At 55.9% G+C, this 134,304-nt stretch overlaps 8 protein-coding genes and 4 long non-coding RNA genes across 80 annotated transcripts in view; 7 read left to right on the top strand and 5 right to left on the bottom strand.

Moving 5' to 3' along the window:
• Positions 1 to 13,828, top strand: part of IL4I1 (interleukin 4 induced 1) — a 40,506-nt gene extending 26,678 nt beyond the window's left edge. For 2 of the 14 annotated variants that reach the window (XM_005589980.4, XM_065535730.1), the window contains 8 exons: positions 1,774 to 2,007; positions 7,471 to 7,505; positions 7,598 to 7,836; positions 8,466 to 8,578; positions 9,113 to 9,314; positions 12,009 to 12,077; positions 12,373 to 12,509; positions 12,882 to 13,828. In XM_005589980.4, the coding sequence (XP_005590037.3) occupies positions 2,003 to 2,007; positions 7,471 to 7,505; positions 7,598 to 7,836; positions 8,466 to 8,578; positions 9,113 to 9,314; positions 12,009 to 12,077; positions 12,373 to 12,509; positions 12,882 to 13,812 (1,731 nt within the window). In that variant the 5' untranslated portion in view covers positions 1,774 to 2,002 and the 3' untranslated portion in view covers positions 13,813 to 13,828. Of the gene's footprint in view, positions 1 to 1,773; positions 2,008 to 6,757; positions 6,813 to 7,470; positions 7,506 to 7,597; positions 7,837 to 8,465; positions 8,579 to 9,112; positions 9,315 to 12,008; positions 12,078 to 12,372; positions 12,510 to 12,881 lie in introns of those variants that run through there. The other 12 variants (XM_065535733.1, XM_045378700.2, XM_074024294.1 and 9 more) reach the window with 9 other exon arrangements.
• Positions 13,829 to 14,729: 901 nt separating this feature from the next.
• Positions 14,730 to 25,643, bottom strand: TBC1D17 (TBC1 domain family member 17). Of its 2 annotated transcripts, none has more exons than XR_012427883.1 (17): positions 25,587 to 25,643; positions 25,092 to 25,190; positions 24,761 to 24,835; positions 23,279 to 23,402; positions 21,892 to 22,099; positions 21,216 to 21,327; positions 20,969 to 21,127; positions 20,478 to 20,606; positions 20,294 to 20,397; positions 19,623 to 19,717; positions 19,001 to 19,117; positions 18,811 to 18,911; positions 18,613 to 18,712; positions 15,910 to 16,007; positions 15,647 to 15,763; positions 15,155 to 15,315; positions 14,730 to 15,057 (listed from the first exon to the last, which is right to left on the bottom strand). XR_012427883.1 is itself a non-coding variant. In XM_005589954.4 (17 exons), exons 1-17 carry the CDS (start codon positions 25,605 to 25,607, stop codon positions 14,857 to 14,859), a joined length of 1,947 nt encoding a protein of 648 aa, XP_005590011.3. In that variant the 5' UTR covers positions 25,608 to 25,643; the 3' UTR covers positions 14,730 to 14,856. The 2 variants fall into 2 exon arrangements, 1 of the variants encoding a protein (XP_005590011.3); XM_005589954.4 differs by having other exon boundaries at positions 15,155 to 15,241.
• On the top strand, positions 15,939 to 19,619 carry LOC123570197 (uncharacterized). Its single transcript, XR_010583423.2, has 3 exons — positions 15,939 to 16,136; positions 17,269 to 17,392; positions 18,484 to 19,619. It is a non-coding gene; the product is annotated as an uncharacterized lncRNA (long non-coding RNA).
• Positions 25,644 to 25,976: 333 nt separating the features above from the next.
• AKT1S1 (AKT1 substrate 1) lies at positions 25,977 to 34,200 on the top strand. Of its 5 annotated transcripts, none has more exons than XM_015441180.3 (5): positions 25,977 to 26,095; positions 30,020 to 30,405; positions 31,421 to 31,498; positions 31,590 to 31,759; positions 33,235 to 34,200. In XM_015441180.3, exons 2-5 carry the CDS (start codon positions 30,027 to 30,029, stop codon positions 33,376 to 33,378), a joined length of 771 nt encoding a protein of 256 aa, XP_015296666.1. In that variant the 5' UTR covers positions 25,977 to 26,095; positions 30,020 to 30,026; the 3' UTR covers positions 33,379 to 34,200. The 5 variants fall into 5 exon arrangements, with proteins under 5 accessions (XP_015296666.1, XP_005590014.1, XP_015296667.1 ...); XM_005589957.4 differs by having other exon boundaries at positions 25,977 to 26,748; XM_015441181.4 differs by having other exon boundaries at positions 25,977 to 26,842.
• Positions 34,201 to 35,412: 1,212 nt separating this feature from the next.
• PNKP (polynucleotide kinase 3'-phosphatase) lies at positions 35,413 to 41,802 on the top strand. Of its 4 annotated transcripts, none has more exons than XM_005589960.4 (17): positions 35,413 to 35,499; positions 35,748 to 35,911; positions 36,530 to 36,576; positions 37,556 to 37,855; positions 38,554 to 38,633; positions 38,721 to 38,778; positions 38,886 to 38,993; positions 39,219 to 39,290; positions 40,245 to 40,293; positions 40,375 to 40,445; positions 40,520 to 40,612; positions 40,708 to 40,804; positions 40,878 to 40,939; positions 41,099 to 41,208; positions 41,290 to 41,377; positions 41,496 to 41,557; positions 41,641 to 41,802. In XM_005589960.4, the coding sequence occupies exons 2-17, from the start codon at positions 35,761 to 35,763 to the stop codon at positions 41,756 to 41,758; spliced, it is 1,566 nt and encodes a 521-aa protein (XP_005590017.3). In that variant the 5' UTR covers positions 35,413 to 35,499; positions 35,748 to 35,760; the 3' UTR covers positions 41,759 to 41,802. The 4 variants fall into 4 exon arrangements, with proteins under 4 accessions (XP_005590017.3, XP_073880399.1, XP_073880401.1 ...); XM_074024298.1 differs by having other exon boundaries at positions 37,556 to 37,910; XM_074024300.1 differs by lacking the exon at positions 38,554 to 38,633.
• LOC123570195 (uncharacterized) lies at positions 38,239 to 39,756 on the bottom strand. The gene is made up of 2 exons (XR_006694208.3): positions 38,712 to 39,756; positions 38,239 to 38,627 (listed from the first exon to the last, which is right to left on the bottom strand). It is a non-coding gene; the product is annotated as an uncharacterized lncRNA (long non-coding RNA).
• Positions 41,524 to 52,040, bottom strand: PTOV1 (PTOV1 extended AT-hook containing adaptor protein). Of its 14 annotated transcripts, none has more exons than XM_045378694.3 (13): positions 51,773 to 52,040; positions 48,213 to 48,350; positions 48,023 to 48,105; positions 47,869 to 47,926; positions 47,678 to 47,785; positions 45,870 to 46,025; positions 45,222 to 45,311; positions 45,027 to 45,100; positions 44,891 to 44,948; positions 44,352 to 44,456; positions 42,768 to 42,965; positions 42,615 to 42,682; positions 41,524 to 41,932 (listed from the first exon to the last, which is right to left on the bottom strand). In XM_045378694.3, exons 1-12 carry the CDS (start codon positions 51,845 to 51,847, stop codon positions 42,671 to 42,673), a joined length of 1,155 nt encoding a protein of 384 aa, XP_045234629.1. In that variant the 5' UTR covers positions 51,848 to 52,040; the 3' UTR covers positions 41,524 to 41,932; positions 42,615 to 42,670. The 14 variants fall into 14 exon arrangements, with proteins under 14 accessions (XP_045234629.1, XP_073880426.1, XP_073880428.1 ...); XM_074024325.1 differs by having other exon boundaries at positions 45,891 to 46,025; XM_074024327.1 differs by lacking the exon at positions 51,773 to 52,040 and adding an exon at positions 51,234 to 51,568.
• Positions 42,795 to 46,503, top strand: LOC141409121 (uncharacterized). Its single transcript, XR_012427892.1, has 2 exons — positions 42,795 to 43,332; positions 44,228 to 46,503. It is a non-coding gene; the product is annotated as an uncharacterized lncRNA (long non-coding RNA).
• LOC123570196 (uncharacterized) lies at positions 51,054 to 58,256 on the top strand. The gene is made up of 2 exons (XR_006694209.3): positions 51,054 to 51,165; positions 57,659 to 58,256. It is a non-coding gene; the product is annotated as an uncharacterized lncRNA (long non-coding RNA).
• Positions 58,257 to 62,150: 3,894 nt separating this feature from the next.
• Positions 62,151 to 82,674, bottom strand: MED25 (mediator complex subunit 25). Of its 14 annotated transcripts, none has more exons than XM_074024287.1 (18): positions 82,488 to 82,674; positions 82,348 to 82,393; positions 80,987 to 81,133; positions 74,480 to 74,578; positions 73,934 to 74,054; positions 72,925 to 73,087; positions 72,655 to 72,785; positions 72,264 to 72,351; positions 71,974 to 72,167; positions 71,400 to 71,528; positions 70,840 to 70,925; positions 70,704 to 70,761; positions 70,446 to 70,553; positions 67,361 to 67,552; positions 66,930 to 67,001; positions 66,594 to 66,812; positions 66,133 to 66,313; positions 62,151 to 63,961 (listed from the first exon to the last, which is right to left on the bottom strand). In XM_074024287.1, the coding sequence occupies exons 2-18, from the start codon at positions 82,383 to 82,385 to the stop codon at positions 63,717 to 63,719; spliced, it is 2,271 nt and encodes a 756-aa protein (XP_073880388.1). In that variant the 5' UTR covers positions 82,386 to 82,393; positions 82,488 to 82,674; the 3' UTR covers positions 62,151 to 63,716. The 14 variants fall into 14 exon arrangements, with proteins under 14 accessions (XP_073880388.1, XP_015296656.2, XP_015296657.2 ...); XM_015441170.3 differs by having other exon boundaries at positions 81,009 to 81,133; XM_015441171.3 differs by having other exon boundaries at positions 62,151 to 63,832; positions 81,009 to 81,133.
• A 2,375-nt stretch (positions 82,675 to 85,049) lies between these two features.
• FUZ (fuzzy planar cell polarity protein) lies at positions 85,050 to 91,614 on the top strand. 21 transcript variants are annotated; one of them, XM_074024355.1, is made up of 12 exons: positions 85,050 to 85,163; positions 85,271 to 85,380; positions 86,023 to 86,144; positions 86,424 to 86,508; positions 87,093 to 87,161; positions 87,326 to 87,430; positions 88,865 to 89,062; positions 89,183 to 89,278; positions 89,594 to 89,700; positions 89,779 to 89,843; positions 89,921 to 89,995; positions 91,106 to 91,614. In XM_074024355.1, the coding sequence occupies exons 3-12, from the start codon at positions 86,062 to 86,064 to the stop codon at positions 91,327 to 91,329; spliced, it is 1,107 nt and encodes a 368-aa protein (XP_073880456.1). In that variant the 5' UTR covers positions 85,050 to 85,163; positions 85,271 to 85,380; positions 86,023 to 86,061; the 3' UTR covers positions 91,330 to 91,614. The 21 variants fall into 21 exon arrangements, 19 of the variants coding, with proteins under 19 accessions (XP_073880456.1, XP_015296652.2, XP_073880462.1 ...); XM_015441166.3 differs by having other exon boundaries at positions 89,918 to 89,995; XM_074024361.1 differs by lacking the exon at positions 86,023 to 86,144.
• Positions 91,366 to 133,886, bottom strand: AP2A1 (adaptor related protein complex 2 subunit alpha 1). Of its 2 annotated transcripts, XM_065535718.2 has the most exons (24): positions 133,694 to 133,886; positions 118,960 to 119,028; positions 118,707 to 118,849; positions 117,890 to 118,083; positions 106,978 to 107,107; positions 106,098 to 106,199; positions 102,832 to 102,940; positions 99,638 to 99,788; positions 98,787 to 98,955; positions 98,517 to 98,654; positions 98,059 to 98,241; positions 97,129 to 97,226; positions 96,565 to 96,796; positions 96,304 to 96,471; positions 96,051 to 96,211; positions 95,604 to 95,669; positions 95,196 to 95,252; positions 95,006 to 95,088; positions 94,809 to 94,897; positions 92,899 to 93,023; positions 92,698 to 92,814; positions 92,534 to 92,603; positions 92,222 to 92,356; positions 91,366 to 91,800 (listed from the first exon to the last, which is right to left on the bottom strand). In XM_065535718.2, the coding sequence occupies exons 1-24, from the start codon at positions 133,758 to 133,760 to the stop codon at positions 91,723 to 91,725; spliced, it is 2,934 nt and encodes a 977-aa protein (XP_065391790.1). In that variant the 5' UTR covers positions 133,761 to 133,886; the 3' UTR covers positions 91,366 to 91,722. The 2 variants fall into 2 exon arrangements, with proteins under 2 accessions (XP_065391790.1, XP_065391791.1); XM_065535719.2 differs by lacking the exon at positions 95,604 to 95,669.
• Positions 133,887 to 134,304: the final 418 nt, after the last annotated feature.

The following is a 134,304-nucleotide window of genomic DNA, read 5'->3' as shown; positions in this document are numbered from 1 at the left end:
GGTTGAACCCTCTCAAATGCCAAAGATTTCTCCAGGCAAGAAGCAGACCAGGTGCGCTGCCTTGTTGGGGACTGGCCTGGTGCCCTGGGGTCTCATCAGACACCCTAGGTCCTTAGAATTCACAGAACTGAAAGTGACACTATTGACCAAGACAATGTCACTCAAATGCAATACGGACTCTGATTTGCATACAAACCAAGCAGTTTTTTTGTTTGTTTGTTTGTTTGAGACAGAGTCTCGATCTGTTGCCCAGGCTGGAGTGCAGTGGCATGATCTAGGCTCACTGCAAGCTCCGCCTCCCGGGTTCACGCCATTCTCTGCCTCAGCCTCCCGAGTAGCTGGGATCACAGGCGCCCGCCACCACACCTGGCTAATTTTTGTATTTTTAGTAGAGACAGGGTTTCACCATGTTGGCCAGGATGGTCTCGATCTCCTGACCTCGTGATCCACCCATCTTGGCCTCCCAAAGTGCTGGGATTACATGCGTGAGCCACCACGCCCGGCCTTCCTTTTTTTTTTTTTTTTTTTTTGAGACAGAGTCCCACTCTGTCACCTAGGCTGGAGTGCAGTGGCATGATCTCAGCTCACAGCCACCTCTGCCTCCTGGGTTCAAGTGATTCTCCTGCCTCAGCCTCCTGAGTAGCTGGGATTACAGAGGTGCCCGCCACCACGCCCGGCTAATTTTTGTATTTTTAGTAGAGACGGGGTTTCACCATGTTGCCAAGGCTGGTCTTGAACTCCTGACCTCAGGTGATCTGCCCACCTCAGTCTTCCAGAGTGCTGGGATTACAGGCGTGAGCCACCATGCCCGGCCTAAACCAATTGTTTTTTCAAAAATGATGAGATGGCCAGGCGCAGTGGCTCACGCCTATAATCCCAGCACTTTGGGAGGCCGAGGTGGGTGGATCATGAGGTCCGGAGACTCTGTCTCAAAAAAAAAAAAAAAAAAGAAAAAGAAAAGAAATGGCTGCCATCTTAAAATATGATAGTGATATTATAGTTTGTTTGTTTGTTTTTGAGGTGGAGTCTCGCTCTGTCGCCCAGGCTGGAGTGCAGTGGTGCGATCTCGGCTCACTGTAAGCTCCGCCTCCGGGGTTCACGCCATTCTCCTGCCTCAGCCTCCTGAGTAGCTGGGACTACAGGCGCCCACCACCGCGCCCGGCTAATTTTTTTGTATTTTTGTAGAGACGGGGTTTCACCGTGTTAGCCAGAATGGTCTCGATCTCCTGACCTCGTGATCCGCCTGCCTCGACCTCCCAAAGTGCTGGGATTATAGGCATGAGCCACTGCACCCAGCCAATATTGTAGTTTTTAAAAAGCAAAACATGGTCAGGCGCAGTGGCTCGGCCCTGTAATCCCTGCACTTTGGGAGGCCGAGACGGGAGGGATCACCCAAGGACAGGAGTTCGAGACCAGCCCAGCCAACATGGTGAAACCCCATTGCCACTAAAAATACAAAAATTAGCCGGGCGTAGTGACCTGTGCCTGTAATCCCAGCTCCTCGGGAGGCTGAGGCAGGAGAATGGCTTGAACCTGGGAGGTGGAGGTTGAACCAGCGGTGAGCTTGAACCAGCAGTGAGCTAAGATTGCGCCACTGCACTCCGGCCTGGGTGACAGAACGAGACTCAGTCTCAAAAAATAAAAAGACAATATGGTGTCTGGGATTTGCTCTAAAATAAACCCAGTGAAGGGAGGGAGAGGATGTGAATGAAACGAAGGCTGTGTGAAGCCATGAATTCACCTGGGTTCATCCTCTGCTCACTCTGGTTTTAGATGTTTGAAAGTTTCCATAATAAAACACTTCTGAGAAAAGGGGACCTGCCTTTCACAGCCTCCCAACTGCTCTGACCCCAACACCAGGAACCTGGCATCTCTGACCTAACAAGGGCATCAGGACAAAGCCACCATCGTTCACCTTGGTTCCACACACGCCCAACGATGACTTCTGTCCTGGGCTAACCAGAAAGGCCATGGGTGCTGAGAGAGCCCCCCAGAGCCAGCCATGCAGTGAGTGCCCCCACCTGGGGCCCTGGGATGTTCTGGAAACAGGAAGGAGGGTTCTATGGAAAGGGGGCCCCTGTCCTGGGGTCAGGCCAAAGATCGGGGGACTCACTAATTCTGTTCTCCGATCCCTGAGTCCCTTCCCCTATCTGGGCCTGGACCCCCTGACTCCCACCCAGGTCCCAGGTCATCCCCTGGCCAGGCCCTGCCCACCCAAGCCTTGGTGAAAGTTTTGTGGGGTTTTTTTGTTTTTGTTTTTGTTTTTGAGACAGAGTCTCGCTCTGTCACCCAGGCTGAAGGGCAATGGCGTGGTCTCGGCTCACTGCAAGCTCCGCCTCCCAGGTTCACTCCATTCTCCTGCCTCAGCCTCCTGAGTAGCTGGGATTACAGACGCCCACCACCACGCCCGACTAATTTTTTTGTATGTTTAGTAGAGATGGGGTTTCACCATGTTGGCCAGGCTGGTCTCGAACTCCTGATCTTGTCATCTGCCAGCCCACCTCAGCCTCCCAAAGTGCTGGGATTACAGGTGTAAGCCACCGCACCCGGCCAGTGAGTTTTAATACTGACCACTTAGGGTCTTTGGACAGACTCAGAGAAGGGAATGCGTATATACGTAAGGCAGGAGCCTGGTCCCCAGCACATCTGTGCAGTCCTCATCAAAACTACCTGCCCTGATGGGCCGCGAGGCCACCCCCCCGCCCCGTAGGGCCAGGGCCAGGTGTCTGGCTGCTGTATAGATATGACCTAAACCCCATTGAAACCATCATTGTGGTTCTAGAAGTCAACCAAATAAGGTAGGATTTGCCCCACCGAAGACCATTGTCTGGGAGGATTAACCTTGTTTTCTAGAAACTCCATTTAAAAAAACAGAATATCCCCAAACCAGCTGAAGTCAACAGATACTTGACCGGGCCTTTCCTCCCATCCCCGTCTGCTTCCTCCACCTGCCCCTCCCCTCCCTTCTGTCTCCCACTCACCTATCCAAACCGCTTTTCCCTAATTCCACCCTTATCCCTAAACCTAATTTAACCTGAACATCAATTTCCTTAGTAGTATCAGAAATGATTCTGGAGGCTGGGCATGGTGGCTCACACTTGTAATCCCAGCACTTTGGGAGGCCCAGGTGGGCAGATCACCTGAGGTCAGGACTTTGAGACCAGCCTGTCCAACATGGAGAAACCCCTGTCTCTACTAAAAATACAAAAATTAGCTGGGGCGTGGTGGTGTGCACGCCTGTAATCCCAGCTACACGGGAGGTTGAGGCAGGAGAATCATTTGAACCCGGGAGGTGGAGGTTGCAGTGAGCTGAGATCGTGCCATGGCACTCCAACCTGGGCCACAGAGCATTCTGGAAAGGCATCAGTCCTGAGCCAGCTGACTTGCACCCTCTGCTCTTCACTTGGGGCGCCTGGCCTGTCTGATGTATTGCTTCAAACTAACATTAATTGGGATTTTTTTTTTCTTTAATTACAAAAGCAATACATGCTGAATGAAGATGATGTAAAATGCACAAAAAAGCTCAAGGGGGCCAGGCATAGTGGCTCATGCTTGTAATCTCAGCACTCTGGGAGGCCAAGGCAGGTGGATCACCTGAGCCCAGGAGTTTGAGACCAGCCTGGGCAACATAGTGAGGCCCCGTCTCTATGAAAAAGTAAAAAAAATTAGCGGTGCATGGTGGTATGCACCTGTGGTCCCAGCTACTCCAGAGACTGAGGCTGGAGGATCGCTTAAGCCCAGCCGTTCAAGACCAGCCTGGGCAGCATAATGAAACCCCATCTCTACAAACAGTACAGAAATTTAGCCAGGTGTGGTGGTGCAGTTCTGTAGTCCCAGCTACTAGGGAGGCTGAGGTGGGAGGATTGCTTGAGCCCGGGAGGTTGAGGCTGCAGTGAGCCGTGATTGTGCCACTGTGCTCTAGCCTGAGTGACAGTGAGACCTTGTCTCTTAAAAAAAAAAAAAAACAAAACCAGAAGTCCACCTAGGTGAGCTGCACATACGCCCAGAACCAGAGGAGCTTTGTGCAACAACCCTGTGTGATAAGGACAAGGGGCTTGGTGCTGGAGCCCACCCACTCTGGAGACCCAAAAACTCCTGGGACATGTCCTAGGAGGCAGTGGGCTGTGGGCCTCCACCCCTTTCCATGGTCCTTTCCACTGTTATGTGGCTCTAGGACTGAACAAGCTGCTGGGCAGGGACCGGGGACCTGGGGTCCGCCCGACTTGGTGAGGAATGTCAGCACTGCCATTCCCCGCTGTGGGACCCAGGCCGAGGCACAGGTGAATAAGGCCCCAATCCCGCTGCGTTCATACTCGACATGTTACTGTGAATGAAGCTCTGAGACCTAGGCCAAGCCTTTTCCCTCTCTGTACCCCAGGGTCCTCCTGCCCCACCCTCTCGCCATCTCCAAGCCTCGGTTTCCTCAACTATCAAATGCAGGCATTGGGCTGGGTGTGGTGGCTCACGCCTGTAATCCCAGCACTTTGGGAGGCTGAGGGAGAGGATCACGAGGTCAGGAGATCGAGACCATCCTGGCTAACACAGTGAAACCCCATCTCCACTAAAAATACCAAAAAAATTAGCCAGGAGTGGTGGCGGGTGCCTGTAGTCCCAGCTACTCGGGAGGCTGAGGCAGGAGAATCGCTTAAACCAAGGAGGTGGAGGTTGCAGTGAGTCAAGATTGCACCGCTGCACTCCAGCCTGGGGGACAGAGCAAGACTCCATCTCAAAAAAAAAAAAAAAAAAAAAAAAAATGCAGGCATTGTTTTTTGTTTGTTTGTTTTTGTTTTTGTTTTTGAGACGGAGTCTCGCTCTGTCCCCCAGGCTGGAGTGCAGCGGTGCAATCTTGACTCACTGCAACCTCCACCTCCTGGGTTCAAGCGATTCTCCTGCCTCAGCGTCCCGAGTAGCTGGGATTACAGGCGTGCACCACCACGCCAGGCTAATTTTTTATATTTTTGGCAGAGACAGGGTTTCATCATGTTGGCCAGGCTGGTATTGAACTCCTGACCTCAAGTGATCCGCCCACCTCAGCCTCCCAAAGTGCTGGGATTACAAGCGTGAGCCACTGTGCCTGGCCTCAAATGTAGGCATTGTGAGGGTTACAATGGGTGCAAAGCCCTGAGCACCAGGCGGCCTCCAATCAGGTGATAGCCATGGGAACATTTTTGTTACTATTTTTTTTCTTTTTTAGAGAAAGGGTTTCGCCATCTTGGCCAGGTTGGTCTCAAGCCCCTGGGCTCAAGCAATCCTCCCACCTCAGCCTCCCAAAGTGCTAGGATTACAGGAGTGAGCCACCGCGCCCAGCCCTCGTCACTATTGTTTTTTTGTTTGCTTGTTTGTTTTGAGACGGAGTCTCATTCTGTCACCCAGGGTGGAGTGCAATGGCGCGATCTCAACTCACTGCAACCTCTGCCTCCTAGGTTCAAGCAATTCTCCTGCCTCAACCTCCAGAGTAGTTGGGACTATAGGCATATGCCACCACACCCAGCTAATTTTTATATTTTTAGTAGCGACCAGGTTTCACCACGTTGGCCAGGCTGGTCTTGAACTCCTGACATCAGGTGATCCGCCTGCCTCGACCTTCCACAGTGCTGGGATTACAGGCGTGAGCCACCGCCGGCCCTTGTCACTATTTTTGCTGACCCAAGCTCTTTCGGTCCCTGAACCGTCCAGCTCTTTGATCATTTCCCTTTGCCACAGCCTCCCGCCCCTGCATCATATGCCTTCTTACTCACATTCACCCCCCAGCCCCTCCCGGCCATAAACCGCATCCCTCTTTGATTTACCACTGGAGTTTCCCATCTTCCTTCTTGGTAATGCCCCCCCCCCCCACCCACCTGACCCCTTGCTGCAGAGAATCTGCCTCCCTCTGGTTTTTCTCCTCACTGAGCCCCTGGCTCCCTCTCCCCCACCCCAAGGAAAGTCCCTGCTATTGTTTCTCCACCCCACCCACTTCAATGTGCCGTCCCACTCCTTGCCCTGAGCACCGAGGTGGTTCTCAAGGCAGGGATGGGTGAAGCCTGGGCACTTCCCTGTGGCGGGTGGCCACTCACAGAACCCCCCAGTGCCCCTGCGGCCATAGCAGCTGGCATTTCCAAAGGAGCAGCTTCCAGTACTGCCCCAGGTTCCGGCCACAGAGCTTAACCTGGATTCACTCACTTGATCCTAAAACACTGGGACGTCCCCATTTAACAGCTGTGGATGGGAGCCACAGAGGGGAGGGCGGGCTCAGAGCTCACGGCTGCCAGCCCCACTGCTATGCCCATTTGACAGAAGGGGAGACTGAGGCTCTGGGTGGCAAGTGGAGAGGGAAGCAGAACCATGGGGAACCCTGCAGGACTTGGCGACATCTGATGGAGAGGGACTTGGAGGGGAAAATGGGCCTGGCCCAGGGACCCATACCCACTCTGTCCCCATGCCATGGGAATCAAGGAGGCAGAGAGAGCACAGGGGAGGATAGAAACAAGGGGCCCGGTGATGAGGGACAGGGGCAGACCGAGGGGGATTCCCGTTGTTGACACGGTTACCTGAGCATCTATTTCTGGCCTCCAAACCACCCCAGAACTATCTGGGGCAAAAGGAAGAAAATAGACTGATTAACTTCCTCTGACCACCTTTCTCCAACCTCAACTAAACTCTGAGCATTTGACCAGAGCAGCTCCAGGAAACCAGTTTCATTTCCCTCGGCGTTTCCCAAAAGGAGGGGTGGGCGGGGCTCTTCCAGTTTAAGGGGAGAGAAAGGGCCTCAGCAGACACAGTGAAGGGCGGTGGAGAGGACCGCGCCGTCCTGCTGTCACCGAGAGCTGAAGGTAGCGACACGGCCAGTGGTGGGGGGACAGAGAGACAGGACCCACAGAAACAGGGACTGAGAAACGAGTGGGGGAGATGAGGAAGAGGGAAAATGGGCGCAATGGCTCACGCCCGGAACCCCAGCACTTTGGGAGGCCGAGGTGGGTGGATCACCTGAGATCAGGAGTTCGAGACCAGCCTGGCCAACGTGGCAAAACCCCATCTCTACTAAAAATACAAAAATTAGCCAGGTGTGGTTATGGGTGTCTGTAATCCCAGCTACTTGGGAGGCTGAAGTGGGAGGATTGCTTGAACCTGGGAGGCGGAGGTTGCAGTGAGCCAAGATCGCACTCCAGCCTGGATGACAGAGAAAGACTGTTAAAAAAAAAAAAAAAAAGAAAGAAAGAAAAGAAAAGAAAAGAAAAAAGAAAGAGGGAAAAGAAGAGAAAGAGACAGGAACCCGAGAGAGCTGTGGCAGAGGTAGAGACCGGTGAGGAGGGAGGCATGGACGGTCCAGGGGACTCTGAAAGAATGGGGTTGGGGGATACAGGTCCAGAGAAGAGGGCAGTGATTGGGGGAGGGCTGGCTCCAGCAGCTAGGCAGCCCATGGGAGACAGAGTCAGGCTCCAGCAGTCACAGGCCTCAGCCACAATAGCCCTCCCTTCTCCTCCACCCCAGACGCCATCTCCCACCGAGAGTCATGGCCCCGTTGGGTGAGTAAGCAGGGGAGGGGGCTCTGGGACAAGTGAGTAGAACTCCTCTCCCCCAACCTGCCACGTACCCGTTGACCCTGTCCTCCTCCCAGCCCTGCGCCTCCTCGTCCTCGTCCCCATCCTCCTCAGCCTGGCGGCCTCCCGGGACTGGAAGGCTGAACGCAGCCAGGACCCCTTCGAGAAATGCATGCAGGATCCTGACTATGAGCAGCTGCTCGAGGTGGTGACCTGGGGGCTCAATCGGACCCTGAAGCCCCAGAGGGTGATTGTGGTCGGCACTGGTGTGGCCGGGCTGGTGGCTGCCAAGATGCTCAGTGATGCCGGACATAAGGTGGGAAGCACTGCTTGCAGTCTACCTGGAGTCCCTCCTGCTGTAGGCTGGAGTCCCTGGGCAGAGGGACCTGGCCCCGTTCCTGCTTGAGAGGGTGGGGGTGGGGATGTGGAGGGAGAGGCTACCTTTCCCCGTGGTCTGAGGGTGAGGCCCAAGCCCCCTGCTGTCACGTGTCTGCACTGAGAGGCCCTAGACTTTCCTGTCCCACGTTTTTCATCCCAGAGGGAAGTCTCACTGGCTCAAAGCTCCTGTCCTGGGCTAGGGCGCCTGTTGGTGGAGAGGAAACTCCACTAAGGGGATGTGTGCCCTGAGGTCTAACCACGGACCTACCCACTGAAATCCAAGAATGAGAATGGGCCATCCCAGGGGCTTCTGTGCATATGGGTTATCTCCCAACTCCCCGAGCTGGGAAGTCCCTTTGCAGTCTAGCCGGCGGCCTTCCTGCTGCACTCTAGAACTGCCCACTTGGTTCTGTTCCCCCACCTCCCATACAGAAGGGGACCCTCTCCTAGTCTCCTGTGCCACTGTGGGGACGGAAGAAGGCAGGGGGCTGGCACGGGGTGGGAGGGGGCAGGGAATGGTCAGTGGGTGGAGCTGAAGGGCCCTCCTCGCCCCACCGCCTCCCTCAGGTCACCATCCTGGAGGCAGATAACAGGATCGGGGGCCGCATCTTCACCTACCGGGACCAGAACACGGGCTGGATTGGGGAGCTGGGAGCCATGCGCATGCCCAGCTCTCACAGGTGACCTGGCAACCCACCCACCTGTGTGCCTAGATTCAGCCAGCCCCCCAGCTCCATGCCCGCGCCACAGCAGGCATCCTTCGCCTAATCCCCATCTCAGTCTTGCCTCCAGCGCCAGCACTGGGCCTCTGGCAATGCTCGGGCCACCTAGTCCAACCAGACCCCCAGCTAGCCCTGCCTTGTGCAAAAGCCAGCTCCTCTGTTGGCCCCTCCAGGCCTGCAGCTCCACCGGCCCCACACCCTCAGGCATTCCAGCCCCAGGCTCCTTCTTCATCTCAAACCCCCATCCAACCCAAACTCTGTCCCCCTTCCCGATTCTAAGCTGGGCTCTATTCCCATTCCTAACTCAATCCTAATCCTGGTCCCCATTTCATTCCCATCCCTCAGCATTGATCACCCTAAATCTAGCCCAACCCCTCAGCCTCATGCTGGTCCCCAGCTACTCTCCCCTCCCACCTCCCTTCTCCAAGTCCCACTAGGGACTGGGCTACCTCCACCGGAGCCCAGCCCTCACTCACCCACTCCCTCAATCAGGATCCTCCATAAGCTCTGCCAGGGCCTGGGGCTCAACCTGACCAAGTTCACCCAGTACGACAAGAACACATGGACGGAGGTGCACGAAGTGAAGCTGCGCAACTACGTGGTGGAGAAGGTACCCGAGAAGCTGGGCTACGCCCTACGCCCCGAGGAAAAGGGCCAGTCGCCCGAAGACATTTACCAGATGGCTCTCAACCAGGTGGGCACCACCTGTACCCTCCTCCCGCCCTGACTTCTCTGTCCTCCTCCTAAGCTCGCCCCAGCGCGCTCCCTGGCCTGGCTTCTCTCTGTCATCCCTTGGGTCCCCCGCCACGGGGTGGGGCACCTGTTGATGGAGATGGAAATTCTACCAGGGGATGTGTGCCCTGAGGTCTAACCACTGACCTACTCACTGCAATCTGAGAGTGAGAATGGGCCATCCCAGGGGCTTCTACACATATGGGCCACCTCCCAACTCCCCCCCCCTTTTTTTTTGAGACGGAGTCTTACTGTGTTGCCCAGGCTGGAGTGCAGTGGTGCCATTTCAGCTCACTGCAACCTCTGTCTCCCAGGTTCAAGCAATTCTTTGCTTCAGCCTCCCGAGTAGCTGGGATTACAGGCGTCCGCCACCACGCCCAGCTAATTTTTGTATTTTTAATAGAGACGGGGTTTCACCATCTTGGCCAGGCTGATCTTGAACTCCTGACCTCGTGATCCACCTGCCTCGGCCTCCCAAAGTGCTGGGATTACAGGCGTGAACCACTGCCCCTGGTCCCAACTCTGTTCTTTAGCTTCCCCATAAACATTGCTGACCCCAAAGCTGCATCAGCTTTTGGCCTCTTCCCCTTTCACCCACACACTGTCCTGGACAACCTCTCCAGTCTCCACCTCTGGCTTAAACATAGATCCACGGGCTGATGGAGACATCTGCCTCTCGAGACCCTGGCCTGTGTCCCTCCCCAGGACCCTCTAGCTCCACTGGGCTCAGAACCTTCCCCTAAACCTGTTCCTCCTCCCTGTGCCCCCATCTCACCATGGCCCCACCATCCCGCAGTCACGGGCAGACCCCCAGGAGCCATCCTCCTCCTGACCTCCTCCTCGCCCACCTCCCCCACCATCAGTGCCCACCCCTGCCCCCTGATGCTTGTGCCCTGCTCCCCTCAGCCCACCCCAGCTCAGGCCTCCTCCTCTGCCCTGGACCCTCCCCCAGCCTCTTCTCCAGCTGCCCAGGCCCCAGTCTCCCCAACCTGGTACCAGAAGTGTCTTCCCACACACCCAGAGTGATGCCGCTCACAGCCCCTGGTGGCTCCCCGCTGCCTCCAGGACAAAGTCTGATCTTTTCGGGCTCAGCTTTGAGCCCTGACTAGCCTTCCCTTCTGCACCCCTCTAGCCTCATGCTCTTTTCTCCTCTAAGGAATTTTTGTCCTCATGGTGGTCCACATGCCCCCAGCTCTGTGTTCCTCACACTCACTATACCTGTGCATCGCCCTCCCTTGCCCAGAATGCCTTTCCCTTCCCCACACAGGAACTCCTGCTCAGCCCTCAAGAACCAGCTCCATTGTCCCCTCCTCCAGGAAGCCTTCCCTGATACCTTTAGGGAGGGGCTTCCCACACCCAATATCCCCTCCCCACCCAGGTCAGAGCCCACTTGCCCATCTGCCCTTCTAGACCAGGTCATTTCTATGCCTTGACACTGACTGGTTTGCGAGCCTGGGAGATGCGAGATGCGTGATGCGTGAGTGAGTGAAGGGGCACTGCTTTCTCTCTGAGGTCCTGGCCAGAAGGGGGAAGCCAGGTAGACCAAGAATAGGCCTGAAATTAGACAGGGGCAGGGAGGCTTCTCGGAGGGGGTGAGACTTGAACAAAGAGCTGAAGGACAGGCACTCGTGTGCCACACAAAGACAGGCAGGGAAAAAATAGGTGCCAGACGTGCAGGTGGGAGAGCCCTGAGAGCGGGTGGTCTGGGCACTGGACACTGCTCACAGAACTGGAGCTGCCATGAAAGACATGGACTGAGGCCAGACGCGGTGGCTCACACCTGGAATCCCAGCACTTTGGGAGGCCGAGGTGGGCAGATCACTTGAGGTCAGGAGTTCGAGACCAACCTGGCCAATATGGTGAAACCCCGTCTCTGCTAAAAATGCAAAAATTAACCAGGTGTGGTGGTGGGCACCTGTAATCCCAGCTACTTGGGAGGCTGAGGTGGGAGAATCTCTTGAACCTGGGAGGCAGAGCTTGCAGTGAGCCGAGATGGCGCCCCTGCACTCCAACCTAGGCAACAGAGTGACACTCCGTCTCAAAAAAAGAAAAAAAAAGACATTGAGGGGCTAGCAGAGGCCTTGAACATGAGGCTGAGGGGCAAGGACCCTGTGGCCCCAGGCACTGGGGAGCCACAGGAGGGCTGTGGGCAGGGGACAGACGGTAGGTAAACTTCTCAGCCATCATGCCCTGTCAGCGCTGACCAGTGACCCAGGGGACCAGCTTCTGTCCGTGGCCACAGTGATTCAGGCAACAAATAATCACTGAGCCCCGGGAGGACACAGCACGCCTGGGATCCTCTCCCAGCCTCCTCTCCAGCTGCCCACATCCCTGCCTCCATGGAGCTCACAGGCTGGCTGGCTCAGAAACAGGCAAAATAACACCCAACCGGGAGGAGCCGTGACCAGCCTGGCCTGCTGAATGTGGGGGGTGAGGCGGCGTGAACAGTTCAGGAAGATCGGAGGAGTGGTGGCATCTGAGTTGCCATGGAGGGCAAGGCGGAGGGCACGGTGTGGGCAGAAGCCCAGGGGCTTGAGAGTGGTGAATGGCCAGCTGTGGGCAGAACCACCAGGAGAAACCGGGTGTGGGCTCCAGGCCCAGCCTCCACCCTGGCTGCCCAGGCAGCTCAGCACCATGTCCGCTTCTTCCACAACAGGCCCTCAAAGATCTCAAGGCACTGGGCTGCAGAAAGGCGATGAAAAAATTTGAAAGGCACACGCTCTTGGTAAATGGGGCCCTTGGTTCTGCTGAGAGGCAGGGCAGAGTGTGACCATGAGGCCTTCCCCAGAGAGTCAGAATGCGGGTACCTGGGACCCTAGTCCTGCCACCACCTTCCTGCCTGGCCCGGGGGCTGGACACGCCCCCTCTCTGGACCTCAGTTTCCCTCATCTGTCAGAGAGCGGGGACCGGATCCTACGGTCCAAGGACATGTCATGGGACCAACAGGCCGGGCTGCAGAGGGGCTCTCTCGGGGGTGCAGCCTGCCTGGGCCCTGACCTCGGCCTGCGCCCACCCTGCAGGAATACCTCCTCGGGGAAGGGAACCTGAGCCGGCCGGCTGTGCAGCTTCTGGGAGACGTGATGTCCGAGGATGGCTTCTTCTATCTCAGCTTCGCCGAGGCCCTCAGGGCCCACAGCTGCCTCAGCGACAGACTCCAGTGAGGGGCGGGGCTGGCGGGCAGGGGCGGGGCGGGCGGGGGCCAATCAAGACAAGTAGCAGGGAGTGGGAGGAGCCTCTGGGTCTGGGGGCGGAGCTGTTGTGAAGGGCGTGGCCTACTTGAGAGCAGTGGGGCTAATGGTTCCCGGATAAAGGACACGGTCTAGCGGAGAAGAAGTGGTGGGATCCCTGGTCACACAATCCACTACTCCTGCGACCTCCGGGATGTCAGGGACGGGCAGGGTCGGGAGAGGTGGATGACTGGGGAGCGGGCCGGTGCCCACAGGGGCCAGCTGCCGGGGTGGGTGGGGCCAGGCGGAGGGGCAGGGCAGCAGAGCCCAGGTCACCCCCCCCAACCCCGCCCTGCCTGCAGGTACAGCCGCATCGTGGGTGGCTGGGACCTGCTGCCGCGTGCACTGCTGAGCTCGCTGTCCGGGCTCGTGCTGTTGAACGCGCCTGTCGTGGCGATGACCCAGGGGCCGCACGATGTGCACGTGCAGATCGATACCTCACCCCCGGCGCGGAATCTGAAGGTGCTGAAGGCCGACGTGGTGCTGCTGACGGCGAGCGGACCGGCGGTGAAGCGCATCACCTTCTCGCCGCCGCTGCCCCGCCACATGCAGGAGGCGCTGCGGAGGCTGCACTACGTGCCGGCCACCAAAGTGTTTCTAAGCTTCCGCAGGCCCTTCTGGCGCGAGGAGCACATTGAAGGCGGCCACTCGAACACCGACCGCCCGTCGCGCATGATTTTCTACCCGCCGCCGCGCGAGGGCGCGCTGCTGCTGGCTTCGTACACGTGGTCGGACGCGGCGGCCGCGTTCGCCGGCTTGAGCCGGGAAGAAGCGCTGCGCTTGGCGCTCGACGACGTGGCGGCATTGCACGGGCCTCTCGTGCGCCAGCTCTGGGACGGCACCGGCGTCGTCAAGCGTTGGGCGGAGGACCCGCACAGCCAGGGTGGCTTCGTGGTACAGCCGCCGGCGCTCTGGCAAACCGAAAAGGATTACTGGAGGGTCCCTTATGGCCGCATCTACTTTGCCGGGGAGCACACCGCCTACCCGCACGGCTGGGTGGAGACGGCGGTAAAGTCGGCGCTGCGCGCCGCCATCAAGATCAACAGCCGGAAGGGGCCTGCATCCGACACGGCCAGCCCCACGGGGCACGCGTCCGACACGGAGGGGCAGGGGCATGTGCATGGGGTGGCTGGCAGCCCCTCGCATGACCTGGCAAAGGAAGAGGGCAGCCACCCTGCAGCCCAAGGCCAGTTATCTCTCCAGCACATGACCCACACGAGGACCTTGTATTAAAGTATTTTCGGAAAAAGCCGTGTGGTCCAGCCTCCCCCGTGGCTCAGTTACTTCCCCAGTTTGCCTGCATCGGAACCACTAGCCCTGCAGTTAGCAGGCGCTATGCCTATCCTGGAGTCCCCCAAGAATCTGCCCCTCACTTCTTCCTGGACAGTGGGGCTCCATAGGACGGTGGGAGGGGGCGCATAGAAGGGAACCGGACGGATGCCCTGCACCACCGGGAAATGGCAATCACAACGACCACCTCCGACTGCCAGGAGGCTGAAGCACAGATGGGCCCTAATGCAAGTAACAGAAAGCCCGGCTGACAGTGGCTTAACAGGAGGTGATTTTTCTCATAAGCAGCAGCTGGGAGGGAAGGCTCCCCAGAGTGCAACTCTGCAGGCCCTTCCACCTTGGTTATGTCCGGGAAGTGTTCCCACACAGCTACCAGGTCGCAGCCGCAGCCCAGAGCACCCTATCCTCTTCCAAAAACCCCAAATCAGGCCGGGTGCGGTGGTTCACGCCTGTAATACCAGCACTTTGGGAGCCCAAGGCAGGTAGATCACCTGAGGTCGGGAGTTCAAGACCAGCCTGGCCAACATGGTGGAACCCCATCTCTACCAAAAATACAAAAATTAGCCGGGTGTGGTGGCGCACGCCTGTAGTCCCAGCTACTCAGGAGGCTGAGGCAGGATAGTTGCTTGAACCCGGAGGGTAGAGGCTGCAGTGAGCCGAGATCCACCACTGCGCTCCAGCCTGGGCGACAGAGCAAGACTCCATCTCATAAAACAAAACAAAAAAACAAGTCAGGCAACTCAGGGAGCCCTGCCTCCACAAACCCCAATCATTCACCCTAGGCTCTGCCCAGCCACCATCCCCTCCCCACCCAGGTCAGAGCCCACTTGGCAGCCTTCCTCCCACCAAGAAGCAGCCAATTGCACATGAGAAGTGTCAGTTTAATGAAGCCAGCTTATCAGTAGGGCGGCGGAGTGCACCCGGCCCCTCGCAGGTGTCCCTGGCTCGGTCTAAAGTGCCTGTGCAGAACAAGGCTGCCGGGCGGGGTTAGGAGTCTGCGCCGTCGTCCTCCTCTTCTGGCAGGATCTCCAGGCTGCTGTCGGGCTGCTGAGCTGTGTCCGTGGGGGGCGGCGGGGTGGGCGGGGCCCGGGTGGGCGACAGCGGCAGCGGGGAGGCGGTGGGCGAGGGGCTGTGGGGCTCTGTGGGCGGCGCCAGCCCCAGGATCTCCTGCACGTTGTGGGGCAGCTCCTGGAGGCGCGGGGTGAGGGAAGCCAAAAGCGGAAGGTGAAGGTGAGATGGGGGCGGGGTTCGGGCGGGGGCGCTGCGGGGCGGGCCGGGGACTCACGGGGCAGGCGGTTAGCTGGCGGTGCAGGGCCTCTGCGCGCGTCAGCACGTCCTCCACGCTCAGCTTCATAGTCAGCTCGTTGATGTGCTGCGGGAGGGGGTGGGTCAGGCGCCAGTCAGCACTCAGCCACCTCCGCCCGAGCGCCCACTCTATGGCTCGTGCTGGGAAACAATGAAGACACACCGGGCTGGCCCTCTGGGGCTCAGAGGCGCGCTGGGCGAGTCATGCTTCTCAGGCCTCTGGGAGCGTTCTGCGCCAGTACTAGGGGAGGGCAGGTCCCCACCCACCTGCCCTGAGGACCTTGCTGGGAGCAGGCCCGGCATGGGGCAGGAGGGAAAGCTACGCGGCCCCACCCCCACTGCGCTCCTAGCTAACCAGGCTTTCAATAATCCCACATTGAACACCTGCTCCCCGGAGGTACTGCGGCCCTGGGCAGCGCCCAGCTCAGGGTGGACAGGGCGGGGACGGGCCGGGAGGGAGCCAGAGCCTCACCTTGAGGATCTCATTGGAGCCGAAGCCGGACAGCATGAGGGTGTCCCGTTCCATGTCCAGGATGGCGCAGGCCACCAACAGGTGCAGATTGGGGCCAGGGAGCCCTGTCCACAGCACCTGGGGGTGCGGAAGGGAGGGAGGGGTGATGACCCAGCCTGGGCCTGAGGTCTCACCAGGGCCTGCCCCTCTCCACCCAACCTCCCAGTCTCTCCTGGGGCAGGCAAGCCCAGCCCTTCAGTTCTAGCCCAAACTGGCTGGCCCACCTCCCACAGCCGAAGGACATCCGGGAAGGGGAATTCCCTCTTGAACCAGATGAGCAGCCACCGGAAACAGAAGCAGAGAGAGCCAGAGTCCTGGGAATCTGGGGGATGACATGGAGCCCACTCAGCCTTGCCCAGCGCTGGGACTGAGAGTTTGAGATGTCATCCTGACTGGAACACCTTCCCCAAGTCTAGACAAGTGACTTATGCCTGGCTTGGGAACCTCTGAGGTGAGACAGAAGCAGCTCTGAAGCGGGCCCTGCCCCTTCTTCCTCCCACTCTCCAGAGGAAGTGTGCTATTTTTTTTTTTTTTTTTTTTTTGAGACGGAGTCTCGCTCTGCCGCCCAGGCTGGAGTGCAGTGACTGGATCTCAGCTCACTGCAAGCTCCGCCTCCCGGGTTCACGTCATTCTCCTGCCTCAGCCTCCCGAGTAGCTGGGACTACAGGCGCCCGCCACCTCGCCCGGCTAGTTTTTCGTATTTTTCAGTAGAGACGGGGTTTCACCGTGTTAGCCAGGATGGTCTCGATCTCCTGACCTCGCGATCCGCCTGTCTCGGCCTCCTAAAGTGCTGGGATTACAGGCTTGAGCCACCGCGCCCGGCCACTGGAAGTGTGCTATTATACTTCCACATCTGCCATGGACATGGAAGGGAGGCAGGACGCCCAGCACGCCCGAGGAAACAGACCTCAGTGCCCGCTGCTGGTGAGGCCTAAGGAAACTGGCAGTCCTAGATATGATGTTAGCAAAAATTTAAGCTGAGGGCCAGGTACGATGGCGCACTCCTATAACCCCAGAACTTTGGGAGGGCAAGGCGGGTGGATTACCTGAGGTCAGGAGTTCGAGACCAGCCAGGCCAACATGGTGAAATCCCGTCTCTACTAAAAATACAGCCTGGCCAACATGGTGAAACCCTGTCTCTACTAAAAATACAAAAATTAGCTGGGCATGGTGCCACACCCCTGTAATTCCAGCTCCTTGGGAGGCTGAGGCAGGGGAATTGCTTGAACTCGGGCAGCAGAGGTTGCCGTGAGCCAAGATCACGCCACTGCACTCCAGCTTGGGCAACAGAGCGAGACTCCATCTCAAAAAGAAAAAAAAAAAAAATTAAGCTGGTGTTGAACCTTTTTTTCCCCCAAGTTAACTCAAATGAGAATGAGAGCCTGAGCATTCTAACTTTTTAGGAAAGTAACAATGGAGGACAAACTTTCCAGAGCTGTGGAAACAAGCACTGTCCTGAACAAAATTCCACTTCTTGGAAGTGAACCTAAAGATACGACCCAGACCATGCACTGTGATGAAAACCTGCAAAGGACCCGAATCTCCGGCAGGTCAAGTTAAATCAATTCTACCACATCTTGCAGGACACAATGCCGTGCGGTCAAGAAAAGTGATGTTTCCGAAGACTTTCAATGACACAGAGGCATCCTCTGTCCTTGTGCCCTAGGAGGTGACGCTTTGCTATGGCTTAGTTTCCTCATCAGTAAGGTGAGGACAGAGTATCTCAGCTCCCTCCCCCAGGGGTCCCAAAGCGTCGAGGAAACGTCCATGAATAAGTTTAACTTATTATCATCACCATCTGCACTCAAGAAAAATAATGATATCAAACAGCAATTTTAACTTGCTTTTTTCTTTTTTTTTTTTTTGAGACAGAGTCTCGCTTTGTCGTCCAGGCTGGAGTGCAGTGGTGGGACCTCAGCTCAAGTGACTCTCCTGCCTCAGCCTCCCGAGTAGCTGGGATTACAGGTGCCCACCACCACGCCCGGCTAATTTTTGTATTTTTAGTAGAAACAGGGTTTCACCATGTTGGCCAGGCTGGTCTCGAACTCCTGACCTCAGGTGATCTGCCCACCTCGGCCTCCCAAAGCACTGGGATTACAAGCATGAACAACCATGCCCAGTCTTACTTATTTTTCTTCATCTTAACTTCCTGCAGTTTTTACATTGACTAATAAATAATATATACTATAATAATAATAATATATATATACATATATTTTCTTTTTCTTTTTTTTTTTTGAGTTGGGGTTTTGCTCTTGTTGCCTAGGCTGAAGTGCAGTGGTGTGATCTTGGCTCACTGCAACCTCCACCTCCCAGGTTCAAGCGATTCTCCTGCCTCAGCCTCCTGAGTAGCTGGAATCAGAGGCGTGTGCCACCAGGCCTGGCTAATTTTGTATTTTTAGTAGAGACAGGGTTTCTCCATGTTGGTCAGGCTGGTATCGAACTCCTGACCTCAAGTGATCCACCTGCCTCTGCCTCCCAAAGTGCTGGGATTACAGGCGTGAGCCACTGTGCCTGGCCGAAAAATAAAAATGTTAAAGCCGGGATGCAGCACCCCCAGCCCCATGGCCCAGAGAACCAGTTTCTGATTCCTGGTTGAAGGTGAGCCACAGCTAGGTGGAGAGAAGAAGTGGCAGGAACGCCTAGGTCCTTATTTCTGAAAAATACCCTGCAAGTTAAGCCTAAGGCAAAGCCCAAACAGGATCTAGGTGAGCACGAGGATGGGGTGAGTCAGTGTCCCTGTGTGTCGCATTTGGTGACGTTTTGCTTCAAACCGCAATTCTGCCTCTACGTTCTAGGTTGCGTGGGGATGTTTCTCTTGTTTGGATCAGGACCCAAAGTCCAGGACGCCACCTGTGGCTGCTACCAGAGAATCTGGTAAGGTCTACGGCCCCACTGTCTCCTGCCCACCCGCCCGAGAGACATACCCAGGAAGTCGCAGAGCTGGGGGTCCAGCACTCTCAGGAGCAGCAGCAGTCGCCCGAGTTGCCGCTTCATAGTCTCCTGGCTCTCTTCAAAGTTCCCTTGCTGTGGGACGGAAGGAGGGGGGAAGAGCAGGCCCTGTGAGGTGCCAGGACCTCTGATTGCTCGACAGGCCTGTGTCCCACCCCTGACCCGAGCCTCACCACGAGTTCCATGAAGCCACAGAAACACCAGAAAGCATCCACCTCATTCTGAATGACGTAGAGGATCGGGGAGAGAAGGTCACTCATGCCCTGGACGTAGCCTGGGGGGACACAAAGTCAGGCTGCAGCCAAGCCCACAGCGCTCCCCTGGACAGCCCAGGCCCCGCCCGGCCCCAGGCCTGGCACCCACCGAGGTCGAAGTGGTACATGCAGTAGGTGAGAAGGATGTCGTTCAGCAGCCCCAGCCCCGGGTTCTCGGGACCCTCGTAGAACTTGTTGGTCCTGTCAGTGCGGCTCACGTCTCTCTCTGTGGGGAGCGGGTGCAGGGAGCAAAGTTGAGAAGGGTAGGGGGGCCCATCCCTGCAGGCCACCAGTGCCAGCCCCCACTGCTTCTCCTGCCAGCAGCCCCCAGCCTCAGGGTTCGCTCTCGGGCAGAAGCGGAGCTGGTTCTAGAAACCATCGCTGATGCTCCTGCTGCGAGGTGCGGGCCTCCTGCTCACCAGCTCGCTGTATCCTCCCACAGCAGGGGAAACTGAGGCACAGGGAGGCAAAATCACTTGCCAAGATCTCGAGGCACCGACAGAACTGAGACTGGGCCCCAAGGCAGCCAGGCTCCCCTTCTTTCCCGTCCTGTCCCTGGCCTTGCTCCCACAAGGCCATTCCCCAATGGCCCATGCCGCTTCCCCCTAGATGCCCTCTTCTTGGTCTTGGGGAGGCAGGGGGCTCCCTCTATCTGCCCCTCGCACCCGTGCCTGAGGCCCTCCTGTGGTTCCCTGCTCCCATCCACCCTGAGCGCCACCCCTGACACCGACCGATGAGGCTGCGGTATCCGTGCAGGAGTGAGTTTCTCCGCTCCTGCTCAGGGCTCACAGATTTCCACTGCAGCTTCATGCGGAAATACTCATCCCTGAGTGGCAGAGGGAAACAAGATGTGAGGCCACCACTCTCTGCGGCACCCAAAGACCTCCCAGCCTGGCGCCACCTCCCAAGTCAGCCCTGCAGAGCCCCTCCCTGACCACACAGACCCAAGCAAGTCACTTTGTCATTTTTGCCACCATCCCTTATGCTTCACCTTCCTGCTATCTCTCACTACATAGCCTTGTGGGTTTTTGGTGAAAATTTGTCACCCCCCACTGGACAGAACACCAGGGACAGGGAACCGTCCAGCACTGCTGCATCCTCAGTGCCTGGCAGGTACATAACCTACACCAGGAATGAGGAGAGATGGGCCCTCCTAGATTATGAAACATGCTGCAAAACTGTGATCATTAAAACAGTATGGCACAGGAATGAAAACTGCAATGGAGACAGGAGACAGACCACACAGGGGCGAGGATGGGTCTGGCTTGATCACTGACGTATTCCACAGGCGCAGGATGGTGCCCAGATACAGCAGGCTCACAACCAGTGTCCACAGAACTTGCCCACTGGTGCCCTAAGAGGCACCAGGTGTCACACCTGGCAGGGCCTCCTGAGGACTCACGTTTTCTTGCGAACGTGGGCCTTGTGCTCCTCAGCTGTGCCTTCCCAGCTGAGATACCCCAGGAGGAACTTCCACGCCTCACGCCGCAGGCCGGGGCTCAGACCCTGGGGGTGCAGGAGGGCAGGCAGCTCAGTGGGGCCTTGTTCTTGCCCTGCCCCATCCTCCTACCTGCCCTGGCACTTACCCCTGAGAAGATCCGATTCTTCAGCTCGGGTACCTGCTGCAGGCGGCCCTCAGGGCCCACGTGGCGCGCCCACTCCTCCTCTGTAACTGGAGGGCCCCGCTCCACGGTTGGCCGAGGTCCCAGCTCCACCTGCAGGTGAAGGGCAAGTGAGCCCGGGGCTCGGCAGGGCAGTGGGGGGACCCAACCCAGCCTCAGTCCATAAGCTCAGGGCGCTTCTTAGCTTGACGAATAACTAACATTCAGGGCGGGCAGCAGCCTCTTCTGGGGCTCAGCAGCCAAGTCACCCCGCAGTTAGGAGGGGTCCCCCAATAGGAGCGAGCGGGTGCTCACAGTGCCTGGCAGAGCCATGAGCGCTTTCCTCATGCACCCCCTGAGAGGGTCCCATTACCGTCCCCATTTTACCAAGGAGAAAATTGAGGCCCAGGGAAATGAAATCATGCGCCCAAGGAGACATGGCCAGAAATAACAGGGAGGGTCCACTCACTACTCACACAGGAAATGACCTCGAACCCAGGCTCGGGCTCATCGTCAGGTGGCGGGGGAAGGTCGGAGGCGGCTCCCTCGGGCTGTGGCTGCAGGGCACCCCGGAAGAAGTTGGTCACTCGGGAGAAGCTGCTGAAGGTGGTGGAGTAGGGATCCTGGAGGAAACGCTGGGGACGAGGCCAAAGAAGTTCACGGCCCGCCCCTTCTCGTCCCTCCCTGCCCACACCCGCCAGGCCTGGTGCCCGGGACACTCACAGATACCACATTGGAGCTGTCCTGGTCAAAGAGCTGCAGGTGGTGGAAGGAGTTGGAGAGGGCAGAGGAGTCGTGGGGGAAGACAAGGTAGAGGCGGGAGTCCTGCGGGGAGCTGGGAGGCGGGAGGTGACGCACATGTGATGCACAGGTAGGGGCCCAGTGTCCCAGGCTGTCTGGGCTCGGCCGACATCCGTTCCAGCTGCAGTGCCCCAACCACCCCTGGGGAATCCCTGATTTCGGGGGATGCTGTTACAGGAGGACCAGAGCTGGAGCCCAGGGGTGGGCATGTGACTTGGGGCTGGCCAATGAGGGCCTTTCACCTTCTGGTCCACTGTAACTGACTCAGGGACGAGCCAATGAGAGGCAGCTCTGGGATCTTGTTGGAATGGGGGGAAGAGGTGCTTTCCATCCAGCGGGGTTGTTAAGCCAGGGATACTGGGGGCTCAGAGAACGACAAACTCAGGGGGAAAAAGGATTACTGTTTCCAACATTTTGGGACCTGGGTCCTGCCTGAAATCAATACTCCCTTTTCATTTTTTGGTTATATGTGCTGGTCAACTCTCTGCCTTCCTTTAAATCAGTGTGAGTTGTGTTTCTTTCACAGCCCCAAGGGGTCACGCTGCAGCCATGGAGGAACTGGGCCCGGTTTAAGGCCCAGCACTGGGAGAGAGCTCACCTGGCCAACAGCAGGTAGCGGCTGAGGACGCGGAGCAGGGCGCGGGTGCCCCCGCGGTGGAAGTGCAGTGCGGGCAGGGAGCCTCCAGCCTGGGTCACCAGAACCAGGTAGGCCCAGCTGAGGCCGGGCTTGGAGCGGCGGATGGACTTGAGCTCCCCCAGACTCACTGAGAAGGCCCAGGAGCCCTGGGGGCAGCTGGGCTCTGCACCTGGGGAGATGGCGCTGTGTTGGGGGAGGTATGAGAGGCCAGAGCCGGCCTCATCAACCTCAACCCAGGATGTTCCTTTGGCACAGGCATCTCCTGACGGCCCTGCCACAAGCCATTCCCCTGCGCCTGGCCTCACATTACTTGGAAGCACAAATGAGTAAGATGGGAGGGCAGCCCAGTGGACATGTGCCTTTCCAGAACCTTCCTAGGCACCCCTCAACCTGCAGGGTAAGGGCCCTATTCCTCAACCTGGCACTTGAGGCCCCTCAGGTCTGTCGCCCCTGCCTATCTTACCTCCAACCCTTCTTCACCCCAAAATCCCACACTTGAGCTACAATGAAAGGCCAGAGGCTCCCTAAACACACCAGGGCCGCCTGCCTCTGGCTTACACGGGCTGCTCTCTCTGCCAGAAGAGACAACTCCCAAGAGTCCCTCAGTGCCAAGTTCCAGCATCACCTCTTCCTGGAAGGGCTCTCCATTCCCCAGAGGGTCAGGTGCCTTCTCTGGATGTCCCCTGCACCCTGTGTGACCCCAGGATGGTGCAAATCACCCTGACTGGCTGCATCTACCACCCCACCAGCCTCGAACCTCAGGGGCAGGCCTGGTGTGGGGGCACCCGCAGCCTATCCAGGAGCCCAGCAGGATGAGCAAGGCTGCGACCTCAGAGACACTGGCCATGCTGACCTGGGCTGGGACAGTCCTGTACTCCCCTTCACTTCCTTGCTCCTGGGACTGGAAGGTGGTGACTGGTGGCCTTCTTTTTTTTTTTTTTTTTTTTTTTTTTTGAGGCGGAGTCTTGCTCTGTCTCCCAGGCCGGAGTGCAGTGGCCGGATCTCAGCTCACTGCAAGCTCCACCTCCCGGATTTACGCCATTCTCCTGCCTCAGCCTCCCGAGTAGCTGGGACTACAGGCGCCCGCCACCTTGCCCAGCTAGTTTTTTGTATTTTTTTAGTAGAGACGGGGTTTCACTGTGTTAGCCAGGATGGTCTCGATCTCCTGACCTCGTGATCCGCCCATCTCGGCCTCCCAAAGTGCTGGGATTACAGGCTTGAGCCACCGCGCCCGGCCTGGTGGCCTTCTTGATTGTGAGCAGCAAAGCCTCTGGAGCCATGACCACTGAGGGCAAGATGTGTCCTACCTGGCCCACACGTGCTTCCCAAGGGCCGCACCTCAGCCTACCTCTCGTGGGCTCTGAGTGGCGGGGCTGTGGCCGCACAGTGCTGATGACGGCCCAGTCAGGTTCATAGCCGGGGTCAAAGGTTGGCTCCTCCTCAGAAGCGCAGGAGTCACCCCCACTGGAGTCCTTAGGGGAGGAAAAGAGCAGACAGTAAAGGGCTAGGGATGCAGATCTGAGCCTTGAGGCTACCCTGGAAGATAGTCCCATCGAATAAACAGGGAAACTGAGGCACAAAGAAGCTACAGCAGGCCGGGTGCAGTGGCATAATCCCAGCACTTTGGGAGGCTGAGGCGGGCAGATCACCTGAGGTGGGAGTTCGATACCAGCCTGGCTGACATGGTGAAACCCCGTTTCTACTAAAAAAAAAAAAAATACAAAAAAATTAGCTGGGCGTGGTGGCGCATGCCTGTAATCCCAGCTACTCAGGAGGCTGAGGAAGGAAAATTGCTAGAATCCGAGAGGCGGAGGTTGTAGTGAGCTGAGATTGCGCTGTTGCACTCCAGCCTGGGCAACAAGGGAGGAACTCCGTCTCATTAAAAAAAAATTAACAAAAAAAAAAAAAAAAGAAAAGAAAAAGAAGGTACAGCACTTGCTTAGGGTCACCCAACGCAACCAGAGAGAGAGCCAGGACTTGGCCCCATGTCTCCCAGTGCGTGGGAAGGTCCATGCTACACAGCAGGTGGCTCTGTAGTCAGACTGCGGAATGCTTAAAGACAATGTTGGTACTTGCTAGGTAAATACAAAACAAAACCACAATAAGATACCACTTTGCACTCTTTGAGACAGTGAGATTGTCTTAAAAACAAACAAACAAACAAACAAACAAAAACACTACATTTCCCAGGTTTCTTTGCAGCTGGAATCCAGGACACATGACAAGTTGTTCTACCAACCAGATGCAGGGCAACCTGAAAAGCGGAAATGACGTAATACAACTTCCTTGTGCCTTGGCTGTGTTTCGCAAAAAGTGAGAAATCTATCAGTTTCTCAAAAAATGAGTAAGGGTGAGGGCTTAGGTGGGTCTGGATCTGACTTATCTCTGGGTCTCAGAGTTGCCCAGGATGGGGTCCAGCCACGGGAAGTCTCAGGAGATGTAACGAAGGGAAAGGCAGGAGCAGTGACGAAGTGGGTGAGTAGGCTGTCAGGCCCTGTCCTATGGCACCAGAGGAAATGCCACCTCCCTTCAAGCAAATTGAATCCACATCTTGCACCCTGGCAGGGATCTCCCACGAAGCAAAGGGAGAGAGGAGTCAGCCGTCCCCACGACTGTGTGTCTCATGGTCCCTGCTCTTTTTCCTTGAATGGGCATCCTCTGCCCATTTCACAGAGAGGAGCAAACCAAGGGGCAGAGTACCCAAGCCCAGACAGGGTCACACATGTCCCATGGGTAGCTCTGGGATTGTACACAAGTCCCTCAAATGACTTACAACAGCACGGACCTAGAAGAAAAGTGAGTGGAGAAGGGCAAAGCGGGTGGAGCCTACCTTCTTGGAGAAGAGGATTTGGGTGGAATCTCCAGCCTCCTCTACAGGAGCCCAGTGCAGGAGGACGTCATTGTCCTAGGGGAAGGAGGGAGGCGGGGTTAGAGGCGCTCCCCAAACCACATTCCCAAAACTTTCTGTTGCAAATTTCCAAACTTTCCCAGTTTCTACCCTCGGCCTTTCAAAGTCCCGCCCCTCATTCCAGTTCCCACCCCCAGCCTTCTTCAGGTCCCACTGCTGACCGCCAGACCAAACTCCTACAGTTGCCGCTTGCATCCCAGAGCGCCTGCATCCCGCTCGGAGCGGGTTCGAGCCCTGCTCCCTCCCAACGCACCTTTTCCACGACACGGATAACACCAGCGATGAGGGAGTCTCGGTCCTGATACTTCTTAGCGCTGGTGTGCAGGTACACTCCGCCCTTCTCAAACACCACCTGAGTTGGGGGGAACCAGCAAGGGCTGAGGCCCAAGAGAAGGCGACCAGCGAGGGTACCGGCCTGGGGAGCCAATAGGGACGGGCCCAGGGAGGAGCCATCCCCAGGGGGCGGGGCCGGGAGGGCCATTGCCCAGGGACGAAGGCGGGGAGAATGGTCCAGCCCACGTTCGGATGCTGGCGTGCGTTCCACAGAGGGCAGGGCCCAAGGAGTCGCCTGAGCCGGGGGGCGGGGCCATGAGAGGTTCTTCCCTGGGGCGGTAGACGGGAGGGTGACGGCGCGTTTATAAGAGATCGGAGTTTCTCAAGTGCACTCGCAAGGCCTGAGGGAAGAGCTCATCACCAGACGGGGCGTTTCGCATACACTGAAGCGAGGGAATGCGTCCTCAGTGCTTACCCTGTAGCCGGCTCCTTCCATAGTCGCCGCCGAAGGCCCCACTGCCCCGCCTCCTCCTTTTCCGAGTCAGCGTGTGGTCACTTCCGGAGAAAACAGTTCCCCTCCGGACCGGACAGTGGTAGCGCCCCGACCAGTTCCAGAGAAAGAGTGGGTGAAACCATTTTTCCAGAAGGGGGATATTCCACTGGAACTTCGAGGGTGGATCGGAGCCACGTGGCGCAGACGCTGAAGGTGGAGCCGGCTACGGAGAGTGCGCAGGCGCAGTGTTCTCCCTCTCGCCACGAAGTAAACAAGTGGGAGGGTCTGAGAGCTGCACCACCTGGGGCAAGCACGCCTCGAAACGCCCACTTCCTTCTCCATGTTGTATACTGGAATTGAAGCCAAGGAGGTACCATTTTGCTCGAGGGCATGGCCTAAGCCGGTCGGCTAAGGCCATGTTAATACGGGGGTGTCCCATCTCTCTGCGGGGCGCGACAGCTGGAAGAGCCGAACGGATAAGAGAAGAGGAGGTGAGAGGAGCTGTACACCACAAGAGGCACTGAGGGACTCGGGATAACGGGATGAAGCCGTCAGTGCCCCCAGAAACGAAGCGGCCCCAAACGAATTTCTGAGTCACCGTCGCGAGAAAGCGGGCTGAGCCGCCATTTTGAAGCCTGGCAAACCGAAGCAAGAAATGCTGCCGTGTTGGATCTTTGCCAGCTTTGGTGCTGAATGGGAGCAGGTTGGAGGGAGGGAGAGCCAATGTACACTATGGGCTGATTAGACCGGTTGGCTGCCATGTTGTTAACGAGCACCGATTTCCTCCACTTTTGTCGAAGAAGTTTATCGTGGGTCAGGGACGTCAGATCGCTTGCCTTCGTTTGCTGTGGTCATGAGCGAGCTTATGAGGACGGCCATTATTGTTGGGGGCAAATGGAAATGCTCTAGGCGAGAAAGCTGAAGCGTTTTTTTCGCCATTTTTTTTATGGGCACGCTGCCGTCGCCATTGCCCACTGGTTCGGATGAAGCCCCTGTGGCCGCCATCTTGATCTCGGGCGGCCCCGATAAGGGAGGCGGAGTGTACAGAGAGGAGGCGGGGCAACTACGCGGACGTGACGCAAGGCGCCGCCATGTCTTTTGAGGGCGGCGACGGCGCCGGGCCGGCCATGCTGGCTACGGGCACGTGAGTGGAGGCGGCGTTGTGAACCGCGGTGTGGGGAGGATTTGGCCGTCCTGAGGCAGCGGGGCGCTGGGAGGGCGAGCGGCTCACGGGAGGGGTATGGCCTGCACAGATCAGAGGGCAGAGGTCCGCCAGCGACCCTTTGCTGAGCGCTGGAAGGGGGTCGCTTGTGGGAATCGTCCTGTCAGACCTGAGGCAAATCCTAGACAGCCTCACCTTGCGGTGTCCAGAGCGCCTGGGATCTCTACTTGGGCCGTGGACCACGTCCACGGGGTCGGGGAATGGGTTGGGGGGCCTCGGGGCGCCCCTCACCCTTCCAAAGGCGGGACTTCCGGTCCTGGCCTCCGGCTGGGCGGGATTTCCTGTTTTCTTCCTAGACCAGTGGGTCCTCCCTGGACCACGGGCGAGGTTGGGAGGTCTCGGGGCAGCTGAGCCTGGCCCCAGGCACTCACCCCACCCGTGGCTACCGCGTTCATGCTCGGGTTCCTCACATCTTGGGGTGTGGGGCACTAAAATTTCGACAGGAGGGATGGTTCCACCCTTCTTCTCCTTAGCTCTTTCCCTCCTCCCCGCATCCAAAGAGGACAGCCACATCGTGCTCCCCCTCCTGTGGGGAACACGTCTCACTTTCGTCTCATCTCTCCCTGATCTTAAACGAAACTTCTCCATCGGGGCGGGTTCTTCCTCCATCTCTCAGCTCCTTGGAGGAAACAGGACCTCCTCTAGAAGCTCAAGGGTAAGGAGGACCGCCAGGTCTTGGCTACTCTCCTGTTGGGTAACATTACAGGTGCCCCTGGACCTTGGCAGAGAGGCCTGTGGAAGTCGCCTGTCGTTTTTGCTCATGTCTCCTGAGTTGGGGGAACCCTCACAACCCACTCACCCTATTTCACTCTCTTCAATCCCGTGGCTCCTCCAAGATTGAGTACAGGCAGGGAGTTTTATCCTGACGTCCTCCTCCGGGACCCCCGCTCCCCTTCTTCTCCGAATGTCATTAGGGGCTGCGGGCCCATGGAAGTGAGAGCCCCAGGCCTAGCACAGCCAGGCAGTTGACTTTGGACCGGCCACTTCTTGCTTCGAGCCTCAGTTTCTTCCTCCATCAGCTAGGAAGGACATGAGGGGTGTGTTTGAGACACTGGGTACCCCCCAGTTCATTGGGTTTTGGAGGCTGGGCAGTCAGCGGTTTCAGCCCCACTTGTGCCCTGTGTAGCTGTGTGCTTTCTTGCCAGTGTCCTAAGCTCTCTGAGCCTCGCTTTTCCATCTAGATAATAATATCTGCCCTCCTAAAGGCAGGCAGGATGGCGGTCAGGATTTAGAGCAGGCCCTGGATCTAGACTGTCAGAGTCCAGGTCCCAGCCCTGCCTCTTCCAGTTGTGGGGCCGGACTCTTCAAGATGCTGACTGTCCCTGGGCCTGAGTTTGCAACTGTAAAATGGAGTGAACTGTAACTAAAACTCCTGCCTCATAGCGTAGGTGAAAGGGTGGGATGAGAAGGTTGATCCCATCTTGGGTCGTTGCGTGGCTTCTGGGAAGTGGTGGATAAACCTCTTACTTCCCTCGGGGCTTTGAACTCCCTGAGTGAGTCAGATGGGAGGTGAGATGCCAGGTGTGGAATCCCAGCACTGAATAGGTGCTCAGCAAACACCGATATCTATGATCGTGAGTCATAAAGGGCCTGCAAATTTCATTCAAACTCCAGACTCCCTGCTCCCTTCACCCTGGTGGGCTGGACCACAGCTGTGCCTGAATCCCTGCAGTGGCAGTGTGCTCACTGCCTCCCCAAGGAGCCTCTTCCACAGCCCAGCAGCTCTGGCTCAACCACTCTGGTTAATGGGGAAGAAAATGAGGCACAGAGAGGGCCAGTGAGCTGTCCAAGGTCACACAGCAGGTTTGAGACAGAGTCAGGGCAAGGACCCGGCCCCCCTACCCTCGCTCTTCTCACCCGGTAAGGAGATGCACCCTGCATTGTCTGCTTAGGGCCAACCTGTCCTGTGAATACAAATCCCTGACCTTGGGAGAATTCACAGTCTGATGCAGGAGGCAGCCAGGGTACAGCTGTCACAAGCTCTGGTGACCTGAATGCTCATGGAGGAAGCCCACAGCATCAGATGGGCTCTGGAAGGCATCTGATGCACGCTGGGGGATGAGGGACGACAGAGGACCTGCCCGAACAGTCTTGTAGGAAAAAGCCACGTGGATTTCCCAGCACAGAGAGCGGCACCAGCACCATTTCTTACCTTTGTTCAGCTCCGACTCTCGCTGAGGCCTCAGTCATGGAACCAGCCAGTTCTCTCTGGAAGGAAGTGTGCTGGGAAGGTGGCCACTCAGATGTTGTGGGACCCCCGAGGGAGGGGACTGGCTGGATCTAGGGGTGAGGGAAAGTTTCTTCCGCCCTAGGATGAGTGAAAGGTTGGTGGGGAACAGAGCATCCAGGTCAGGGACCACGTTTTCTGAAGGCCTTGGGCCTGAGAGGCTCTGGAAGGCCATGGAGGCAGGATAGCCGGGGAGCTGGCGTTGGCCAGAACACGCAGAGCCTCCAGGGCCAGGCTGAAGGCTGAGACCCTGTCCTGAGGACTATGGCGAGGGGTAGCATCAGCTCTGGGTGCAGAAGGAGCCCCCTGGGCCTCGTGCAGGACACTCTGGATGGGACGGCCGGGTGATGGGGCAGGGTGGCATCACCCAGCAGATTCAACGCAAGCCCCATTTGGAGTTCTAAATTTTCTAGACACCATGTTAAAAGAGTAAAAAAAGCAGATGAGATTCTTCTTCTTCGTTTTTTTTTTTTTGAAATAGAGACGGGGTCTCAACATGTTGCCCAGGCTGGCCTCGAACTCCTGGGCTCAGTGATCTGCCTGCCTCGGCCTCCCAAAGTGTTGGGGTTGCAGACCTGAGCCACCGTGCCCGGCTCATTCTGCTTTTTTGTACTCAGTCTTCAGAACCCGGTGCAGGTTTTACTGTGAGAGGCATCTCTGCTGGGACTACCTGGCTTTCCAGTACTCCCTGCTCACGTGGCTGGTGGCTCACACAGAGGCCAGGGCAGGGCCAAAGGGGAAGGAGGAATGGGCTGGGGCAGAGGACGTCGCCAGGGTCTGGGCCTGCGAGGGCTGGATGGTGAGAATCTTGGGGAGTAGGGGATTTGGGGAGGACACGCAGCACCGCTGGGACAAGGTGGGTGGAGGGGGGTGAGTGCCATCCACAGGACGGGCAGACACCCTGAGTGGGTGGCAATGGTGTAGGCAGCCAAGTCTCAGCCCCCTCTGTCGTGCTCTGGCCCGCAGGGCGCGGATGGCGTCGGGGCGCCCCGAGGAGCTGTGGGAGGCCGTGGTGGGGGCCGCTGAGCGCTTCCGGGCCCGGACTGGCACGGAGCTGGTGCTGCTGACCGCAGCCCCGCCGCCACCACCCCGCCCGGGCCCCTGTGCCTACGCTGCCCATGGCCGAGGAGCCCTGGCGGAGGCAGCGCGCCGCTGCCTCCACGACATCGCGCTGGCCCACAGGGCTGCCGCTGCTGCTCGGCCTCCTGCGCCCCCACCAGCACCACAGCCACCCAGCCCCACGCCCAGCCCACCCCGGCCTACCCTGGCCAGGGAGGACAACGAGGAGGAAGAGGATGAGCCTACAGAGACAGAGACCTCCGGGGAGCAGCTGGGCGTCAGCGATAATGGAGGTGAGAGGGCAGGGGTAGGGGCTGATGCGGCCCAGTGCTTGATGAGGTGCCTGCAGGAGGCTTTGTGGGGGTGACCTGCTTAGTCCTGAGTACTTCCACGCAAGTGCAGTCTCAGGACCCCAGAGCCAGACAGGCTTGCCTCGGGCTTGCTGTGTGATCTAAAGCCAGTGCCTTCCCTGCTCTGAGCCAGCTCTGTGCTGGGAGTGGTGGGCACAGGGACACACAGCAGGCTCGGGCTTTTTTCTCAAGGGCCTCCCGGTCTAGCCAAGGAATTGGAGTCCCAGTGCGGGGTTGGGAGGCTCTGGAGCAGGACATGGGTAGAACCAGAGTTGTTTCCACAAGGCCTGGGAGGCCACCATAGGAATTAAAGAGTTGTCCAGGATGCAGCCAACATCTGAGGAAGCCAGGGAGGGAGCAAGCAACTGTTTTGGGGGGGGAATTTGGGGGTTGGGCACTTCCCGGAGGCTGGGCTGTAACACTAGGGCTTTGAGGAGTTAGTAGGAGTTTGATCAGTAACTAGGAGGTCCTCGTTTGTTGTTATTACAAATGGCCAGCCTGCTCACCTTGCTAGAGAAAACCCGCATAGGGTGAAGGGCAGGCATCCTGAGTTCAAATCCTGGTGGTATCCCTTAGTAGCCATGGGACCTCGGGCAAGTGACTTAACCTCTCTGGGCCTCCAGGTCTCCATTTGTGAAACAGAGGTCATAGTCATCCCATATTTCTCTCAGGCTATATTTTGAGTCACATTGTCCCAAACAGATCATAGAGGTTTCACGTTAGCAGCCCGTTGTGTGCAGCTGAGAAGGTGACAGATCCATAGAAACCGAGTGTGTTTCTGCCGATGACCAGGCAGGCTGCTAGAGGAGGCTGTTTTTGAGGTGCAGGAAGAGGGTCTCAGAAGCCTCAGGGAGGTGGAGGTGGTGGCTGTGGCGGTGGCTGTGGCTGAGGAGGAGGGCACACGGAGCATGGCTAGGGCCTCTAACTGGCCCGGGCCTCTAACTCACGCCATCCACAGGGCTCTTCGTGATGGATGAGGACGCCACCCTCCAGGACCTTCCTCCCTTCTGTGAGTCGGACCCCGAGAGTACAGACGGTGAGTGTCCCAGGCTGTTCCCCTCCCTACCTGGGGGCAGGCGGCTGGCACAAAGGCAGTGACAGAAGCTGAAATCCACCCTCTCTTTCAGATGGCAGCCTGAGCGAGGAGACCCCCGCTGGCCCCCCAACCTGCTCAGTGCCCCCGGCCTCAGCCCTACCCACACAGCAGTACGCCAAGTCACTGCCTGTGTCTGTGCCCGTCTGGGGCTTCAAGGAGAAGAGGACAGAGGCGCGGTCATCAGATGAGGAGAATGGGCCGGTGAGGGGCAAATGTGGGGAGGTAGGGAGGGCAGCTGGAAGGGCTCTGAGCCGCCTCCTCCAGGAAGCCCTCCGGCGTGGATGCCACTTTCCACTCATAAGCTAACTGAATCCTCCCCTCAACCTCAAGAGGCGAGTTCTTGGACCTGAGCCTTGCAGTTTTAACAATTGCAGCCTTACCATGTGTCCTAGTGCCTTATAGAGAAGGCCTCTCCTTTCCAGGAGCACCTCTATAGAACACCTGCTCTGGGCAAGGCACAGGTATTCTGGCATGCCCTCCAGTGGGGAAACTGAGGCTTGGAGGGTTTAGGTCACCTCCCATCACCACCCCGCACATTCCTGGCCCTTTGCAGAATTTGTCCCACCCCCTGGTCTCCTGTTCATCCCTTGTAGTGACCCCTGTTTGAAGCTCCTGGGCTGGGCTGGCCTTCACTGAGCCTTCCTGAAGCAGAGGGGAAACTGAGGCACTGAGGGGACATGTGACTTCCCTGAGAGGCAGAGCTGGGACTGGAACCCAGCTGCGTTTCAGGAAGGAGCTGTGGGCTTTGAGGGAGGAGGCCTGGGTCCCCACAGTTCCCCCTCAGGCCTCAGTGTCCTCATGTGCAAACCAGCAGTCACAGTGGTGACCTCTTCTGTGCATCTTCCCTCAATGAGGCAGTGAGCGCCGAAGACCAGAAACAGGGCCTGGTGCAGCCAGGGTCCTCCTGCTGCTGATGTCTGTGCTGGCGACTCATGGCAACACAGTTAATTGAACGCTCTGGCCTCCAGAGTGCTGTGCCCAGGAGCTGGTCTCCCACTGGGCTCAGATCCAGTTCCTGATCTGGGTCTCCGGGTCCCATCCTGCGAGGGGACAGGCCCAGCTCAGGGTGACGGGGGCTGTAATAGAGGCAGTACTAGGTGCCGGAGCTGCAGGCAGAATGACAGGACCGCTCCTTGGTGGGGGCTGACACAGGGAGGGATCTTTTCTGTAGCGCAGTGGCCACATGATAAAGCAGTAACAGCTGATTATCTCAGTCCTCACAGAGACCCTGTTATCCGCTCCCATTTTTCAGAAGGGGATACTGAGGCCTAGGGAAGCAAAACCTCTTGCTCACAGCTAGTCAGCAGTAGAGGTCTGATTGGAACATGACTGAAATCCCAGCCCAGATCCTCAGACTTGAGAGGGTGCACGCAGCCTTAATAGATAGCAGACAACAGCATTTCCATGTGTAGGAAGTAATGTCCCAGGCCAAGAAGGGGAGGGAGAGGGGCAGGAAGGCTTCGTGGAGGTGGTGTTTGAACCGGGTAGAACGGTTCCTACGCGGAGCAAGACGGGAAGAGCATTGCTGGCAGTGGGCATCGCAGGGCACAACTGGCAGGGCGGGGACGTGCTAGGAGTGGGCTTGGAGCCAGGGTGCACCCCTGGGCTGCGTGTGGGTGCAGGGGGCGTGCCCTGCCGGCGCTGACCTCGCCCCGTCGTCGTCCGCCCCCCCGCAGCCCTCTTCGCCCGACCTGGACCGTATCGCGGCAAGCATGCGCGCGCTGGTGCTGAGAGAGGCCGAGGACACCCAGGTCTTCGGGGACCTGCCACGGCCGCGGCTTAACACCAGCGACTTCCAGAAGCTGAAGCGGAAATACTGAGGCCCAGGGAGGGAGCGTCCCGGGCCTCATCCGCCCCGTCCCACACTACGCCCCCGCCCCACTCCCGGGGCCCGCCAATCTGAGGCCGATCCGGGACCCGCCTCCTTGCGTCTCCGGTTCCCAGGATTGAGCCGCCTCTGCCAATCCACGTCGCCCTTCCAGCCCATGACCTCCCGCGCCGAGGAGCGGGATCTGTCCCGTTTCCCGATTGGGTCTGTCGCGCCTCTCCGCCTAGCGACAGATTCCTTCTATTAAGGGATTGGCTCGCTCAGTTCTAAGCTCTAAATGGGTCAATTCCGTTGTTTTTCGCCTAGCGACAAGGGCTTTGCTCGCACGTCATTGGCTCCATCCCCTAGTCGGTGGGCAGCTCTTATTTTTGATTGGCTCGAATCCTTTAAAGGGCTTGACCAGTCTCCGCATAGTCATCGTCCGCTTTTCCTGAGTTCTCCCTCCTGATTGGCTCCAGCTTCCTGTGGGGGCGTGGCCAAGCCCTCCTGTTCCCAGAATTGGCCTGGGGCCTTCAATTTACATTCTTTACACTACGGGGGCTGGGGTCGTTGCCTCTGGCACCCCCTTTCATTGGTTCCATCCATCCCCACAACAGCCTGCCAATCGAAGCCCGTCCCTGCATCCAGGATGGTACCAGCTCCCGTCCCTCGCCCCCCACCTCCACAGGTGCCTTAAAGGGCCCTCGTCCACCCAAGGTGGGGGGCAGGGGCCCTCACTCTCCGGCCCTGGTGTAGGGGAGAGAGTGAGGGGTTGGGGGATTGGCAGTTGGGAAGGGCGCTCTGAGATTAAAGAGTTTTACCTCTGACAGATAAATGTGTGGTGTGTCGTGAGTGTTCATTCAACATTTTCTGAAACCGAATGGCAACGTCTGATTATCAGTGAACAGCTGGGGGTTGGAATGACTGTGTCCATTTTATTTATTTATTTATTTTTGAGACAGGGTCCCACTCTCGCTCAGGTTCAAGTGATTCTCCTGCCTCAACCTCCCGAGTAGCTGGGATTATGCGCCACTGCCGCCCGGATAATTTTTGTATTTTCAGTAGAAACAGGGTTTCACCATGTTGGCCAGGCTGGTCTCGAACTCCTGACCTCAAATGATCTACCCACCTCGGCCTCCCAAAGTGCTGGGATTACAGGAGTCAGCCACCGCGCCTGGCTCTGTGCCCATATTATACATATGAAGACAAGAGGTTCATGGGGTGGAGGAGAGCATTCCAGTCTTGTGTGACCATGGACCCCAATCTTGGGGTGATGGTTGGAGCCAGAGGCCACATATTCACCAGCAAAGCCAGGAACTCCAGCCGGGAGTCTTCTATTATAAAAGGACTGGAGCAGCTGGGCTTGGTGCCTCACGCCTATAAGGCCAACACGCTGGGAGGCCGAGGCCGGACGATCACAGGACGCCAGGAGGTCGAGATCAGCCTGGGCAGCACAGTGAGACCCCTTCTCCAAAAAAAAAAAAAAAAAAAAAAAAGGCTGGAGGTTAGAAAGCAGGTGGAAACCACCTTCGAAATTAGGACCAGGTAAACGTAATCTCCCACCAGACCACTACCGGAAGAATGCTAACACTAAGTAAGATTTAAACAGGGCTTACTACCACCCAAACATTTTTTAAAGCTTTTGTGACGTGTTAGTGCCTTTAATCGTCATGGTAACCCCCACGAAGTGGAAAGGATCATCCCCTTTATAGATGAGGAAACTAGAACATGGAGGGTAATACCAAAGAAGGATTTAGGGGCGCTGTCGTGGGCGGAGGTTTCCTTGACTGACAATGACCATCAGATGGGAAAAAAAGCTTCCTCCCTGGGATGAAAATTAGAAGTCAAGTTAGAAAGAGGCAAATCTGCTAACGAAGGATCCAGTCCCCGCTACCGGTCTGAGCCTCGCGTTGCAGCAAGACGTGAAGGTCAGGGCTGTGGAGGGACCCTAGGGAAAGTGGGTCGGGCAAGGGGCGTGGCTGCCGTGGGAGGAACCCAGGCCCCGCCCCCCTCGAGGGCACGAGTCATTTCCGTCCGCCGAGGAACTGAGCGCCGCCGGCCGTGTTGCAAGCGGGGCGCCTCGGGCAGGACCTCCCTGGTCGGAAGTGGCCGTGAGCCAGAGCAGCGGTCCCGGGTGAGTACAGGGCGGGGCGGGGGCATGTGCGAGGCTATCTGCCTGTGCCTTGGGAAGTGGGGATTCCAACTCGCGGGGATGGAGCACGCGTCGTCGCCTGGGAAACGGCGCGACCCGCGGCAGGCGAGGGGGTGGGACTTCCGGAGCAGTTAATGATGGGGAAAGTTCTAGTGGAGGTGGGAGGAAGTGGGACTTCCTGTAGCAAACTGGAGCTGTGCGCCACTCAAGCCCGTTTACCTGCTCCCCAGGCTGGCACCCAGGATGGGCGAGGTGAAGGCCCCGGGCCGCTTGTGGCTCGAGAGCCCCCCTGGGGGAGCGCCTCCCATCTTCCTGCCCTCGGACGGGCAAGCCCTGGTCCTGGGCAGGGGACCCCTGACCCAGGTCACGGACCGGAAGTGTTCCAGGACTCAAGGTGGGCGGGGCCTGAGCTGGAGGGGGTGTGGCCTGTTGCAAAAGTGAGAACAATCCAGAGGGACGCTTGGCTGCTACGCGGGATTGCGTGGTGCCGGCAGCCCCGAAGTCAGAAGGTGCTCTGTAGGGCGCACAGGAAGAGAAAGTTTGTGCTTGATTTAGAATTAGCTAGATCCTTTGGGGGAGAGGGGATCGAGCCAATTTCGGGAGGATGTTCACTGCGCGGATGATACTTAGGCCATCTGGAAATCCAGAAACAGGCGACGACCCTTGTCAAGAGAAAAATTATCCTATGGAGAAAAATAAATGTCACTAGGTTGGGATGGATGGTAACAGGCCAAGTCCCGGACCTGTATCTAGCCACATTTTTTGTAAAGGAGGAAACCAATTCTATAGAGAAAAGTACTTCCCTGTCCCTTACAAGGAAGGACCAGTGTCAGGCAATCCTAGTGCCACCATCTGGCTACTACATGTCAAGGAGCCAATCCCGTGTAGAAATAAACTGCCTCTGACTCCCTCCGGAATGGATGCTATAGCCTGAAGCAGGCCACACTCCCCAGAAATGAGGGAACCAATCACACAAGGATGCAAATCCTGACTCCATCCCTCCTATCCTCAGTGGAACTGGTCGCAGATCCTGAGACCCGGACAGTGGCAGTGAAACAGGTATCAGTGCCTCTGCAAGGGGCAGCAAGGCCTGGGGATGGGATTTGGGGAGGAATTGCAAGCCATCAGTGAAGTGGTACATTAGGAAAATCTGATTGGGGCCGGGCGTTGTGGCTCAAGCCTGTAATCCCAGCACTTTGGGAGGCCGAGGCGGGCAGATCGCTTGAACCCAGGAGTTCGAGACCAGCCTGAGCGACATGGTGAAACCTGTCTCTATAAAAAATTAGCGGGGATGGTGGCGCGTCCTTGTAGTTCCAGCTAATCGAGAGGATCCCTTGAGCCCAGTAGGTCTAGGGTGCAGTGAGCAGTGATCACCACACTGTACTTCAGCCTGGGTGACAGCGAGAACCTGCCTCAAAAAAGAAAAGGAAAAAATATGGCTAGGAGAGAAGGGGGTGTGTCCAGTAAAGAAAGAAGTGTTGCCTGTTTCAGTGGGGTGGATACCTGTCCAAGCCCTTAGAAATTGGACAAGGGAGGCCAGGCGCGGTGGCTCACGCCTGTAATCCCAGCACTTTGGAAGGCTTAGGCGGGCGAATCACCTGAGATCAGGAGTTTGTGACCAGCCTGGCCAACATGGCGAAAACCCATCTCTACTAAAAATACAAAAATTAGCCGGGCATGGTGGCGGGTGCCTGTAATCCCAGCTACTCGGGTGGCTGAGGCAGGAGAATCGTTTGAACCCGGGAGGCAGAGGTTGCAGTGAGCCGAGATTGCACCACTGCACTCCAGCCTGGGCGACAAAACAAGATTCTGTCTAAAGGGAGGGAGGCAGGGAGGAAGGAAAGGGAAAGGAAGAAAAGGAAGGACGGAAGGAAGGAAGGAAGGAAGAAATTGGATAAGGCTGAAAACCCTTAACCGTTAAGCGGTGAGGCCTAAGGATCTGATTAGTGGTGAAAGGCAGATCTTTCCGCTCGGTAGTTGATTGGAGGAGGCTCCCGGTCGGGGCGGAGCCAGTCTCAGCTCCTCCCTCTTTCTGCAGCTGGGAGTTAACCCCTCAACTGCCGGGACCCAGGAGTTGAAGCCGGGGTTGGAGGGCTCTCTGGGGGTGGGGGACACACTGTATTTGGTCAATGGCCTCCACCCACTGACCCTGCGCTGGGAAGAGATCCGCACACCAGAATCCCAGCCAGATACTCCACCTGGCACCCCTCCGGTGTCCCAAGACGAGAAGAGAGATGCTGAGCCTCCCAAGAAGCGTATGCGGAAGTCAAACCCCGGCTGGGAGAACTTGGAGAAGCTGCTAGTGTTCACCGCAGCTGGGGTGAAACCCCAGGGCAAGGTGAGGACTACGCCGAGGGCTGAGGGAGCCGCCACAGACTGGGACCCAATCCCAGGTTTGTTGTGTGCTCTCTCAACTTCTTTTTAGCCTCTATTTACTTTTCTGAGAAATGGGCCTAATGATAAACGCAGGGTTCGTTGTAAGCAGTGGGGAAAATGATGTATGTCAGCTCCTGCATGTCCCACGGTGACCACCCAGTCATCAGCAATGACCATGACTGTCTCAGTAGGAGCTATTATGATGAGTATTTTTTAGGTCCAGAGAGACTTGAGTTCAAATGCTGTTAACCACCACATTCTGAGTCCCATGTCTCTCGTCTCTACGATGCTGAATCCATAAAAAGCACGTGGCATAGTCCCTGACATGCAGTTAGCACCCAAAGCTTTGCTCCTGTTTTTATTTTCACGATTAGCAGCCCACCAAGGTGGAGAAGGCCAGGGGAGGAAGGAGGCTGGGTAAGACATTAACCCCCATTTTAAAGACTGTAATCCTGGGGCCGGGGTCATGAGGAGGAACAGGAGACAGGAAGGTTAAGATGTCAGGCCGCACTCAGAGGCTTCACGGATGCTTGACATGGAGCTGTTCTGTGACTTGGTTTCCCCATCTGTGAGATGGCAGGGTTGGTGTGAGTCAGCCTATGAGTGGAGAGGGTCAGAGGTATCACAGTGCTGCTGTTCCTCTTTCCTTGGTGACACCAGGTGGCTGGCTTTGATCTGGACGGGACCCTCATCACCACACGCTCTGGGAAGGTCTTTCCCACTGGCCCCAGTGACTGGAGGTGATAAGAGGCAAAACAAGGGAGTGAGTGAGGCCTGGAGTCCACCTCTGGCCCCGGGTCACCCCTCCCGCTTCCTACCTGCCCTAGGATCTTGTACCCAGAGATTCCGCGTAAGCTCCGGGAGCTGGAAGCCGAGGGCTACAAGGTATGTGCAGCCGCCTGTCTGCATGGGCGCGTGCAGGTGGCGGTCCGACCTCAGGTCAGACCAAGGTCCTGGTGAGCAGGCGCCTCGTGACACTCTCTGCTCCCCAGCTGGTGATCTTCACCAACCAGATGAGCATCGGGCGCGGGAAGCTGCCAGCCGAAGAGTTCAAGGCCAAGGTGGAGGCTGTGGTGGAGAAGCTGGGGGTCCCCTTCCAGGTATGGCTGGAAGGGAGGCTGGGAGCTATGTGGGGTCACACAGATCTGGAGAGAGGGCTTCAGACTCCAGGATAAGTGGGGCAGAGGCCTCAGGCGGTGTGATGCTGATAAGAACCCATCATCAGCTACAAATTCTGTAGCTCTGCTTGGCTGGGTGAGGGCTGGGGTAGCATCCAGTAGGTGCTTGAGGAGGAGCTGAGGCTGGTGGCCCCCTCCCATCCACAGGTGCTGGTGGCCACGCACGCAGGCTTGTACCGGAAGCCAGTGACAGGCATGTGGGACCATCTGCAGGAGCAGGTGAGTCTCGCAGTCTGCCCGGCTTCCCTCCTTTTCCTCGCTCCAGCCCCTTACTCCTGGGCTCCCCGCTCTCCGGCCAGGTCCGGGCTTCCTTACTCCTCCTGTCCTCCCTCGGACCTGCCTTCTGTTTTTTTGCTGTCACATCTTAGATGTTGGTTTACGAGACCAATGTTCTTAAACTTTCTAAATCAGAGTAGTAGAGAGGGAAGCTGTTCATTCCTTCCTTCATTCGTTTGTGTGTGCATTTGTTCTGAAGTTTAGCACGTTCTTGAGCTGAAGATAGCGGTGAGCGGGACAGCCTGCTCCAGCGGGGCCCGCACGGCGAGGGCCGTGACTCTGGGCGGATGGGCAGACTGGCGTGTAAAACAGTGGGAGGGAGGGAGGTGGAGAAAGCAGGCATCGTTTCAGCTGTGGTGGGCACGGATGGCCTCTGAGGAGGTGACATCCGAGGAAAAGGCCTAAGACAGAGGAAGGAGGGAGCCACGTGGACACCTGGGGAAAGTGGTTCCCCCCCACAGGAGTGACAGCAAGTGCAAAGGCCCTGAGGCAGCCCCTAGCCTGGGCTAGTTAGGGACAGGGAGGCCCATGCGGCTGGCCCTAAGCGAGGGAGGGGAGAGGGCAGGGCCACAGGGAGGGCCCCGCTTTTGCCCTGAGGGAGGGGGAGCCTGGGAGGCGCTGGCCCCCAGGAGGCTGGAGCTGAGGCAGAGCGGGCGCCCTCTGGTGGCCGCGTGGGGAACCGGCGGAGGCGGAAGCCGGGAAGCCTGGAGGGAGGGGGCTGCGTGGAGAGACCACAGGGCCAGGAGCACGGTGCAAAGTGGCTGGATGGTGGGGACATGAAAAGTTGGAGGATGAGGCCTGATGCGCGGCATAGACCAGGCGAAGCAGCCCCAGGGACCCGCTACTGCTGCGGCGGGACAGTTATGGGAAGGGCCTCCTCACTGCCATCTCCTGCAGGCCAACGAGGGCGCGCCCATCTCCATCCGGGACAGCATCTTTGTGGGAGGTAAGGGCCTGGAGGCTGCTGAGGGTGGGCTGGGACCCCTCCCTCCGAGCTGGTGGGGACAGTGTGTCCCGTGTGTTCCAGACGCAGCCGGACGCCCGGCCAACTGGGCCCCAGGGCGGAAGAAGAAAGACTTCTCCTGCGCAGATCGCTTGGTGAGGCCCCTGCCCGCTGCCCCGCGCCCGAGCCCGACCCGGGCCTGTGTCTGATGTCCGTTCTCAACCCCTAGTTTGCCCTCAACCTTGGCCTGCCCTTCGCCACGCCTGAGGAGTTCTTCCTGAAGTGGCCAGCAGCCGGCTTTGAGCTCCCAGCCTTTGACCCGGTGAGGCCCTGGGGTGGGGGTGGGGGTGGGGGTGGGAGCGGGAGGGCTCCCGGAGACGGGGACAGCGTCTCACGCGTGTGCCCCTCCCCTCGCAGAGGACTCTCTCCCGCTCAGGACCTCTCTGCCTCCCCGAGTCCAGGGCCCTCCTGAGCTCCAGCCCGGAGGTGGTTGTCGCTGTGGGATTCCCTGGGGGTGAGTGCCCTGCCCCTGTGCCCTGAGCCCCTCCGGGGTCCTAGGCCACCCACCGACACTGCCCCCCACACAGCCGGGAAGTCCACCTTTCTCAAGAAGCACCTCGTGTCGGCCGGATACGTCCATGTGAACAGGGTATGACTAGGCTTTGGCCGCCCCGAATCTATTCAGTTCCCATCTCCACCGCTCAACTAGTTTGGGGCGGCTTCCCTCCATCACTGCCTCCCCGACCCCGCTCTGGGTCTTCTCTCCCCTCGGGTCTCCGGATCCGTTTGTGACCTCTCGTGTCCCCAGGACACGCTAGGCTCCTGGCAGCGCTGTGTGACCGCGTGTGAGACAGCCCTGAAGCAAGGGAAACGGGTCGCCATCGACAACACAAACCCGGACTCCGCGAGCCGCGCCAGGTAGCGGGGAGCCTGCGATAGGGTGGGCGGGGCCTGCGGCGGGGTGGGCGGGGCCTGCACATCCAGCTCCTTCCCCCACAGGTACGTCCAGTGCGCCCGAGCCGCGGGCTTTCCCTGCCGCTGCTTCCTCTTCACCGCCACTCTGGAGCAGGCGCGCCACAACAACCGGGTGAGCCCGCTAGGCCCGGTCACCCCCCGGGGATGCACCCCGACCCCCCTCCTCACCCCCAGGTGCCCCCTCCCTCCCCTGACCCCTGGGCCTTTCGCCCCTTCTGATATCCCCACAGTTTCGAGAGATGACGGACTCCTCTCATGTCCCCGTATCAGACATGGTCATGTATGGCTACAGGTACTGTTGGGGACGGCAGGGGGGAGGGGCAATGGCGGGGCCACATGAGCCAGGCTGTCCCTCACTGTTCCCACCACTGCCAGGAAGCAGTTCGAGGCCCCGACGCTGGCCGAAGGCTTCTCTGCCATCCTGGAGATCCCGTTCCGGCTGTGCCTGGAGCCGAGGCTGGAGCGGCTGTACTGCCAGTTCTCCGAGGGCTGAGCCCCGCCCAGCTCCCCTACACAATAAATGTCGTTTCTCCTTGAGCTTGGCCGGCATTTTGCTGGGAGGAGGGGCTCCAGGCCTGGCAGTTTTTTACATGGATGGAGGCTTTAGGGACATTTTCCGGTAACAGAAGGTGGGGTCTTACAGAAGGGATTCCAGCTTTGCTGGGACCTGGCATGGGCATGTTAGACATTAGCCAGGGAACGCACAGGGCAGGGCGCTGCCTGGCTGCCTGAGAGCCAGCTGGTGAGCCCACAAGCCCCAACCCAGGGGCTCGCTCAAGGCCAGGTGTGACCCCTGAACTTGAACCCAGGGCCTGTGGATCTGGAGATTGCTGGGGAAGAGGGTGTGGGCAGCCGAGAGCCAGTGAGTTTGCAGGCTGTCCAGGCCTGCTGGGCCACCTTATGGCTAGGGGGCTGCCAGGCATGGGGCAGTGAGTAGAGGGGGCAGGCAGGTTTTTAAAAGGCTTTATTAGGGAAACGTAGAGGGGTGGGGACCATCCTTGGAGGCCTCAGGACACCATCCTCCATGTTGCTGGGCAGTTGAAGTCCCCAGGGGCCCCTGTTCAGAAGCATGTCACCTGGGGGCAGGGGTGCAGTGGGGGCTGCTGGCCACAAGCTCCCAAGCACTGACCCACATCCCTGTGGGCAGAGGCCCGGCCCCACCCAGGCCTGGACACTGCGCCTCCCATGGCCCTGCAGCCGGGATAGTTTCCCAGATAGCCTAGGACTGCCGTCTCTCCCTCTGCTCTGGTCGCCCCAAGGCCAAGGTCGCCCTGCTTCTTTCCCAACCGCACCCACGCCCCCCCCCATGCCCCAGGGTCCCTCCTGTACATGACAGGGTCACCACTCACCAGTCTCTGCCGGGGCCTCATCTGTGACTCTGGAGGGGCCCAGCCCGGGGTGGCCACTACCCCCCCATCTGTGGGAGGAATCAAAGGCCAGTGGTGAGCAGGCAGGAGGGGTGGGGGGGGAGGCTGAGCAGCCCTGGGGCCCGGCTGCCTCACCCCTCGTTGCTGCTGCTCCTGCTCCAGGTTCCGCTGCAGGACCTGCTGCTGGTTGGCAATGACACGCCGGATGCCGTTGACAAAGTTGCCCTGGTCGTGGGGGATGAGGCCGATGAAGATTTTCTTCTCCGAAGAATACAGGAGCATAAGCACACGGATTTCACATGATGCTTTGTAGGAAAAGTGCACGCAGCCAGCCTGGTGGGCACAGGGCGTGGTGTCAGTAGACAGCACAACAGGGACTCAGGCCGCAAGGACGAGCATCCCTCCAACCACGGCACCACGCCGTGGGCTCCATGAGCCAGACACAGCCTAACTGCTCTGTCCTCACACCTCCCCACCCGTCCCGGAGGTGGGCCCCCTTATTAGGATGACACAGTGGCCAAGAGCAATGGGTGGGTCAAAGGCCAACAGGCTCTTTTGGGAAGGGCCCAAGAACTTGCATTTCAGAGCTCCTGGGCAGGCCAGGCTGTGTCTGGGGCCAGTTCACCACAGCCGCCTGAGCCAACTGGTCATGGCTTCAACTCCGGAACCCAAGGGATCGGCAGCAGCTGGCCCAGCACAGGTGAGGGCTGAGGTACATGGAGTCTTTATGCACTTCCCTGAGGAAACTATTTGTGTGTGTGTGTGAGACTGTTTCACTCCTGTTGCCCAGGCTGGAGTGCAATGGCGTGATCTCAGCTCACTGCAACCTCCACCTCCTGGATTCAAGCCATTCTTGTGACTCAGCCTCCAGAGTAGCCATCATGGCCAGCTAATTTTTGTATTTTTAATAAAGACAGGGTTTCACCACGTTGGCCAGGCTGGTCTCGAACTCCCGACCTCAGGTGATCCACCCTCCTCGGCCTCCCAAAGTGCTGGGATTACAGACATGAGTCACCGCGCCTGGCCTGAGGGAACTCTTGCAATTGCTTTAACGTAAAAGCATCTACACCCAGGCCCCGTCACCCACCAACAGCTTTGTGGACAGTTTACTCAGACTAAGGCGAAGGTAATTTTAAGGTAGTTTCGGGACAGATGTTACCTAAGTATGGCCCAGCTGGAAGGTGGACACCAGGGGAGAGGGCGCAGAAGCACCAAAGTCCAACCCTCCCCACCTCACAGATGGAGAAACTGAGCCCCAGAGAGAGAAGACTCAGCCGAGACTCCCCCAGATAAGATGATCACCAGATACTCTGGGACCTTGCTGGGGACAGACAGCCCTCCCTGCCCAGCAATGGGCCTTTGGGATGTGGCACAAGCTCCCGGGAAACCTGGAGTGACAAGGGCACCTGTCCCGGGGGAGCGGAGAGCACGGAGTTGGTGCTTTGGGACATCAGCACCTGGTGCTGAGTCAGTCCTGATGTGGCAGAGGAGCGGCAGGCCCCTGCATAACCGGGGTCAGTGCCCCCGTCCAGTGCCGTGGGGACAGCACAGAGCCCTCAGGAGCCACGCCCACACTAGCCACCGTCTCTCCCCAGCTGTCCAGGACATGGTGCTCTGTTCCTCTCCCATGTGCACCCCCCGTGAGCGGTCCTGCCTCGCTCTACCCTGGCTCCCTCTGCCCTGGCCGGCCCCTCCCCAGCATTTGCCGGCGCCACTCACGAAGCCGTTGTCCATGATCCGGCACAGGCTCTTCAGTGTCTCCAGGTCCTTGGTGAAGTGGAACTGGACCAGGCGCGAGTTCCGAAACAGCGGCACCAAGGTGGTCTGCGGGGAAGCGAGGGGACCCCCGATTCTGGCTTCTCAAACCACGGCCTCCTGCTCCCAGCCTGCTGAGTCCCCCAGGCCCAGGACCAAACTGAGGCTCCCCTGTCCTCCTTACCTCAGGAAACTGTCATCTCCACCCGTCAACCAGCCTAATCCTGGAGTGCTGTGGAAGCCGCTCTCAGACCCCTTGGCAGCTCCCCAGGTCCAGATCGAGGCTGCCCCTGCCCCGCTCAGTCCCTGCACAGCCACCGGCTGGGTGCCTGGGACCCCTTGGAACCAGGCCTGAGGACCTACCCACTGCCCCTGCTTCAGCACCCTCAGCTCCACTCCCTCACAGCCAGCTCAGGCCACCCAGGGAGGCGCTCTTGCCCCCAGTCCCGCCCTCTGGAATGGCTACTGCTTGCAGGCTTGACAGCCCGGCCCCAGTCCCTCACCAGCAGCTGCTGCGGGATGAGCTGCATGTACAGCTTCCTTGGCCACTGCTCGGTCCTCCTGTGGGGCACGAGGGGACGAGGGTCAGGAGGCCCCAGCTCCCCTGGACGCTGCCACCGCCCCCAGCCCGGCACTCACAGGATCTCCCCCTGGTTCACGTAGACGTGGGACGGCAGCCACCTCTTGGACCGACTGTTGGGCTCAGGCCTGGGCTTTTGGGGGAGAGATAAAGAGGAGCCCTCAGGGCTGGAGACCCCCAACCCCAATGTCCCCTCCCAGCCACAGTCCGTGAGGATCTGGGGGTCCCAGGTCCCCGGGCTGCCGAGGGCTCACCTCCTGCCACTCCATGACGCCGCTCCATGCCAGAAACTTGTTGTTGACGATCTGGACTGGGCCTGAGTTGACACCACCAGGTCCCACTGCCTGTTGGAAGGAAGGGGGTGGGAAGAAGGGGCCCTGGGTCCTGGGAAACCTGTCTGTCCTAGGGTCCGCCGTCCCTCCCTCCGAGTCTTGGCCTGTCGACCCCAGCTGGGTCCATTCTCTAGCCCCAGGGGAACAGGCCCTGCCCCCTCACCTGCTCACAGCCCCCCACGGCTCCCCAATGGCCTGAGACAGGTCCTGGCCCTCACCTGGTGCACAGGACCTGCAGAGTCTGCCTCAACTGGCAAGGCATGACCAGGACACGTGGTCACCGGGCAGGGCCTTCCAGCCTCACGATGATTCCAACCCCTGCCCAGCTCCCCACTCCACTGGCTTCCCCACCGCTGCGCCAAGACCCACCCTCCGGCCCTTCAGAGCCACCTGGTGGCCGCTTTTCCGTGGAGCCCTGATGGGAACCCGCCCGGCCTCCTCTGGGCTCCCCTGCGGCTCCTTGCTCCAGTCATCGCATCACACTCCGCCCACACCAAGTCTGGCTGCCCATCCAGGGCGGTGGGGCCTAACTCCACTCTGTCCTCAGAGGGGCTGTGCTCAGCGGCACACCTGCTTGCGGGTGGTGATGACCTGCCGGATGGCGCTGACGAAGCCGCTCTGGTCGTAGGGGATGAGGCCCATGAAGATCTTCTTCTTGGATGAGTACAGGAGCATGAGCACGCGCACCTCACAGGGCGAGATGTGGGGGAACAGCATGCAACCCGCCTGTGGGGGCCGCGGGTCAGGACCCCGTGGGCACTGCCCGGGGCCGCCATGCCCCCACCACCCTCGACTGCCCCACCTGTAGGGGACGAAGGGAGGTTATTGGTGGACAGAGGCCCCCACAGTCAAGGCCACGGTCATAGGTGAGGGGCCTCTGAGAGCCCGTGCAGCACCCATTGGCATCCTCCGACCCTGCCATGGCTGAGGTTGGAGTGTGGCGCCCGGCACCCAGGCTGTGGTGAGAACGCCGAGAAGGCATCACCTCCCGCCCACATCGTCCCCTGCCGCCAGCCTTCCTGCCTGCCTGATGGGGTGACCTGGCCTGGGGGTTAAGGGCACAGGCAGCGCCCCACCACTCTGCTGCCTCCTAGCTGTGTGACCTAACACCAGCCACCTCCTGTTTCTGGGCCTCCATTTCATCATCTGTAAAACGGGGTAATAGTGCACACACTTGGTGCCACATAAAGGCTCAACAGATAAAGTACTGGTACCTCTTGGATGGGGCATGGGAGAACTAAGCCTGACAGATGTGCCTGGCTGTGGTGTCTGAAGTGGTGGGCCCGTTCCAGAACCCCATGTCCCCTCCCCACACTGGGCCACCCTCCACAGTGCTGTACCCTACACACTGCCAGCCTAACCTTTCGACCTCGGTGTCAGCCCAGGGATCACCTGGCTCAGGGCCCTGTCCCTGGCCTCCCTGGAGCCACGCAGAGTCACCCTCCCAGGGCCATGCCGGGGGGGGCGAATGCGGATGCCCACCTTCCCTACAGACTGGGTACTCGGGCCCGGACATGGCAGGCCCTCAACAAACAGTGCTGGGTGAAGGGGGATGCGTCAGCTAAGAGACCTCATGCCAGGCACAAGCCCTGGTCTGCCCCTGGTGCTCTGAGGGAGAAGGGAGGCCAAGGCGGAACCCAGTGCGCCTCAGAGCGGCAGCTGGAACCGGGTAGAGGCAGACCGTCCCAAAGGGGAACAGGGACTAAGAATGTCCCAGAGCCAGGTCCTCTGGGCAGAGGACTCGCTCCCACCCCATCCCTGCCTCCTCTCCAGCACCTGCCGTCTTTCACAGTCCCATCCCCCTTGCTGACCTGCCCTGCCCCAGAATCCCAGTCACCTGAACAGCCTCCCCAGCTAGGTTCACTGAGCACTCACTAGGTACTAAAGTCACCATCTCAAGCGCTCTACACAAACTCCCTCCCTCCAGCCTCCCAGTGGCCCTAGGAAGCACGGCTCCTGTTAGCCCATTTTACAGACCAGAATACCAAGCCACGATGCGCCACTCCCTCCTGGCTCTTATGTCTAGCACACCCATTTACCAGGTTCCTGCCATACGCTGTGTGTCCCCGACAGGCTCCTGGCCCCGGTCCCTCTGTGCACTCACACCCCAAGGGCCACCTCAGAGCTGGGCACAGATGCAGGAACTGGAGACCTCTCAGGCTGAGTTCCTTCACCCTGTGCTCTATGGAGGGTGCCTGGGGTCAGTCATTTCCAGACAGGGTCTGAGAGGCCACGAGGGCTACCGTCGACCCCAGGGAAGACTCGCAGCCCCCGCCTGGGCTGTGAGCAGGGCGCTGCCTCCAGCCGTACTTGTCAGCACAGTGCTACAAGGGAGCCGCCCCCTGCCCCCCTCGCGCACCCGAGCCCACCCCACTCACAAAGCCGTTGCCCATGATGCGGCAGAGTCCCTTGAGCGAGTCGCAGTCTCTGTTGGTGAAGTGGAACTGTGCCAACTGGGAGTTCCGGAACAGGGGCCCCAGAGTGGTCTGGGGGGGACAGGGGACAGACAGCTGCGTCAGCCAGGCATGGGGGTGCTCAGAGTGGGCGGGGCAGGCGGGGCGGGTCTCACCAGCAGCTGCTGCGGAATCAGCTGCATGATCAGCTTCTGCGGCCACTGGTCGGTCTCCCTATGGGAAAGAGCCGGTCAGAAAGGGCTGCCCTGATCCCCATGGCCACAGCCACTGCCCCTGCCACCGCCCCGGCTGCTGCGCCCCAGCACTCACAGGTTCTCGCCTTGGTTCACATAGGCTTGGCAGGGCAGGGTCCGCTTCAGCTTTGCAGTGGAGTCAGAGTAGGGTCTGCGCTTCTGTGGGGGCAGGAGGGCGTCACTGTGCACAGCCTAGATGCCCCAGCCTGGCCCCGCGGGGACAAGACAAGACCCTGGAGACCAGCTGCAGCCCCACAGGGACTCACCTCCTGCCACTCAAGGACGCCGCTCCAGGCCAACAGCTTGTTGCTGAGTCGGTGCTCGCTCACGGCCAGACCCCCGAGGGTGAGCCCAGGTGAGGAGGGACTGATGGGACCCAGCGCCCCGAAGACCCGAGCACCTTCCTGCAGTGGAGTGGGGGGTAGGTGGGAAACTGAGGCTGGGGCCTGTGCAAGGACAGGCAGTCCCCACATACCCCAGAGGGGATGTCCCAATATTCGGACCCAAATCCCCTGTTGGAAGCCCACCAGGCCATGTCCAAACTTCTCTGCTCACCCCTCAGGACCCCAACACGCTGGTCCTCATGTCCTTTCCCGCTGCCCCCCCTCAGGACCCTTCCTTCCCAGAGCCTGCTGTCACCTTGACACTGGCCCAGCAGAGTCCTGAAGCCTTCAGCCAGCCCCACCTCCAGCCTTTGCCCCAGCTGTGTGCCTGATCGATTCCTTGAGACCCAAGTTAGAAGCCAGCTGTGGGGGACTTTCCATGTGCCCCAGGCTGGGCCCAGGGCTTCCTTGCAGCCTCCGCAGACACAAGCCGGCCTGTGCTGTGTCTGTCCCGCAACTAGCCTGCCCTGTCTGAAACTCTCCTAAGGCTCCCAGTCACTCCAAAGTTCAACTCCTCCCTCTAGCTGCCAGTGCCCCCCTCTCTGGCCTTATCAGTCTGACCCCAGGGAGACAGGAAGGAGGTGACAAGAAACACAGAGGGGACTGAACCATCTAGGAGAAAGACAGCGAGGAGAAGGGGGAAACATGTGGAAGAGAGCTGGGACACCACCCCCTGGAGGAGCCTCACAGACCAAAACACGTAGAACACCAGGAGAAGCGTCTAGCAATAAAGCCAAGCAAAGCCGCAGATACTACGCACAGGGCACTCTCCCATTATTTTATTTTTTATTACTATTACTTTTTTGAGACAGAGTCTCACTCTTGTTTCCCAGGCTGGAGTGCAGTGGCGCGATCTCGGCTCACTGCAACCTCGCTCACTGCAAGCCGCGCCATCATGCCCAGCTAATTTTTTTTTTTTTTTTTTTTTTTTTAGTAGAGACGGGGTTTCACCATGTTGGCCAGGCTGGTCTTGAACTCCTGACCTCAAGTGATCCGCCCACCTCGGCCTCCCAAAGTGCTGGGATTACAGGCGTGGGTCACCGCACCTGGCCTCACTTATTATTTTTTAAAACCAGAAACATCTCAAAGCAAACAAGGGAAAGCTTCGAAAACAGCCTGGCAGCAGGAAACCCTCGAGAGTCTCCCCATAGTAGGCTCCTCCAGGCAGGGGAAACAAATTGTAAGGGTGATTTCTTTTTGTCTTATTACAAACAGGTATTTTCCAGATTTTCTATGAAACACAACGAGATCTTTCCTTCCAGAATACTAACAAACAAAAAATCTTACTTTGTGAGCGCTTAAAGAGAAACACCTGAACAAACTTGCTCTCCACCCTTGCAGGTGATTCTGACTTTTGGGCAATCATCAAAAGATCAGAAAAAACACCTGAGTATCTTGGCGTTAGAATGAGCTGGACAGAGAGTGGATGTTGCCCCGGGGGCTTCAGGCACCATACGGGACATCCAGCATCTGAGAAGATGTATTAAAACGCACAGCTGGAGGTGGCTTTAGAGATGAGGGTACACTTGCAACATACAAGTTGTTTATGGCGCTGGGACCTGGGATATCTAGACTGCATACACAAGTCCGCATATACAGTGACACTTATGCATTTACTGCCACAAAGATGGGTAAAAATCAGGCAAACGCACTTAAGGGCCCAAGCGACATACTTAATGTCTGCTTGTTTAGGAGGGCAGGTTGACTCAGGACTTCAAAAGATGCTGGGATCTGGAGCCATAGTAAAGAGCAGGCATGCATGCCTAAAACCCAGGGATACCTTCCACAGCAGGAGCAGCATATCAAGATGGGACGATCACATTTTAAAACGACGGGTAAGGTGCAACCTAAAGGAAATCTCACATCTTGGCAAGTGTGTGCAAAACTGTGCGCGCCTGACATCCCTACTGCACAGGGAAGCCCATCTAGTACCTACACTGAGGTTTAAAGCCTTGGGCTGCATGTCTGAGGGCCCGGAAAGCACTTTTGAACGACTAGATGCGAATGCTGCAGGAAGGGGCAAAGACAGTGGAGTGAAGGGATACGTTTAAGTTCTGGGAGGTGATCTGAGTCTGGGTATCCATGTTTATGACCCCAGGAAGCCTGTTTTAAGGTTTCAGTAGGGCTGCCACAGCTCTGTGCCATCCACACCGCTGGGGAATGTATTTAAAAAGCGGACTGGAGCGCGAACCCAAGGGATATCTCACATTGGGGCAAGCGTGTGCACGGTGCAAAGTCGCGATGTGCAGTTTTACAGCCCCAGGTAAACCTTACTAAGGGTTTCTGAAAAGCATGTGCGTCTTTTGGGTCCGGGAAAGCCTGTGCAGCCCAAAGTACCTGCGAAGCTGAATGTTTACGTTTAAGGTCTGGGCTCACGGCAGTCCATCAAAGCATCCCACATCTGGGCGCGGGCGCACATTCTAGGTGCGCACTCCACCGGCACAGCGCGGGCCCCAGGGAGAACGCCCACGGGTGCGACATCTGGGGGCGCTGGTACAAAGCGCGGGCCCCTCCCTCGCCGCTGTCCCCCAACCCCCGCCCCCATTTCCAGGTTTCCTGCCCGGAGAGAGCAACTTTCCAATCGGGAAAAACAAACGCGCGTGCTGGCCGCCTGTCCGCCGCCCCCCACCCGCGTTTAAATCCGGCCGCAGAGTCAGCAGTAATTTGAGCCCGCCCCGCCCCCGTCCCCCACCCCCCCACCCCGGCCCGAACGCGCAACAAAGGGGAGAGCGCGGCGCGAACCACCGGGGGCTCCACGGGGGAACCCGGCCCCGGGCGGCACCACCCTTCGGGCCACAGGGGACATCCCGGAGCGGCGGGGGCCGCGGACAAAGGCGTGAGCCCGGGGTAGGGGCTGGGGGGGCGGGGCCGTGGAAGGCTCTGGAAAAAGGGCGGGGGGCTCACCATGGGAGGGGCCGAGCGGGCCCGGATCCGCGGAGGCTGCGGGCCTCGGGGGCTGGCCGGCCAGGAGCGCGAGCGGACAGCGCGCGCTACGAGGGGCCGCGGGGGGCGGCCGCGACCCCCGAGGGGGCCCCCGGCGCCGGAGCGGTACGGGGCACGGCGCGGACGGACCATGGCGGGCGCGGGCCGAGCGGGCGGGGAGCTGCCGCGGGCCACAAGGGGGGCTGCAGGCTCCACCGACTGAGGAGCGCGGGCGCGCGGCTTCGGGGGAGACGGGCTGAGCCGCACCAAGCTCGGTGGACGCGCCGCCGGAGTGGGGTCGCGGCGGCCGAACCACTGAGGCGAGTGGGGGAGCCCGGCGCGTATCAAGCGCGTCCGAGGGGGCGTGGCCGGAGCGTACCAAGGCGGCGCGGGGGAGCGGGGCCCTGGCGGGAGCGGAGTGTGGGCTCGGCGGTCGGGCGGGCAGCTCCGGCGCGGGGGAGGGCCTGGGAAGACGCGCGAGCAACAACTTCAGGGGGCGTGGCGGGAGCGGGATTCCCTACCAAACGGGGTGGCAGAAGAACGAAGGCGACACCAAGCTGGCCCCTTGCCGGGGTCGGGACGGCGGGAGACCTCATCCGGAGCCCTGGACCCGCAGAGCCGGGAGACCGCGCCAAAAGACATAAGGGAAGAGAGGAGGACAGAATAATGGGCCTGGGGACAAGGGAACCCACTAAAAGGGAACCCACTGAGAGTACGGATTGCACCCGAGCCTGAGGGGAGAGCTGAAGGTTTGCAGGCGGTGACGTGGCGAGGTGGGCAGGGGACTCCAACTCCCAGCGGCCCCCGCGCGGCTTGGCGGGGGGGCAGCGGTCCACGGAGGCTCCGCCCATTAGTCCCAGCACCCAGGCTCCGCCCGCCGTCCCTGGCTACTCCAAGCCACTCGCCTCGCTCCCCGGCCTTCCGTGGATTCGCTCATTCGCTCTGCTAAAATGAAATGACTGCGTAGCCGCTTACTAGTTGTTGTATAAGATTTTTCCCTCGATTTTTGTTCCTTCAACGTGGGTAACATCTAACCCTAGAGTGGTTATGTGGATCAAATGCTTGACGCAGCCACTACTCAAAGGTTAGATTTTCTTAACAACAAAAATCTGTTACGAGTACCCTGTCCGGTTCTGTGCACGGCAACGACCGAATCAGACCAGGTCCCTCACAGACCCCACGGTCCACTGGGGAGAGGCATAATCACAGGCTGTGCTAAGTGTTAACTAGCACATATCCACAGGGCGATGGGATATGACCATAGGGAGGTAAAGTTAGCAAGCAAGGGAAGTCAAGAAAGTGACCTGTGAGCAACCTGCCATTCCAGATGGCTGGAAAAGTGTGCCAAGAGGACAGAACAGCAAAGACAAATCCTGAAAGTAGAAGGAATAAAAGGGAGCCAGTGTGGGTGGAGCCGAGTGAAGGTAGAAAGGAGAAATAGACACAGCTGTAGGAGGTTAGGGAGGGAATCCCTACTTCTGTTTGGGATATTGACTAAACAATGTAGGTAGATTTTGATGTCATATCCTGCAGAGAGAAATTCGGGAGTCATCAGTATTTGAATGGAGACTGGATAAGATCCCAAAGAGATTGGGACACTCATCCCTTTAACAGTCACGACAATGAGAAGCAACCAGCAAAGGACACCGAGGAGTGGCCAGTGAAATGGCAGAAGAACCTGTAGGCCTGTCCATGTTTCCCTGCCCCCACTAAGCCTCCTGCCCAGGGGATTCCCAGGGCTGACTGGAGCCCAGCCTTAAGCCCCAAATCCAACCTGGATTGTGGCCAAACAGAATCAGTGCTCCCTGGACACAAACTGCAAGTTAGTTATCAACAGGTACCTCCAATGCCCTGTCAATCACCCATGTGAGGACAACCTGGCAGCAGGAAGGAGAAAACCCAGACAGGAGCTTCTTTAATCTCCCTGAATCTTTACTTCTCCGCATTCTTGTTGGTCCAAACCATCGAGATCTCTTGCCTGGGTGACGCCTCCTAACTCTTGCTGCCTTCTCTGTCACTGCAATAATCAAAACCATCCAATGGCTTCCCATCCCAATCCCCTTAGAATTAAATCCAAACTTGGTACTGTGGACCCTGCTGCTGCCCCCCCAAAAAACTCTTTCCCATCCTTCCTGTTCTCTACCTAGTTAATGCCTTCCCATCCCTCAGAACCCACCAGGACATGCATGAGTTTGAATGCCCTGAATTGTATAAGCATGGAGAAAGGTATATGAGGGTGTACTCCAGAGTGAGCAAATTGGGAACTCATGTCAGAAAGTGAAATGAAAATGTAGGCTGAAATTCTATCAGTAATACTGCAACAAAACTCTCTGAAACCATCTCACTCAGTCCACCAACTTGAAAGACGCTTTCCTTTTCATCTGAAGCCTGCTGCCGGGGCTAGCAGGCTACTATTATGACTAAGCAATTCCACTTCCATCTCTCAAGCTGCTTACTTCCTGAAAGGTAGCTGTTTGATCCAAACCTGTTTATGCCAGAAGTTCTTTAATTTACAATCCAAATAATGAAATTAATGTAAGAGAGTTGTTTATATACAAACCAGATTGCTTGCTTTGGAAGGACTAAAAGGGAGTTGTTAAAAGAAAAACATCAAGCCTGGTGGCTCACACCTGTAATTCTGCACTTTGGGAAGCCGAGGTGGGTGGATCACTTCAGGTCAGGAGTTCAAGACCAGTCTGGCCAACATGGTGAAACACAGTCTCCACTAAAAATACAAAAATTAACCTGGCATGGTGGTGTGTGCCTGTAGTCCCAGCTACTCTGGAGGCTAAGGCAGGAGAATCGCTTGAACCCAGGGGACGGACGTTGCAGTGAGTCGAGATCTCACCACTGCAACTCCAGCCTGGGTAACAAAGCAAGACTCCATCTCTAAAAATAAAAAAAAAAGGCCGGGCGCGGTGGCTCAAGCCTGTAATCCCAGCACTTTGGGAGGCTGAGACGGGCGGATCACGAGGTCAGGAGATCGAGACCATCCTGGCTAACATGGTGAAACCCCGTCTCTACTAAAAAAATACAAAAAAAACTAGCCGGGTGAGGTGGCGGGCGCCTGTAGTCCCAGCTACTCGGGAGACTGAGGCAGGAGAATGGCGTAAACCTGGGAGGCGGAGCTTGCAGTGAGCTGAGATCCGGCCACTGTACTCCAACCTGGGCGGCAGAGCGAGACTCCGTCTCAAAAAAAAAAATAAAATAAATGCTGCCAGTTTAGGTACAAGTAAAGCAACTGTAAATTATTTAATGAAAAAGCTCATAAAAACCTAGGAAGACTCAGCCCCCAGTTTGTTTCATAAACGTCTTTAGGTTCTCAAGCCACTTAAAAAAAAAAAAAAAAAACTTGGCCGGGCGCGGTGGCTCACACCTGTAATCCCAGCGCTTTGGGAGGCTGAGGCGGGTGGATCACGAGGCTCAGGAGATCGAGACCATCCTGGCTAACATGGTGAAACCCCGTCTCTACTAAACATAAAAAAGAAATTAGCTGGGCATGGTGGCAGGCGCCTATAGTCCCAGCTACTCGGGAGGCTGAGGCAGGAGAATGGCGTGAACCCGGGAGGCAGAGGTTGCAGTGAGCCGAGATCGTGCCACTGCACTCCAGCCTGGGCGACAGAGCGAGACTCCGTCTCATAAAAAAAAAAAACAAAAACAAAAAAACACTTGAGATGATTCATTGTGGTTTGTGGGTGGAGCTTATACAAGAATGTGATGTTCCACTGGGCGCGGTGGCTCATGCCTGTAATCCCAACACATTGGGTGGGAGGCCAAGGTGGGAGGATTGCTTGAGCCCAGGAGCTCGAGACCAGTCTGGGCAACATAGCGAGACTCCCACCGCTACAAAAACTACAATAATTTGCTAGGCATGGTGGCCAACATGGTGAAACCACATCTGTACTAAAAATACAAAAAATTAGCTGGGCATGGTAGTGGGCGCCTGTAATCCCAGCTACTAGGGAAGCTGAGGCAGGAGAATCACTTGAACCCAGGAGGCGGAGGTTGCAGTGAACCGAGATTGTGCCGCTGTACTCCAGCCCGGGCGACAGTATGAGACTCCGTCTCAAAACAAACAAAAAAGATAATAAAATGCTTTATACTAAGAAATGGGAGTAAGATCATCTCTGGCTTGGACTTTTCTTTTTTCTTTTTTTGCCATTACAAAATAGTGTATGGCTGAATATTTTTTTTTTTTTTAAGGTCTGCCTGATACATGCTCTGCAAACTCTAGGTAAATTTCAACTTTCTCGTCATTATTTGTGTCCAGGTGCAGTGGCTCACACCTGTAGTTGTCAACACTTTGGGAGACTGAGGTTGGAGCATTGCTTGAGCCCAGGAGTTTGAGACCAGCCTGGGTAACGTAGCAAGACTCTCTCTCTACAACTATATAACTAGCCAGGCATGGTGTCACATGTCTGTAGTCCCAGCTACTCTGGAGGCTGAGGCAGGAGAATTATACTTGAGGCCAGGAGTTCCAGACCAGCCTGAGCAACATACTGAGACTGTTTCTCTACAAAAACTACAAAAATTAGCTGGGGACGGCGGTGCGTGTCTGTAGTCCCAGCTACTCGACAAGCTGAGGTGGGAAGACTGCTTGACCCCTGTAGGCAGAGGCTGCAGTGAACTAAGATCATGCCACTGCACTCCAGGGTTGACAGTGGGACCCCTGGCAATAATAGTAGTTAAATGTTTCTCAAGAACTTCATGTCTGAACCCACTGAATTCTCACACAGCAGGCCATGAGTTCAACAATCTTCTTATCCCCACTCCACAGATGGGGAAACCAGGAATCCACAAGCAAAAGCCTGAGATCACAGGCTGCAGAGACACAGGGCAGGGACAGGGCCCAGGTTCTTAATCTCAGTAGGTGTTGGCCTCCACTTTGTGGAATAAACAAGGGGCACAGCCCCTCGGGCTTGGGACCATCTTACCCTCGTCACTGCCACACTTCTTAGCTTCTCTGCCACCATCTGCCCTCCAGCACAGACCATGCTGAGTGTTCCCAGATTGTACAAGGCAGACCTGCCCTATCCCCAAACCCAGGGTCCTGGGTTTGAGATTACAGGCAGGAGCCACTGAGCCCAGCCTCCTAAAAAAATAATAGGCCGGGCGCGGTGGCTCAAGCCTGTAATCCCAGCACTTTGGGAGGCCGAGGCGGGTGGATCACGAGGTCAGGAGATCGAGACTATCCTGGCTAACATGGTGAAACCCCGTCTCTACTAAAAATACAAAAAAAAAAACTAGCCGGGCGTGGTGGCAGGCGCCTGTAGTCTCAGCTACTTGGGAGGCTGAGGCGGGAGAATGGCGTGAACCTGGGAGGCGGAGCTTGCAGTGAGCCGAGATCACGCCACTGCACTCCAGCCTGGGAGACACAGCGAGACTCCGTCTCAAAAAAAAAAAAAAAAAAAATAATAATAATAATAAAATGAATGGAAGGCTTTTTGTCCTGGCACAAACTTCAAGATATGTTGTTAGATTGGAAAGAAACAAAACAAAAAAAATCATAGAATGAAGTAGGCTGCCACTGGATAGAAAAGCAGAAAATGAATCAGTTTCTCTATTTGCTTGTACCTGCTTGTACATATTTCTGAAAAGACACTTAAGCAATTGGTAACTGATCTCTAGAGGGAGCTGAGAGGGACTGCATTGGTTGGTTTCTGGAGCCTCTCCAAGTGTGAACCATAGGAAGGTTTCTCCTATATGCAAAAAATGAATACACCATTTTTTAGGTCATGTAAATAAAGTTGGCATACTCAGTTCTGAAATTTTGCTGCTAGGAATGCATCCCATAGGAATGCCTGCACAAGTGGGTTTAAAAAATACACATTCATCCTCTGCAGCGTGTCTGATAATAGTGAAAAACTGGCCAGGCACAGTGGCTCACGTCTGTAATCCCAGCACTTTGGGAACTCAAGGTGGGTGGATCACTTGAGGTCAGGCGTTTGAGACCAACCTGGGCAACATGGCAAAATTCCATCTCTACTAAAAATACAAAAATTAGCTGGGTGTGGTGGTGTGTGCCTGTAATCCCAGCTACTTGGGAGGCTGAGGCAGGAGAATCGCTTGAACCTGGGAAGCGGAGGCTGCAGTGAGCTGAGCTCGCACCAGTGCTCTCCAGCCTGGGCGAGAGTGAGACTCCATCACAAAAAAAAAAAAATTAAAAGAAAAACTGGACAGGCCCCCAACTGGCAGGGCGCGGCATGGCAGGCATCCTGAAAGACGGCCCCCATGACCCTCACCTCTTGTCTGCACTGTCCTCTCAGCTTGAGAGTGGGCTGAACCTAGCAACTTGTACAGAATATAGCAAGAGTGACAAGATATCAATTCCAAGACGGGTACAAAAGACTGCAGCTTCCACCTTGGGCGTCGTCTCTCATTTCTTTTTCTTTTTGTTCTTGAGACAGAGTTTCACTCTTGCAGCCCAGACTGGTATGCAATGTTGTGTTCTCGGCTCACTGCAACCTCCACCTCCTGAGTTCAAGCGATTCTCCTGCCTTAGCCTTCCAAGTACCTGAGATTACCTGCCACCGTGCTCAGCTAATATTCTGTATTTTTAGTTGAGACGGGGTTTCACCATGTTGGCCAGGCTGGTCTCAAACTCCTGACCTCAGGTGATCCACCCGCCTTGACCTCCCAAAGTGCTGGGATTACAGGCTTTAGCCACCACGCCCAGTCCCTCTCATATTTCTAGAGAAGCTGGATGCTACATTGCAACTGCAAGGTGCCCTGTGAAGAGGCCTGTAATGGCGAGAAAGCGAGGGAAACCTCCAGCCAACAGCAAGAAACTGAGGCTCTCGGCCCCATTACCTGTGAGGAACTGAATACTGCCAACAGGCATGCGAGTGGACTGGAAGTGGGCCCTCCTCACAGAGCCTTCTGATGACTGCACAGGCCCCGCCACCAGCTCGACTGCAACCCTGAGAGCCCAGGAGCCAGCAGCTCAGCCAAGCCTGGATTCCTGACCCCCAGCAACTGTGAGGCAATAAATGCTTCTTGTTTTAAGCCACTCAGTGGTGGGGTTTGTTACACAACAGATATCTAACTTATAGACAGGATCGCTTGTGGAACTGAAATGTGTCCGTTTAGTGCACTACTTGAGGCCACCATGAGAAGTGGGGACACAGAGGAACAGGAAATTAACAGTGCAGGCAGGCCAGGCGCGGTGGCTCACACCTATAATCCCAGCACTTTGGGAGGCCGAGGTGGGTAGATCACCTGAGGTCAGGAGTTTGAAACCAGCCTAGCCAACATGGTGAAACCCCGTCTCAACTAAAAATACAAAAATCAGCTGGGTGTGGTGGTGGGCGCCTGTAATCCCAGCTACTCAGAAGGGTGAAGCAGGAGAAGCACTTGAACCTGGGAGGTGGAGGTTGCATTAAGTCGAGATTGCACCACTGCACTCCAGCCTGGGCAACAGAGTAAGACTTAACAACAACAACAACAACTTAGCCAGGCGTGGTGGCTCGTGCCTGTAATCCCAGCTACTTGGGAGACTGAGGCAGGAGAAATACCTGAACCTGGGAGGCAGAGGTTGCAGCGAGCTGAGATCACACCATTACACTCCAGCCTGGACAACAGAGTGAGACTCTGTCTCTAAATAAATAAATAAAAACAGTGCAGGCAGATGGACATTACTTTGGTGGGAAGAAAAAAAAAAAAAAGCAAGCTAAAGAACAAAGAAATTGACTCACATATATAATAATTAAACTACAAATGTGTCCAAAACCACATGCATGTAAATCCAAATGCAGAACTGGTACATCAGCCTCTGGGGAGGTAAGTGGTTTGCTCAGGGTGTGTGTTTGGGCAGGAGAGGCGAGAGTGAGGTGTGAAGGGGTAATTCCACTTTTGTTGTTGTTGAGACAGAGTCTTGCTCTGTCTCCCAGGCTGGAGTGCAGTGGCACGATCTCGGTTCACTGCAGCCTCTGCCTCTTGGGTTCTAGTGATTCACCTGCCTCAGCCTTCTGGGTAGCTGGGATCACAGGCGCCTGCCACCACGCTGGCTGATTTTTGTATTTTCAGTAGAGGTGGGGTTTCACCATGTTGGCCAGGCTGGTCTCCAACTCCTGACCTCATGATCCGCCCACCTCGGCCTCCCAAAGTGCTGTGATTACAGGCGTGAACCACCATGCCCGATGGTACTTCCACTTTTTATTCCACACATTTCAGTGCCTTTTCATTTTAAGAAACTGTTCTAGTATGTGTAACTCAATACATTTTAAAAGTTAATTTTTTTTAAACGCCAAGATGGTGAGAAAATACTTGTTAGTGTTTTGTGTACCTTGAAACAAATATATTCTTAACACCCCTTTTGAGAAGGTGTCCTTTTTCTCCTAATCCTTTGGTGGTGGGTGGGCATTTTCTTTCACCCCAAACAGGTTTGCAACTATTAATATGTTGGCGTTTTAGCATTTTTACCTCAACAGTCACTTTTTTTCCAATTACCTCCTACCACCTGCTCCTTTGCAAGAATTTTCATGAATCCCCAGTCTTGCCTCCAGCCATGATGTGTGATTCAAAAGCAAATTGGTCAAAAATAAAATATTTACAAGTCACTCACTCAATTATAACCTTTCTGGACACAAATGATTTTTATACGTTAGGATGCTTTATTTTTTTTTTTTTGAGACAGTCTTGCTGTCTGAGTGCGGTGTGTCTGAGTGCGGTGGTACGATCTTGGCTCACTGCAACTTCCACTTCCGGGGTTCAAGCGATTCTTGTGCCTCAGTCTCCCAAGTAGCTGGGATTACAGGTGCGTGTAACCACAACTAAGTTTTGTATTTTTACTAGAGACAGACTTTTACCATGTTGGCCAGGCTAATCTCAAACTCCTGGCCTCAAGTGATCTGCCTGCCTCAGCCTCCCAAAGTGCTGGGATTACAGGCGTGAGCCACCACGCCCAGCCAGGATGCATTTTTTAAATAGAAATGGGGTCTCACCATGTTGGCCAGGCTGGTACCAAAACCGTGGCCTCAACTGATTCTCCTACCTCGGCTTCCCAAAGTGCTGGGATCACAGGCGTGAGGCCCAGCTTGGCATGCATTTCTAGAAACAGTTTTGCCCACGTTTTACCTTCTTGAGTGAATTTCAGCCAAAAGATGACAACAGTGGCTACTAGCAGCTCTCCTGTGTCCAGGACTGAGCTGGGCCAGATCGTGTATTCCTTATGAGAATCCTCTGGGGTAGTCACTATTTGACATATGGGGAAAGTGAGGCTCAGAGATGCGCAGGGACCTGCCTGAGGTCACAGAGCTAATCAGCACAAATCTCGGGATTAAACCCTGCTGTTCTAGGGTTTTCACTATTTCTTGCCTTAGGAGAACCTTGCATTCAGAGAAAAACTTTCCCAAAAGATTTGCTCCGTTGGTGTTGGCTGGTTCTAAGGTGCACATGAAGTTCTTAGGCCTTATTGTTACCTGGCCTATGAAATGGGGAGGTGAGTCCCATGTGTCTAGATCTGGCCTCACTCCTTGGGCCTCCTCTCTTTTTTCTGAGAAGGAGTTTTGCTCTTGTTGCCCAGGCTGGAGTGCAATGGTGCAATCTCGGCTCACTACAACCTCCGCCTCCCGAGTTCAAGCGATTCTCCTGCCTCAGCCTCCCAAGTAGCTGGGACTACAGGTATGTGCCACCATGGCCAGCTAATTTTGTATTTTTAGTAAAGACAGGGTTTCACCATGTTGGTCAGGCTGGTCTTGAACTCCCAATCTCAGGTGATCCACCCGCCTCGGCCTCCCAAAGTGCTGGGATTACAGGCGTGAACCACTGTGCCCGGCCTGGGCCTCCTTTTTATTCCACACATTTCAGTGCCTTTTCATTTTAGGAAACTGTTCTAGTATGTGTAACTCAATACATTTTAAAAGTTAATTTTTTTTTAAATGCCAAGATGGTGAGAAAATATGTGTGTTTTGTGTACCTTGAAACAAATACATTCTTAATACCCCTTTTGAGAAGGTGTCCTTTTTCTCCTAATTCTTCTTTGGAGCTGGTGGGTGGGCATTTTCTTTCACCCCTAACAGGTCTGCTACTATTAATAAGCAAGCCCCGGTTCACTCCAATAAACAAGTGTGATTAGGCCACGACAATCCCTCTGGTTCCTCTAATTGAGTGTTAAGGTCAAGAGGGCGCCACTGGCATGAGATGGCCAAACTGGCGACTGGAAACCTTTCCTTTTAACCAATTTGTTTCTGATCCAAACCTGCGTTTCCCTTGCCGGGGGACGTGGCCACCCTGGTGGAAACACCGAAGGCTGCTTCCTGCTCCTCTCAGCGGCTTCTGACAGAGTCGATCGCTCCCTCCTCAAAAACACTCAGCTTCCAGAATACCACACTTGCCTGGTTCTCCTCCTGGCTTCTGGCTCCCAGCCCAAACCTTACACGTGGCTCTTTCTCGGGGTTCTGTCCTTGTTCTCGAGTCTTCTCCTTCTTCCAGAGGTCGCAAAATGGCGGCCTGGCGGCCTCATTAGACCCACAGGCAGATTTTGTTTGGTCCTCACAGTGTTTTTGGTTTCAATTTGAATGCCATTAGGCGGGGCAAGCACTCTCCAAGTTCGCCACAGTCCCCATCATTCCCTGTTGTCTTACACCCGTCCGCTTCACACATTTTCATCACCTGCCTGGTCCCTGAAGCCATCTGAGTTTTCAAAAACCCCTGCTACACAGGCTGCCTGGGAAATCCCCCACTTTCACTTCTTCGCTGTCACCAGTGCCTCCTGCTCCACACGCACATTCCTGAGGATCGCCTAGAGAGCTTGCTCACACGACTCCCACACCCCCGCCCTCCCCCCGCTGGATCCAGCAGTTCCAGGGCAGGGATGGGAAACTCACATGCCTACAGGGGCCAGGCGGGTCACATAAATGAGTGAACTAGCCAGGTATAAGAAAAGTCGACGGCCAGAAATATCATCAAATCGGATCTTTACTGAACTATGGTGAATGCATGGAACATAATACAAACATGGATGATACTGGAGTTTATATTTTTAAATTCAAAATTGAAAAAATACAAATTGAAAAATAGAAATATTTAATTATTAAAATTCTCTTTCATAATTCTTTTTGCGCCTTTGAGTTGAAGCCAAAAGGCTGGCGTCTTCCCTTCCACACCGAGATGTGTCAGGCCTTGGGGTGGCACGGTGGGGATGGGCAGTTTAGAATTCAGCCTTGAATCCTTAAACTGGGAACAATGTTTAATTTGATTCAGGTTCGTAACGGAAAACAGCTGTTCACAAGCGTGGGTACTCCCAAACATGGATATTCAGGACAACTACTGGAGATAGTTGTAGAATCTCACCATCTTCACACAGACTTGTATTTAGGAACCAGCGCCGTATTGCACCATAGTTCAATTACTATTTATGGTCTGTATTCACACAAGAAACATTTACCAACAAAGGCAAACTGGACAGTGTCTCTTCCTTCTCATGAGTCTGGATTCCGAGGGCCTTTGGGGGAATTTGGTCTTCCACCCCAGGACGTAGGTGAATATAGTCCAGGCCACGTCTTTCACTTCTGAAAGCCAACTGTGGCGTAGGAAAGAGTAAATGTTTTTTTTCCTTGCTGGTGGATTCCCCGTTTTTGCCAGGACCAAGCATATACCATCTTACATTCAAGTAGCTGTTTGTGGACATCCTTGCAGAGAAATATTCAGTGTTCAGAACGGTCATAACCTTGACCAGAAGTCTTTGACTAACCTTCTCAGGGGAACCCACTGTGGCTTTTGCTTGATTTAAAATGAACCAAGCTGATTAACTTGTACAGTTTCAATTTCTTCCACAACCAAGTCACAGAGCTTCTGTGAAATCTCTCAGGTCAAGTCATCATCAACTCACTCGTGACTAAAGCCCAGGAGCGGAAGTGTCGAGAGCGTCACGGTGTGTTCTGTTCAGCTGCTCAGAACAAGTCAACTCCTGATGATGGATGCAACGACCCGACTTCCGTGTCCTTGCCAAATTGTCACCTTGGCTCAAGGTGTCCTGTCAAGTCCCCCTGTCATGACAGCTGTCTGTAGTTGTGCTTCAGAACTCTGGCCAGTCTATGTGAAACTTTTCTCTCAATATACAAAAAAAAAAATGAGTCCTTTCCCAGTGTTGGGCCCGCCTTGGCACCATGCCACAGACTTCTTCAGTCACATCAAGTTTCTTAACACCACAAATAAATAAAGCTAACTGGGTGGTAATAGTTTATGAGCAGCGAAAGAAAAGGCCACAATCAATTTGACTCTTTCAAGCAACTGGACTTCTAAATCCCCCGAGTTATCTCCAACTCACTGTGCAACGCAAATGCCCGTTAGACTTAAATAATGGTCTCAACAGTCATGTGTTTCTGTAAAGGACACGTCACTCTGCTCCTTTATCAACTCGCCATCTGCTGTAGCTCTGAATGCCCAGGTCATTCTTCTCACGTGATTCCGGAACGGCGTACCACTGCCGCACCACTTCTGTTAATTCGCTTTTCAAGACAAACCCTACTGACATTTGAGTCCCTTTTTCAGTTCGCTGAGGATGGCGTCTCGAGTCTGCTCTGTGTACTGGTCGTAGCTCTTGCTATGCTTTGATTCGTAGTGGCGTTTCAGGTTGTATTCTTTCAACACAGACACGATTTGTTTGCATATTAAACACATAGGCATGCTCTTCACTTCCACAAAGAAATAGGCTCGCTCCCACTTTTCTCGAAACACGCGGCCCTCTCCTTCTCTCTTTCGTTTTGCCGCTTGTGATACAGACATGAGTACAAGAAAGATTTCACTTTCCTCTGAATGCTACCACAGAACAACCACAGTGCAAGCCCCGTGACAAAGGCAGTGACTCTCTGCCTCACAGGGGAGCCAAGAGGGAGTGGTGGGGACTGTGGCGAACCGGAGAGCACACGCCCCATGGAGAGGGGCAGCTCCAGCCCGTTGTTGCCAGGCAGAAGGGCGGGCCCAGGGGTGCCAATTCTTCTGACTTGTCAAAAGATGCCAAGACTGCAGATTTTGCGTGTGTGTGTGTGTGTGTGTGTGTATTAACCTGATTTTTATAACTAACTCAAGAAAAAAATGCCACATATGCTAACACAGGGAAGGCCAAACAAAACTCATCTGCACCATGGCCCATAGGCCACCAGATTGCAATCTCTCTCCTGGGGTGGGGCCTGTGAATCTGTACGTTAACCAGCATCCAAAATGATGTGGATGCTGGTGGTCCAGGCATGGACCGCGCTCTCAGCAACACTGGTCCAGAGTCCGACAACAGACAACTCACTCTCCACCTCCAGGAGAGACCGCCCTGCGCTCCAAGCCTGTCTGGATCCCCTGCCCTCAGGATGTCTCTGAGGCCATCCTTTAGGTCCCTCACCTTGCCACATCCCAAACCTGTTCCCTGCTGGGTATTCCATCCTGGGGACAGACCCACCGTCTTCCCGTCCACAGCCCTGGAAGGTCAGTCTCTGATGTGGACCCAGGGACCACCCTCTCTCCATGTGCGATCTTGTCTGCTTCTGTGGCTTGAACCCCAAACATACACTGTCCTCTAAGGACACGTCCTGAGCTCCCAAAATGGCACCTGTCACCTGGACGTCCCTTGGACCACGTACACTTACTACCAGCTCCTTCTCCCAGGAGCCCCACCACCTACCATCACGTAGGCCTGACCCCAGAAGCCAACCTCTACCCCAGTCCCCAGCATCCCCACCACCCAGCCTCACCCTTCCTGGCCTCCTGTCTGGTCTCATCACGCTCCACAGCTGAGAGGGCTCTTTCTGACATCCAGAGCCGGCCTAAGCCCGCCCCACCGCTCAAAGTCTCCTGGTTCTCCTGTGTCCCCAGGACAAACCACGGGCTGCTCAGTTTGGCATCTGAGCTCCTCAAACTCTGCACCTGCCCATCTCTCTACACATGAGCTCCCTACACGCTCATGCTCCAAAAGCATCCATCAATTTGCTCCTCTCAACATCCCAGGCTTCCTCCTGTCTTTGAGTATTCAAAGTTTCTGTTGTTCTCTGCACCCAGATCACCCCTCACCTCCTTCCCTCCCGGCCTGACAGCTGATTCTCTTTCAAGACTGAGGAGCTGGGGCTGGGTCAGACACCTCTTCCAGGCTCCCATGGTGCCCCGCCACCTCCATGAGAGCTTGAGTCCTGAGCGCTGCCTGCCTGTCCCTGCATCTCCCACGAACCAGGTTGCACCAGACTGCCTCTGACTCACCACGGAGGCCCCGGCGTCACCCACCCAGGGCCCCAGGGATATCTGCTGAAGTGAGAACAAGGACAGAGATGCCCCCTGGGGTTTCCTCCTGCCCAGTCCTGGGGGATGTCAGTGACGGGAGCCGGGGCGTGTGTTAAAAAGGAACTTTATTGGGTGTTGGGGATTCAGATGAGATCCATGAGGATGTCGTCCTCCATGACGCTGGGCTGCAGGCCCGGCTGGGGGACCGGGCCTCGGGGACCCCCGCTCAGCAGCATCTGACCTGAGGGGCAGTGGGGAAGGGACTGCATCTCCCAGTAGGCCCTTGGGCCCAGGAGGGCCCAGAGGCACTAAGTTTTCTAGGCAGCCCTTGGGGGACCCAACAGAAGCACCTTCTAACCCCATCTAGTTACAAATATGCTGTTTCCCATGAGCCTTTGGGAGCCCTTCTCTAAAACTACTTCTCTGGCCCTAAGACCACATTTCCCAGCAATCCCAGGAGCACACACAGGAGGATCATGGGAAACACTCTTAACCCACTAGGTCCTTGGACCCATGGGCTGTACTTTCCCAGAGTCCTCAGAGCTCTGCAGCCCGTGGGGGAACCCTCATTCTTGGATCCTATGTCTTTACTTCCCAGAAGCACTTGGTCTCGGTGCTCTAGCCCAGGAGCTGCTGGGACACTCAGTCCAGACCTCTGCCCTCCCCCGGGTCCCCTTACCTGGCAGTGGAGCCCGCGGGGGAAGTTGTGCGGGCCAGGACTGGGCAGGTGGTGGATGCAGGAGTGGGGGCCCCAACTGGGGCTGCCCCAGGCCCTGGTGTGGCGGGGGCAGCAGCGCAGGAGCCCCTGGTGGCTGGAGGTGGTGGAGGGAGGCCTGGGGTGGGGGCACCCCGGTCTGCGGCTGGGAGAACACAGAGAGTGGCTCAGAGGCTCCTGATAGAGACTCTCCACCTCTCAACACAGACACTGCTCAGAGATCGCATCAGCTAGTGGTGAGGGGAAGTTTTTCTTCAAAGGTAGGGGATGGACAGAGAGAAGGCGGTCTGTCTTCTGCCTAAAGCCCTGGGCGGGTCTCCATTCACACCCACTGACCACAGTCAACCTCCCTCCTCCCAGACAACAGGACCAGAACCGCCAGGGCCAGGATCTGGAACTCCCACTACCCCACCCCCACATCTCACCGGTGGCGGGTTGAGGAGGAGGCTTCGCAGCTGGGGGTTGGCCCCAGGGTTCTGAGGCCGAAGGATGGGACCAGGAGGGGGTGGGCCAGAAGCTGTTCCAGGAGGGCCTTGGGGGGCACCTGGGGGGGGCTGGGCAGTACCTTGGGGCTGGGGCTGCCCCGTGGCCCCAGAGGCCCCTACAGTACCCTGAGGCTGGGACTGCGGTGGGCGGAGCTGGAGCTGGTGGGAAGAGACACAGGGGTGAGGGAGACGGGCCTCAGGTCCCTCCTGCAGGCACAGAGAGCAGCCTCTGGGGCCTCCCCCACCCACCCCCCACTCCGCCAGCCCTGTCCTCACCAAATTCTGTGAGGGCCTCGCTTGGTCCTCCAGAATGGGCCCCAGCCCTGGGGGTGCCTGCTGTCCCCCCATCTGCATGAGGAGAGAGGGGCAGGTCAGTAACTGAGGGTGGTGGCGTCCTGAATCTGAGGCAGGAGGACCTGTGCCCTGAGGGGAATTCGTAAGGAGATAGGGACATTCTCTTTGGGGGTGAGTGGTCTGAGAGGGACACTGTATGCTTCAAGGTCCCCAGTAGGAAGCTCTGTGTCAAGGCTTTGATGTGGGTGCTGAAAAAGGAGAGAGACTGCAAGAAAATCTGAGTGGGACTTAGCTTAGGGGTGCCATGTATTGGGAGAAGGGTGGGCGTCTGTGGTCCTGGAGATCCCGGGGGGCCATGTGGGGCCCGGGCAGGAGGGGGTCGCAGTGCTGGTTTGGGGACTGTGACCACTCACTCCTCGCTGCTGCTGCTCCAGCTTCTGCTGCTGGACCTGCTTGTGGTTGGTGATGACCTGCCGGATGCCGTTGACGAAGCCGCTCTGGTCATAAGGGATGAGGCCCATGAAAATCTTCTTCTTGGACGAGTACAGGAGCATGAGCACACGCACCTCACAGGGCGCCGTGTGGGGGAAGTGCACGCAGCCCGCCTGGGTGGACAACAGCTCTTCAGAACCATTTATGCCCTGAAAGAGGGAGCCCTGACCCCCTCCCCACTCGAGAAGATTCTAGAGGCCCCCTGGGCAAGGGGAGGTGAGGTTTCTGCTATAGAAGGTTGAGGAGAACAGGTGTGCTGTGGGCTGCTCCAGAGACAGAAACTGAGGCACTCAGGGCAAGCTGGGGTTCTGGCTGCGCACTGAGAGGGAAAGTGGAGAGAAAGCGCTGGAGCCTAGCTCTTCAACCTTTGGCCATCACCTGCTCCTCATGGGATGCCCCAGTTTCCTTGGGCATTAAATGCCACGGCTGCCTCCTTAAAGGGCTGCTGAGAGTCACAGCCGTGACAGAGAGGCTTAGATGCAGAGCGCGGTACCCACAGGCCTGTGATCAACGGTGGTGTCGGACCCCGGGCCTCAAGAGATCCTCCAGGCCTCAGCATCGGCCAGTGTACCCCACGGGGAGTGCTCCCACATCACAGGGTCGCTGTGACTATGGGATGTCCGATCCACAGCAAGAGCCCTGCCCGAGGCTCAGCCCACAGGAAGCACCCAGGAAACATCACTGGTCATCAGGTGGGTAACACATGGAGCATTCAGGGCAGGGGCTCCTGAGGGAGGCGAGGCTGACCTTGGCCAAGTGAGCTGACTTCTCTGAGCCTCAGTTTCCTGCCTGAGACAGACACTGCTAGCTGCCTAATCCAAATCCAAGTGTCCTCCTCCCCTGCATTCCCAATGCCACCTGGGGCTGCAACATGTCCCAGCCCCAGTCAGTCATGGATATCTGCTCCCAGCAGCCTCCCATCAACTAGGTGCTGCCCAGTGGCCTAGGTCTGGGCCAGGAGGTGAAAGGGAGGCCTGCTCGGGAATCTGAGAAAGTCTCTGCTGTCTTGAAGACAGGGAAATACACAGCCCCCTTCCCCTCCTTCATGAAGGCATACGGAATGCCTGGAGCCATGGGAGCTACCCTGTGACTATACAGGAGAGGTCAAGAGAACCACAGGGCCCTGCCCCTGATGTCACAGACCTATGAAACCAACCCCAATAGCTGGCCCCCTCTGGATGTCCTGTTCTGTGCAAAAAAATAAATGCCTGCTCCTACAACGCCTGTCCTCTCAGAACTCAGCTGCCACAGTGTGGCCATGTGGACAGGCCATGTGCAGACACTGGGATGGCCGGTCCTAGCCAAGCCCCAGCCAACAGCCAGTGCTGTGTGAGGAGCTGTTTTTGTTTGTTTTGTTTTGTTTTTTGAGACGGAGTCTCGCTCTGTCCCAGGCTGGAGTGCAGTGGTGCGATCTTGGCTCACTGCAAGCTCCGCCTCCCGGGTTCACGCCAATCTCCTGCCTCAGCCTCCGGAGCAGCTGGGACTACAGGCGTCCGCCACCTCGCCCGGCTAATTTTTTGTATTTTTAGTAGAGACGGGGTTTCACCGTGTTAGTCAGGATGGTCTCAATCTTCCTGACCTCGTGATCCGCCCACCTCGGCCTCCCAAAGTTCTAGGATTACAGGCGTGAGCCACCACGCCCGGCCTATGAGGAGCGCCTATTTTGAACATCCAGCCCAGTCAAGCTTTCAGACGACCAGAGTCTCAGCTGCCATCTGATGGCAATTCCATGAGAGTCCCCAAGCGAGATGGCCACTGAGCCCAGGTGACTCACAGAATCATAAGAGAAAATTTTTTCTGAGTGCCCCCAATTATCTATTTGTTTGGAAAACTATGTTATTTGCAGCCAGAAGCACTCCTAACTCTCAGGAATGCCTTCTTCACACGGTTCTGTGAGGATCCCATGAGGTGATCCCTAAGGTCCTCTTTCGTGCAGGAATGCCTGGTGCACAGAAGTAACTGATCTGCTCCTTCCCCGAGTTACAAGGTGAACTGTGTCTCCCAGAAAGCTATGCTGAGGCTGGGTGCGGTGGCTCACACTGGTAATCCTAGCACTTTGGGAGGCCAAGGCGGCAGATCACTTGAGGTCAGAAGTTCGAGACCAGCCTGGCCAACGTGGTGAAACCCTGTCTCTACTAAAAAATACAGAAATTAGCCAGGCATAGTGGCACATGCCTGTAATCCCAGCTACTCGGGAGGCTGAGGCAGGAGAATCGCTTGAACCCGGGAGACGGAAGTTGCTGTGAGCCAAGATTGCACTACTACATTCCAGCCTGGGTGACAAGAGTGAAACTCTGTCTCAAAAAACAAAACCAGAAAGCTAAACTGAGGTTCCAGTCTCCAGCACCTTTTCCAGACTCTATCTGGAAAGAAGGTCTTTGCAGTTGTAGTAAGATGAGATCAGGAAAATGGGGCCTAATCCAAAATGATTGATGTCCTTATAAGCACAGGGACACAGAGATACAGAAAATGCCACATAGAGACACACACAGAGGGCAGACAGCCACAGGATCAAGGAAGACCCTGGAGCGATGCCACCTGCAGCCTGGGGTTACTGGCTAGAAGAGGCAATGAGGAGGCCTTCCCTCGAGCCTCTAGAGAGAGCGCGGTCCTGCCAACACCCTGACCTTGGGCTTCTGGCCTCTAGAACTGGGATCGAACACATTTCTGTTGTTTTGAGCCCCTCTGCTTGTGGTAATGTGTTACCGCAGCCACAGGAAACGAACACATCCCATAAACCCATGCCAGAATCAACAGCTTCCTCCTAACTGCTCCAGTCACATCCAGCTCACATTTTTAATGTGGAATATCCCTCAATCTGGTGCATACGATGATTATAATAAAAGTCAAGGCTCTAGAAGAAAGGCGAGGAACCTAAGGGCATGAAGTCCACCCAACCATCAAAAACGGCTTCCATGGGCCCAGGCACTCTGGGATTCCCTTCAAAGGTCAGCAGAAAGCAGTACAAGAGTTAATGCCCCTCGGCCCCCAATGCCCTGGACTCACGAAGCCATTGCCCATGATGCGGTAGAGGCCTTTGAGAGACTCCAGGTCCTTGTTGGTGAAATGGAACTGGACCATCCTTGAGTTCCGGAACAAAGGGCCCAGGGTGGTCTGCGGGAGACACAGAAGTCAGCTGGCATGTTGGTGTGGGCAAGTGAGGTGGGCACACGAGGCAGGGAGTGGGGGTAGGGCAGGGAACAGGGAAGAGACAGTAGGGTGAGGGCTGCCTGGCAGCAGGGCTGGCCCTCCACCACCACTCACCAGCAGCTGCTGGGGGATGAGCTGCATGATCAGCTTCTGGGGCCACTGCTCAGTCTTCCTGGGGGGGTGATGCCAGGAGAGGTGTGAGGAGGGGGCCAGCCCCAGCCCCACCGCACCCCACCCGACAGTCACCTACAGGTTCTCGCCATGATTCACATAGACCTGGCAGGGCAGTGACCGTGTCAGCTTGGTGTTGGCATCCACTGAGGCAGGTTTGGGTTTCTGAGGGGGAAAAAGAGCATGTCAAAGTAAAATGGGCCATAAGCCTCAGTCCCCTTGAGCCCTCATGTCCTAGCCTGCTGGCCCCAAAGCTCAGGATGTTCCCCAGTTTAAGTCCCATGAGCCCCTGGCCCCTCCTCCAGACCAGCAAACCTTCAATTCCTCAAATGTTAGGGCTACGTTCCCGGCCCCTAAATCCCACAATCCACTGTGCCCCAGGTGCTACATCACCTGGGCCCTTCTCTGGGCCCCAAATCCTAGGCTTTTCTGGGTTCTTTGCATGGGGACTCTCTTCTGTACCGCAAGTCCCACTGCTCCATGGGGCTCCTGGCCTGGTCCCGGATCCCACGGGTCCAGCCCAAGGAATGCCCCCAAACCCAGCATTGCAAACCCCATGCATGTGACCCATGAGTCCCACATGCCCAGCCCCATGGCCCCAGGAGTCCCAAGTGCCCAATGGACCCTCAGGCCCCTCACCTCCTGCCACTCGAGGACCCCGCTCCATGCCAGAAGCTTATTGGAGACTGACTGCTGCCCACCGAGGGCTGGGGCTCCTAGCTGGGCTGGGGAAGGGCCACTCACCCCTCCTGGGGCCACAGTGCCTGCCTGCCAGAGAGGAGGAAGGAGGGCCATGAGAATGAGGAAAGAGGGGGGCCTCCGGGGGCCATCCTGTGAGGGCAAACCAGGAAGAAGGAAAGGCCCCTTCTTCTGCTCATCCATTCCCAGAAGAGCACTTGGCCAGCCCCAGGACCCGAAATGCTTGGATGCTGCAGGATTCCAGGACTCATAAGCTGTGTGATGCCCCGGACTCCCAAACCCAGGGATTCCTTGTGTTTCTCAGAACAGCCCTGACCCACCTGGAGCCATGAGCCTCCCCATTCCGTCCCCAGACCCTCATCTCAGGCATCTGCAGCACACGTACCACGAACCCCCAAGGCCCCAGGGCCACCAGATCCACACCCCCCTGGAAGGCAAATGACTCATCCTCTAACTGTCCTAGCTGTGGGCAGCAGGAGGAAGGAGTGGGGGCAGGAGGTGTGCAGGCACCTACCATGGACGGTGCCCCGGGCTGCGCTGTGGGAGCCAGACCGGAGCCAGGGGCCACGGTGGAGACCAGACTGGGCTGGGAAGCAGGTGGTGGCTTGGGGGCACCAGGGGGTCCTGGGGGTAGTTGGGGAGCTGGGGCCTGGCTGAAGGGGGGACCCACTCCGGGAGCAGCTTGCTGGAGAGGGGTGATGGGCGAGACTGTGGGAGAGACCAAGGGAAGAAGTGAGGAACAAGTGTGTGGAGGGAGGCCTGCCTGGCCCCTGCCCGCCCCTTCATTCTCGCCCCAGGACTCACAGCGAGGGCCCAGCCCAGCCTTCTGGTTCTTGGCAGCCTCCACTGCATTCTGGGCGGCCACCTGAGCTGCACTCAGGTTCCCAGGAACCTGTGGGTAGAAGGGAAGAAGGAAAGGGACTGGTGAGGACCATGGCCCTCCAATCCTGGTGTCCCACGAGGTCACACCACCCACGGCCCCACAAGGCACAGCTGCCCCAGCTGGGAGAGCTCAGAAGCTCACGACACCCATCACCTAGCAGATGAGCTTCCATGGCCCCAGGAGTCCCACCCTCCCAATGTCCCATGGGACTCCCATCATCCCACAAGCTCCAACATGCAACTAGATCTCTCCCCAGGGGCCAGGGCTCCAGCAAGTCCCCAGAAGCATGTCCCTTCCTGGAAACATCCATACCTGGTACTGCGGGGGGACGGGGGGCAGAGGCTGCTGGGGAGCTGCTGAGAGAGTGGCACCGGAGGGTGCGGCAGGAGGCAGGGGGACTGGCTGCTTTGGCTGGAGGGGGCCTGGGGCAGAGCCACCCCCAACTGAGAGCAGGAGGGATGGCCAACCCCGGAAAGAAGGGATTCAAGATGGAGAAAGGGGAGAGAAATCCAAAATCCAAGTCAGAGGGAGCTGGGAAACACGTCGAGCCCCCGATCCCCGCGCGCGGTGCCCAGGCCTCACCGGGCAGCACGAGCCCCCGAACCAGCACCATGTGCCTTGGGTCCTGGCTCACATCTGTCGGAGGCTGCAGCGGCTCTAGCAAGGCCGGGGGGGCTGCCTTCTCAAACAGAAGCCGAAGTGCAGGCAGCTTCCGGGGAGAGACGATGGAGAAGTGGATCCCCCGCTATAGGAGAGGGACCCAGCAGTCATGACGGGCCCCCTCCATAGGGGTGTTGGGGCCAGCGCCCAACCTACCACAGCTGCTGTGTGGCTGGACAGCACCAGTCCTACAACCACAATTCCCACTGGGCTTTGAGGCAGGAGACCCTGAAACCTGGTATTGCCTGCCCCGGGAGACTCTACGTTCTGGTTTTGTCAGTAAGACTAAGTGGGCTAGGTGTGGAGGCTCACGTCTGTAATCCCAGGATTTTGTGAGACCGAGTCAGGCAGATCACGTGAGGCCAGGAGTTCGAAAGCAGCCTGGCCAACATGGTGAAACCTCGTCTCTACTAAAGATACAAAAATTAGCTGGGCGTGATGGCGGGCGTCTATAATCCCAGCTACTCGGGAGGCTGAAACACGAGAATTGCTTGAACCCAGGAGGTAGAGGCTGCAGTAAGCCAAGATCACACCACTGCACTCCAGCCTGGGTAACAGAGCCAGACTCTGTTTCAAAAAAAGAGAGTAAGCAAAGCTGGTCGCCAGTCTGTGACTATTCTGTGACTGAGTCCAGGCCCCCAGTGCCTCCTCTCTCAGACCCAAGAGTCCAGACCCCAGTGCCTCCTCCCTCAGACCCAAGAGTCCAGGCCCCCAGTGCCTCCTCCCTCAGACCCAAGAGTCCAGGCCCCCAGTGCCTCCTCCCTCAGACCCAGGAGTCCAGGCCCGCAGTGCCTCCTCCCTCAGACCCAGGAGTCCAGGCCCCCAGTGCCTCCTCCCTCAGACCCAGGAGTCCAGGCCCTCAGTGCCTCCTGCCTCAAACCCAAGAATCCTGGCCCCCAGACCCTCCTCCCTCAGACCCTGGAGTCTTCACCTCCCCAATCTGCTGCACGAGATTCTCAGTTGTGCATCCAGAGTACGTGGTGCTCTCAACAGCAGGCAACAGGTATGGAGGCGAGTTGCAGATGAGGAGGCAGACCCGGTGCGTCTGGCCACTACCAGGAATGAGAGAAGACATGGAGCCGGCAGCAACAGGGGCCCTGAGATGGAACCCAGACCCAGCACCAGTGGAGGCGCACATATTCAGCCTCATATGGAATCAGAAGCAACGCCCATAATTTATTACAGCTGACAACACTGAGGCCCTGAGAGGTTCTGGAATGTGCTCTCCGTCACCCAGCAGGCAGAGCACGCAGGAGTGACACCCACAGTTGGCACTGCTTCCTGATGGGGACGCTGAGACCAGGCACTGCCCAGACCTCCCCCAAGAACAAACCTGCAGCCTCCTGGCTCAGCGTGCTTGGGGACACAGAGCCCATGCCCTACAGGGTGAGGCTAGAGGTAGAGCCACTCGACAGGCAAAGTGGTTCCGGGCCAGGCAGAGAGAGACTGACCCAGCCTGGGCAGACGGGGCACTCACATCTGCTCACGCATCTTCTTGAAGTCATCAAACAGCTGCAAGGCTGTGCTGAGTCCTTCCGCGATGAGGCTGCAGCTCTCGCCACCCCCACCCATGAACCTGTAGGGGCAGAGCAGTCAGCCCCCAGGGTTGCCATCATCCCTGCCCCCAGGCCATGCTTGAAGAGCCTGCTCCCATGCTGTCCCCCACCCTATCCTGGAGTATGCACCTTGGGATGACAGGGACACCGCTGAGTTCCCTACCCGATCCCTGGTGCTAGCACAGCATCAGTACCAGACAGGACAGGGGACACTTGTTGTGTGCGTTTTTTTGTTTTTTTGAGATGGAGTCTTGCTCTGTCACCCAGGCTGGAGTGCAGTGGCGCAATCTCGGCTCACTGCAAGCTCCACCTCCCAGGTTCATGCCATTCTCCTGCCTCAGCCTCCTGAGTAGCTGGAACCACAGGTGCCTGCCACCACGCCCAGCAAATTTTTTGTGTTTTTAGTAGCGACAGGGTTTCACCGTGTTCGCCAAGATGGTCTCGGTCTCCTGACCTCATGATCCACCCGCCTCGGCCTCCCAAAGTGCTGGGATTACAAACGTGAGCCACCGCGCCCAGCCGACATTTATTGTCTTAATCATGAGGACTGGGAGGGAATGGGAAAGGGCTGGGAACCCCAAGCCTAGGATCCTGTGCTGACTCCAACCCTGGAGTGACTGACTCCCTGCCCAGCCTCCTGCTGTCCCCTTCCCTCTCTGGGCTGTCTGCTCCAAATCAGTCCTGGCCCCACTTCACCTTCCCGGCCAGAGATGGGGGCCTCCTCTGTCCTCCCAGTCTTATGGGCTGAAGTGTGCCCCCCTCAAAAAGACAGGTTGAGGTCCTAAGTCCCAGTACCTCAGAAGGTGACCTGATTTGGAAAGATCTTTACACAGGTAATCGAGTTAAATTGCAGACCCTAATCCACTATGGCTGGTGTCTGTGAAAAGCAGAAACGTGGACACGGACACACATACAGAGGGAAGACACAGGGACACAGAGACACAGGGAGAGGCCACGTGAGGATGGGTGATGCAGCCTCAGCCAGGAAGGTCTGGGCGCACCAGGCGCCGGGAGAGGCAGAAGGGCCCTTCCCCTATAAGGTTTCAGAGACAGCCTGGCCCTACCACCTGGATTTTGGACTTCCAGCCTCCAAGACCCTGAGACATCGATTTCCATTCTTCTGGCCAGTTTCTCATACTTTGCTACAGCAGCCTGGGAAACTAACACATACAGACTCTCGTTTCTCCTCCGCCTGATCTGCAGTTGCGTCGCAGCATCTGTCCCACATGGGTTGTGGCCTGGGGATGGCCTCTCCTCAAGGGCAGCTGTGGTTGCCACCATTCTTCCAGTCACATAGTTGTAAGAGGCTGATCTTTGCTGCAGGGGACGTGTGTGGAGACTGAGCGCCCCTCTGAGGGTCTTGAGGGCCCTGTCCCTCTGAAATGTGGTCTCTGACCCTACCTCCCCCAAGGCCGGGATGGGGTCTGAGTCCTCTCTCACCCCCAGGCTTGCCCACCACAGTGGGGCACACGGGAGGCCTCAGGAAATGTAAGCTAAATGAACAAATGGCTACAAGCCCAACCCTGTTCATCAAGGCTGGAACCAACCCAGGCCCTTGGCCTGGCATCCGAGGCCTTTGAGTCCTGCACCCTGCTCTCCTGCTCCATGCCCGCGCCTATAGGTCCTCTTGACTGATGAAGCCCAGACATCCAGGTCTCTGCATGTGCTGGAACACACCCATTCCAGCCCAGATGGAATCCAGTGAAGCTACGACACCCATCCTGGTGTGCCCTCCTGCAGGAAGCCTTCCCTACGTGCCACCTAATTTTAGGGCCTGCCCTTAATCACATCATAGATCACCTGATACTGCAGCTGTCAAGCTTCTCTCCACACCATGTGCAGTCCTCCATGAGAGACACCAAGGTGTCTGAGCCCCAGGTCACACAAGGCCTAGGAACCGTCTGCTGAGTACTCAGCGCACTGGAGGCCTGGCAGGGCCATGTGGCAGGGCATATTTTATAATGCCTGGAGACATTTTTGGTTGTCACATCTTTGGGAGGGGGCTACTGGTATCTAGTGAGTAGAGGCCAAGGATGCTGTTAAACATCCTACAATACCCAGGACAGCCCCCACTACAAGAAATGATTGTGTCCACAGGGTCACTAAGGCCAAGGATGAGAAACTCTGCTCTATGTCACCTACAAATTCCAGCTATCACAAAGGGAAAGCTTCTGTGTCACCTTTTCACTATACATCCTGCACCCAGCACTTGTACACACATCCTGGAACAAAGCAGATGCTCAACAAACACCTGCTCCAGAAGCGTACAGAGGTAACGGCAGCTACTACGAACAGGTGTTGTTTAATGAACCCTGACTGCACACCAGGCCCTAAGTGAAACACAGTACACAACTTAGCTCCTGTGATCCTTCTAACAGGGAGATACACACTACAATTATCCATCTGCAAACCAGGAAAGTGAGGCACAAAATCCTAGCAAACACTTACACAGCACTTAATACATGCCAGGAACTGTATTAAACAGTCATCAACTAACTTAATTCTCCAAACATCCCTATGAGATTGTGGTACCCAGCCCCCAATACAGCACCCAGCAATTCAGCCTCTTGTAATTCACACCCTGTGCAGTCTCCTCCTACACTGAATGGGACAGGCTTATACTGCACACTAAATGCAATATGGCAGAAGTGGACTTGGCACCGCAGCTCAGGCCTGTAATCTCAGCACTCCAGCACTTAGGGAGGTCAAGGCAGGAGGATCGCTTGAGGCCAGGAGGTCAAAACCAGTCTGAGCAACACAGCAAGACTTCATCTCTACAAGAATTAAAATAAAGAAATCAGTCATGCATGGTGGTGCCCACCTGTAGTCCTAGCTACTCAGGAGCCTGAGGTGGGAAGATCACTCGAGCCCAAGAGGTTGAGGCTGCAGCAAGCTATGATCCCACCACTGCACTCCAGCCTGGGCAACAGAGCAAGACCCTGTCTCAGGTTAAAAAAAAGAATGTGGGCCGGGCGTGGTGGCTCAAGCCTGTAATCTCAGCACTTTGGGAGGCCGAGACGGGCAGATCACGAGGTCAGGAGATCGAGACCATCCTGGCTAACACGGTGAAACCCCGTCTCTACTAAAAAATACAAAAAACTAGCCAGGCGTGGTGGTGGGCGCCTGTAGTCCCAGCTACTCGGGAGGCTGAGGCAGGAGAATGGCGTAAACCCGGGAGACGGAGCTTCTAGTGAGCTGAGCTGAGATCCGGCCACTGCACTCCAGCCTGGGCGACAGCGAGACTCCGTCTCCAAAAAAAAAAAAAAAAAAAAAAGAATGTAACAGGAATAATGACATGTAACTTCCAAGACTTGATTACAAAGAGCCTAGTGGGGCCTCTGGGTGCAGCGGCTCATGCCTGTAATCCTAGCACTTAGGGATGTTGAAGTGGAGGATCACTTGAGACCAGGAGTTCAAAACCAGCCTGGGCAACATTGCAGGACCTCGACTCTACAAAAAACAATTTTTTTTGAGACAGGGTCTCACTCAGTCACCTAAGCTGAAGCACAGTGGCACGATCTCTCCACCTCCTGGGTTCAAGTGATTCTCCTGCCTCAGCCTCCTGAGTGGCTAGGATTACAGGTACATGCCACCACACCCGACTAATTTTTGTATGTGGTTTTTTTGTTTGTTTTTTTTGAGACGGAGTCTTGCCCTGTCACCCAGGCGCGATCTCAGCTCACTGCAAGCTCTGCCTATCGGGTTCACGCCATTCTCCTGCCTCAGCCTCCTGAGTAGCTGGGACTGCAGGTGCCCAACACCACGCCCGGCTAATTTTTTGTATTTCTAGTAGACAGGAGATTTCACCTTGTTAGCCAGGATGATCTCGACCTCCTGACCTCATGATCTGCCCGCCTCTGCCTCCCAAAGTGCTGGGATTACAGGCATGAGGCACCACGCTCGGCCATTTTTATTTTTAGTAAAGACGGGGTTTCACCATGTTGGCCAGGCTGGTCTTGAACTCCTGACCTCAGGTGATCTGCCCGCCTTGGCCTCCCAAAGTGCTGGGATTACAGGCATGAGCCACCATGCCCAGCCACTACACAAAAAAATTTATTTTAAATTTTTTTTATTTTAAGACAGTTTCACTCTTGTTGCTAAGGCTGGAGTGCAATGGTGGTTGGCCTACCACAACCTCCACCTCCCGGGTTCAAGCTATTCTCCTACCTCAGCCTCCTGAGTAGCTGGGATTACAGGCATGCGCCTCCATGCCCGGCTAAGGCCTGTAATCTCAGCACTCCAGTACTTAAGGAGGTCAAGGCAGGAGGAGCGCTTGTATTTTCAGTAGAGACGGGGTTTCTCCATGTTGGTCAGGCTGGTCTGGAACTCCTGACCTCAGGTGATCCACCTGCCCCAGCCTCCCAAAGTGCTGGGATTACAGGCATGAGCCACCACGCCCGACCTACAAAAAAATTTTTAACAAATCAGCCAGGTGTGCTGGCATTTGGCTACAGTCCCTGCTACTCCAGCTACTTGGGAAGCTGAGGTGGGAGGATCACTTGAGCTTGAGCCCAGGAGGTCGAGGCTGCAGTGAGCCATGACTGAGCCACTGCACTCCAGCCTGGGTGACAGAGTGAAATCCTTCCTCAAAAAGAGGCCTGGGGCTTCCTCTTTGCTGTCTCTATTGGGTCACTCAATCTGAGGAATGCCAGTTGCCATGTCAGACAGTTAAGCAGCCCCGTGGAGAGGTCTTGCGGCTAACAGCCACAGACTCACCACCTTGGGAGCCGATTCCCCACCGCCAGTCAAACCCCCTGGATGGCTGCAATCCTGCCGACCTCTTGACTCTTGCCTTGTGAGACCCTCAGTCGAATCATCCAGCTAAGCCACTCCTGTGTCCCTGACTCACAGAAACTGCATTAGATAAATGTTTGCAGTATGAAGCCGTTAGTTTGGTGGTAATCTGTTATGCACCTAAGAATAATACAATGAAATACTAATACAAGTACTATCCACATCCCCAGTTCAGAGATGAGATACTAGGCACAGGGGGGACATGAACTCCTGGGTCTGAGAGTTAGTTCTGTGGTGGAAGAGCCAGGATTTGACCCCAGACTGCCTGACTCCAGAGTCTACAATGTCAACTATCAAAATCTGATCCAGCGCCAGGTGTGGTGTTAAGGCAGGAAATTAAAGAAAAATAAAATTAAAAACAAAGAGAAATAAGTTTTACTGTATTAGGCTGACTTGCCTGAGAGGCAGCAACAGACACAGCCCAGACCCAGGAAAAGTTTTGATAATATTACCTAATGTGCTCTTGGAGACTCTCCCAGCACTCCCTCAACATAGGGAGAAGAAAAAACAAATTTTCCTTTGTTTTATGGAATGAGTTTATAGATTTCTGTTCTCTGTAACTAATGACTTCAAGTATTCTCTTTTATCTAAGAAGTACAGTGAAGGTCATGAGAAGCCTGAGCTGCCTGGGCACCATAGTGAAGGTTATGGGATAAGCCCGTGTCTAGGCAAACCTAGATAACGGACATCTGGGTTGCATAGCAACGGTTATGTGTAATCCTGAGTTATAAACCTGTTACAACAATTTGATTAACTGTCTTTGTCCTGCCTCTGTATCCCTGCTTTCACGCCACTGTAAGTTTGCTTCAAGCTAGCCCACCCCCTTTTGTGAAGTGTGTATAAAAGTCAAGTGCTGTCTTTGTTCCAGGCCGTCTTTGGACGTGAGTCTGCTTGGGCCTGAGTGCACTCAATGAAAGATTCTCTTGCTTTAAGCGGAAGACTCTCTCCCGTCCTCCTCAATCCCGAAACAGTGGCTCACCCCCGTAATCCCAGCACTTTGGGAAGCTGAGGCAGGCAGATCACGTGAGGTCAGGAGTTCGAGACCAGCCTGGTCAACATAGCGAAACCCCGTCTCTACTAAAAAAAAAAAAAAAAAAAAAAAAAATTAGCTGGGCGTAGTGGCGTGTGCCTGTAATCCCAGCTACTCAGGAGGCTGAGGCAGAATCGCTTGAACCCGGGAGGTGCAGGTTGCAGTGAGCCAAGACTCTGCCACTGTACTCCAGCCTGGGAGACAGAGCAAGACTCTGTTTCAAAGGAAAAAAAAAAAAGGTCTGATTCAAGCCACAGAGGGATCTATCCTGGCTCTGACCCATCCCCCTGCATTGAGACTACAATGTACCCATCTGGAAAAGGAGAACGGGGTAAATAGAAAAAGAGAGGACAGAAAGGGGACAATCACACAGGAAGTACAAGGTGGCTGCTGGAGCTCAGCGAGGCCTCCCTGAATGGGAAGTTTTTCCTACTTCTAAACTGGTTGGCAACATTGCTGAGCACACAGAAGCCACAAAAGTGACTTCTGACAAAAACACAATCACCTTCAAAGTCCTTTAAATCGCTTCATGTATGAGATGTTTCCTGCAGCTCAAACCCAAGCCATCCCTCATTCACGGCCCCTCACAGGAACCCCAACCCACCCTAAGTGGGGGAAAAGCTCACTTAATGCCATCGAGCCAGGTGACAAACTCATAGGCGCTGCTGGTGGGAGCGTGACATTGTACATAGGACTCGGGAGCGCAGTCCACTGTGTTGAACACCACGAGGCTGTACTGGGTCCCTCCATACTGGGAGGGGAGAACAGAAAAACTTTTTTTTTATTTTTTATTTTTTTTTTTGAGACGGAGTCTCGCTCTGCCGCCCAGGCTGGAGCGCAGTGGCCGGATCTCAGCTCACTGCAAGCTCCGCCTCCCGGGTTTACGCCATTCTCCTGCCTCAGCCTCCCGAGTAGCTGGGACTACAGGCGCCCGCCACTCGCCCGGCTAGTTTTTTGTATTTTTTAGTAGAGACGGGGTTTCACCGTGTTAGCCAGGATGGTCTCGATCTCCCGACCTCGTGATCCGCCCGTCTCGGCCTCCCAAAGTGCTGGGATTACAGGCTTGAGCCACCACGCCCGGCCCAGAAAAACTTTTAATCTGGGATCTCAATTCTCTTTTCCCTCAGAGAAGGAATCAGGGCTCCCAGCTTCCTGTTCCTCCAGAACCAGGAACTCCTCAACTTCCTCCTTCCTCAGACCCAGGAATCTCAGCCCCATCCCCTCCTCCCTCAGACCCAGGAGTCCAGACCCCGAACTCCTCCTCCCTCAGACCCAGGAGTCCAGACCCCTGTCCCTCCTCCCTCAGACCCAGGAGTCCAGGCCCCTCCTCCTCCCTCAGACCCAGGAGTCCAGACCCCTGTCCCTCCTCCCTCAGACCCAGGAGTCCAGGCCCCTCCTCCTCCCTCAGACCCAGGAGTCCAGACCCCGAACCCCTCCTCCCTCAGACCCAGGAGTCCAGACCCCTGTCCCTCCTCCCTCAGACCCAGGAGTCCAGACCCCTGTCCCTCCTCCCTCAGACCCAGGAGTCCAGGCCCCTCCTCCTCCCTCAGACCCAGGAGTCCAGACCCCTGTCCCTCCTCCCTCAGACCCAGGAGTCCAGGCCCCTCCTCCTCCCTCAGACCCAGGAGTCCAGACCCCGAACCCCTCCTCCCTCAGACCCAGGAGTCCAGACCCCGAACCCCTCCTCCCTCAGACCCAGGAGTCCAGACCCCTGTCCCTCCTCCCTCAGACCCAGGAGTCCGGGCCCCTCCTCCTCCCTCAGACCCAGGAGTCCAGACCCCGAACCCCTCCTCCCTCAGACCCAGGAGTCCAGACCGCGAACCCCTCCTCCCTCAGACCCAGGAGTCCAGACCCCGAACCCCTCCTCCCTCAGACCCAGTAGTCCAGGCCCCTCCTCCTCCCTCAGACCCAGGAGTCCAGGCCCCCAGCCCCTCCTCCCTCAGACCCAGGAGTCCCAAGACTCACGTCTCCCCCGAAGTCCGTCTCAGCAGGAGGACCACCATTAAAATACCTGTGAGGGTCGGAGGTGAAAGGTCGGAGTCAGGCAAGAAGCTGTGGAAACCGAAATGGGAGGGCGGGATTAGAGCCGCGGAAACGGCACTCACTCGATGGCCGGCAGCAGGTAGTGCTTGCGGAGTCCCTCGAAGTAGGGTCCCAGGTTGGCCGTACCCTCAATCACAAACACCACGTCGGCCACCAGGCCCCCGGCGCGGGCCGGGCCCTCGGACCCGGGGACCATACCCCGTGCGGTAGCCGCCACCGCCACAGCCGCCGCAGCCGACACCGCGGAATGAGCGGAAATGCGCCTGCGCTGCGCGCGCACCCGCGCCGGGCGGTTTAGGGACGCTGGGAATGCGGCCATGTTTGTGCGGGGCACGCGCTGAGGCTTCGTTCTAGCTCCATCCTCCTTCGCCTCCACCACGTGGAAAACTCAGAAAGGGCATAGTTAGCCCTTTTAGGGGCCTGATGGGTTCGACGGAATTCTTGTCAGGATTCTCAAGAGCGAAATAAATTGAAAGCGGCTCAGTCAGCCGCCATCTTTGAGCGGGGCGTCTGGGTCCGCCTCTTGTCTCAAAGGGAGGGGCGGGAGACCTGGTTGCTATGCAACGCGTACGCTGCTCTTGTTTTCGTTTTTGTGTTTTGTTTCCTTTGTTTTCGAAACGGGAGTCTCGCCCTGTCGCCCAGGCTGAAGTGCAGTGGCGCGATCTCGGCTCACTACAACCTCCGCCTCCCGGGTTCAAGCGATTCTCCTGCCTCAGCCTTCCGAGTAGCTGGGATTACAGGTGCCCGCCACCAGGCTCCGCTAATTTTTGTATTTTTAGCAGAGAAAGGGTTTACACCATGTGGGCCAGGCTGTTCTCGAACTCCTGACCTCAAGTGATTCGCCCGCCTTGGATTCCCAAAGTGCTAAGATTACAGTCCTGAGCCACAGCGCCGGGACCTCTGCCCTTGTTTTCTAACCGTTAGATTAAGTTTCTGATTCTGTTCTTTTGGGCGGGCGCACTGGGGGAGGGAGGCGAGAAGGATCCAATCACATCGGCGGAAACGAGGTTACTAGGCAACGCTTTAAGGTCGTCCTCAACTTGGAAGGGAGGGCAGTTGTTTTTCCCCTGAAAAGAAGCCGAACACCAACCCAAGTGTGGGTTGCTTAGCAACACCTGAGCGTTGTTTTCCGGGAGAGGAGCCAGAAACTGGCCTAGAACATAAATACATTCCAGGTAGATTAAAAATGTAAGTGCGACAAATGAAACTCGAAAACTATCTGAAGGAAAAAAATCTTAATGACTGCCATGGAGTTTCTTAGCACTACAGCAAAGTCAGAAAACGTAGTCTTTATTAATTTTTCCCAAAAGACTGCATAAACCAAGTTGAAAAATACACTACCAACTGGAATAATCTAACGTGTTTGTTGACAGAAATGTGCTACACAAATCTTATTGATGAATAATATAGAAAAATAGAAACACTGCATTACTATTATCTTTTTAATTTTAATTTTTATTTTTTGAGACAGGGTCTCTTTCTGTTGTGCAGGTTGGAGTGCAGTGGCCCAATCTTGGCTCACGGCAGCCTCTAGTGCTCGCACTGGAGCCACTCTTCTGCCTGTAGAGCAGCTGGGACCACAGCCGCGCACCACCACTCCCAGCTAATTTTTAATTTTTTTTTTTTTTTTTTTTTTTTTTTTTTTGAGACGTTGTATCGCTCTATCTCCCAGGCTGGAGTGCAGTGGCGCAATCTCGGCTCACTGCAAGCTCCGCCTCCCGGGTTCACGCCATTCTCCTGCCTCAGCCTCCTGTGTACGTGGGACTACAGGCGCCCACCACCACGCCTGGCTTGTTTTTTATTTTTGTATTTTTAGTAGAGATGGCGTTTCACCGTGTTAGCCAGGATGGTCTCCATCTCCTGACGTCGTGAGCCGCCGGCCTCGGCCTCCCAAAGTGCTGGGATTACAGGCATGAGTCACCGCGCCCGGCCTAATTTTTAAATTTTTTGTAGAGATGGGGTCTCACTATGTTGCCCTGGCATGTCTCAAACTCCTGGGCTGAAGCAATCCCAGGTGTTAGCCACTGTGCCCTGCCACTTTATATTTACTTTAATAGAAAGAAACCTGACCCGGACCGGATGCCGTGGCTCACGCCTGTAATCCCAGCACTTTGGGAGGCCAAGGCGGGCAGATCACGAGGTCAGGAGATCGAGACCATCCTGGCTAACACGGTGAAACCCCGTCTCTATTAAGAAATACAAAAAACTAGCCGGGCGAGGTGGCGGGCGCCTGTAGTCCCAGCTACTCGGGAGGCTGAGGCAGGAGAATGGCGTAAACCCGGGAGGCGGAGCTTGCAGTGAGCTAAGATCCGGCCACTGCATTCCAGCCTGGGTGACAGAGCGAGACTCCGTCTCAAAAAAAAAAAAAAAAAAAAAAGAAAAAATTAGGGAAGGGATATTTTCACATTTTACATTGTATGCTACCATGTATAAATTCATTACAGAAATGATGTTATTTTTATTATTCTGGACGACAAAGGATTTCCTTGTTTTCTTTTTTCCAATAATAAAAACAACCTTTTTTTTTTTTTTGGTGGTTACTAGGCAACGATCGCTGGACTCAACCACCCTCGAATGTTGGGGGGAGACGGTGTTTTTCTCTATTTCGCCCCAAGGAGGTGCTCGGACTTCGACGTGCCACCATCTTTGAGCAGGGCACAGCTGTTTACAGCTTTGGAATGGAAATCTGGCTGAATGGTGGTTGCTTGGCAACACCCAGCCACGGTCGCCGCCTTTGAGTAGGGCACGTTGTTTACTACTATAACCTAGAGGGAATGTGGTTGCTAGGCAACGCTTTGGGACCGTCGCAATCTTTGATCGGGGCACAACTGTTTTTCCCGTTTAGAGTGTAAATCATCAAAGCCTACAGGATGGTGGCTAGGCAAGGCCTTGGCGCAGTCATCATCTTCAATCCGGCCTCTGGGTTCTCCTTACCTCCTCCGAGAATCAAGAAAGGTTTGCCAATTCAATTAGCCGCCATCTTTGTTAGGGGTACCATGACTTCCGGCCGGGGCGGAAGAGAACCTAATGGGCTTGGGGGAGGTGCCTGAATGGGGTTTAAGGGTCTGTTTGAGTTGGGTGAAGAAGGCGGGAAATTAATCCTCTTCCAATCAGCTCCCCATCTCGCCCTCTGGCGGCTCCGGACCACAGGCCGTTACTGTGATTACCGGCATGCTCCAAGACCGGCACTGACAGTCCCCACGTGAGGGACCGCGGTGGGAGTCCTAAATGGGGGAGGAGGGGACGGGTGGCACCGTTCATCTGCTGTGCCTCGCGGCGTCCAGCGGGGTTCCCCTGTTCTGCAGGAGCAGTCGCGGCGGCGCCCCCGCCCGTCAGCAGGTGGGGCCTTGGACACCTGTATCTAAACCGAAGGGGGTTCGGTGTTTTGACTCTGGGTCTTCAAGGCAGTAGGGGCTGGGGAGGTTTCAGTGTTGAGTTTGTAGGACCGAGGAGGCAATGCACCAATAAGCCTGATTCCCCAAAGAGGCACTGCCAGGGTATATGGAAAGAGGATGGGGCTGGGAGCTGGCACCCTTAGGTCCTAAGGAGGAGGGGATGGGGTGGTGCTCCTGTCTGATGTCCCTAACCCCTCCTTAGCTCCCGTTCTCTGTCATCGGTTCCCTCAATGGAGTCCATATGTTTGGGCAGAATCTGGAGGTGCAGCTGAGCTCTGCGAAGACTGAAAACACGACTGTGGTGTGGAAAAGCTTCCATGACAGGTCCCCAGGAGGGAACGTGGGACAGGGACAGGGCCTGGGTGATAGTCCCTGTTGAAGATGACCTCGGAGGCCTTCCAGCTCTCTAAAACCAGCTGTTAATTTGGCTGTGGGATCTTTAGCAAGCCAGTTACCCTCTTTGATCCCTGATGTTTTCTATAAGAAAGGAAGGTTGGGCTGAGGGAGGATGTATCTGGTGTTCTGGAATCGATGGGCGGACTCCAGCATACCCCTTCCTGATTCCCAAGGCCTTGACTCATTCTTCTCACTTCCATTCCACAGCATCACCCTCATTGTTCTGTCATCTGAGGAGGGCATCTCTGAGCTGAGGCTGGAGAGACTACTCCAAATGGTGTTTGGAGCCATGGTGAGACTCACCAGTCCTCTTTTCTCCCCAAACCAGCATCTGAGATCTCAGCGTCCTTCTCCCTCAGACCTAGGAGTCCAGACCACCAACACTTCCTCCCTCAGAACCCAGGAATCTTTTTCTTTTTCTTTTTCTTTTTTTTTTTTTGAGACAGAGTCTCGCTCTGTTGCCCAGGCTGTAGTGCAACGGCGTGATCTTGGCTCACTGCAACTTCCGCCTCCCAGGTTCAAGCAATTCTCGTGCCTCAGCTTCCCAAGTAGCTGGGATTACAGGCACGCGCCACCATGCCCAACTAATTTTTGTATTTTTTGTAGAGACAGGGTTTCACTGTGTTGGCCAGGCTGTTCTCAAACTCCTGACCTCAAGTGATCCACCCACGTTGGCCTCCAAAAGTGCTGGAATTACAGGCATGAGCCACCACGTCCGGCCCAGCCAGAACCCAGGAATCTTGACCCCCCAGTCCCCAGACCCAGAAGTGGGAGTCCTAGCCTCCTCTTCCTTCAGACCCAGGAGTTCAAGTCCCAGCCCCTCCTCTCTTAGAACTAGTTGCCCAGGGCCCATTCTCTCCTATATGGTTCTCCTAGGTCCTTCTTGTGGGACTTGAAGAACTGACCAATATCCGCAATGTGGAGAGACTGAAGAAGGACTTGAGGGTGAGGTTGCAGGGCATGAGGGTGGGAAGTTAGGATACCTGGGCACTGCCATTTGGGAACTACAGTTCCCAGCAGCCCCTGGGGCAGCCTGGTCCCACAGGTTCTTGGTTGTCTGACCCTGGGTCCACCTGAATGCTAGGCTGGTCCCTTTCTTATTCTCCTAGGCCAGCTACTGCCTCATCGACAGCTTCCTAGGGGACTCGGAGCTCATCGGGGACCTGACCCAGTGTGTGGACTGTGTGATTCCTCCAGAGGGGTCCCTCTTGCAGGTACTGCGGATGCTATGGAAATACGTGTTCCGCTGGCCCTGGCTCAGTCCTCATCCTCTTTCTTCTGGACCATTGTCCCAACCTTCTCCTATCCTCTCAGTTTCCAGTCCTATCCCCACCTGGTCCCAGAAGAATCTTTTTTCTTTGTATTATTTTTCTTTTCTTTTTTCTTGTTTTTCTTTTCTCTTTTCTTTCCTTTCTCTTTTTTTTTGAGACATAGTTTTACTCTTGTTGCCCAGGCTGGAGTTCAGTGGCACGATCTCAGCTCACTGCAGCCTCTGCCTCCTGGGTTCAAGCAATTCTTCTGCCTCAGCTTCCGGAGTAGCTGGGATTACAGGCACCTGCCACTACGCCCAGCTAATTTATTGTATTTTTAGTAGACATGGGGTTTTGCCATGTTGGCCAAGCTGGTCTCAAACTTCTGACACCTGCCTTGGCCTCCCACAGTGCTGGGATGACAGGCGTGAGCCACTGCACCTGGGCCATCTTTCTTTCTTTTCTGAGACAGGGTCTCGCTCTGTCATTCAGGCTAGAGCGCAGTGGCTCAGTCATAGCTCACTGCAGCCTTGAACTCCTGGATTCAAGTGATCTTCTCATCTCAGCCTCCCCAGTAGCTGACACTATAGGCACGTGTCACCACATTCAGCTAATTTTTTTAAGAGATGGACTGGGGTTGCCCAACTAAGTTGGCCAGGCTGGTCTCAAACTCCTGGGCTCAAGCAGTCCTCCCCCCTCAGCCTCCCATACTGCTCGGATGACAGGTGTGAGCCATCACACCCGACCACCAGAAGAATCCTCCTATATCCAGAGCTGGCCCTGCCCCTTTCCTGCTCACGGCCCTCCCGCAGCCTCCACCTCCCCTAGGACAAGGTCCCAGCCCCTCAGCCTGGTGTTTGAAGGCCTGTGGCACGTGGCACCCCCTAACCTGTTGCTAAATCCACAATCTACCTCCATCCTGCTGCCTCACAGACCCCAGAGATCCCAACGACTTTCCAACCTTGGTACCTGCTCTTCCTTCTGTCTCTCAGATCTCTAGCTACCCCTACTTAAATACTGCTCTTGCTGACTTGCCTGGTGTGGGTGCCTCCCAGCAGTGTGACTCTCAGCAGGTGACTTGGCTTCTCTACATTGCTGATGGTGCCTACTCAGCATGTAACAGGCCTTGATGAACAGTAGCTGCTGTGGTTACATCATTAGCTTCAGTTTGCACACTCAGGCTAGGTGTGTAATCAGACTTCACAGTGTGAGTTGGGGATGTGACTTCGTATGAAGGTGAAGGAACTCAGGCTCAGAGAGGGTGAGACGCAGGAGCATGGCCACTCCACGAGCTTGGGGCTGGCTGTGGGTTTCTCCCCATTCCCTGCCCACCGGGGAAGTCGCTGCCAACCCCTACGCCTGTCTGCGACTCCCAGTTCTCCTGCCTCCCTTACCCAGGAAGCCCTCTCCGGGTTCTCGGAGGCCACGGGCACGGCATTCGTCAGTCTGGTGGTGTCGGGCCGGGTGGTGGCAGCAACGGAAGGTTGGTGGCGGCTGGGGACGCCCGAGGCCGTGCTGCTCCCCTGGCTGGTGGGGTCCCTGCCGCCGCAGACCGCTCGCGACTACCCGGTGTACCTGCCGCACGGGAGCCCCACGGTGAGTGGGTGGGGCGGACGGGGCAGAGGGATGTGACCTGGGGGCCGAGTCGCTAGGAAGCGGGATCTGCGATGGAAAGGGGCCGGGCCGCGGTCAGCCCCAGCCTGTGCCCTGCTTCAGGTCCCACACCGGCTCCTGACCCTGACACTGCTGCCGAGCCTGGAGCTGTGTCTACTCTGCGGGCCAAGCCCACCCCTCAGCCAGTTGTATCCACAGGTGAACCTGCGCCACGTCCCGCTTTCCCCCTTAGGACACCCTGTACCTGCAAGGCCCTTTCCAACCACCCTGCCCTGCCAGCGGCTTCTTTCCCCAGCCCCGCCCCTTCTGGACTGCGCTCCAGTCATTCACCTTCCCCGCAAGATCGGCCACCCCCGCGCGTCCTCCGTCCTTCCAGGCCTCGCCCCTTCCCTTGTCCCTTCTGCCCTCCGCCCTCCACTGTTCTCGTAGGCCCCGCCCCTCCCGATTGACCACGCCCCTATCGTGCACTCCCCCGCCGGCCCCGCCTTCCCATAATGACCACGCCCCCTGCAGCTTCTGGAGCGCTGCTGGCAGCCGCTGCTGGACCCGTTGCGGGCCTGTCTGCCGCTGGGACCCCGAGCGCTGCCCAGTGGCTTCCCCCTTCACACAGACATCCTCGGGTAAGGCTCGGATGGAGGGAGTGGGTTGGGGATCATGTCCTCTTCCCCAACCATGACATTCCCTTCCCTTTCCCACAGGCTGCTGCTCCTCCACCTGGAACTGAAACGCTGCCTCTTCACCGTGGAGCCCTTGGGGGATAAAGGTGACTGAGGACAGGGGCAGGGGCAGGAGGAGCGTGGGCCGGGGAGGGGCTCTGCATCACTGCCTTTTCCTCAGCAGAGCCTTCACCAGAACAGCGCCGGCGCCTCCTCCGAAACTTCTATACCCTGGTCACCTCCACGCACTTCCCACCAGGTCAGCGGCAGGCACAGTGCTCCCACTGCGCAGGCGGGGACACTGAGTCGCTGGTCACGCAGAGTGGGAGTAGGAGGTGGGGTTGGAGGAACCGGACGAACCCAGCATGCACTGGGCCATAGGGCTGTGGTTTTTCTTGAGATCTGAGATTTGATGCAGATGGGAAGGGCGATCCTCTTTAGCAATACACATGGCAAACACGGCAGCAACACAGGAGCTCCAGTAGCCTTTTCCAGGAGGGAAGGGAGGGGAAGGGAGGTCCCTGCCTGGCTTCAGAACCTCCTAGATCATAGTTAACAATAGTTAACAGTGAGACCTCACCTCTTCCCAGTGCCTTTACATGTAATGAAAGAATGAAATCACTTTATCCTCACAAGCGAGGACTATCCTGTTACCTCATCATTCCCATATTACAGATGAGAAAACGGAGGCTCAGCTTATGAGTGGCACAGCCATATTCGAACACAGGGGATCTGGCTCCCATATCCACACGGTCCAGCACTCTGCACTACTGCTGAAAGCACAGACTTTGCTGATAGGCTTGGGGGATGGGGCAGGTTTTCACCGATGCTGGGTTAGAAAGGAAAAACTGTTGTAAAACCCATAAAGGCCCAGAGAGACAAAGGGAGGGCCCTGGGATGGCGCTATGACCCCAGTGAAGCCCGGATGAATGCAGCACAGTGGTCAAGTGCTCCATCTGGGGGGCTGCACCCCTTCTTAGCTGTGCAACTTCACCTCTCCCTGGCCCCTGCCTGCTTCCCTCCACCCACCTCATGCAGTGGGGCAGGTGGGCTCCTGGAAAAGGCTACTGGAGCTCCTGTGTTTCTGCCGTGTTTGCCATGTGTATTGCTAAGAGGATTGCCTGCAGCTGCACAGTTTCCCCAGGAAAATGGGGGCCAAGGCTGAGAAAGAGGAAGAGGGTGAGCTGAGAGCATCATGGTCTTCAAGTTGCTGACAGCTTGCTAGAATCCCGAGGCCCTGCCCTGGCAGAAGGCTCCCAAAACCTGTGCTCAGAGACCCCACGCGTTCAGAACTTGGGCCCAGGATGTGGTGTGGCTTCCAAAGGTTAGCATGCTACTTGTCACCTCAGTCCCCCCGTTCTTTCCCCAGAGCCAGGGCCACCAGAGAAGACAGAAGATGAGGTCTACCAGGCCCAGCTGCCCAGAGCCTGCTACCTGGTGTTGGGGACTGAGGAACCAGGCAAAGGAGTGCGTCTGGTGGCCCTGCAGCTGGGGGTTCGGCGGCTGCTGCTGCTGCTGTCTCCCCAGAGTCCCAGCCATGGGCTGCGAAGCCTAGCCACCCACACTCTGCATGCCCTCACCCCACTTCTTTGACTACCTAGCAGTGGGTGATGGACACAGACATGGGGCTGTTAGCGTCTCTCTGTTTATTCGCTCACAATAATACACAGCCCCTGGATGGGGAGGGGGTAGGAGGGGCTACAACAGGGTGGGGTGGGAGGGGAGGAGGCATCCACTTTCCTTGCCCCTCTCCCCTCTGTGCTTGGGAGGGGGGAAGGGAGGGAGGGGGCTCCCCCTAACCCCCCAGAATGTAAACAGCAGCAGATGAACAAAAATAAAAATACAAAAGGCCGGAGGAAGGTCCCAGGCATCCCCCAACCCCTGGCGTCTTCTCTGTCACCAGTGGAGGTCCCCCATCCACCAAAGCTGCCTCAGTCCAAGGGGCTGCCCAGTGCCGGCCACATCCCCGGGGGCAGAGTCCAGGGCTCAGAACTGCTGTGCCAGCAGCTCACACAGGTGACGGGAGACGGGCTCCTTGCTGGTGCGCAGGGTCAGCCGATACATCTGGGTGGGGACATTGGGGGCAGAACTCAGAGAAGATGGGGAGCCCAGGGAAGTGGGGACACAAGGGAGATAGAAGAAAGAAGGATAAAGGGGCCAGAAAAGTGATACAAGACACAGGAGAGGAGAATGTAAGAATGAAATCAACGGAGGAGCCAGAAAGGAGGGAAATTATAAATGAGAAGAGAAAGGTGGAAACGATATGGAAAGGTAGAAATCAGGGAGGGACAGGAAGAGGAGAGGAAGACCAGAGGTTGGAGACAGGAGAGAAGATTGATGGATAAAGAGGAGGAAAAGTGGACAAAGATGCGAGAGGAGGAGGGTCAAAGGGGGGACGTGAATTGAACAGTGAGGCAGGAAGAGTGGGCACAGAGATGACAGGTGGCCTTCCTGCCGACCTCAGGCCTCCCACAGCAGCACTTACCTGGGCCTGGGCGTTGGGTTCCAGCCGGAGCAGACAGCCCACCTGCAGGGCTTTAGTCTGGATGATCCCTGCCCCCACGAAGTTCTCAGGGTTGGGGTCCACATTGTCCAGGAGAGCAGAGCCAAACCCCAGAAGCTGGGAGGGAGGGGGGCCGCCGTCAGAGAGTGCCAGAGCTGTCAGTTACCACACAGTGGCATCCCAGATCCCAAAAACCCTTGGGGATGGGAATTGGCCCCACTTTACAGATGGGAAAACAGAGGCTCAGAGAAGCAAAGCAGCCCTAGGCCAGCAAACACGCCCGCGGTCTCTCACCTTGGCCTTAGTAACTTCTGCGTCCATGGGGTGGTTGGCTTTGAAGATTTTCTGCGCCTCCTGTTGAGGGCTGGGGACCGGGAAGGTTCAAGTCAGGGACCTGGACGGCCCGACCCGCCCACCCGGAGGCGCGGCTTTGGCGCCGCCCCCTCCCCACCCCTCACAGGCTCAGCTGCTTCCAGCGCTGGAAGAAATCCTGGGCCGCCATCTCTGTGGGCTGGAAGAACTTGTTGATGGTCACTGGGAGCTTCAGGGTGAGGGCCTGGGGGGTGCCACCGTACCTGGTGGAGTGAGGGGGAGGCTCCGTTAGGCCCCGCCCCTCGCCCCGGAGGCCCCGCCCACTGGCCGCGCCGCACCTCACTTACCGGAAGCGCACGGACAGCAGCGGGGGCGTCAGGAAGTCCCGCAGACACTCAATATTGAGCACCTGCTGCACCTGCGCGCCGCCATCCACCTGCGCCGCCACGCGCTTGGTCTGCACAGCCAGCTGTGCCCGCCAGCGGTCAAGGAAGCCAGACAGAGGCGGCGGGCCCCCGGGAGGTCTGGGTCAGGAACCCCAGAGCTGCCGGCAGCTCCCGCCTGCAGGTCTTTGAGGGACCCCATGGTGCAATCCTGGACTCAATCCTACAAGGTTCAACTACAAAGTTCATACTATGGAAACCTCTGAGGCGCCCCCTAGGTGCCTCCTTTGGCCTCCCACAATGTCACACCTCACTGAGACATAATAGTATTAGCTCTGGAGGCTGACTTGGGTTTGAATCCCATCTCTTACCCACCTGAGTGGCTGTGGGCAGCCACTTAACCTCTCTAAGCCTCTGGACATGTGTAAGATTGGGCAACATGGCAAGACCCCATCTCTACAAAAAAAATTAGCCAGGTGTGGTGATGTGCACCTGTACTTCCAGCTACTTGGAAGGCTGAGGCAGGAGGATGCCTTGAGCCCAGAAGATCGAGGCTGCAGTAAGCAGTGTTCGTGCCACTGCACTCCCGCTTGGGTGAGTGAGGCCCTGTCTCAACAAAAGGACATGTGTAAAATGTCCTCAGGAGTTGATGAAATAATCCAGCCGGGTGTGGTGGCTCACGCCTGTGATCCAGCACTTTGAGAGGCCAAGGTGGGAAGGATCACTGAGCCCAAGGGTTTGAGACAAGCCTGGGCAACACAGTGAGGCCTCATCACTATTTAAAAAAAAAATCCATTACAAGTACTTGTCTGTGTGCCCGGTACATGATAAGTACACAAAGATGGTAGCAATTAGTGTTATCGTCATCTGCATCCGTGTCAGTAGCCCACTGGGAAGGCCTGGGTCTCATGTTCTCTTGCCACTGCCTCCACGGAGCTGCCTGCACGAGCCTCTGGAAATTATGGAAGAGGGAATTTTGTTTCTGATTTTTTTTGAGACAGGGTCTCACTCTGTCGCCCAGACTGGAGTGCAGTGATACAATCTCAGCTCACCACAACCACCACCTCCAGGCTCAAGTGATTCTCCTGTCTCAGCCTCCTGAGTAGCTGGGATTATAGGCGCGCACCACTACCACCCAGCTAATTTTTGTATTTTTAGTGGAGATGGGGTTTCACCATGTTGGCAAGGCTGGTCTTGAACTCCTGACCTCAAATGATCCGCTGGCCTCAGCCTCCCAGTGCTGGGATTACAGGCATGAGCCCCCACGCCCGGCCGGAAGGAGTTTGGGGGTTGAGCTTTTCTAATTTCATCAATGTGGAAATGGAGGCCCAGAGAAGGAACAGGGGGTACTGATACCTCCAGCCACCCTTCCAGGGTTTTCCAGATACTCTGATCTTCACAATAACCCTATGAGGAAGAGGAGGGTCTACATACACTTCCCGGTGGGGACAGGAAGGCCCAGATAGGCAAAGTGACTCAGCCTAGGTCATACAGGAGGAGGCCCTGATCAGCGTCTGGACCCGCAGGCCTGGCTTCTGAGTGCAGGAGGTGCTGGCATCATGACATGGAGCCCAGTGGAGGATAATGGCAGGACACGGAAGGTGCCAGACAGGGACAAACTGAGGCCTGGAGCAGGTGAGTTCCGGAAGTAATGCCTCCCACACACCACTTCACTGTCATCTCCTGTCCTGGGGGAAGGAACCCCACCCCCATCTTACAGATGCAGACACTGAATCTCAGAGAAGTAACTGCGTGCCCAAGAGGGGCTAAAGAGAAGTGTGGACCTGGGTCAGCCAGCTTCCCTACGATGAGGAAGGCCGACCTGGAGAGGCAGGCCTGGAGGCAGGAGGCTGGGCCGGGCCTGAGAGGATATGAGTCTGGAGGTCTCCGGGGTGGACCACAGTGGGTGAGAAATTCTGGAACTGTACCGAGGTCTTGTTGCCATAGAAGAGATACATGCGGCCTGCAGTAGGTGGGGGAGGCAGAGCTCCATCTGAGTCCCTCTGACCCCTTCCCCAGGCCCAACCCAAGGTCTCCCTCCCACCCATTCCCACAGTCCCCTGGGACACACCTAGATTCTGCCGGAACTCTGACTTGACTCCGATCTGCAGCAGCTGGTTCTCGAACAGAACCCCGTTGTTCTTACACACAAACCTGGGTGGGAGTGGCAGGGGGCGCAGGATGACGGGGATGCCTGTCTGCACCTGACCTAGGCTCTGCACCTGTCCCCATTCCCCTCCCCCACCTCTCCCAGGACTCACTTATTCAGCAATTCATCGGCTTCCGGAATGGGAGGGCCGATGTCTTCAGGACCTGGGCTGGAGGCAGTGAGTGAGTGGAGTGAGATGGGAAGGGACTTGGTGGGGAGGGGCGAAGACCCAGAGCAATTGAGTGTGAGAACAAACCCTAAGGACAGAACCCCAGAACCACATATCCAGACCCCTCACAGAGCTTCGAGGAACTTCACATCCGTTCAGCAGTGGCCTCCAACGGGAATGGAACCCTGGCCCGTGCCCCCGCATCGGCAGGCACCAAGTTTCCCTTTCTTCAAAGTCCCTGCCTCTGCTGCTCATCAGGAACCCGTTGACGAGAGCTCCCAGTCCCCTAACTCTCCCTGGGGACACCCGAGTCTGCCCCCCCGCGACCTCCCACCCCAGGCCACCCCTTACTCAGCAGCTGGAGCTGGGTCAGCCAGCAAAGCCATGGGGCTCTCGGGGGCAGGCGGCTCCAGCTCGCTGGGCCATCCAATCCCAGAGCAGACAAGAGAAGACAGGCGTGGCAGCCAATCCCAGACAGGCAGCAAGAGGGCCGGAGAGAGAGAGACAGAGAGGGAGAAGGGAAGGAGAGAAGGAGAAAAGGAAGAGCAGGCTGAGAAACGGTGACAGGAAAGGAGACAACGAAGGGTGGCCAGTGTCGGTGGAGTCCAGAGTGGGAGAGGGAGGGTGTGAGCAGGGAGGCTGGGGCAGGGGAGGCAGCAGCCAGGGCTGAAGGCATCGGGATGGAGAGAGGAGCGAGTAGGGGGCTGGGGAGGGGCTCAGGGAAAATGCGGGCAGAGGCCGAGAAGGGACAGCCCTGGGGGTGGCTGTGAGAAGGGGCCCGGGCCCAGGGGGTGCTACCTGAGGAAGGCCTCCTCGGGGGTGGGCCCCAGGCTGGGCTGGGCGGCCGGGCCATCGAAGACGTCCACCAGGAGGTTCCCTGCCCCTGCAGAAGCCGGGGGTGCTGCCGGGGGAGGGGCTGCCCGCAGCCCCAGGAGGTCGGCGGAGGGCGAGGGCGTCGACTGTAGGAAGCGCAGGTCATGGTGAGGACAGATGGCACCCTGGCAGGACCCAGCCCCAGGCACCCTGGCAGGGCCCACACCAGGGGACTCACCACAGTGCTGGGGGTGGGCTCTACGCCCCCATTGATGTCGTTGCTGCTTGGGTCCCTCCGGCCATCATCCAGGGCACTGCCAGCCCCTGGCCCCTTCTTGCGTTTCAGCTTGGCCAGGATGGACGACTCGCGCTCGGGGAAGGGCGGCATCTCCTCCAGCACCGTAGCCTGGCGCAGTCGGGTGGGGAAGGTCAGTTCGGGTCAGGAGGAGGGGAGAGCGGGAAGGGGGTATGCCAGGGTGGGGAGGGGCAAGGCTCTGACCAGGACGTCGGTGCTGGCCACCGAGCTGAGGGTGAGGTACTCCACGGCTCGCTGCTGCAGCTCCACGTCAGCATTGCGCAGCTGGGAGCCGGCCCGCAGCACGGCCTGGATGGTGGCCTTGGTCTCGGGGAAGAGGTTGATGAACTTGATGTAGGTGGACAGCAGCAGCGCCCGCGTCGCCACGCTGCACAGGTGGAACTTGGAGTGGAGCAGGGAGAACTGCACCGGGGGGCTGTGCGCGGGAGTGGGTGTCAGCGGGGACCAGGCTCCACTGCCCTCTCCCAGAAACCCCCTCGAGAGGCGCCCCTCCCTGGGATGGACCTGTCCCAGGACCCCAGGCCGCTGGAGGGGAGTGGCCCTCCCCAGGCACCAGGCAGGGGCCACAGTCACACTCTGTCCATGATCCTGGGACTGAGGTCCTCTCTTACCCTGCTAGGTGGGTTGGGGTGGAGGCCGAGAGGATGGGAGCCCATCACCGCCTACCCTGAGACCCCTGGGGATCCCTCAAGCCCTGGATCCGTCAGAAGTGTGTAGTGTTCCCCCCGCAGGCTGAGGCTCCCTCACCTGGAGCGGGGGTCCCCAGCAATCAGGTTCCCAAACTCCCCAAGGATGTAGCCGCCAACCTTCACCATGTTCTCATGACAGGCAGGGGCCTGGAGCGCCTGGGGGGGGCGGGGAAGGGCGTGGAGAGGACAAGAATGAGCACTCTCTCTGGGAGCACTGGGTGCAACCACCTCCTGACTGGTGGAACCCTCAAAGCTCTGCTGCGGGTGGGGTTATAAGTGGTAAACTGAGGCACAAAAAGGTTGAGTGACCGGCCCAAGCTCACACAGGCCGTAAAACAGGGCTGTGAGCCGGGCGTGGTGGCTCATGCCTGTAGCCCTAGCATTTTGGGAGGCCGAGGAGGGCAGATTGCCCAAGCTCAGGAGTTTGAAACCAGCCTGGGCAACATGGTGAAACCCCATCTCTATTAAAAATACAAACAAATTAGCTGGGTGTGGTGGCATGCGCCTGTAGTACCAGCTACTGGGGAGGCTGAGGCAGGAGAATGGTTTGACGCTGGGAGGCGGAGGTCGCAGCGAGCCAAGATCACGCCAAGGCACTCACTCCCCAATCCAGCCTGGGTGACAGAGTGAGACTCCGTCTCCAAAAAACAAACACACCAAAAAAAAACCAAAAAACAAAAAAAACAGGGCTGTGCAGGTCCCCTTTCCTGGGGCAGAGGGAAATGGAAACTACCGAGATCTGGGGCCAGGACTGCACACCGGGCTCCCCATGCCCATGCCCTGGGGACTCCTCACATCAGGAGGGTAGGAGGGACCCAGAGCCCTGGGTGCCCTGGGTTGGCCCAGAGAGGCAGAAGCCCCACTTTGAGGTCACAGCAGTGCAGGAGGAGGATGGCCAGGGGCTGGCAGGCCCCACAGCCCCGGCCGTCCTTGCTCTGCCTCTAGGTCCTGTCGTGGGGTCATGGGGGTCAGGGTCAGGAATGCTGACCTCAAAGACCGTCTTGGCGGCGTAGCCCTGGACGTCATCACGGTTGGTGACGATCTGTAGCACACGGTACCACACCTCTTCACTCACGTAGTCGCCCGCGATGCGGATGAGGTTGAGGATGGTGTCCACATACCAGCTGTAGTCCACGGCGTACTTCTCAGCCAGGATGGCCACCTTCAGGACCTGCCGCCGGAGCGTGTGAGAGACAGAGTGCCCGCAGGCTGAGTCGGGCTTTCACTCACCTGGCTCTGGGCTCACCACTGCCCCCATCTGGAGACCCAGGAGTCCAGGTCCCAGCCCCTCCTCCCTCAGACCCAGGAATCCAGGCCACCAGCCACCTATCCCTCAGATCCAGGTATCCAGGCTCCAGCCCCTCTTCCCTCGGACCCAAGAGTCCAAGCCCCCAGTCACCCCCTCCCTCAGACCCACAAGTCCAGCCCGCACCCCGCAGCACTCACGATCTCCTCGCGGATGGCATAGTCGGCTGTCTCCAGGTACCGCAGCATCTCCGACACGATCTGCTTGGCATTGCTCCGGTCACACATGGCGTAGAGGAGGTCAGCTGCCCGCTGCCGCACGCTGACGTCCCGCTCCGTCTGAGGGTGGACAGCAGGGCCCAGGTGTGTTTTAGACTCCCTGTTGGCACAGGGTTGGCCACCCAAGGGCCTCTGAGCCTCTGGTCTTTCTGAGGGGGGTGGCAGGCCCAAGTGGGCTCCAAGGGGTCACACCTTGAGGGCATTGATGACGGTGTCAATGTGCGTCTTGACGGCTTCGTGGGAGAACTCAGAACTGGCCAGCGTGCACATGCTCTCCAGGGCCAGGTAGCGCAGGTTGGTCTCCCGGTGCTGCAGGAACTGGCCCAGCTGGTTGCAGGCCCGCACCAGGAGGTTGGGCTCACTGCCCGCAGGGGCCACAAGAAAGGGATAGTGAGAGAAACTGACAGGAGGAGGTGGAGGACTCGGGCCCCAGCTGACCCACCTCACAGCCCCCAAGGATCCAGGTCTTTTTTTTTTTTTTTGAGACGGAGTCTCGCTCTGTCACCCAGGCTGGAGTGCAGTGGCCGGATCTCAGCTCACTGCAAGCTCCGCCTCCCGGGTTCACGCCATTCTCCTGCCTCAGCCTCCCGAGTAGCTGGGACTACAGGCGCCCGCCACCTCGCCCCGCTAGTTTTTTGTATTTTTTAGTAGAGACGGGGTTTCACCGTGTTAACCAGGATGGTCTCGATCTCCCGACCTCGTGATCCGCCCGTCTCGGCCTCCCAAAGTGCTGGGATTACAGGCTTGAGCCACCGCGCCCGGCCGGATCCAGGTCTTAACCTTGCCGGCCCTACATTGCAGTCCTGCACCTCCAGTGACCCAGACAGCTGGGCCTTTGAGCCCAGAGAAAGAAACCCAGCAATTCTGCCCCCAGGAAGCGCCCCAGCACCAACCTCACAGGTGACACTTCACAGCCCCATCCTTCTACTACCCTACCTAAAAGTCAAGATTCCCTGCCCTCTGCCTAGGACCCAGGAGTCCGGGCCTCCACGCCCCTCCTTCCTGGCCCCGGGCATCAGGCCCTGGTGGGCCCAGGCGGGCACCTGTCATAGTGGATGATGAGGCTGATGGTCTCGAAGAGGATGGCGTTCTTGGCGTTGGAGTGCTGCACCTTCTTGGATTTGGGGGGCTCCTGGGCCTTGTTGAGCACAGTCTCCAGACATTCCACCAGCCGCCCCTTCACGGCCGCATCCTCTGGGGAAATGAAGGGGACGCACCTGGCTGAGTGTCCTGCCCGCCTGGCAAACCAGCTGGGGTGGTGGCCATGCCCCAGCTCCTGTCTTCCAAGGGAGGAGCTCGGGGTGCCTCTGACCTTGAGAATTCTGCAGCTCAGGGCCAGGATCTCTGCTCCCTCAACCTCTTCCCAGCCCAGCAGAGGAGGTGAGACAAGGCACCTCTGGAGACACAGGATCTATCCCCAGTCCTGGGCTCTCCTCCTGCTCTGACCCTCTCGGGCAAGAGGTGGCACCCATGTGAGCCTCAGTTTCCTCATCTGCAGCTCTGAGGCTCCTTAGGTTTCTCACTGAGCAAAAGAAGCTCCAGGAACCTTCCCAAGAGATGTCCCCAAACCCAGGCCTTCCCATGGACTGGTGCGAGTGCCGAGCAGCCCCTGACAAAAATGCACCAGCCACCCACCCAAGTGTCCGTTCAGCAAGAGACCGCTGCAGGCACACTCGGTGCCATCCTCTGGGCCTAGAGGCTGGGAGGTCAAAGGAGACAAGGCTCAACCAGGCGCCCCCTCACCCCCCAGAGCTCTCTACCACTGACAGATGCCAGCCAGAAGCTCACAGGAACACCAATCACTACATTTCCCAGCATGTGACGTCTTTTCAAGTGTATATAAGAGCTGTCAAGTATTCCAGCAAAAAATGCTGCCGCAAATCTACAGGAAAATTCACCAGATAGAGGAACAAGCTAAAAGACACCACAAGGCAGCAATGAGGCCAGTCGCCACCATGGGACACATGGCAATGGCATCTCCTGCTTTCTCCAGAAACAGGTGTGGGGGCTAGTCCAGACTACGAGAAACAACAAAGACAGAATCCAATTTAAATCCTGTTTTTGTAAACAGGGCAACTATGTCGCCCAGATTGATCTCAAACTCCTGGGCTCAAGCGATCCTTCTGCCTCAGTCTCCCAAAGTGATAGGATTACAGTGTAAGCCACTAAACCTGGCAGAATCCAATTGAATATGTGATCCTAGACTGTACTGTGATATATATTGTGGGTTTTTTTTGTTTGTTTTTTGAGACAGAGTCTCACTCTGTCACCCAAGCTGGAGTGCAGTGGCGCAATCTTGGCTCACTGCAACCTCCGCCTCCCGGGTTCAATCGATCCTCCCATCTCAGCCTTCTGAGTAGCTGGGACTACAGTCATACACCACCACACCTGGCTAATTTTTTGTATTTTTTGTAGAGATGGGGTTTCGCCATGTTGGCCAGACTGGTCTCGAACTCCTGAGCCCAAGTGATCCTCCTGCCTTGGCCTCCCAAATTGCTGGGATTACAGGTATGAGCTGCCATGCCTGGCCCAGAACAACATATTTAAAGGCAAAACATCATGATGTATGTAATTTACTTTTAAATATTTCAGAAGAAAATAAAACAAGAGCATGCATACATGGCAAAATGTGAAGTCTAAGTAATGACATCTCTCTGCTTGTGTGGATGTTGGGAAACTTTTCACAATGCATGTGAAAAAAAAATGACTTGGAAACAAATTGGCAGTAGCCCACCACCATTTGCTGAAAAGGAGGTGACACAGGGTTGGTGTGTCCTCAGACCCAGCCTCAGGACAGGGCTGTATCTGCAGTTCCTACACCACAGAGGGTTGGAGTGGGTGAGCTGCCTGCCCTGGGTGTACCACAGAATTACCAACTGGGCCTTCTGGGGTGGACGTGGGCTTAAAGCGTGACCTAAGCCCTTCGTGACAGGATGAAAAAGAGGCCCTGAGAAGGAAGACATGTCCCCAGGGTCACACAACAGAATTCATCACTGGCTTCACACAAGATGGGCCTCTGGTGTCACCTCAATATCATACACTCAGTTATAGAGTGTGCACACACATGCCATGTGCAGAGGGACGTGCACAGACACAATGCATGCTGGCAAGCATTGAGACAAGCATACCCAGGCATGCAGACAGGTGTCTACACTCATGTACACACCCACTTGCGTGCACAGACAGGTACACATGTAGATGCACACACCGATACATACACATGTACACACATAGAGGGACACAGAGATACCGTGAACACACTGCCACATACACACACAGACACACACACACGATGACATCCACATACAGGGGGATGCATGCAGACGTGCATGCACACGGACAGGTATCGACACACACAGATGAACATGCACACACACACAGGCATGAACACAGACAGGCATGCACACCCAGAGATTCGGTGGCGTACATCGGCCCTGGCCCCTGGCAGGTACTGGGCATGCTGGCTGAATGGAGGGAACTGGTGCATTAGCACCTACTGTGTGGCAGGCCCTTCAGCACAGGGTCCCAAGAAACTGCTCCATGAAGTCAGTCAGCCAAGGCGACAGAAGCCCAGGGGAGCTCAGTGGCAGAGGGAGGGGTTTATAGCAGAGAGTCTGGGGGCTGACTGCCGCTTACTCAATGCCTAGAACGGTGATGTCTCACCTTCAAGCCTCAGCCTCCCTGTGTGCATATCACACTGGCTGTTCCTCCTTGCCAGCTCTGTTCGGCAGGTGCAGGCGCCCCCCTGCACAGTGCCTGGCTCACTACAGGAGTTTCATACACACTGGCTATTGGGACCGTGAGCGGTAAGGGAAGGTTCCCACCAGACGTGAAAACCCCTAACAGGGCTATGGTAATTCAGACAGCACAGCCTGGAATCACCCACTGACCGGGTGGGTGATCCTGGGCCAGGAGCTCCCTCTCCCAGTCTCAGATTCCTCATCTAGAAAACAGGCGCAGTAACAGCCCCTAGTGACAGGGCTGGAACGAGAGCCTGGGTAGCAGGGACCTCAGCAATGAGGCTGATCGGTGATGCTGCACAGGGTAGGCACTGGGCCTCACGCTGCCCGCTTGCCACCCCCACTGCAGCCACGTAACAGGGGACAGAGGAACCACCCCAGCTTCAGAGAAATCCTGACCCAGACCCTCCAGTTCCACCTGGTGCGCTGTGGAGCTGGAGGCCCCCAGATGCCAGCAGCAGGCCACCCCGGGTTGGGGAGTGCGCGGCGTTCGTTACCTGGAGGCGGGTAGCACTGCAGCAGCCGCAGGAGCTTCACCGAGAGCCAGGGCGCTGGGACGAAGTAGTAGGTATAGTCCTGGAGGTCGGTGGAGGCTGAGGAGACAATCTGCGGGGGAAGAGCAAGGAATAGGTTGGGGGCTGGGGTGGGAGGGGCACGTGGGCTCACATGCCAGGGTGGAGCAAATGCTGCCTTCCAAGGGCAGTGCTGTCAGTGTTAACAGTTTTGTTAGTGGGTTTTTTTGTAGAGACAGGGTCTCACTATGTTGCCCAGGCGGGTTCAGAACTCATGGCCTCAAGCAATCCTCCCACCTCAGCCCCCCAATGTCCTAGGGTTACAGGCATGAGCCACCATGCCCAGCCAATGTGATGGTTTTATGAAGCAGGAATCTGAGGCTCTGGGAAGGGAGCGAGGAAGGGTCAGGCACACAGGATGGGGGCAAAACTAGGACTAAGCCTGGCTGGTTGATCGTTCCAAGCAATGCTGGTGCGCGGTGGGCAGGAAAGGTCTCTGCTGGTTCCCTTCTGTGTGACAGTCCCAGGCCCCCTCCTCACATGGGACGCTCTGAGCCTCCCCTGCCCCAGGTTTCCTCCATCAGAGCACACAGCATGCCGGCTCCCGGAGGCTGTTTCCTATAGTCCCCCTACAAGGCTCAAAGCTACTCAAGGGCAGGGATTGGGTCTGACCCTTTTCTGGGTCCCTAGGCCTAATACAAGGTCAGATAGGAAGAGGTTCAGGGAGGAGGCAGGGAATTAGTGAAAGACTGAAAGATCATGGCTGGGTGCAGTGGCTCACGCCTGTAATCCCAGCACTCTGGGAGACCAAGCGGGGTGGATCACCTGAGATCAGGAGTTCAAGACAAGCCTGACCAACATGGCGAAACCCCATCTCTACTAAAAATACAAAAATTAGTGGCCGGGCGCGGTGGCTCACGCCTGTAATCCCAGCACTTTGGGAGGCCGAGGTGGGCGGATCACAAGGTCAGGAGATCGAGACCACGGTGAAACCCCGTCTCTACTAAAAATACAAAAAATTAGCCGGGCGCGGTTGTGGGCGCCTGTAGTCCCAGCTACTCGGGAGGCTGAGGCAGGAGAATGGCGTGAACCCGGGAGGCGGAGCTTGCAGTGAGCCGAGATCGCGCCACTGCACTCCAGCCTGGGCGACAGAGCGAGACTCCGTCTCAAAAAAAAAAATACAAAAATTAGCTGGGTATGGTGGTGCACGCTTGTAATCCCAGCTACTTGGGAGGCTGAGGCAGGAAAATTCCTTGAACCTGGAAAGCAGACATTGCAGTGAGCCAATATGGCGCCACTGCACTCCAGCCCAGGCAATAGAGTAAAACTCCGTCTCAAATAAAAAAAAAAAGAAAGAAAAAGAAAGATTGGGCCAGGCACGGTGGTTCACACCTGTAATCCCAGCACTTTGGGAGGCCAAGGTGGGCAGATCACCTGAGGTCAGGAGTTTGAGACCAGCCTGACCAACATGGTGAAACCCCATCTTTACTAAAAATACAAAATTAGCCATCGTGGTGGCACATGCCTGTAATTCCAGCTACTTGGGAGTCTGAGGCAGGAGAATTGCGGGAAGTGGAGGTTGCAGTGAGCCAAGATCGTGCCATTGTACTCCAGCCTGGGCAATAAGAGCGAAACTCCATCTCAAAAAAAAAAAAAAGGAAAGATCATGTGACTTTTTTTCCTCATTGCAAACTCCTATTCAACCTTGCAAAGCCCTTCTCCAGGAAGCTCTGGCCCACCTCTGTGCTGGTCTGTGTTCCTGCCTCACTGTCATCCCGGCACACTCCAGCATTCGGACGTGTGATGAATGGATGAAACAGTGACTGAGGCTGAGCACAGCGGCTCACAGCTGTAATCCCAGCACTTTGGGAGGCTGAGGCGGGAGGATCACTTGAAGCCAGGAGTTTGAGACCAGTGTGGACAACAAAGCAAGACTGATCTCTACAAAAAATACAAAAATTAGTGGCCGGGCGCGGTGGCTCACACCTGTAATCCCAGCACTTTGGGAGGCCGAGGTGGGCGGATCACGAGGTCAGGAAATCGACACCATCCTGGCTAACACGGTGAAACCCCGTCTCTACTAAAAATACAAAAAATTAGTCGGGCGAGGTGGCGGGCGCCTGTAGTCCCAGCTACTCGGGAGGCTGAGGCAGGAGAATGGCGTGAACCTGGGAGGCGGAGCTTGCAGTGAGCCAAGAAAGCGCCACTGCAGTCCAGGCTGGGCAACAGAGTGAGACTCCATCTCAAAAAAAAAGGAAAAAAAAAAAAATTAGCCACCTGCAGTCCCAGCTACTCGGGAGGCTGAGGCGAGAGATCGCTTGAGCCTAGGAGCCAGAGGCTGCAGTGAACCATGGTTGCACTACTGCACTCCAGCCTGGGTGACAGTGAGACCCTGTCTGTTAAAAAAACAAAACAAAACAAAACCCTGAGAAAGAAATAATGAGTAGCTGCTCATAATGAGTGAGCTGGTGTGTTCTTCTCTTTGCCTGTGAATCCAGGCCTCTCTCTACTGCCCAGCAGACATGCATGTGTGCTCCAAGTCTCAACTCAGGGAATCCTTCACCGCCCCCAGGAAGCCTTTGTGGACTCCCAGCCTGGGTTAAGTGCCTCCTATGGGCGCCCTGTCCTACCTCCATTATAGCGCAAGTCACCCCTTTTCTGACAATCGGTGACTGAGTCACCTCCCTGCAAGCAGGACAGGGAGCTCCTTAAGTGCAGAGCTTGGTTTCTGACTCATCTGTGTCCCTGGTGTCACCCCACATGGAGCCTGGCATGCAAGAGGCCTCAGGGGATGTTCCTGGGCAGGACAGGAGCAAAGGTGGGAGAGGGACGCCAGGCAGGAGTGAGGCTGCACAGGAAAGACAGAGGCGGGAGGCAAAGCCAGAAGAGGGAAGGCGGGAGACAGAGAGAGGAGCAGGAGAGGGAGGAGGGCAGGGGGCAGCTCTGGCTCCCAGGGTGCTCGGCCTGCGAGGCCCTGTTCTCACACTTTATCCACAGCCCTCTGTGCCTCCAGGCAGGCACTGGTATTAACCCCACTGAACACAGGGGGCAGCTGAGGCCAGGGAGGTGAAGCCACTTGTCCGGGGCCACCCAGCCAGGAAGAGGCCGAGCCAGGATGAATCCAGCTCAGAGCTTGAGTTTGTAAACCTTGGGCTGGGCTGCCTCTCAGGGAGAGTGGGGACCTGGGGGGTGTCAGAGGGCACAGGGATGCCAAGGCCACCTCCTGCAGCCAGCATCTAGGCCACACCCACCCGGCTGAGGCGCGACACAGCCAGGGAGATGCACGTCTTGAAGTCGTCTGGGTTCTTCTTGCAGAGACAGGTGATGAGGCTGACAGCAGCCGTGACCACGCCCTGCAGGGGCAGAGGAGAGGCAAGTCAGGCCCTGGGGGAGGCGGGCACCTGAGAGCAGAGGCTCAGGAGCGGGGCAAGGTCGGGCTGTGTGTGCAGTTGGGAGGATGGGGTTTAGGGGTTTGCACACGTGTCACTGTGCGTGCTTCAGGGGTGGGGTGAGGAGGCCACGGGGCCTTGGGCACCATGACCAGCACTGACCTGGGTGTGTGGGGTATCCCCGGCAGGACCCCAGGCAGCTGGGTAAGGAGCAGTGAAGGGGTGGGACTCCAGAGAGTTGAGACTATGGTGAGTGGGACAGGGGTCAAGGTTTCTGTGCCGGTGGGCAGGTGATGGGCGCTGTTGGGGGAATCTCCGGGTATCAGAAACAGAGAGTGGGATTTTCTAAGGGGCTGGGTGGCTGGTGAGGGGTTTGGGGGTCACTGGACAGGATCCCTAGCCAGCCAGGTGAGTGTCAGAGATGGGGATGGGAGGGTTTCTGGACACTTGGGCAGGTAATGAGTACCAGGGACACTGGATCATGGTTTCTGGTGCCTGGTGAACGTCAGAGCCAAGTGGGGAGCCCCAGACATCCAGGGGGTCTGGGCTGAAGGGGGAGCCCCAGGCATCCAGGGGGTCAGAGCCGAGGGCATAGCCCAGGCGTCCAGGGGGCGTCAGGGCTGAGGTGGGAGCCCCAGGCAACCAGGGGGGTCAGGGCTGAGGTGGAGCCCCGGGCATCCAGGGGGGTCAGGGCTGAGGTGGAGCCCCGGGCATCCAGGAGGCGTGAGGGCAGAGGGCTCACCATGTGCTGGTCATTGAGCAGGTGTACCACGCGTGCCGTCCACTCGCCCATGGGCACCAGGTCAGGCGAGGCCTTGTAGAGTCGCAGGAGGCACAGGGCCGCACTCTGCTTGACGCTGTCCATGCTGTCCCTGTGGGGACACCATGTGGGGCAGGGGAAGCAGAGTCAGTGACCCCAGCACCTCCCCTCCTCTCCTGTTTCTCCCAGGAAGGGTGTGCGAGGCCAGTGAGAGGGACGGACAGCCAGGCTACCGCAGGATCCAATCTGGCGCCGCCCTCATGGCCCACCAGAACTCAGTGTCTTCATCTGCAAAATGGCTGCGTCTCAGTAACCTCATGGGGTCCCCGGCAGGGCTCAGGAACATGTCAGGCCTGGCCCTGCACCTTCATTCATTCACCAAGCACCTACTGGGTGCCCATGGGGTACCAGGCAGTGCTGTGGGCGCCGTGGATAGAGTGGCGAACAAAGTGGTCCAAACACTTGTCCTTACATGTCAGACAGCACCACGAAAACACATACATCAAATACTGTCAGGGCTGGGCATGGTGGCTCACGCCTGTAATCCCAGCACTTTGGGAGGCCGAGGTGGGAGGATCACTTGAGGCCATAAGTTCAAGACCAGCCTGGACAACAGTGAGACCCAGTCTCTTCAAAAATACAAAAATTAGCTGGCTGTGGTGGCGCAGGCTTGTAATCCTAGCTACTTGGGAGGGTGAGGTGGGAGGACTGCTTGAGCCTGGGAGGTCGAGGCTGCAGTGCGCCACGAGTGTGCCACTGCACTCCCTCTAGCTTGGGCAACAGAGTTAGATCTGTCTCTAAATAAATAAAAACATTTAAAATAAACAAAACAGAGTAACTTAATGAGGAAAGACTGAAAATCCTCTGCAACAGAACGTCCCAGGCAGAGGGGACAGCCTGTCCCAGGACCATCAGGAAGGCGGAGCCCGCGCATAGGAGAAGCAGCGAGGAGGCCTGGGGGCTGCGGAGGCCTGCAGGCTGCGGCCTGAGCCATGGGGCAAGAGGCTGCAGATAGGACAGGGAGGGAACATAGGGCCAGACCCTAGAGAGCCTTGTGGGTTGCAGTGAGGACTTGGTTTTTTACTGATTGGGGGATGGAAGCCGCTGTGGGTGGTGAGCAGAGAATCAGCGTGACATTAACGTGACAGCAGGAACAGCTACCCCCAGACCCCTTCGGCCTGTCCAGCACTCCCACAGGTCTCTGGATGGATTCACTCATTTATCTTCTCTCCACAGCAAACTGAAGAAATGGGTGTGTTTTTGATAGGTGTTTAAAGTGTCCCTCTGGCTATTGTGAGGGAACAGACTTTGCAAGGCCCTTTTAATTCCAAGGGAACATATTCACAGGTTCTGAGGGTTAGAGTGGCTCACGCCTGTAATCCCAGCACTTTGGGAGGCTCAGGCAGGAGGATCACTTGAGCCCAGGAGTTCGAGACCAGTCTGGGCAACATAGTGAGACCCCCATCTCTACTAGAAATACGAGAATTAGCCAAGCGTGGTGGCGCATGCCTGGAGACCCAGCTCTTTGGCAGGCTGAGGTGGGAGGATCGCTTGAGCCTGGGAGGTGAAGGCTGCAGCCTGGGTAGGTGGCAGAGCAAGACCCCGTCTCCAAACAAAAAAAAAAGGGTGGGGGTACTTTGCAGATATGATGAAGTTAAGGATCATGAGCTGGAGAGAGGATCCTGGGTGATCCAGGTGGACCCGATGTCATCACAGGGTCCTTATAAGGGAAAGATACAGTTCAGAGTCAGAGAGAGATGATGTGAGGATGGAACAGAGGTCAGGCAGGAGAGAAGATGCCACGCCACTGCCTTTGGGGATGGGGGAAGGGGCCACGAGCCAAGGAAAGCAGGTGGCCTCTAGGAGCTGGAGAAGGCAAGGACATGGCCTCTCCTCTAGGGCCCCCGGAAGGGACCAGCCCTGGCCATGAGATGGATGTTGGACTTCCGACGTCCAGAACTGGTGTTTGACACTGCTGTGCTTGTGGTAATTCATCACAGCAGCCACAGGAAAGCAGTGTAGGCACTTGTACTTGTCTGGCACAGAACCTGGCAGCCAGCGGGCAGCCCATCTCAGAGGGCTGACTCCAGGCCCCAACCGTAACCCAGCTCCCAGCACAGTGAAGAGCATGGAGCATGACGTTGTTCTAGAAGAGGATCCCAAGGGAGCACCTTCTGGGGTCAGACACGCCTGCCTGAGGCTGTGACTGTGGGGCGCAGTTTGGGGTAAGCCACTGACCCTCTCTGATGGGCTGTTTCCCCTTCAGGAAAATGAAGAGCCTTGTCAACTTTGGGGACAAAGAAATAAGACTGTGGGCCAGGCATGGTGGCTTATGCCTATAATCCCAACACTTTGGGAGGCTGAGGCAGGTGGATCACTTGACGCTAGGCGTTTGAGACTGGCCTGGTCAACATGGTGAAACCCCATCTCCACACACACAAAAAAAGAAGGCCAAGTGCAGTGGCTCACGCCTATAATCCGAACACTTTTGGGACACTGAGGCGGTGGATCACCTGAGGTCAGGAGTTTGAGACCAGCCTGGTCAACATGGTGAAACCCCATCTCTTCTAAAAATACAAAAATTAGCAGGGTGTGGTGGCGTGTGCCTGTAATCCCAGCTACTCGGGAGGCTGGGGCAAGAGAATCGCTTGAGGTTGCAGTGAGCCGAGATCGCACCACTGCACTCCAGCCTGGGCAACAGAGCGAGACTCTGTCTCAAAAAAAAAAGAAAAGAAAAAAGAAAAAAAAAAAGAAATGAGACTGTGTGGTGCATGGCCATAGCCTTGAGTAAGGAGGCACCGGGAGCTGTCAAGACCGGCCCAGTCATGGCCTATCAGTAAAGGCTTTCCCAGAAAACACCCAACGGACGGCAAAGGACATGGGGAGAAGTCCTCAGGGCAGACCTGCACCAGTCAAAGGCCTGTGGCAACATGTCTCACTGGATGTGCAGCCACCCAGCAGCTGGCTCCTGCCATCAGCCAGGCAGATACCCGCCCAGCTGACACCTGTTGCCACAGCCTCCCAAGGTGCTGGGAACCCTCGTGTGCTGCAGCTGGGGGCGGATACAGGGACAGGCCCTCTGGAAAGGCTCTGGGCTCCCTCTGTCCAGAAAGGCCACCGCTGTGTGTGAAGTAGACCAAGACCAACAGTGCTGCCCCCAGACGCCCACCCTACAGGAACGTTCACAGCCCAGTGATCAAGTTAGAACCAGAAACCAGCAAGAAGCCTGTCCACAGATGATGCTCCATTTATGACAGCACTTTTCCCATCTCAGTCATGGCAGGCATCTACCCAGCCCTGATTCCTGGCCACTCTCCCATCGCTGCATCGGTGCGCATCTCCTGAGCCCTGACTCCGGGCCACTTTCCCATCTCTGTCACGGCGCACATCTCCCAAGCCCTGACTCGGGGCCACTTTCCCATCGCTGCCACGGCGCGCGTCTCCCGAGCCCTGACTCGGGGCCACTTTCCCATCGCTGCCACGGCACGCGTCTCCCGAGCCCTGACTCGGGGACACTTTCCCATCGCTGCCACGGCGCGCGTCTCCCGAGCCCTGACTCGGGGACACTTTCCCATCGCTGCCACGGCGCGCGTCTCCCGAGCCCTGACTCGGGGACACTTTCCCATCGCTGCCACGGCGCGCGTCTCCCGAGCCCTGACTCGGGGACACTTTCCCATCGCTGCCACGGCGCGCGTCTCCCGAGCCCTGACTCGGGGACACTTTCCCATCGCTGCCACGGCGCGCGTCTCCCGAGCCCTGACTCGGGGACACTTTCCCATCGCTGCCACGGCGCGCGTCTCCCGAGCCCTGACTCGGGGACACTTTCCCATCGCTGCCACGGCGCGCGTGTCCCGAGCCACAGCGCATCTCCCGAGCCCTCACTCCGGGCCACTTTCCCATCGCGCCAAGGCGCGCATCTCCCGAGCCACAGCGCATCTCCCGAGCCCTCACTCCAGGCCACTTTCCCATCGCTGTGATGGCGCGCATCTCCCGAGCCACAGCGCATCTTCCCAGTCCTGACTCCGGGCCAAGCTCTGCTCTAAGCACTTCCACACAGCTCGCTCACTCTCCACCACAGCCCTCTAAGGACGCGGATTCTATCATCTCTATTTACAGATAAGGAGACCACACAAAGGAATAAGAGCTATTTATCAACTTGCTTAAGTGGAATAAGGGTTGTGGTGCTACTTAGGAAAAGGTTAAACTACACAGTATCAAGCTGCATACCCAGGCATAAAAAATAAAACCACCAAATCAGGCACAGTGGCTCATGCCTGTAATCCCAGCACTTTGAGAAACCGAGGCCATGGAGGTTCACTTGAGCTCAGGAGTTCAAGACCAGCCTGGGTAATATAGTGAGACCTCCTTTCTATAAAAAGTTCAAAAATTAGCCAGGCGTGGTGGCTTGTGCCTGCAGTCCAGGCTACTGGAGTGGCTGACGTGGGAGGATCACCTGAGCCTGGGAGGTCAGGGCTGCAGTGAGCTATGATCATGCCACTGCACTCCAGCCTGGGCAGCAGAGCAATACTCTATCTCCGGCAAATCATGGATATGCACCACAATGTGGATGAACCTGAAAAACATCTTGTTGAGTGGAAGAAGCCAGACACAGAAGGCCACTGTGCGGTTCCATTTCTACGAAATGTCCACATTAGGCAAATCCGTGACAGAAAGCAGACTGGTGGCAGCCGGGGGCTGGGGGGAAGAGGGAATGGGGAGGGACCGCTAATGGGTACGGGGTCCCTTTTTTTGGAGCCATGAATGTTCTGCAATTAGGTGGTAGTGGTGGTTGCACAGCATCATGAATATACGAGAAACCACTGAACTGAGCACCTTCAAATTGTTAAAATGGCTGGGCACGGTGGCTCATGCCTATAATCCTAGCACTTTGGGAGGCTGAGGCAGGCGGATCAATAGAGGTCAGGGGTTTGAGACCAGTCTGGCCAACATGGTGAAACCTTGTTTCTACTAAAAAACAAAAAACAAACAAACAAAAAAACAAAAATTAGCCAGGTCTGGTGGCGCGCACCTGTAATCCCAGCTACTCAGGAGGCTGAGACAAGAGAATTGCTCGAACTCAGGAGGAAGAGGTTGCAGTGAGCCAAGATTGCACCACTGCACTCCAGCCTGGGTGACAGACAGAGACTCTGTCTTGGAAAAAAAAAAAAAAAAGGCCTAGCTGGGAGTGGTAGCTCACACTTGTAATTCCAACACTTTGGCAGGCTGAGGCAGGAAGATTGCTTGAGCTCAGGAGTTCAAGACCAGCCTGGGCAACATAGCAAAACTCTGTCTCTACAAAAAAAAAAAAAATACAAAAATTAGCCAGGCGTGGTGGTGCACGCCTGTAATCACAGCTACTTGGGGGGCTGAGGTAGGAGGATTGCTTGAGCCCAGGAGTCGGAGGTTGCAGTGAGCCAAGACTGTGCCACCACACTCCAACCTGGACAACAGGGCAAGACCATCTCCAAAAAAAATAAAAAGTAAAAAAAAAAGTCTACCTACAAAATAAAGTTCCTCCGTGCCCCAGTCACTGTCGAGGCCAAGTTTCCAGTGTGGAGGGGGCAGCCTGGAGTCAGATAGCCCCACCCTGGCCCCTTGACCCTGGCAGGGCACCACCCCTCGACATCCACTCCAGGGACAGTGTCACCTGCACCAACACATGTTGGCCACGCTGGCCTCCCTCTCCGTCCTCAAAGTGCCCAGTCCCTCCCTCTTCAGGGTGGCTTGTAACCTGTCTCCCCCAAGCTGATGCCGACTGCCTGTCCTTGTCCTAAAGAAACTGCTGGCAGCAGGCTGGGCGCGGTGGCTCACGCCTGTAATCCCAGCACTTTGGGAGGTGGAGGCGGGCAGATCATGAGGTTAGGAGTTTGAGACCATCCTTGCCAACATGGTGAAACCCCGTCTCTACTAAAATACAAAAAAATTAGCCGGATGCGGTGGTGCATGCCTGTAATCCAGCTACTCGGGAGGCTGAGGCAAGGGAATCGCTTGAACCCGGGAGGCAGAGTTTGCAGTGAGCTGAGATCGCGCTATTGCACTCCAGCCTGGCAATAGAGCAAGACTCCCATCTCAAAAAAAAAAAGAAACTGCTGGCAGCATTCGCGACTGGCCACTCCCTCCTCCATCAAAGTTCTCAGCGTTCTGAGTCATGGCCTGATCCTGATTTTCCTCCCACACCCCATCACGCCTCCCATCCCCCCTGCCAGCAGAGTGTTAACACACTGGGCTGCACTGGGACCACTCAAGGGCCCAGCTTTTGTGGATTCCCGGTTAACATCTGCCCTCAAGGGCTTCACTGCTTAACTGCTATAACTGCCATCGATCCCCATGCTGTCAGATACAATAGCCCCCAGCCACGTGTGGCGACTGAGCACTGGGACTGCTGCGAATCCAAACTGAGAGACACCAAAACGCCGCATTCCAAAGACTTAGCACCAAACATGGATGTCAAATCAAATAGCTCATGAATAATTTTTATGCTGATTCAGTGTCAAAGTGATAACATTTTGGGTGGATCAGGTTAAACTGAACTATTACACGCTAGAAAAGAGAAAAATACCTATGTGGCTTGCATTTTATATATATTTTTATATATATGCTTTTTTTATTTTCAGACAGGGTCTCACTGTCACCCAGGCACGATCACAGCTCACTGCAGCCCAGGCCTCCTCACTGTACCCTGGGCCTCTTGAGCCCAAGCAATCCTCCCATCTCAGTCACTCAAGTAGCTGGGATTACAGGCACACATTTTTGTATTTTGCCTTTTTTTTTTTTTTTTTTGAGACAGAGTCTCGCTCTGTCGCCCAGGCTGGAGTGCAGTGGCCAGATCTCAGCTCACTGCAAGCTCCGCCTCCCGGGTTCCCGCCATTCTCCTGCCTCAGCCTCCCGAGTAGCTGGGACCACAGGCGCCGCCACCTCGCCCGGCTAATTTTTTGTGTTTTTAGTAGAGACGGGGTTTCGCCGTGTTAGCCAGGATGGTCTCGATCTCCTGACCTTGTGATCCGCCCGTCTCGGCCTCCCAAAGTGCTGGGATTACAGGCTTGAGCCACCGCGCCCGGCCTTTTTTTTTTTTTCTATTGAGATGGAGTCTTGCTCTGTCACCCAGGCTGGAGTGCAGTGGTGCAATCTTGGCTTACTGCAACCTCTGCCCGCTGGGTTTAAGTGATTCTCCTGACTCAGCCTCCTGAGTAGCTGGAACTACAGGTGTGCACCACTGCACCCTGCTAATTTTTTTTTGAGATGGAGTCTTGCTCTGTCACCCAGGCTGGAGTGCAGTGGTGCAATCTTGGCTTACTGCAACCTCTGCCCGCTGGGTTTAAGTGATTCTCCTGACTCAGCCTCCTGAGTAGCTGGAACTACAGGTGTGCACCACTGCACCCTGCTAATTTTTTTTTGAGATGGAGTCTCACTCTGTCACCCAGGCTGGAGTGCAGTGGCGTGATCTCCACTCACAGAAAGCTCCGCCTCCTGGGTTCAAGCAATTCTCCTGCCTAAGCCTCCTGAGTAGCTGGGATTACAGGTGCTCACCACCACACTTAATTTTTGTATTTTTAATAGAGACGGGGTTTCACCATGTTGGGCAAGCTGTTCTCGAACTCCTGACCTCAAATGATCTGCCCGCCTCAGCCTCCCCAGTTGCTGGGATTACAGGTATGAGCCATCGTGCCGCGCCTGTATTTTGCATTATATTTTTATTGGACGGTGCTGATCTCTCTCAGATCTCTCTCCCTCCTGCTCTGACTCCCTGCAATGCAGCTTCTTCCGCAGAGTCCTACTCAGATGTCTAATACACATCTCAAATTCAGCATGACCAAACCACACTCAGGTTCTGCCCTCTCTGACCCATTTTCCTGTAGCCTTCGTCACACTGCTGCAAGGTCTGACACCATTCACTCACCTACTAAATGTCCCCACCTCATCCTAGCACAGCACATATAATCCATCGACTCTACTCCCGAAACATGCCCTTCTCATAACCACATGACCGCCACAGCCCTGGTCCAAGCCACCACAAGCTCTGACCTAGACCTGGTGATGGATGCCAGCCAGGTGATGGATGCCTGGCTGGTCTTATTGCCCCACAGTCACCCCTTACAGTCTGTACTTCTGCTTATGATTTCCTGGGCTATTTGAATCTGGGGATCATCCTCTTTCATTCGTTCTGGAATAGTTTCAACCATTATCTCTCTTCGAACACTGCCTCTGTCACAATTTCTCCCTACAACTCTAAACGGCATTCTGTTAGATGTTCTCTGTCTTCCATGAGTCTCAGTCTCTTTCCTAAAATCCCCATTGCTTTGTTTCTTTGGGATGCATTTTGATGTCTTTCTTCAGTTCTACTGCCTGCTCACTAATTCTGGCTTTGGCTGTGTCTACTCTGCTAACTAAAGTGGACACTTAATTTTTATTTTTTTAAATATTTGTTTGTTTGTTTTTTTAGACAGGGTCTTGCTCTGTCGCCCAGGTTAGAGTGCAGTGATGGGATCACAGCTCACTGCAGCCTCATCCTCCCAGGCTCAAGCAATCCTCCTGCCTCAGCCTCCCAGATGGACTACCCAGGCACACGGCACTCCACCTGGCTAATATTTTAGGTTTTGTGGCAATAGGGTCTCACTATGTTGCTGATCTTGAACTTCTGGCCTCAAGTGATCGTCCCGCCTCAGCCTCCCAAAGTGCCTGGATTATAGGTGTGAGCCACTACTACTGTGCCTGGCAATTTTTGACTATTTCAATTATATTTTCAAATCTGCTTAAACTTTACTCATATTTTAAAATGCTTCTGTTATTTATTGAAACATATGAAATATACTTATTTTACATGCTGTATAATTCCAATTCCAAAGTTATTTTCTGCTTTTTTTTTTTTTTTTTTTTTTGAGACAGAGTCTTGCTCTGTCACCCAGGCTGCAGTGCAGTGGCACGATCTCGGCTCATTGCAACCTCCGCCTCCCAAGTTCAAGTGATTCTCCTGCCTCAGTCCCCCAAGTAGCTGGGATTACAGGCGTGCGCCACCACGCCTGGCTAATTTTTGTGTTTTTACTAGAGATGTGGTTTCGCCATGTTGGCCAGGCTAGTCTCGAACTCCTGACTTCAGGCAATCTGCCCACCTTGGCCTCCCAAAGTGCTGTGATTATAGGTGTGAGCCACCACACCCAGCCTTCTGTTTTATTTCTGCTGTCTGCTGATTCTCTCTCATGGTGTCTTGTGTGTGTTTAGAGATTTTTGGCTCTGAGCTACTCATGTCACTTGGAGCTTTTTTTTTTTTTTGAGACGGAGTCTTGCTGTGTCACCCAGGCTGGAGTGCAATGGCCAGATCTCGGCTCACTGCAAGCTCCGCCTCCCGGGTTCACGCCATTCTCCTGCCTCAGCCTCCTGAGTAGCTGGGACTACAGGCACCCGCCACCTCGCCCGGCTAGTTTTTTTTTGTATTTTTTTTTTTATTAGAGACGGGGTTTCACCGTGTTAGCCAGGATGGTCTCGATCTCCTGACCTCGTGATCCGCCCGTCTCGGCCTCCCAAAGTGCTGGGATTACAGGCTTGAGCCACCGCGCCCGGCCAACTTGGAGCTTTATCTGTGGATATCACTGAAGCTTGTGGTGAAAATGGGTTTCCTCAGAAAAGTATCATGTTTGCTTCTGTGAAGCACTAGGAAACCTCCAGTTTCCATCACTTTAAACTAAAGGTTGACTTAGGGCTTTTTGGACTACCCAGATAGGGTAAAGTCAGGCTGAAAACCAGTCTGAGGGCTGTTCCATGCCAAAATTTCAGACAGGTAATTTTCCTTAGAGTCCCCAAGGGGGTTTATTTCTAGGTCACTCTCACTTTGAAGTATAGCCTTCGAGAACTTCTCGGACAAGCTTTGTCTTCTGTTCCCAGAGGCTGCAGGGCCTCAAAACCGATACTCGGGTTCACCCAGGTCAGCAAATGCCTTCTAAGCAAACGCTGGCTCCAGCACACAGCTCATCTGCTTGGGTGCTTGGTTCCTCTTTGCTTGTGGCCTGTGTGCTCCTCTCATTTTCTGGCTACCTCATGAATCCATTAAATAATATTGTCTTTCCTCTCTTATCCAATATTGACAGTTAGGTTTCAGGGAAAACATGAGTTGGGTACGTAGTTGACCATACTGCCAGAAATAGACGTCCCACCTGTGTGCACACCAAGCTGGAGTACACTGGCGCCATGACAACTCACAGCCTCGACCTCCCGAGCTCAGGTGATCCTCCCACCTCAGCCTCCCGAGTAGCTGGGACTATAGGTGCATGCCACCATGCCCTGGCAATTTTTGGAATTTTTAGTAGAGATTGGGATTTTGTCATGTTGCCCAGGCTGGTCTTGAACTCCTAGACTCAAGCAATCTACCTGCCTCAGCCTCCCCAAATGCACGGATGACGTGAGCCATCACACCTGGCAAATTCTACACTTCATCCTGCGATTCTTCCATCACCATTTGTCTCCTGCTCCAGACCATGAACACGGGAGGGCAATGACCATGTCCGCCTCTGGTCAGGACAACATCCCCAGCAATCAGCACAGTGCCTGGCACATAGTATGTGCTCAGCAAATGTTTGGTGAATGAATGGAGATGAGGAAGTTCTGGAGGGCCGTCACCCATAGCGTACAGTTATCCCTCTTATCACAGGTGTTACAGTTCTGCAGTTCAGAGGCACCCCACTGGCTTTGTGGGGAAGCAGCCTCACACCGTCAAGTCAGCTTTGTATCACAGGAAGACACAAGTATGGGGCTGCCGCCGGAACCACTGGGTCCCCAGCCCAGCGTTAGCCCACATGCCGGCTGGGAGGCTTTGGGCAGGCGACACAGCCTCTCCGAGCCTCGCCCTTGGTTGAGACTCATCACCCCCAAGCTCCCCACTGCCAACGGGTCCCCACTGCCTTACCCGGCCACCAGGATGCGGGGGATGTCAGCGGCAAAGGCCTCACCCATCTCCCGGCTGCCCACGTTGGCGATGCAGTGCAGGGCCAGGCACATGAAGGTGGGGTTGCGGCTGGCCAGGTCATTCTTGATGGCGTTGTTGATGAGGCGGATCAGCTCCGAGTTCGAGTTCACCAGCACAGAAATGAACAGGTAACCCTGTGGGGAGGGAGGTCGTGGATGGCTAGGAGCCTTGTGACTGAGTGGCCCCAGACCCAACCCTCAGACCCAGGAGTCCAGGCCCCCAGGCCCCTCCTCCCTCAGATCCACAAAGTCCAGGCCCCAGATTCAACCCTCAGACCCAGGAGTCCAGGCCCCCAGGTCCCTCCTCCCTCAGATCCACAAAGTCCAGGCCCCAGACCCAACCCTCAGACCCAGGAGTCCAGGCCCCCAGGCCCCTCCTCCCTCAGATCCACAAAGTCCAGGCCCCAGATTCAACCCTTAGACCCAGGAGTCCAGGCCCCCAGCCCCTCTTCCTTCAGATCCACAAGTCTAGGCCCCCAGCCCCTCCTCCCTCAGACTCAGGAGTCCAGACCTCCAGCCCCCTCCTCCCTCAGACCCAGGAGTCCAGGCCCAGCCCTTCCTCCCTCAGACCCAGGAGTCCAGACCCCCAGCCCCTTCTTCCCTCAGACCCAGGAGTCCAGACCCCCAGCCCCTCCTCCCTCAGACCCAGGAGTCCAGGCCCAGCCCTTCCTCCCTCAGACCCAGGAGTCCAGACCCCCAGCCCCCTCCTCCCTTAGACCCAGGAGTCCAGGCCCTGGCACCCCCCTCTCCAGACTCACTATTTGCTTCTCTGTGTATTTATTGGAACTCAACAGGTTCACAGCCTCCATGTGCCCAAAGTCAATGTCATGGCCAAGCAGGAAGATGAAAAGCAGTTTACATACGTATTTTTTCTTACTGTAGCCATCCAAGGCTTTGTCTCCTAGGGTAAAGGAAGGAGGAAGGGGGAGCCAGAAATGAGGAAACGTCACAGGATAGGTCACAGGAGCCCCAGCTCCCAGCCCTGAGCCAGAAGTTGGGCCCCCAGCCTACCTTTGAACTTGGAGCGGATGTTGGCCAGTTCCTTGTTAATTCTCTTAATCTCCGCCTCTTTGCTCTTACCTGGGAGAGGAGGAAGAGGGTGGGCAGTGAGGGGTCTGGGGAGTCAGCCAGCTGCCCTCTCTTTCCCAGGCGCGGCCCCACCCAGCAGGAAGGGCAGATCTTCTCTGCCCCCAGGCACTGGGGCTCAGGACAGGCCAGGACCCCTTCTCTGGCTGGGAGCTTCAAAGAGGGAAGAACCACGGCTTGCTGAGCCCCACAGCACAGAGCACACACCCTTGGGCTGTCCCTGACTCCCTCTCTCCTTTCTCCTCCCACTGTGGCCCCTGATCTGTGGGGCTCCTCAGGGCCCTGGACATGCTCCCTGAGAGCTCCTAGCCCCACTCCCCATACGCAACGGACATGTGATGAATGAATGAATGAATGAATGAAGAGCTCGGCTGGCCCCAGGGTGCTCACCCCTACCACTGAGCTCACTGCCTCCTCTCCCAGTTCTCAATCCATGAAGGTCCCGCTGTCCACCTAGTCACCAGGTCAGACCCTTGGGTGCTGTTCTCACCCCCTTTGTCCCCACAGCCATGGATTCGTCCTCTCTCGCATGGCCTGTCCCCACTGCCTCCTGTCCCCTGGCTGCCAACCTCTCCCCAATTTGTCTGGGACATTCCTACACCTCTGACAGGACCTGCTAATGGAATAAGTACAGAAAGCCTTCCCTGATCCTACAGGCCAGGTCTCTGCTTCCTCCATGTTCCTCAATGCCCTACAGCACCTGCTTTGGAGCACAATCTGACTAGATGCTCTCGGCCACCCTCTCTGCTTCTCCTGTCCCTGTTCCACTCACCCCAGACTTCATTCCTTCCTTGACAGATTCCACTGCTCACTCTGCTCCTCCAAACAGAACCTGGACATCCTCACGCCAATTGGGCTACTGCCTCATCCTTTTTATTTATTTATTTTTGAGACAGGGTCTTAGTCTGTCACTCAGGCGCAGTACAGTGGTGCAATCATAGCTCACTGTAACCTCAAACTCCTGGGATCCAGCGATCCTCCACCCTCAGCCTCCCAAAATGCTGGGATTACAGGTATAAGCCACTGTGCCTGGCTGCCTCCTCCTCTTAACTTGACCTTCAGAACATGTCCTGAGCATCTCCAAGGTGACCACTTCATCCAGACCCCATGCTCGCTCGCTGGGCTCAGTGAAGCAGCCTCCCCTCTGGGATGTGTTTCCATATCCTGGGCTCCTCCCTTGTGTTTCCATATCCTGGGCTCCGGGATGCCAGCTGGGGGTGCTCCACCCCATGGCCCACCAAGCCCTCTGCCCCTGTCACAGCCACCCTGCCAGTGTCGCCCCTCAGACCCCTAAGGTCCGTCCAGGCCCCCTGGCCTCCATTCTGCTCTGGGAACACGCATGTCCTCCTGCCTCAAGGACCTTCACACAAGCTGTGCCCTCTTGCCGGGGCCACCCCTCCCGTCATCTTCGTCTTGGCTCCTGCCACCTCTGAAAGGCCATTCTGTTTCACTTCCTTAAAGTCAATTCTTTATTATTCTGCTTAAAGAGTTATTTTTCAAAAAGTCCTCTCTGGTACATTTCACCATGTCGCAATTTTATTTCTCTCCACTGTTGAACTTCCCCCAACTTCAGACTATAAGCATCAGGAGGGAGCTCCTAGAACAGTGCCCTGCATACAGCAGGTGCTCTATAAATGTCTAGTTATCTAAGGGGCAGAGATCTGCTCTGACCCACATTCTTCAGGGCGTAGTCTCCAGCAGGGTGAGGTGTACATTCAATGAATGAATCAATGGCTGAGAAAGCAAGTATATGTGCCATCCCTCTCTCTAGAAATCCTGTCTTGTCCCTGCTCCCAACTTCTATGGAAGCTCCCATAAGCCTCACTTCAGATGTCATCTCCTCCAGGAAGCCCCTCTGATTAGCACCTCCTCATCAGTGCTAAGGGGACCCTAGTGCTGTACCATCCAATATAGCAGTTGTCAGCTAGTGGCTCCTGAGACCCTGAAATGTGGCCGTTCCAAACCGAGAGGTGCTGTCAACAGCAAACATACACGGGATTTAGAAGACAGTGTGGAGAAAAAATGTAAAATAGTTCAGTAAAAATTACAGGGGCTAGGCGCAGTGGCTCATGCCTATAATCCCAGCACTTTGGGAGGCCAAGGCAGGAGGATGGCTTGAGACCAGGAGTTGCAGACCAGCCTGGACAACATGGTAAGAACCTGTGTGTCAACAGAATAAAATAATATAAATTATAAAACATTGATCACATGCTGAAATAATAATTTGGGTATACCGGGTTATATGGACACATTATTAAAATTAATTTTGCCTGTTTCTCTCTTTTTTTTTTTTTTTTGGTAGCCCAGGCTGGAGTGCAGTGGCGTGATCTCGGCTCACTGCAACCTCTGCCTCCTGGGTTCAGTGCTTTTCATGCTTCAGCCTACGAAGTCACTGGGACTAGAGGTGCATAACACCACATTCAAATAATTTTTTTTTTTTTTTGAGATGGAGTCTCACTCTGTCGCCCAGACTGGAGTGCAGTGGCGCGATCTCGGCTCACTGCAACCTCCGCCTCCCAGGTTCAAGCAATTCTTCTGCCTCAGCCTCCCCAGTTGCTGGGACTACAGGCACCCGCCACCATCCTGGCTAATTTTTTGTATTTTTCGTAGAGACGAGGTTTCACCATGTTAGCCAGGATGGTCTCGATCTCCTGACCTTGTGATCCACCCACCTCAGCCTCCCAAAGTGCTGGGATTACAGGCATGAGTCACTGCGCCTGGCCCTAATTTTTTTTTTTTTTTTGTAGAGATGAGGTCTTACTATGTTGCCCAGGCTGATCTTGAACTCCTAACTTCAAGTGATCCACCTGCCTCAGCCTCCCAAAGTGCTGGGATTACAGGTATGAGCCACCATGCCCGGCCTACATACATATGGTTTTGTCATAAATATGTATATATACATACGCATACCTTAAATAGAGTATATATAGAGTATATATATATTTAAAGAATATATGTGTTATTTAAATATATATGCATTACTTAATTTAAATAATATGTATTATTTCATTACAGTCCTACCCCGCATATCAACATTCCAGTCATCAACAAATCGCACACACTGCAGTGGTTCCATACGATTCTCAGACCTTATTTCCACTGCACCTTTTCTATGTTTAGATGCACAAATACTTACTGTGTCACGGTTGCCTACAGGACAGTACCAAGCTGTGCAGGTTTTTTTGTTTTATTCTGAGACGGAGTTTCACTCTTGTCACCCAGGCTGGAGAGCAATGGCGTGATCTCAGCTCACGGCAACCTCCGCCTCCTGGGTTCAAGTGATTATCCTGCCTCAACCTCCCGAGTAGCTGGGATTACATGCATGCGCCACCACACCCAGCTAATTAGTGTATTTTTAGTAGAGACGAGGTTTCACCACGTTGGCTAGGCTGGTCTCAAACTCCTGACCTCAAGTGATCTGCCCGCCTCAGCCTCCCAAAGTGCTGGAATTACAGGCGTGAGCCACTGCGCCTGGGCACTGTGCAGGTCTATAGCCCAGCAGCAACAAGCTGTGCCAGACAGCCTCCGTGAGTGGTAGGCTATACCATCTCCATTTGTGTAAGCACACTCCAGGATGTTCACACCATGACAAAACCACCTAACGATGCATTTCTCAGAACATATCCCCATCGTTAAGCAATACACGAGTGTATTTATTCAATTGTACTTAAAATGATTTAAATACATACACAAATATGTGCATGTATATGTATTCTTTAACTATTCTTTAAATTTAAAGAAATATATATCATATACACTTACATATTTATATTTATGCATTTCTTTAGTATTCATTTAAAGAAATACGTATTATTATATGTATAATATATAGATTTCTCTCTTTTTTTTGAGACGGGGTCTCACTCTTTCACTCAGGTTGGAATGCAATGGGGTGATCTCAGCTCACTGCAGTCTTGGCCCCTCGGGCTCAAGTGATCCTCCCATCTCAGCCTCCCAGGTAGCTGGGACTGTGAGGTGCGCCACCACACTCAGCTAATTTTTTTTCTATTTTTTGTAGAGATAGGGTTTTGCCATGTTGCCCAGGGTGGTCTCAACTCCTCTGCCCACCTCAGCCTCCCAAAGCACTGGGATTATAAGCGTGGGTCACCGCTCCCTGCCAGGAAATTTCTTTTTTTTTTTTGAGACAGAGTCTCACTCTGTCGTCCAGGCTGGAGTACAGTGGCGTGATCTCAGCTCACTGTAACCTCCACCTCCCACGTTCATGCCATTCTCCTGCCTCAGCCTCCTAAGTGGCTGGTACTACAGGCGCCCGCCACCACGCCCGGCTAATTTTTTGTATATTTAGTAGACACGGGGTTTCACCATGTTAGCCGGGATGGTCTTGATCTCCAGACCTCATAATCCGCCCGCCTCGGCCTCCCAAAGTGCTGGGATTACAGGCGTGAGCCACTGCACCTGGCCGGAAATCTCTTTTTAAAGTATTATTTAAGTTGTATTTAAAATGTATTTACATATATACAAATATGCATATATATATGTTTTTTCTTTATATAGGATTTTTACTTTTTTTCTTGAGACAGAGTCTCCCTCTGTCGCCCAAGCTGGAGTGCAATGTCTCCATCTCGGGTCACTGAAACCTCCGCCTCCCAGGTTCAAGCAATTCTCCTGCCTCAGCCTCCCAAGAAGCTGGGATTACAGGCGCCCACCACCACACCCAGCTATTCTTTTTTTTTTTTCGTATTTTAATAGAGACAGGGTTTCACCATGTTGACCAGGCTGGTTTCGAACTTCTGACCTCAAGTGATCACCCACCTCAGCCTCCCAAAGTAAAGTGCTAGGATTACAGGCATGAGCCACTGCGCCCGGCCTTTAAATGGTCCACATCTATTTGATGCTATCTTCTGCATAACTGGTATAATTTGCTATTAAAAAAAAAAAAGAATTCAGAAAGAAAAGCAAAGCTCTTGGTCTTCTAAAGAGGAGCAGCTGTGGCCCTAAAGGGAGGGCTCTGGCAGAGGCCCAGCTCTGAAATCTAAAGGCCCGTGATGGCCAGGGAGCCCAGGGACACAGTATGGGTGCTACTGGGGTGGCGCCTGGGGAAAGGGCCGAGGCAGCTCTGGCAGACCAGGATCATGGAAAGGACAACCCGGCACTCAGGGCCAGCAACAGGGGGAATGAGCTCACTGTCACAGGAGGCAAGCAAGCCTGAGAGGGAGTTTTAAAGGGATTCTCTCCTTCACAATGGGATTTCTGGGGCCAGGCTTAAGGATGAGTCACATCTACCCTGCTCTCGAGGCATCCCTGGATTGGAGTGGTGGCAGACAGGGACAGTGGCAAGTATTCTGAAAGAGGCACACGCATTTCAGGGCTGAGAGGCTAGATTGAGAACGGTGGGGAAGGCTTCTCTGTACACAGCTGCTGGGATCTGAGGATCAAAAGATGAGGCTGAAATGGACCAGGCGGAAACAAGGGGAGGCGCGCTCCAGGCAGGAGGACCAGCAGGTGCGATGGCCTGGAGGTAGGACAGCATGAGGCAAGGCAGGCGGTCAGAAAGCTTGAGAGCTCACGGTGATGAAAGGCAGAGTCTGAGGAATGCGGAGGGTGGGGGGAGGGGGGGGCTGGAGACCAGCACAGCAGGTGGGGCCAGACCATGCAACCTCTCCTGAGTTTCCTGAGGTGCTGGGGGGCCATGGGAGGTGCCGGCCATGCTCCGTGTCCAGTAGCTGTTGCCGTGAGGGGTGTCTGGGTGCAAAGGCAGCCAACATCTTGCTCCAGGCAGAGTAAGGCAGAGTCAAGGGAAGTGCCGACGGTACCAGGGAGCTACCTTACCTTGGGGCTTCTGGTTAGGGGAGATAACGCCTTCCCTAAACATGTAAGCCCCAGATCAGGGTGGGTCTGTTACTACCACCAAAGGCATCCTGTCAAACCGGGGCCCTGCCCTGGAGGGACTAATGTGCATTTATGAAGGTAACACAGGCCTTAACCCAGCATCTCACCACAAAGGCCTTCAGAGCCTTCTAGACCAAGGACATTTTCTCTACTGAGACTGAGACCTGATGTGCTTCTTGTATAAGCCCCAACAGCCCTGAATCCTCAGAAAGTCTTCTGGAGGCTGGGTGCAATGCCTCCTGCCTGTAATCCCAGCACTTTGGGAGGCTGAGGCAGGCAGATTGCTTGAGCCCAGGAATCTGAGACCAGTCTGGGTAACACAGCAAGACCCCATCACGGCCAGGCACGGTGGCTCACACCTGTAATCCCAGCACTTCGGGAGGCCAAGGCAGGTGGATCACTTGAGGTCAGGAGTTTGAAACCAGCCTAGCCAACATGGCAAAATCCCATATCTACTAAAAATACAAAAATTAGCCAGGCGTGGTGGTACACACCTGTAGTCCCAGCTACTAGGGAGAAGGAGGCAGGAGAATCGCTTGAACCTGCGAGGTAGAGGTTGCAGTGAGCTGAGATCCTGACACTGCACTCAGCCTGGGCCATAGAGCAAGACTCCATCTCACAAAACACTGATAACACATTGAAATAATATTTTGGATATACTAGGGTAAAGAAAAGATATTAAAATGAATTTCACTGGTTGGTTTGCTTTTTAAAAAAAATATGGAGACAGGGTCTTGCTCTATTGTCCAGGCTGGAGTGCAGTGGTGTGATCTTGCCTCATTGCAGCCTCAACCTCCCGGGCTTAAGCGATCCTCCCACCTCAGCCTCCCAAGAAGCTAGGAATACAGCTGCATGCCACCATGCTTGACTAATTTTAAAAGATTTTTTTTGCCAGGGGAGACGGGATCTTGTTGCCCAGGCTGTTCTCAAACTCCGGGGCTCAACTGACCTGCCCACCTCGCCCCCACAAAGTGCTGGGATTACAGGCGTGAGCCACCGCGCCCGGCCCCCGTTTTGCTTTTGTAATGTGGCAAGAAAATTTCAACATATGCCGGGTGTGGACAGAGCAAGACTCTGTCTCAAAAAAAGAAAAAAAAAAAAAGAAAATTTCAACATATATATGGCTTGCATTTCGGTGCTGGGTTACACCACTCATATTCTCAAGGTCATCACTATTCCCGAGTGATGAAAATATATTTTCCGTAAATAACAAAATCAAACCCTCTCATTCTCCTGCTTAGTCCTCCTGCTCAGCCGGGCGAACTATTCGGGCCACCAAGACCCCGCCTGAGTTGCCCCCTTACATAGTAAGGGTTTGCATGTTCATTTCCTCCTGGATCGGAACACCAGTGCCATGAGGCCAGGGATGTACGGCTGCTTCAGTCCCCACAGTGTTCCCAGGGCCCAGGGCAGCCTGACACAAGGGAGGTGTTGAATGTGGATTTGTGTACCAAAGCCATCAATCACACAATACCCAGCTGGAAATGGGTGGGGCTGGGGCTCAGGCCTGCATCTGTCCCGTTCTTAAGGGACACCAAATTGAAATCTGTTTGACTTTCTGTGCTCTCCACAGAAGCCAGAGGGATCATGTGAAAACTTGAGTCAGACCCTAGCACGTTTTCTCCTCCAAACCCTTCCATGGCTCCCAGCAGGCTCAAAGTAAAAGTAAAGTCCTCACTGCAGCCCACAAGGGCCTGCACAATCTACCCTGTTCCCTCTCTGGCTGGATCTCGCCAAGGCAGGAGCCGCCCTCTCCTCCTCCTTTTCTAAGTCCCTGCTGCACTCCAAGCACAATCCTGCCTCAGGGCCTTTACACAGGCAGCTCTCTCCTCCAGAGGCATGCAAGCACCGTCCCCCACTTAATTAGATTCTCTGCTTCAACGCCACCTTTCCAGCGACACTCTCTGACCAGCCTACATAAGAGCATCATCCTTAACATCCCCAAGCCCTTTCCTTGCCTCATTTTGTACCAACACCTACTCCCACCTGTCTGGCCCCCGAAATATTCACCTGTGTAGTGGCCCATCTCCTCTCTAGAATGTAAGCGCCCTAGGGCAGGGACTTGTGCCTACTGCTGTAGCCCCATCACCTAGAACAGTGCCTGGCACCCAGCTGGAACTCAAGAAAGACTGGTTCCATCATTCATTCATTCATTCATTCATTCATTCATTCATTCATTCATTCAACTGGCAATCATCTCCTGAGGCCTCCCATGGGCTAGAACCTACAGAGGACAAAGCGGGGAACCCAGGGAGGAGTCAGACCCAGGGCCTGGGCTCGATGTCACCACTGCAGTAGATCACCATTTGGAGTGGGATGTGCTCTGGTGGAAGAGCTCAGGGCAGTGAGCAGCCAGCACCCCACTCCCATTGGCTCACTCGCCCAACTCTCCTAAGACCCCCTCCAACCAGACTCTGCCTAGATAGGAGGCAGCACCAGCCCTTGCTCCCTGTCAGATAAGACTTCTGCTGTATTCCTGCTGCAGACAGGAGGACAGAACACGCCCTCAGGCTGGGCCCAGCCTCAACCTCTCTCCCTCCTTATCTGCAGAATTTACCCTCCCTGCCCTCCTTAGAGCCTGCCTTTCACCTTTTCCCCCTAGCCCCACTGTGCCCTTCAGATCCTCCTGCAGGCTGGCTCCACTCTTTCCTCTGCTCCTTTCTGAGCCTGGCCTCTCCTCACCTTCTCCTCCACATCCCTCCCCACTTCTCTTCCCTGCTTGACACCTTCGCCAGCGCTCTCAGGACAAACACGGACCTAGCCTCTGCCCACTCACCAGCGTCAGATCCCATCCCTCTCTGCACCAGCCATGCTGCCCTTTTCTTAGTGTCTCGCTGGGGCATCACCATTTTTTTGTTTCCAGAAAGAATTCTTGAAAATAGAGAAGGGGACCAGGCGCAGTGGCTCACTCCTGTAATCTCAGCACTTTGGGAGGCCGAGGTACGCAGATCACTTGAGCCCAGGCGTTTGAGACCAGCTTGGGCAACATAGTAAAAATCCATCTCTGTGAACCCGGGAGGCGGAGCTTGCAGTGAGCGGAGATCGCACCACTGCACTCCAGCCTAGGCAACAGAGCGAGACTCTGTCTCAAAAAAAAAAAAAAAAACTCTACGAAAAATACAAAAAAATAGCTGGGCGTGATGGCCTGTGTCTGTAGTCCCAGCTACTTGGGAGGCTGAGGTGGGAGGATAGTTTGAACCCAGGAGGCGGAGGTTGCAGCGAGCTCAGATCGCGCCACTGTACTCCAGCCTGGGTGACAGAGCGAGACTCTGTCTCAAAACAAAACAAAAAAAGAGACAGGGTCTTGCTATGTTGCCAAGGCTGGTCTCAAACTTCTGGCCTCAAGCAATCCTTCTGCCTCCACCTCCTGAGTAGCTGGGACTAGAGATGCCCACCATGGCGCCCGGAAGTTAGGACCTTTGCACATGCCCCATCTCTGCCTTCACAGCTCTTCTGCACTGCCCGCAGCCTAGGTAACTCCCCCACTTCCTGCCCACACAGCTCCAAGGGTCTCTCGTGAAGCAAAGCCAGGCCGGAGCTCGCTGACCACACAGAGCCCCCATTCTCTCAACACGATGGCCCTCTTCCGCACTGGACTTAGGACAGCTGCAAATTCTTCCCCCCTTTAAAAAAAAAAAAATCGAGATACGGCCGGGCGCGGTGGCTCACACCTGTAATCCCAGCACTTTGGGAGGCCGAAGCAGGCAGATCACTTGAGGTCAGGAGTTCGAGACCAGCCTGGCCAACATGGTGAAACCCCGTCTCTACTAAAAATACAAAAATTAGCCGGGCATAGTGGTGGGCGCCTATAATCCCAGCTACTCGGGAGGCTGAGGCAGGAGAATCGCTTGAACCTGGGAGGCAGAGGTTGCAGTGAGCCGAGATCGTACCACTGCATTCCAACCTGGGCGACAGAATGAGACTCTGTCTCGAAAAAAAAAAAAAGACAAGATACAATTCACATACCATAAAACACCCTTTTACAGTGAACAATTCAGTGTTCTTTAGTACATTCATGATGTTGTGCAACCATTACTACTATCTAATTCCAGAACATTTCTTTTCCTTTCTTTTTTTTTTTTAAGAGATGAGGTTTCACTATGTGACCTGGGCTGGATTCGAACTCCTGGGTTCAAATGATCCTCCTACCTCAGCCTCCCAAGTAGTCCCAGCTATAGGCTTTTTCATGAACCCAAAAGAAGCTCTGAATTCTGACGGGCACAGTGGCTCACATCTGTAATCCTAGCACTTTGGAAGGCTGGGGTAGTGGATCACCTGAGGTCAGGAGTTCGAGACCATCCCGATCAACATGGAAAAACCCCATCTCTACTAAAAATACAAAAATTAGCCCGGCGTGGTGGTGCACATCTGTAATCCCAGCGACTCAGGAGGCTGAGGCAGAAGACTCGCCTGAACCTGGGAGGCAGAGGTTGCAGTGAGCCAAGATCACCCCATTGCACTCCAGCCTGGACGACAGAGTGAGACTCCGTCTCAAAAAATGAAAAAAAGAACCTCTGCATTGATGAGCAGTCACTCCCCATCGCACCAGCCCCCTACTCTAGGCAACCACTAATCTCCTTTCTGTCTCCATGGATTTGCCTATTCTAGATAGTCCATCTACATGGAATCATATGACACGTGGCCTCCTGTGTCTGGCTTCTTTCACTTGGTGTCATGTTTTCAAGGTCCATCCCTGTGGCAACATGTAGCAGGACATCGTTATTTTTTATGGCCCGGTAATATTCCATTACATAGACCACATTTTGTTTATTTCTCAGTTGATGGGCATTTGGTCCGTTTCCGTTTTCCGGCTATCATGAATAATGTTGCCATGAACACCCGTGTCTGGGTATTAGCGTGAAGGACAATTGCAATTTGTATGTTGCACCTTCTCCCCCGCGGGGCTGGGAGCTTCATGGAGGGGTGGATGAGTCTGTCCTGTTCACCAATGTCCCCAGCATTCAGCATAATTCTTTTTTTTTTTTTTTTTTTTTGAGGCGGAGTCTCGCTCTGTCGCCCAGGCTGGAGTGCAGTGGCGCGATCTCGGCTCACTGCAAGCTCCGCCTCCCGGGTTCCCGCCATTCTCCTGCCTCAGCCTCCCGAGTAGCTGGGACTACAGGCGCCGCCACCACGCCCGGCTAATTTTTTTGTATTTTTTAGTAGAGATGGGGTTTCATTGTGTTAGCCAGGATGGTCTCGATCTCCTGACCTCGTGATCCGCCCGTCTCGGCCTCCCAAAGTGCTGGGATTACAGGCTTGAGCCACCGCGCCCGGCCCATTCAGCATAATTCTTAAGACATGCGAGCCGTTCAACATACGCTTGCTAAGAAAAGGCTCTGATTCTCCAGTCCTCATTCCTGCAGCTAAATTCCTTCCAGTGCCCCAAGCCTGCATCTCCCCTCTGTCCTCTGGCTCCTCTCTGGGGTCCTGCAGTGACGGGACGATCTCTTTCCTTCCCCAACCCCCATCATCAGATCCCTTTGCAAATCCTGACAGTTTTCCCTTCAAATTGTATCCCAGGCCGGGCACGGTGGCTCACGCCTGTAATCCCAGCACTTTGGGAGGCCAAGGCGGGTAGATCACTTGAGGTCAGGAGTTCGAGACCAGCCTGGCCAACATGGTGAAACCCCATGTCTACTAAAAAGATAAAAATTAGCCGGCCGGGCGCGGTGGCTCAAGCCTGTAATCCCAGCACTTTGGGAGGCCGAGACGGGCGGATCACGAGGCCAGGAGATCGAGAGACGATCCCGGCTAACACGGTGAAACCCCGTCTCTACTAAAAAAATACAAAAAAACTAGCTGGGCGAGGTGGCGGGCGCCTGTAGTCCCAGCTACTCGGGAGGCTGAGGCAGGAGAACGGCGTAAACCCGGGAGGCGGAGCTTGCAGTGAGCTGAGATCCGGCCACTGCACTCCAGCCTGGGTGACAGAGCAAGACTCCGTCTCAAAAAAAAAAAAAAAAAAAAAAAATTAGCCAGGCGTGGTGATGGGTGCCTGTAATCCCAGCTACTGGGGAGGCTGAGGCAGGAGAATTGCTTGAACCTGGGAGGCGGAGGTTGCAGTGAGCTATGATCATGCCACTGCACTCCAACCTGGACAACAGAGACTGTCTCAGAAAAAAAAAAAAAAAAACAACGTATCACCAACCCACTTCTCACCAGTCCCTTCTCACCCTGTTAAGCCAGCACTATCTCTCACCCAGAGGCCTGCAACATCCTCCTAATTTGGTTCCCTGCTTCTACGGCTACCTCTAGAATCTGTTCTCACAGCAGCCAGAGGAATTATTTTAAAACATCAATCGGTCACGTCCCTCCTCTGCTCAAAATATTCTCACGCAGACAAAGGCCAAAGTGCTCACCATGGCCCAGAAAGCCTTTCCCGATCCTGTTCCCACCCCTCTCCACTCCCGACCTCTCTCCCTCTCACTCCCTCAGGTCCAGCCACACTGACCTTCTCCCTCTCACTTGAACACACGTCAAGCATGCCACAACCTCAGGACCTTTGAACGCACCTCCCCGTGCCAGGACCCCTTTCCTCCAAAATCCAAAGGGCTTGCTCCACTCAGCTATGACTTCTTTCATGAGGCCTACTGAGTACCCTCTCAATCCCAGTCCCTCTCCTGCCCATTTCCTCATTTTTCTTCACAGCACCAGTCAGGTCCTGAGGTTGTATCTCAGGGTGTTCCCTGTGCATATGTTCTGTCTTCCTCGGGGAAGGGAGCTCCCAAGAACAGGAGTTTCTTTTTCTTTTTTTTATTTTTGGAGATGGAGTTTCACTCTTGTTGCCCAGCCTGGAGTGCAATGGTGTGATCTCGGCTCACTGCAACCTCCGCCTCCCGGGTTCAAGCGATTCTCCTGTCTCAGCCTCCTGAGTAGCTGGGATTACAGGCACCCATCACCACACCTGGCTAATTCTTGCATTTTTAGTAGAGACGGAGTTTCACCATGTTGGCCAGGTTGGTCTTGAACTCCTGACCTCAGGTGATCCGCCTGCCTCGGCCTCCCAAAGCGCTGGGATTATAGGCGTGAGCCACCACACCCGGCAAGAACAGGAGTTTCTGTTCATTATTGTCATCCCAGCGCCTAGAACACGGCCTGGACAACACTAGAGCGATCAAAAAGTATTTGTCAAGTGAATGAATGAATAAATGAGCCTTCAGAGGCAAGACGCTGTTATGAATGAAGTTTGCAGACAAGAAGACGTCCTGAAAGAGGTTAAATGACTCGTAGGGATTCACATCCCTGGTGGGTAACAAAGGCAGCGTATATCTGCTAACAGTGGCCCCCAGCTATTCCACAACCCCCATCGCTCCGCCCCTTGTCATAACAAGTGATCATTTCTCCTTCAACTGATACCCAACCGTTTCCACCCTCCTGTTCCCTGAGCACCTACTACATGCCAGATCCTTCCATAACAGTTAAATTCTAAAACAACAACAATCACTGGGTACTTTACAGAGCTGCTGTTCAGAGCCAGCGGAGGAAAAACAATAGCCAAGTTCCATCTGGGGCCTGGAACTCGTGAAAGGCCTGACTCACAGGCATTGTCACAAGCCCCTCAGGAAGATACAATCAGCAGTCTCTCTTGACAGATGAGGAAACCGAGGGGTGAAGTCCCTCATTCAAGGTCACAGAGCTAGGGAGTGGCAGTGCTCAAACGCAAACCCAAGTCTGGCTGACCCCAGAGCCCACGCGGATACAGCCTCTGAAGACTCCTGGCAGCTCCAATCTCCAACAGCCATTCCCAGGAGTTGAGAACTGACTTGCCGCCAGGCTTCATTGTCACGACAACTCTTCCTGGCAGGGACCACTGTCCCCATATTACTGTGGTCAAACAGAAAAGGGCTCAGATCCCTGCCTGTCCTGCTGCCTGACCCCTGACCTCTCTCTGGGATTAGACTTCCCCTATCCCCAGCTTTCCAGATCTCTACCCCTCAAGCACTTCAGAACCCAACGCCTTCCTTGAGGTCTGGGCGCTCCTTCTTCTGCCCTTCCCCCAACCCGCCACTCTAACGTCCTCTCCTTTCCAGGCCCCCGTTCCCTGTCACAGGTTCTCCCAAGACCTTACACCAGCAGCTCTTTTCCTCTGTGTTCCTTGGGTCCCTCCTTTCCCCTCAGCTGCCCCTCTAGCCCCCTCCCCACTGCCTTCCATATCTTCTAAGCAATCTCCCACCCTGAAGCCCCTCTATCCCTCACCAGGGTGTCCTTATAGTCTCCCCCTCCCATCATCTCACCGCCCCAAACGCGTGGACTTTCACCCACTCTCAGGCCTCCTCTATACCACTGGCCAGGAGCCTCGGTGACCTATCTAACCCCTTTCCCCTGTATGACACCCCCTATCCCAGGCCCTCAAGCCCTGCTCCATTAGGCTTCCGGCATTCCACTTCCTCCAGGTCCCCTCTGGCTTCCTCCCATTCCATCGCTCCACAGGGCACCCCCACCATGCACTTCTTTCCCTTCTTCCCTACATTAGGAATCCCTCTAACCCCATCGTTTGTACGATCCCCCAGCTTTTCAGTCTTTCCCAGGGGACACCTCTATGCTCCCATCCCCGGGACCTCACTGTCCTCCTCCCCTTTCAAGCCCTCCCGGACCCCTCTAGCTACTCCGTGTCGTCACCTCAAGAGGCACTCTATGACACCCCAAGCCCCTGCGTGCCCCCCACCCTAAAGTTCCTCCCGGGGCCCATCTATGCTCTTTTTCTACGACCGTAGAGCTTTTGATCCCCCGGGTCCCTCTGTGACCCCCAAACCCCTCAGTTTCACGCTCCCCCCTCCCCCGCGTCTCCAGTGTCCCCCGGCCGCGCGCTCACAGTTCCGGATGTCGGAGATGAACACAGCGAGCCCCCGCATCCCATCGCCCTTGGACACGGCCGGCATGATGGCGGTGGTGTCGGCTCCAGGCCTGGCCGGACAGGGCACACAGCAGCGGGGGCTGGCAAGCGGGGACCGGGCGGAAAGGACCCCAGGCAGCGCCAAGGAGCCCAGCCGGCCGCGGGGAGGGCTGGCTGGCTGGCGGGCGGGCTGGCAGGCCGTGGCACCGCCCCCTGCCCCTCCCCTCCGCCCGCCGTCCGGAGCTCTGAGCTCCCATTGGTTTGGGCTCCTGCCGCTCACACTCGCGTTTCTCCCCACTTCCTCTCTCATTGGCCGCTAAGCAAAGGCACGACGCTGCCATTGGTCCACTGTTCCGCTATTTCCGTTTGGGAATGAGAAGGGGGGGAGGAGGCGTTGCCCAAGAGACGGGCGGGGTTCGATTGCGCATCATGGACCCGCCCCCTTCGCGCGGCCAGGTCAAACACTGATTGGATCTAGCGGCCCTCCAAGGAGGGAGGGAGGGTCGTGAAGGAAGGCGGGGAACGGGACTAGGAGGCGGGACTTAGGTCGACTGGGACCAATGAACGGGTAGACCTCCCCCTCAGGCGTC

The sequence above is a fragment of the Macaca fascicularis genome, chromosome 19 (assembly GCF_037993035.2).
Source record: "Macaca fascicularis isolate 582-1 chromosome 19, T2T-MFA8v1.1".
Lineage (NCBI taxonomy): Eukaryota > Metazoa > Chordata > Mammalia > Primates > Cercopithecidae > Macaca > Macaca fascicularis.
The sequence above is the reverse complement of the archived record's forward strand: the minus strand, read 5'-3'. Positions and strand labels throughout refer to the sequence as shown.

Excerpts from the sequence above, each read along its gene's own strand:
- TBC1D17 (XM_005589954.4), bottom strand. The coding sequence starts at position 25,607 with ATGGAAGGAGCCGGCTACAGG. Across the intron at positions 25,191-25,586 it reads TGGAAGGAGCCGGCTACAGG|GTGGTGTTTGAGAAGGGCGG; the intron begins GTAAGCACTGAG and ends CCCCCAACTCAG. Across the intron at positions 22,100-23,278 it reads CCACTCAGAGCCCACGAGAG|GTGCAGAGCCCAGCTGCCCC; the intron begins GTAGGCTGAGGT and ends CCATCTCCCCAG.
- AKT1S1 (XM_005589957.4), top strand. The coding sequence starts at position 26,696 with ATGTCTTTTGAGGGCGGCGACGGCGCCGGGCCGGCCATGCTGGCTACG. Across the intron at positions 26,749-30,019 it reads GCCATGCTGGCTACGGGCAC|GGCGCGGATGGCGTCGGGGC; the intron begins GTGAGTGGAGGC and ends TCTGGCCCGCAG. Across the intron at positions 30,406-31,420 it reads GGGCGTCAGCGATAATGGAG|GGCTCTTCGTGATGGATGAG; the intron begins GTGAGAGGGCAG and ends CGCCATCCACAG.
- PNKP (XM_005589960.4), top strand. The coding sequence starts at position 35,761 with ATGGGCGAGGTGAAGGCCCCGGGCCGCTTGTGGCTCGAGAGCCCCCCT. Across the intron at positions 39,291-40,244 it reads GGGACCATCTGCAGGAGCAG|GCCAACGAGGGCGCGCCCAT; the intron begins GTGAGTCTCGCA and ends CATCTCCTGCAG. Across the intron at positions 41,558-41,640 it reads ATGGTCATGTATGGCTACAG|GAAGCAGTTCGAGGCCCCGA; the intron begins GTACTGTTGGGG and ends CACCACTGCCAG.
- PTOV1 (XM_074024327.1), bottom strand. The coding sequence starts at position 51,404 with ATGGTCCGTCCGCGCCGTGCCCCGTACCGCTCCGGCGCCGGGGGCCCC. Across the intron at positions 45,101-45,221 it reads GCGTCATGGAGTGGCAGGAG|CCCAGGCCTGAGCCCAACAG; the intron begins GTGAGCCCTCGG and ends CTCCCCCAAAAG. Across the intron at positions 44,949-45,026 it reads GTGAACCAGGGGGAGATCCT|GAGGACCGAGCAGTGGCCAA; the intron begins GTGAGTGCCGGG and ends CGTGCCCCACAG.
- MED25 (XM_015441170.3), bottom strand. The coding sequence starts at position 82,621 with ATGGTCCCCGGGTCCGAGGGCCCGGCCCGCGCCGGGGGCCTGGTGGCC. Across the intron at positions 81,134-82,347 it reads AGACGGACTTCGGGGGAGAC|TATGGAGGGACCCAGTACAG; the intron begins GTGAGTCTTGGG and ends CTCCCCTCCCAG. Across the intron at positions 66,813-66,929 it reads CGAGGCCCTCACAGAATTTG|CTCCAGCTCCGCCCACCGCA; the intron begins GTGAGGACAGGG and ends TCTTCCCACCAG.
- FUZ (XM_005589967.4), top strand. The coding sequence starts at position 85,654 with ATGGGGGAGGAGGGGACGGGTGGCACCGTTCATCTGCTGTGCCTCGCG. Across the intron at positions 89,063-89,182 it reads TGCCGCACGGGAGCCCCACG|GTCCCACACCGGCTCCTGAC; the intron begins GTGAGTGGGTGG and ends GCCCTGCTTCAG. Across the intron at positions 89,844-89,917 it reads GGAGCCCTTGGGGGATAAAG|CAGAGCCTTCACCAGAACAG; the intron begins GTGACTGAGGAC and ends CCTTTTCCTCAG.
- AP2A1 (XM_065535718.2), bottom strand. The coding sequence starts at position 133,760 with ATGCCGGCCGTGTCCAAGGGCGATGGGATGCGGGGGCTCGCTGTGTTC. Across the intron at positions 106,200-106,977 it reads TGCTCAATGACCAGCACATG|GGCGTGGTCACGGCTGCTGT; the intron begins GTGAGCCCTCTG and ends CTGCCCCTGCAG. Across the intron at positions 95,253-95,603 it reads GACCCAGCTCCAGCTGCTGA|CCCAGGTCCTGAAGACATCG; the intron begins GTAAGGGGTGGC and ends CACTGCCTCCAG.